This window comes from Columba livia, chromosome 18 (assembly GCF_036013475.1).
Source record: "Columba livia isolate bColLiv1 breed racing homer chromosome 18, bColLiv1.pat.W.v2, whole genome shotgun sequence".
Classification (NCBI taxonomy): Eukaryota; Metazoa; Chordata; class Aves; order Columbiformes; family Columbidae; genus Columba; species Columba livia.
In genome coordinates, this window is record NC_088619.1 from 4505158 (window position 1) to 4647044 (window position 141887).

The window sequence follows — 141887 nt, forward strand, 5'->3', positions numbered from 1 at the left end:
CGATGCTGGGTTTAGTGGGAATCCCGCGTTTCCATGAGCCAAAGGAATGAGCTGGGTCAGCCCCACATGGAGCCGCATCGGTCCCTGGGCACGGGCTCAGGACATGAGAACGTTTTGGGTCTTTTAGGGTTTCTTTTTTGCTTCAAATCTCAGAGGTATTTCTGGATGCACCATATCTGATGGACCAAGCCTGTTTGCTTGGAGTGGCTTACCATATGTTACTGCTATTAATTAAACTTCTCAATTTGTCAACAAAATAGCACATTTGCTGGATGGACTGATGGACAGACTGTAGCTGAAATGAATTCAGCTCTTAAGGTGAATCACATTTAGAAGGCAGCATAAAATTCTGAGGCCCCTCAGAATATGGACCCACTTTCGTAGATTCTCTTTCACTATGCTGTATTCATGATAACAGAAGAGCATTACAAGAAATAAAACCCCCAACTTAATCCCTGGATTAAGATTGTACTGTTAGCATGAAGTCCCTCTTAGTCTCCTTTCTTTTACCACTTTCTTTAATCCCAATTTAAATGTGGATAAATGTAGTAGTTTCACCTATGCTGAAGTTCATATTAATGAATATATTAATACTTGCTTCTAAATATCCTCAGCATCATGAAATTAAAAGCAATTTAAATATTCTGCATAATAGGGGCTCTAAAATTTCATACTAGTAGACATGCTAGCATTGAACTTCAATTTGTGCGGAATGTTATTAAAAGTTTTCCAGCCAAAAGCCACCTTTTTCTGTTGAGATCAGGCAGCTGGATATTGAGATTGTTAACAGTTGGACTCCATGATCTTAAAGGTCTTTTCCAACCAAAGTGATTCTATGGTTTTACAGATTCATTCCAGCTCTTTGGCCACCCAGACAGGTGCAATAACCACGGGACAGACCCATCTGCATTATCTGTGTGGCAATGGTGACCGTACGTTGATGACTTTCATGGGTGTGCATGGGGCCAGCTCTTGTTTTAGGCATTTAATCAGTGTTTCTTTCAGAGGGCTGGATGCAGGTATTTTGTTCACATTGTGAGACCAGTAATATTAATTGAACTGCATGTGCATGGTCAGGGTCATCAAAGGAGCAGCACCAAAGTCACCAGGAGGACTTTTTCTAGCCAAGATGTGTAATTTCTGGAGAGTTGGTGTGGGAGGAGGATGGCGATATGGTTCCACCACTGTCACTGGAGTGCATGTAGGACTTGTGTCAGCTGCCCAGAAAAACACACACCCGGGGTAGCCGAGGGACAAAGGGACATTTGGAGAGACACAATCCTATACAGAGGCCATCCACAGGACAACAGAAACCTCATCTCCGCATCTGTCCAACCCCTCCAGAGATGGTGACTCCAGCACTGCCCTGGGCAGCCTGTTCCAATGCCCGACAGCCCTTTGGGGAAGAAATTGTTCCCAAGATCCAATATAAACCTTCCCTGGTACAAAGGCAAATTAGTTTGTTAGGCTTGTTGGTTTTAAATCAGCTGGTGGATTCAGCTGAAACTCCTCAAAGGAGGAGAAATTTCGCATACAGAAGAACAGCCCCCTCCCAGGTGTGCCTGTGTGGCAGAGGCAGGGGCAGCTGGTGGCACTAATTGAGGAGGTGGCTGGGGGGGATAAAAGCACCTCCAGTAGTTGGCTTGAGTTTCTATCTCTCATTTTGATAGGTGCTGGAGGGGCTTTATGATGTAATAAGCTCTTCTGGCAACCAGGTCTGCTCCTGAGGGTGTTCTGGGGTGGAGTAGCTGTTCTGCTTCTCTCTTTGCTGCTGCATCCAGGTGCTGGGGACAGGGGGTGACAATGGGGGAGGTGGAGGTTGGGACAGGAAGAGGAAAGCGGGGACAGGGAAGGAGTCCCAGGCAATGATGAGCTGAGAGCAGGGGAATGGGCAGCACAGGGAGGAGCAGGTGCGGAAAGGGACAAGCAAAGATACCTGCAAATCTGCCCGTACCCGCTGTGCAGCAGTTTTCGCGATCTGGGAGGCTGAGGTTTTGTGAAGGAGTCTCTTGCTTCCTTACTTTGTACACTCATTTTTTGTTTTCCGTTTTTGTGGTTGTGGTGTGGGTCTTTTTTGAGCAAAGCCATGTGCACTGGGTAAGGGAGAAAGTCACAGAAAAGCGTGTGCAACAGGGTACCTGCAGCTCAGCTGCCCTGTGCATGCACGACCCTGGGAGGATTGGAGCTTAAATTTATCTCAGCAACTCTAATTCCGGTGTTTTCTTTAAAATGCATGACTTTGCAGCCTGCCTAATGCTATTAAAGAGCAGTGAACGCTGTGTGAAGCGTCTAACACCCAAAGCCAGCTGAAATCCCCCAGTCAGGCTCGCCCTGGCCGCAGAGGCTTTCAGAGGAATCCGCAGCCGGATGGTGTGTGAGGCAGCGGAGGGGCTGGACCGTAACATCTCTATAGTAACACAGTGTTTGTTGGCAGCGGAGCAGCTTCCCGCAACCTCCTGCTGGCCGGGGCGTCCCTGAGAGGAAAAATAATAAAATAAATAAAAAAGGAAAAATAAAAATAAGAGGAAAAAAGTTTTGGCCGCTTACTGTGGTGTGATACTATTTATTTTTTTTTTTTTCTTTCATTTTGTGTCCCTACCAGTGAGGAAAAATGGGTGATTTTCTAAAGAAAATCCTGGAGCCTTCAGAGCAAGCCATGTTTGACTACTTGACGCGGGTGGAAGCTCCATCTGCCAACAGGAGCCGCTGTGCAGGTAAGGGGTGCCCAGGGCTGGGGTGATGGGCAGGGACCTGCTGCCCAGGGCTGGGTTACAGTGGAAAAAGCTGCAGGGTGCCCACTGTGTGCACCTCCAGTATGGGCATTTCCATCCTCCTGGTTTCCTGCTAAATCTTTAGAATTTGTTATTTACAAGTCTAAATATCCGCTAGGTTGTAATTTAAACTTGACTGTGGAAGTGCTAGTGAAGCTACACCTCGATGTGTCTGTAGCTGGCCCAGCTGAGCTGGTTATGTGCTGGGAACTTGGGGCTATGTTGTGCTAAATTTGAACGTCTGAGGTTATGTTTGAGCTTGGTTAGTTGTGCTGGGGTCAGCGCTCACTGTGCCTGTCCCCTGGATTGGGGGAACATTTCAACTTTTGAAAAGTTCAATCTTTGCAACTCACAGTGAAGTCAGGAGTTGCCTCCTTCGGAAATGTGTGATGCATTCCCCGAAATACCTGAAAATGCCAGGATTTTGGTTTGGGCAGCTCAGCAGAAAACAGTGAGATTCATTCGAGTTGCCTGTGGCAGGATGATTCCCCAGGTGTAAATTCCCTCCTCACTGATCCCCAGCAACTGAGTGTGATTAGTGGCTAATTACAGTCGTTAGTGGCTCATTTCAGGCTGGCTGCTCAAGGCTGCGTTGCCTGGGCAGTGTCAAGCTGGTGGTGGGAGCTGGAGGGAGTATTTGCAGCTGGTCATGTAAAAATGATTTTCTGTGCAGCTTGGTGTGGTACATGTAGCATGAACACGGCGATCATCCAACTTAAGGCGGAGGCATAAGAGCATAGATGTGGGGTGTAACATACACAACTGCGTGGAGGAAGCAAAAAAGTGGTGTTGGAGTCTAGAGGATAATTCTTGGTGTTTTGCATTTCCCTTCATCTTTACCTTCTCGCGGTTCTGTGTCGACATGTACCTGGTACCTCACTACCTGCTCTTGTGACTTACCTGGGGGTGAGGATGTGCCTTAGCGTGGCCTCTGTGACTTCATGTGGTAGCAGAGGGGGGATGCTTGGATCACTGTACCTAATGGTGCAGGTGACCCAAGTCAAGCTACCAAAGGTGTAGCTTGTGTTCTGTGCCACAACCTTGGAGTGTGATCTTCGATGGATCCATTCTCAGGACCATCCCGTAATGTTTTCTGCCACTTCTCTGGGTGGTGAGCCCAGTGTGTGATCTCCCACCGTGTGTGTGCAGCCCCCACGCGCCAAGTGCAAAAGCAAGACCACTGTTCTGGGCTGTCCCACTTGTTTTCCAAGCAGGGGTTTGCAGCACCAAGGCATTTCCAGTTGGAGAGGGATGTTTTGGATTAAAACACTAGGTGGTTTAAAACCATCACCCCTTGTCCTATTGCAACAGGCCCTGCTAAAAAGTCTGTCCCCATCTTTCTTATCAGCTTCTTTGAAGTATGGAAAGGCTTGTTCCTCCAGCCCTGTTCCTGCATCATTCTGTAGGTGTTTCTGTTCCCACACAGTTGGAAGGGTTATAACATCCCTGTCTGTGCTAGGGCTGTGGGTCACAGAAATGCTGCTGTAGGGAGAGGATGCTCTTCATGGCTCTGCTGGTTTTTGCTTGGTGAGGTTGAGCTGTTTTATGGCCTGGCTTTGTGGGTGGGGATCACTGCTGCTCCACTTGCAGCTTTTATTTTGCAGACTTGCTTTTTCCCCGAGGGATGAGGTGTGTTTCTTGGGGAAATGCTTTTCACTATTCTTCACCACGTTGTGCTGGGGTCACTGGTCAGCAGTGCTAGAGGAGACAAACAGCATGTGCTGTATGCAGACAGACAGATGTGTATGTTACGCACCTGGAGCCTTGCCAAGGGGAATGTAGAAAAGCAGATGTTGGCTTGGTGACCTGGATAAGCCATGGGCCCTGGCTTCCTCCTGTGCCTCTGTGCTCTTTCTTGGACAGAGCTGAGTTACTAACTGCAGAGGCTCCCGTGAGTCCAGCTGAAAGAGCGTCTGTTCATTTTAAAGTTCATATAGCAGAAAAACAGGCATCAAAGTCATGTTAAATAGGAGTTGAAGCATGAATTAGAAATCGAGGTGCCCTGACTTCTTTCCCCCATTCTTAAGGAAGCCTGGGGGCTGCTCTAAGCTGTACTGCGGTGACCATGGGCCAGCTGGAGGCACCTGGGGTGATGGGCACAATCTGTCCAGACCTGTCCCCACTCACTTGTTAGACACCACTTGGGGTCAGCATTGGTTATCTGCATTTAGCGGGTAGCCTCTGGTCCTTGTCTGCCCTACAGAGCTGGATAAATGCTGAGGGTTTTGGCCAAATCTTCCAACACAGTTGAACTTCAGACCTGAAGAAAGACCCCAATGGGCGAGATCCTTGCCTGGGCTCCACAGACCTTCCTGACTCCCACTAGCGAAAGAGCAGGAGAAGACTTTTTTTCTGTCGTGTTTTCCTCTGCTGTTGTCACCTAACACTTGCTACCTAGATAACTGAGCAATAATGGTACTATTTTGCTCAGGATTCTGAACTAACTAAATTACACAGGGAGGTGCTGCAGCCTGGGCTACCGCATTACCTGGTTGTGCCGGCAGTTTCTGTAGTTTTATGAGGTGTGTAGTGGCTGCTCTGCATGGAAGATGCTGATACCTGCTTCTGCTACTGCTCTGAGGATCTAAAATGTGCTTTTCCCCAGGCAGGTGAGCGTTGCTGGCTCCAGGCTGAGCCCAAACAGGGGTGCAGCCTGTACCTGCTGCACTCTCAGGTCTAGGCTGCCTTCCTTTGACCCCAGGATGTGAATATAATGGAAGAACTGGTAAAACTGGGCAAAGAAGCCTTTCCCTCCCCAAAACATGAGATCCAGGTGTGCAGGGACCTCGGGCATGTTTGCAGCCTGGCTGGTGCGGGGCAGCAAAGGTCCCGGCTCTGGCTCCAAATGCTGCAATGGTGACGTTCTTCCAGTGCTGGATCCCGGCTGCAGCTTGGATGTGGCAAAGTAACAGTTTGCAGAATAGGGAGGTGTCTGTGAGCCTGCTGGTTTTCTGCAGCCTGGAGTTTCCAAATATTTATACATTTCTCCAGGGTGGGTGTCAGAGGATGGACCAGACTCTGTTCAGTGGTGCCCAATGCCAGGGTGAGGGGCAGCGGGCACAGACTGAAACACAGGAGGCTCCATCTGAACAGGAGGAGAAACTTGTTTGCTGGGAGGTGCCAGAGCCTGGCCCAGGCTGCCCAGAGCGGGTGTGGAGTCTCCTGCTCTGAGACATTCAAACCCCCTGGACCCACCTGTGTGATCTGCTCTGTGACCCTGCGTGAGCAGGGGTTGCACTGGGGGATCTGCAGAGGTCCCTTCCAACCATAAACCACTCTGTTAAACAAAAAAAAAAAAAATCCCCAACAAACAAACAAAACAAAAAAGCTATTAAAGAATTAATGTTATTCTGTCTTGCCCATAGGCTGTGCTTATTGTTAAATTTGCAAAGGGGTTTGATTAGTGCATGGCTGGAGAGCAGAGACACAAGAGTTGCTATGGGGAGGCATGATCAGTTTTGCTGAGAAGGAAAACTTCATAGTACTGGAGTGATTTTTTTCCTTTTGGAGCGAGGAACAGCATTATTGTGAAATACATGCTGGAGAGGATGTTTCGAGGGACTTGTGCCTTTCCTGCTTCAAGCCGTATGTGCAGCTGGAACAACTTCAGCCCTGGCTGACTTTCAGGGCAGCTTAGGAAAGCTAATTGGATCCAAATGCCCCAATTTGGCCCCTCTGAATATGGAGTATCTGAAGTCTGGTGGGTGATTTGGGGAGCTTGGATAAAGTTGAGTCCCACAGGTGATCAACTGAGGGTTCAGAAGGGATTTAACTCTGGGAGTCCAGCATCTCAGAGGGGGCTTAACCTTTTGTGAAGGAAACTCCAGCCCAGGGTGTGTCATGGCTGGCGATACAAACCTCTGGATGCTTTTGCAAATAGTGCTCTCTACTTTTGTTTGAGGGTCCCTCTTTTCTTCTTTTTGAGCTACCTGCCTTATAATGTCTCTATGCAAAACATCCCTTTCCTACCAGCTGAGGGAAAGGGCAGCCTTGTGGGGCAGTAGCTCTAGCAATTCCTTGCTTTTGGGTTTTGCTTTTACCCTCTTTGCACTTCTGGGAAGACTGTCTTCTAATTCTCACCATGATTTTCTACAAAATAGAGATAAGGCAAAGTGTCTCCTTGCAAGCAGAGGGTGTTGTAAGGCTGAACAGAGCACTATGAAGGGCTGAGCTCTTCTTCAGGGACAGCTATGCAGGAATTCAAATCAGTATTTTCTTGATCACAGCTTAGGAGTAAGAATGCTGCAAATGATTAATTCAGTGATGAGCACTCACGTTTCTGAAGAAACTTGTGTTACTGGTGTCCTGGCTGCTTTGATGTTGGCTTTCCTTGGAAATCATATCGGATGCTTCCTTGCAGGAATGTGTGAAGAATGCAGCAAACTTGTAAGCAAATACCTTGGGGATACTTTTAGAAAAGCAATGCACGGTTTTTAAACTGTGGCTGACTGTGGAGGCTTTGGTGTGAGAGCACGCATGTCCTGCTGGGACCTCTGTCCCCTCTGAGCAGCTGCCTGGCGGCCCCTGTCACACCAGACAGGCTGAATCCCACTGATGGAACATCTTGTCTGCAGAGGAGGTTTAACAGTTTCCCTGTCAGCCTCTCTAGAAATCACCACAAAGCTCTTTGGATCATTTTGATTGTGCTCCTAATATTTATTCTTCACCGTTGCCTAGCTCTAGCAGTGCATCCTCCAACTTTGTGAATGTCTGGGGGTGTGTGAAGATGTTTAACTCTATCCCTGACCTCCTTCTCACCTAGTTTAATCTCTTGTCTTTCAGACTTTTTATTTTCGCCTTATGCTTGTGTTTCCACAGCTTTCAGAAAGTTGCTGCCATCTAAAGGGTACAAAAGGGTTGCTCTGCAGGTACAAAACAGGGGAGGTGGTGTGTACTGAGTCAGTGTGTCCTGGTTCACAGGTGCGTGTGAAGGTCTTGTTGTGATTAGATATGTTCTTTGTGCTCTTCTGAGCAAAACCTGTGCCTAATCTCCATCTTGTGGCTAAAAGAAATGCTGAGTGGCATTGAATTAATAACCAGCTGCCTCAAAATTTGACCATGTGTCACTAAAGTCTTTGAGGGTTTAATCATTGGCTTTGGAGAACATCAAGATCAAGAGTGCTTTGGGTTTGTTCATGGGGATCCCAGCAGTGAAGGATGATCCTCAGATCTGGGGTCTGAGTTAATCTTTATCAAAGCTGGAACTGCTTGCTGTAGGAGAGCAGGGGATCCACTGGTAATGGGGAAGTCTGTATATCTGGAAATCCATCATTTCTATAGCTTTGTGTGCATAGTTACCAAGCCAAAGGCAAGGGAAGGATAAGAAGCACCAGCAGACCTTGTGTCCAGAGAAAGCATTTGGTTTGGCTTTTCACAGCTTGTTTGCAGGACTCACGGATGGTTTCTCTTTTTGATGAGTTGTGACCTAAAGATGGGGAGAATTTCCTGTGCTGAGTGGAACTGTTGGTTGACAGGAAGTTATCCCAGATGGCAAATATGGAAAGGGTGACACAAGTGATGACATTTGTGCTCTTGCTCTTTCCTTGTTGTCAAAGCTGTTCACGGCTTCATTTGTTAAAACTGACCTCCCAGCTCTGGATTGCAGAGGGAAGGTTTGGGCAGAGAAGGGCTGTGCAAACACAAAAGCCAGGTCTCTTGGGAGGCTCCCGTGACATTCTTGATGGATGTATGGGCTTGTATTTTGCCTTTTAAGATGGATAAATTGTTCTGTGGTGTGTGGCATCCACCCAGCTCTGTTCAGGCCAGGGGTTTGCTAACAAGTGGGAAAGTGAGGCTTCAAGTGACCTCAACCACTCGGGTCATTCCAGGAGGCTCCCAAAAGACACAAAACTCAGCAACCACAAATACTCGAGGGATTTTCATCCCTGGATCTGTAAGCCCTCTACCACTGTGTGCAGACACTGGCATTGGGTTGGGAAGCTGTGGTGGGGCGTATGGAGGGAAAGTAAAACATGAGCAAGAATCTAGTGTAGCTAAATCACTTCAGCAAGTTGTTTGGGTAAATAAATCTGACAATCCATGTGGATCAATTGAGCAATCCATGTGCAAGAGAGGTTTTGCTGTGTGCACACACCAGCCCCTTCCTGAGTTATATTTGGTGGCAGATCGTGCAGAGTTTCCTTTTTTTGTCCTCACCTTTGTTCTGCTCTGGTTCATTTAGGAATGAGGGACCAGGGAGCTCCCTATTGGGTCATCCTGGGTTTCCGAAGGGCAGGCTGGGGGATGTTCCTTTCCTCTGGAAGATTAATTGTACGAACCCGATATTTCTGTTCTCAAGGCTAGTTTGGCTGGATACTGAACATTCCCGCCTGACATTTTTAGAGTGGCAGGCGGGTGTGACAGCCTCGCAGCATCTTCCTGCTAAAAACAGCTGCTGTTTCAGCCCCTGGCTCACGTTCGAGCCACATCCAGAACAGCTTGTGGACAAGGGACGTGCGCACACCCTGCTCCTCCCAGCGGCATCTCCGGGGATGCGTGCTGGGCTTCCATAGCCTTCACGTTTATGGTAGTTGGGTGGTGAGATTAGCTTGTCCATCCCCTCCTGCTCCATCTGTAAGGGACAGGTTGCTTGTAATGGGCTGGGGTTTGCAACCCTGGGTGCTGCAAAGCCGAGAGCAGGGCTTGGACATCACCGCAGCAAGGATTTGCGTGTGTGCGTGCACAAAGCAATACTGCTGGCTTGAAGCTGTGAGATATTTGGGTGATGAGATGTCCTGTGGGTCTCCATCTGGAAAGTGCTGGGGCCATGTGAAACCCCAGCCAGGAGTGAGGACCCATTGGAGCTCATGGGGACTGATTTGTCACCCTGCAGCAGGGACACTGTGCCCGAGGCGTTGTGTCACCTCCCAGGCTGCCAGGGCAGCCCTGTTCCTGGTCGGTGGAGCTGGCTGGGAAATGTTTTCCTGTGCTAAGGAGGATTTAATGACGGAATGAAAACAAACTGTGCAAATTTTCCACTTTGAGAGATCATTTTAACTGGAAGGCAAAGTCTTCTGTTCTCTTGTCTGATTGGGTTTTTGATGCAAAGTGGATATTTTCCAGTTGGAGTTATTCATCTTGTCAAAAAGTCAACAACTCTGAAAAGCAGATTTATTCCAGCAAAATAGTTTCTAGCTGAAGCTTTTTTCCTCCCAGCTCATTTTCAGCCAGCTCAACTCATTATTGCTGCTGAGATTGGATGTTGCCTGACCTGAATGCTTTTGTACAAAAATCTTTTTTCCACAATTGGAGAGCAGGATGTTAAAGCAGAAAAACCATAAAGCCAAAGAGTCTCCATCCTCAGAATTATTCAAAATCTGACTGGACAATCGTAGGCAAACCTGCTGAGAGGGAGGCAGGTTGGAGTAGCCGATCTCCAGAGGTGCCTCCAGCCCCAGCAGTTCTGTGAACAGCTGCAAATAAAGTGATGTGCTTTGAGACTTAGGGGCTGCCCTGTGGAAGTATTGGAACTGCAGAGACTTGAGTTCTTGCTCAGTGAAATTCCTTCTGGCCACTGCTAGAAGTAGCAGCTTGCAGCACAGCTATTTCTTGGTACTTCCAAAACAGCCTGGAAAATGGGGACTGTTGTATGGCAAGATCAGAGGTGCTGCAGATGTTGGGGTCTCTAAGCTAAATGCAGTCATAGAATCATTTTAGTTGGAAGAGACACTTGAGATCATTGAGTCCAACTATTGACCCAACACTGACACTAAACCATGTCCCTGAGAAAAGTCCTTGCTTGATAAAGGTGAAATATGTGGCTTCCCAAAGTAACCTCCTTCTTCTCTGTGAAACTCAGGACTACAGACAGTGAAATAGGGAGGAAGGTGTATGGAGGAGAAAGTGGGAGCTTAGAGCATCCTCCTTGTTCCTCTGGGATGCTGGAACAGGCACAAGCCCAGCAATGCTCCAGTTAACATTATGGTTGTTTTACTTGACAAAAAGGCACCCTTGAAGAGCGGGGTGCACCCCCTGGCATTGCTGGGTACTTCTGTGCTGTTCTCACAGGTGTGGAATGCCTGTGACCCCATCCAGGAGTTTTTTCATAGGAAAGGTGATCTGAACTTAACTAGCCTGATAGAGCCAGCTGTGGTTGTGGCATTAGATAACCAAGTGACCATCAGTAGAACTGACCCTTCAGCTGTTAATGTGGGCTGTCAGCAGGATCTTGCCTATCAAGTTAAGTTTACTGCAGAGGCTAATAGCACAGTAATTAAGGTAAAACAAATGGTAGCTTGAAGTTGTGCCTGTAACTTGAATCACATAGCTCTACTTCTGATGTGATGCCTGATTGGAAAACCTGATGCTTAATTTGTATTGCATTAGGCTGATGGCAGCTGGTTTTGTGGGCTGAGCATGAGCCAGATCTGCTGTCGTAAAGCTCTGGCTTCACTAACGCGGTGCTGGGTTGTGCTGGGCGAGGATCTGGGCCAAGTCTCTTTGTGTTGCTGTAACCTGTATTGTTCAGACGTGTGCTGGGGTGTTGTTTGAGGACATCCAAGTAGTGAGCCAGCCTCAGAGGCTGTGAGGAGGAAGAAGACACACTTCTCTTTCCTGTGGGTCAGTGTTTTTCTGTTGCAGACAGGCCTGTCTGTGCATGAGGCTGGATATGTACCTGGATTCTGCTTTAGCATCTCCCTGTATTTGAGTCTGTGTTAAATGTGGAAGCAAATGCCTGGGGCAGAGATGATGTCCTGCATTCACTGTACCCAAAATGTGCCACACTGTTACACAGGATGTGGATACAGGGATGCTCTGTGGGGGCAGATCCAGGGAAGGAGGTAGAAAGGACCTCTTGGAGCAGCAGTTCATGCCCTGGGGATGCTGCTCTTGTCCATGGCAGTGTTTTCATCATTTCTGTTTGCTACCTGAGAAACATAGACTGATGTCAGCTCAGGAGACTCTCCTTATGCAGCCTGCGTGTCAGCATCTTCAGCCTCGGCAGAGCCAGGTGTCGCAGGTCATGAGCAAGCCTGAGGTTTGCAAACGTCCTTCTGGGTTTCAGTCTGAGCTGCTTCTCTGCATGAGAGTGGACTTGGGGGAAACATCCTTGTCTTCAGATGCATCTCAGCTTTATGCTCAGCCTACAGATTCAGAGCATCAGACCTCAGGTTGTCTCATGCCCATGACACAACCTGGACTTCATCTCAGCTACATGTAGTAAACATGGTGTAGCTCTACTGGAGGCAGCAAATGGCTTGGTGCAGCATGGGTTTGGTACGTGACCCTATTCATGCACTGGTGGATGGTGAAACACAGTGGGCTGCTGCAGAAGATTTTGGCCATGGTAACTGAGATCCCAGCCTGGCAGGGGCTGATCTCTACCAGGATTTTGGGGTTTGCCTTGTCTTGTGTCAAGTTTTGCCTGAGGCTTCATACCTGTGGAGAGGGGGCAAGTGGTATGTGACAGAGAAGCCCTGGCTGAGAAAATCCTCCTTCCCTTGTGTTTCAGTCCTTAACCTGAACACGATGCCTTTGTAGCACTTTTTTTGCTGTGGGGATAACATGAACTTTTGACTCTTTCTGACTAATATTGAAAGTTGCTATCCCTCAGCCTGCTTTCTCTCCCTTCATTTTTGTGATTTCATCTGAACTCAAATCTGGTCCTTGCTGTGTGCAGATTAACCACAGTGTGCAAAACCACCAGCTCTGGGTTTTTGTGCAGCTTGTGTTTATACCAGAGGTGCTGGAGCTGTGGCAGGATGCCTGGGAGGGTTATGTGGGTGACTGCATGTTGCAAACTCCATGTGTTTGTGCTCCCTGTGCAAGAAGAGCCCTGAGATGTGGCTGTGGTGTCAGGAAACTCAGTGCTTGCAGCCTAAATATTGATCTGATTGCTTGGGGAAGGTTTGAAGGAGTCTGCACTGCAAGCTCAGAGCTGCTGGGGTCCCATAACAAGCTGTGCTTGGTGTGGGCACCATTGGTGGGACAGGAACCATGTCTGTTTGTGCTCTACTTTGGGTAGAAGACTTGGGGCATCACCACTGAGGTGTGTGTAAACCCTGCAGGAGAGCCTGGATATGTTTGCTGGAGAAATTTAGATGGAAAATGTTGCATTGTGCTGGTCAGCTTGCAGTGAAAAATAACCATCCTTTCAGGGACACACTGGCTGATGTCTTAGGAAAATAATGATGTTTTTCCTGGTAATCAATTGTCCTTAAGTGGCACTGAGGCTTTTTTTTTAGCTCTGATAGTCCCCACTGGTAGATGCCTGAAGTAGAAACAACAGGACCGAGAAAGCTTGTGATGACTTATCAGCTTGTTGCCGATCAAGCAAAAGGCTGAAATTTGGGGTTCAAAAGCTGGCAGGTGAACAACTTTTTCTGGAAAGCTTTCCAAAGCATGGCCTTTGGTTGTCAGAAATCAGCCATACCTTGGGAGTGTCACAGGGTGGCCTCACTCTTCAGTGTCCTATTGCCACCATGTGTCCTGGTGCTCTCCTTGCTCTGGCACCTCTGGGTTATCAGCCAGAGTGCTTGGGAAGGTCTTGTGGCATTCCTGGAGGATTAATTTGGAGACAACATGGGAAAGCATATCCCTACATGACTTGAAAGGCATACGCACCAGGATTTATGGTGGGGTTTCCAGCAGACCTACCACAGGAGTGTCCCATGCCTGTCTCATAAGCATGTTGATGGAAAAAAGCAATGCAGGAAAACTATGAAAGAAAGTTCCAACTCTGTGTTGTTCTGTACTTTTGGAATAGCATCTCAGACTTCTCTGGGAAGGTTTATATGGGTAAAATTGTGTGTGTGATTAAGCTTTTCAGAAGATCCATCTCACAAGGCTCGCTGCATTGCTTCCTGTGAGCTGTGGGAGGCTTGCAAGAGTCATTAGAACAGAAGCCGCACTGAAATAACTCCCCAGGCCAGCTCATTTCCAGGCAAACCCTGCTGAGTCACAATGTGTAGCTCAGACTATATGGTCTTTACAAATGTATTTATTCATAACACGTGAGGTAGCCTGGCTCTTGGTCTCTAGAGAAGAGCATCTTATAAGGCTCCCAAGGGGGTTGCTCTAGCTCAGCCTGGGTTAAGTGGAGATACTGATAGCAAGTCCCCAGCCCGCTGGGGCTGGGGTCAGCCAGGGCAGATGAGAGAAGGTGGCAGGTGGAGAAATGCAGCTTGTGCTGGGACAAATTTGTCACTGTGGCCTTGGGAAATGGCCTGATTCAGGTGCTTGATGTCACTGGGGGGTGGTGGCAGTGGTGGCTCTTACCTGGTGGGCTTGGGTGGTGTAGGAGGTCAGAGATGTTGGGATGTGATGCTGACCACAGCTCTTTCCTGCCATAAACAGTTCTGTCTTCGTGTTGGGCATGGGGAGGGTTGTTGCTGCGCTTCTGATTTGTTCTGTCTCTTAGTGGAAATCTGTATCGTGTTTTTGTCTTCAAAAACAATTTTTGTAGGTTTTATTTAAAATATGCTTTTGGGAAGCAAAAAAAAAATTGACTTGTTTGCACAAACATGCATATGTGACAAACATTTGTGAATGTGCCCGTGAATATTTTTTTATATATATATATATATATATGTACGCACAAAGTGTTGATAACATTGCCAATTCTTCTGGAAGTCCATTTCTGGTAAAGGTTTTTGTGGATGAAAATTATTGCCTGACTTTCCTGTTTATTCACTGAGGTTCAGTGTGCAATAGCAACGTTCCCAAACAGGCACTGTGCAAATTCATAGAATCGTTTTGGTTGGAAAAGACCTTTAAGATCGTAGAGTCCAACTGTTGACCTAACACTGCTAAATCCACCACTAAGCCATATCCCCAAGAGCCTCACCTACAATTCTTTTAAACACCTCCAGGGATGGTGACTCAACATTTCTCTGGGCAGCATCAATCTTTGTAGAGTTTGCTATTCCATCCATTTGCATTGTGCTAATTAGGTTGTGTGTTGGTCTAACCAGCTGTGGATGCTGCTGCACGGTACCCTGGTGTTACAGCATGCAAAAGATGACTCTGAATACCTTGTACTTGTTCCTCATGGCCCTGTGCTTTGTACAGTTTGCACAAGCAAGAAATTAGTGTGTGTTGTATTGCAGGGATGTTGGATTTTGGATGGGATAGATCCTGTGGTCCTGGAGCACCTGGCTCCCTTCCCTAGTGTGCAGCTTAGCCTGAAAAAGGCACTGAAGGCAAATAAAGCAGGAGAAAGGAGGTTATTCATTCTTTCTTTGGGGCTGCAAAGGGTTAAATGCTGCCTGAGCTCATAGACCAGTGTTATGGAAGTTGAGCAATCTGGGTTTTATTAGGGGAAACTCAAACTGGGAATTAAGAGAGCTCCAACCAGTAGGAAAGCTTTCCCGGAGGTTTGAAGCAAGTTTTCTTCAAGCTAAGCGCTGATTTGAAGTGGCAACGCCAGAATTTCTTGCAGGGGCCTCCGGGAAGCGAAGGACAGACTGATCTGTTTGAACCGTCCCACCAGCTTAGCAAGTAACTTTTATTGCTGTTGTGCTTCCCTTGCCCAGGCTGACAAAGCCCCATTGTTCACCCTGGCACCGCTCCCTCCTCTGCAGCCACCAACTGACCGTGACCTTGTCCCCGTGGACAAGGAGGTTAAATCCTTCCCGAGGTGCCCCAAAGGGATCAGAGGCGTAAAACCCACTGGAGAGGTGGCTCCTGGCCAGATGTTGGGGACCAGAAAGGGCTCCTCTAGCCTCCCAGAGGAGGTGGCTTCTCTCTATGTCTGGGTTTATTTTCAGGGGTGATCAAGAGTTAGCAGTGAATGGGTGTCCATGGAAGAAAGCCTGTGAACTAGGAGAAATAAAGTAGGTGAAACTGTGGAACAGGCAGCTGGGGGGTGTCTGGAACCCTTTGCAGCCCCAAAGAAAGAGTGAATAACCTCCTTTCTCCTGCTTTATTTACCTTCGGTGCCTTTTTCAGGCTAAGCTGCACACTAGGCAAGGGAGCCAGGTGCTCCAGGACTGCAGGATCTATCCCATCCAAAATTCAACATCCCTGCAATACAACATACACTAATTTCTTGTTTGCGCAAACTGTACAAAGCACAGGGCTGTGAGGGACGAGTGCAAGGAATTCAGAGTCATCTTTTGCATGCTGTAACACCAGGGTACTGTGCAGCACCATCCACAGCTGGTTAGACCAACACAAAACCTACCTAATTATTAATATCACAATGCAAATCACACTGGGGAGTGGGTGCTGGGTCCCAGTGTGGCTGGGACTGGTTGCCTCTAAAATGCCTCTATCAGACATGGTTGCAGATACGCTCTGTATTTTATTTGCTTTCCTCCCCCAGTCTCGCAGTTTAACTGGGAAAATATTATTCTGCCAACTCCTCTGCTGCTTCCCAATGACAGGAGGTCCTTGTGCCCCCTGCCAGCACCAGCCAGGCTGTCCCCATGATCTGCCATCCCTGTGCTTGGTGGGGTTACGTGCTTTCTGCTGGCACCCTGGGGTCATGCTGCAGGAGAATGGTGGCTTTATTTTCCATGTCTTCAACCTTTTGTGCTAGGGCAGTCCTAAAATGACCTTACTGCCTGGGCTGTAGGCTATGTATGTTCAGAAAGGGGAAAATGTGGTGGATCTCCAAAGGAACCTGGAAAGTCTGTTTTTAACCCCTTGGTTTGAGTGGGTGAACAGCAGGAGTTGCTGTTAATGGGAGTTTCACCCTATAAACAGTGGCTGCTGTCTCAGGGTTGGGCTTATCAGGCGTTTCGCTTGCATGGAGGCATTGCTCTCCTGCTGATGATGGATGTTGGCTTTATTCCCTGTCCTGACTGCTTTCCAGCAGCACCTACGGTGGTTTGGCTGCCAGCAGAGGACAAGTTCTTCCCATCATCTGTGGGCAGAATGTGCCTTGGGGGTATGAGGAGCTGCAGAATGAGCAATGTGGTGGGAACTGTGCCAAACTCTTACAGTCTTGGAGGTGGCAGGGGTTCAAACGGGGTCAGGCAGCAGGTATATCCATGTATCTTTATGAACTTGGATAAGTCTCTCTGCCTTTGCCAGGTGCAGAGCAGCTCTGCTGTGGTGTGTAGGTGCCACATCCACAGTTGCTTCTGTACTTTGGCTGATTGTTTCTGGGCTGGTCTGAGTCAAGAAGCATTTGGGCAATGCCCTTAGATATGCGGAGTGAGTTTTGGGGTTGTCCTGTGCAGGGACAGGAATCGGACTTGATGATCCTTACAGGTCCTTTCCAACTCAGGATGTTCTATGATTCTATGGTTAATATTTTGGGACGAAACTGCGTTAACGCTTCCAGAAAGAAAGTGCTGAGAGGTGTCCTCAGGCCTGTTGGGAACAGCACCCATGAAGCAGCAGCATGTGTATCCCATTCCTCGCTGGGACAGGAGTGGATGGGGTTGGAATGGAGCTTGTGCGGGCTCAGTGCTCCTATTGGAAATGTCTGAAACTCGAGGCTCATGTTGGATGATGAGTCCAAGACAACCTGTCCTAGCCCCAAGGCTGTGGCCTCAAGGTTGAGGTTGGATCTGGGGAACAATTTCTTCCCCAAAGGGCTGTTGGGCATTGGAACAGGCTGCCCAAGGCAGTGCTGGAGTCACCATCCCTGGAGGGTTGGACAGATGGAGATGAGGTTCTCAGGGACGTGGGGCAGTGCCAGGGGTGGGGTAACGGTTGGACTCAATCATCTTAAGGGGCTTTTCCAACCAAAATGATTCTGTAATATCAGCGGGATGCAAGATGACAGGCTGGAGATCCTCAGCAGGGTGGTGCGGGAGCTGCAGTCCCTGTGCCAAAGGGGCTGCATTCAACAAATGGCTTCTGCAGTATTTGCAGCTCTTCTGGGCCTGGGTGCAGCTGCGGGAGCCCTGGTCCCTGGGGCACCTCCCAGCTCTGCCCCCACGGGTGTTGTGAGCTGTACGGGCTTCTCTGGGCAAAGGATTTGGGGGATGTGGCGGCAGGAGGCAGATGCAGAGCCACATACGAACACTTTGTCCTTTGCATCCTACTTGATCTGTTGCTTTGGAGCACGAGCCATTGCGTCTCCAAGGGGAAAAAAATGCCCAGAAATTCCACAGACCCTTCAATATCACTTCTGTTTTACGGCGAGACAAAAAAAGGTCCCTTTGTGTGAGAGCTGAAAGAAATAGCCCAGTCCCACAGCCTCCCTAAAATTCTTAATGTCAACTATTTGCCTCCTTGTATTTTCACATACACAAGCACTTTCTCCTGAGTATCTGGGCTCCCTCAGATTGGTGTCCCCTGGCTCAGAGGTGTTTGCGGGATGGACAACCCGGTCCCTTTGTCCACCTCCTGGCCAGGCTTGTGGGACTGGCTGAGGGACATGGGCCAGAGAGCAGCAAGAAAAGCGACTAAAGCTGGGTTTGGAAAGAAATGAGCGGTTTGAGCTGCTTCTAATTCAAGCAATTGTTTGATAGCCGGGGACAAGGTCTCGCTTGCAGATCTGAGCACAACCCCAGGAGCCTGGTGAAGTGTCCCTGTCCACACCAGCCTGGCCCAGTACCTCGTTCTGCTCTTGCCAGGGCATCACCCGTCCTGCTCCAGGGTCAGATGTTCCCCTGGTTTGAGCGACTATCAAATTAATAACACCACACAGATCGCAGCAGCTGAGAAACCGCCCCTTCTATTTTAGCGCTGTTTGCATATACGCACTGGAGTGTCTCGGGTGGAACACTGAAGGCTTCTAGCTTGGAGTCCGCTTTTTTTGTGTTCCTTTCCCCTTTATAAGAAAAATTAGAGGCGAAAAAGAGACTATAATGTTGTGTCTGCTCAGTAAAGACAAATTGGTCTCTGAAACGCGAGTGCCAGCAGCGTTCCTGTGGTTATTGTTCATTCTGCTGCACTGCACACGTGCTGCTCTGTGTTCCTGTTCTTGCTCATGTAACCTGATATATCACTGGGCGCATTGTGAAATGTGTCCCGTGAGAGCAGAGGGATGCAGCGCCTGCACATTGCTGTGGTGGAAACCCTCATTTTTGCTTCTCTTATGTTTCAGTGTCAGTTTTCAAAACCTGGGGTGGAAGCTGGTGCTGGAGTGTGGATCCTGGGGTTCAGGCAGAGCCTGCCCTAGAGAAAGAGGTGAGGTGGTGGTGGTGATGTGATCCACATGGATTCACACCTTGCCTCTTCATCTGAGCACCTTCAGAAGTATTTGGGATGATGTGATGGTACCTGTGGCCTAAGGCAGGAGTTTTGGCTAACTGCTTTTGGGCCATTGTAGTTTACCCCATGCTTCAACTTCTGGTGGATTCAGAGCCTCTTGGAGACAACAGATGGGTATGTGTTGATGTGTCAGATCAAGCCCCTCCTGGAATAAACAGAAAAAAAACCAAACCCATTTGTCAAACTTTTAGTTTCTTCCACAGTCTTTTTCATTGTGGTCCTGGCACCCAGGTGAGGTTTTTCCCCATCCTTGGGATCTGTCATGGGGATTCTGAGTTCTCAAATCTGCCTTTCTGCCTCTTGTGTTGACCTCTTCCAGCCCTCTCGGAGCCTGTGATCATCTCTTTCCATCCTTATCACACAGCTTCCCCATTCACATGTATGGGGAGGAGTTTGGGTTGGAAGCAGCTCATGGAGAATTTCAAACAGTATAATCAGATGAATGAATGAATAAAGGGTAGTGTTGTTGCTCTTATCCTTTCATCAGCTTTATTTGGTTCCCAGCGGTTTGTTTTGTAATTGCCGTTCCATCTGGTTTCTCCTGAGGGTCGAATTAAAATCCTGTAAACTGCTGTTGAGTTGTGTAGGACCGGTCAGGTCTGAAGTTGTTTTCTGGCGGAGTAGCACTCATTTCTCTTCACTTTGCCTAAACCAAGAGGTTGAAAAACCTTTGGGCAGGAACCTTGGAGGCAGGAAATTCCTCTCCTGAGTATCTCCCAGCAATGCAGGCTAAGCTAGGATTGTAAAATATAGCATTAAGATATACCCAGTGGTGGTTGTCAGCTTTCCTGGAGAGGTGAATGTGGTCACCCAGGGCATGAAGAAGAGGAAGGGACATCAGCTGCTGCTGTCTTTTGCAAGCTAGATTGGTGAGCTTCAGTGCTATACTTCTATTTTACTGGAGAAAACTAGATGTTGCAGTTCCACTGAAAAATCCCACATCAGTGGGAGATGACATGAGCTCCATCCTGAGCCCACTCCAGACCCTTTCCCCTGTGGAATGACCTTGTGCCTGCAGGCTGCTCGGAAGGGATGTGCTGCACCAATTCCCATGGCCAGAGCAAACCAAGTGTTGCATCTTCTGCCTTCTCCAGCCTTTGGAGATGTTGGCTCCTGCAGGCTGGTGTACCCCAGCTGAGAATATGGGAACCACATGGCCGAAGGAATGGGAACCAGAGGTTGGGGGCCCCGAGCCTGTCAGCAGGGGCTGGCTTAAAAACAAATGAAAGAACAGAGGAAAAAATAGTTCTAATTACTGCAAACTTTTAAAAACACAAAATAAAAGCTTATTATTTCACAGTGTTCCCTCTGCAGCATGTAATTTCATTTCCCCGCATTTGCTTTTACTACTTGCTCTGGGCTCTGTCAGAACAACCTGATTTATAAGCGACAGCTTTGGCTATTTTTCAGGCGAGTCTCTCTAAATATAAGAGTGTGAAAACTGTCCCGCTGCCAGCAACCCTCTTAGAATTAAAACTTGCATGAGTTGTAGCATGAAGCAAAGTGCTGGGTGCTTTATGACTTAAATGTCTTTCATAAAAAGCAACCCTCCCTCCTTTCTCTTGGGATACTTTTTCCTTTTATTACACTGAATATCTCAACCTGCAGTTGGAGAAAATAAAACAAGCAGTGGCTGTTAGCTTAGTGCTTCCCTGCTACCGTCTCTCTCGTGTACTATCAGCAGTGAGTTGTAGATCAGGAGGGAGATGTTTATTGAACAAGGGTTTTAGCAACAGAGCTTTGTCTAAGGTTTTCTTCCCATTCTGAAGAGGTAAAGAAAATAAGCAACATGAAGCATAACACAGCAGGTATACAGCATAGCCTGCTAATTTTAAGTGAATCGATAGTAATGCCTGAAAATTGGGGAAAACTTTAATTGACAGCCTGAAAAAAACATAGCGTGTGCTTTAATGTTCTGGTTAATAAAGAAAAGCTGTGTTTGCTGTGCGATGTTACTTCTGTCTATATGTCTCTTTGCGAACACAATCTCCCTTTTTGCCTGTGGAAGCGCTTGGCTTTGGTGGCTGCTGCTCTTTTGGATGCAGTTAGAGAGAAATCCGGACCTTTGGCTGATGTTTTGGTGCCTAGAAGCATTTGATCTGGATTTAAAGTTGCCCACGTGTGTCCCCGCAGTCACAGAAATTGTGGTTCTTGTTGGTGACTTCTGTGCTCAAGTTCTGGTTATTGCCCATTTTCATGCGATGTCTCAAAAGGGTCATTGTTTGAGGGAGTGATGTTTTAAACTCTGCTCTCTACAGTGTGCTGCTCTGGTATCCAGACAACCTGGATCTGATTTAACGTCCCGGTTGGATGGAACAGACTGGAGGCTCGTGCTGCCAAACCAGCGCGAAGGGACTTGAGTGGGTTCACAGCTCTGGTCTGGCCGCTGCAAAGCTGGATAGAAGTGGTGACTTCTTGTATACAAAGGAGGCTTTTCGGTTTTATTTTTTGGGGCTGAATGCATTTGCAAACACTACAATGCATCTCAGAAATGCTGCTTCTCTGTGGTGCTCGTGGGTGTAGGTGGTGAGGTGGCTGTAGGGAAGGAACATGTCCTCCCCTCCCATCTTGTGTTCTGGTGTTGAACTGTGGCAGGTCCCACCTTGACTCAAGCACAGAGAGAGCTCTTGGCTTTCATACTTGGTCACAAGTTGACCCAGAGGGTCTGTAGGCCCCTGTGCAGTGAATTCCCTCAGCAATAACCTGAAGGATATGGAAAACAGCTGCAGCCATGGCCCTTTGTACATGGCATGTGGGCACTCCGTGTTTTTGTGTTGGGGAGAAGAATGGAAATGGATCTTAAACACCCAAATACTGGTAAAGCCTAAGAGTATTTCCAAATATTAGGACTGTGTGAAGTGGCCTGGCTGACTCCCCAGAACAGGCTGCAGCTGTTTTAACATTGAGGAGTTTGCATAGATCTGTCAGACAATAAATTTCCAGGAAGGATGGTCACAGGTGTAAAATCAGCATCCTTGTAAAACACACACTGTATATTCACTCATCTTGAATCTAAGGCTGTCCTCGGCTAAACTCCAGCTGACGTTAAGATGTAAGTCTGGGTGGGGTCGCTCATTGCTCGGGGAGGCAGGTCAGTCTCCAGAATTATTCCTTTTAGATACCGTTCCATTGGTGACAGTAAAAATAAAATAAAAATTCAAATTGAATCAATGCTGCTTTTGTGGATTGGATTTTCAAAAACACTTCCCACTGAAGTCAACGGGCAGTTTTTGGGTTGGATGAGTATGAGTTTTATTTCAGGAGGAAAAAGTTAAGCTAACACAGGGTGTTTTTCTAGTCCTAATCTAGATATTACATCCTTCAAGGCCTTCTCTGGAAAGCTTCCAGGTGGGAGATTTTTTTGGTTTTGTATTTCAGGGCTGGCATTTCAGCAAAGGCGTTCAATGCTGCAAAATTGTATTTTTCACAAATACGTATGCTGTGGGGGCACATCTCGGGTGCTCTCAGATTTTTCAAATGAAAGGCTGGCTTTAGAGTTGCACTTGAGCAGGTGAGTTGCCCTGATGCCCTTGGTTTTGCAAGTTGTTTTTAGCCATTAGCTGATCTTGCTACTTCAGTCAGGTTCTGTCTTTATATTTGGTATTGGCTGCTTATCCCAGGAAAGGAAATAAATTAATTCAGGTGTGTACTGCATTTGAGACCCAACAAATGAGAGTGGTGAGAGCCTGGCCCAGGCTGGCCAGAGAGGTGGTGGATGAACCATCCCTGGAGACATCCCAGGCCAGGCTGGACGGGGCTCTGAGCAACCTGAGCTGGTGAAGATGTCCCTGCTCATGGCAGGGGGGGCACTGGATGAACTTGGAAGGTCCCTTCAACCCAAACTGCCCAAACTGTTCTATGAACCATGTTTTCCAGTGGTTATTCTGCAGGTGGCTGTGCAGGCAGGCAGGTGGCTTGTGAGAAGGGGCTGGGAATATGCTGTGCCTTGTCTTGGCTGCATTGGGTGGCCAGACCTGATGCTGAGCTGGTCTCTGTGTTATCAGGGGACACTGTGGTAGGGGCAGGTTTGTCACTGGAACTCCAGTCTGGAGGGGATGAGAAGATACCCTGTGGCTTTCCCTGGTTTGTGCTGGTGAGATCCTGAGCTGGTGTCACAATGAGAGAGGAGTGTGTTGGAGCACTTCCCATTGGAACAGTTTGTGAGCAGATATCTCGGTGTCAGATAAACCTCAGGCAGGGTTTGCAGAGGCAGTGGAGGCAATAATCTCATCACTGCAGGGAGGGCAGCCAACCCACTTCTGCTCTGAAAAGGCTTTACCAGGACAGTCCTGGAGATGGGTCTCACTGGCAGGTGCTTATGAAGCAAAGGAACTGATGTGTTTAGAGGATTCCCAGGGATTTTGCAGAGCCTTGTCTCCCCGGGCTCTGAAATCGCTTCCAGGCCAGTGGCCAAGCACAAGCTGTAAATAACAAATGGTGGCTGATGATCCCATCTCATTTTGTGCTGAGCTGTTGTCAGCTCTGGGCTTTCCCTTGGCACCTTGTCTCCAGTGCTTTGCATTCCCATCCTCAGCTCCCAGTACTCTCATGGCATCTGGCATCATGCCCTTAATGTGAACTTGGTGTGGAGTAGTCGCTTCTGTGGTGGCTTCCACAGGGATGTAATGCATGGAAAGGTGGATACCTGATGGATCCAGGCTTTATGGTCAGGGTGATGTTTGTCTCTGGTCATTACTGATTTGGAAAGGGCCAGAGATAAGATCAGAAGGGAGATGTCTGGGCTTGCCATGAGCCTCTGTCTCAGCAGATCCAGCATGGGCAACAGATCCTGTGGCCTCATCTGAGGTTTTCTCCATCAGAGCATCCACAGCTACACAGGAAAATCCACCTGGTGGGGATCCAAACTTTATCCTGTCACCAAACGTTCCCATCTCAGCAGCTGTCCTAACCATGGTTGCCATCCATCATGCTGCCTTTTTCTCATCATTTAAGAAATTCTGAAACTCTTAGTTTCTTGCCCTGTGAGATGATGCTGTAGCATTAGGCAACACAGCTGAACCCAAGGCTCTTTTGAAACTGCAGCCTACATGAATATCATGTAAGCAGCAGTGTTCATCCAGGATCAAAATAATGCTGTGCAAACACTGAAATATTAGCAGACACACCTATTGCATGCACATGTCCTCCAGCCCCGAACCTGTGAGCTCAGCTAGCCTCTTTGCATCAGAAACTCTTTGAGCTGGGAACATCTGGCTTGGTGCAGCAAAGGTAAATGTTCCAATGAAAACACCAGCTGTGCAAAGCGAGAGGTGTGGGCTGAAGCCACATCTCAGCACCCTTGTCCTTCCCTGTCCCACTGCTTCCTTGTGTTCATTCCTCTCCTCTTCATCGCATAATTGTTGGGGCAAGGGACTCAGCTGGATCTTTGTTTGCTCTGCGAAACATGCAGCACATCTTCTTTTGTAGCCGCATGCAGGAACAGCTCATCATCTCCTTACAGTGTAGTCCTCACCCACGTGGAGCTTGTTTTTTTTGCTTTGTTGGGAACTGGTGCTGCTGGTTTGGCTGTGGTCCCTGGCGTCACCCTCCCCAACCCCCTGGCACCCATCTGGCAGCTGTGTGGGTCCAGGCGAGCTTTCGCTGCGCTTCTGGGGCACCCGGCGTTCTCTACACGGGCTTTGTTACCGCTGAATTAAATTTTACAGCTCAGCCCTGTGGTGGCTGGGTGCCCGGCTCTCACTCGGCATATTTATTCATTTTATAAAGACCTGAGCTACAGCCTATCAAAATGGGGGAAAAGCGCTCCAGATCAGCGCTTTTTGCGCCTTGTTAGTGTTGTGTTTGGTGCATGATCCTGCTGTGTTATCCCCAGGCTGCAGTGCTGTAGCTCACACATGTGCTGCTGGTTGTCACATCAATGTGTCCCCTGTGGTCCCTGCTCAGAGCAGCTCCTGGTGTGATGCTGCCAAGGCTGGGGCTGCTCCCCGACCCCCTGGCTCTCGGGAATGGGTTAAGCCAGTTCCCTAGTCATCAGAAACACTTGGAAAACAGTTGAATTGCCCTCTAATTATTTTTTTTAATCCTCTTATAGTGGTTTTTGCTGCACGTTAGCCCAACAAGCTAAACTGTAAAACAGTTCTGTAACAAGGGTTAAAAATTCCAAATAGTCAGAACAGCCCTTTGAAGAGACATGGACTATCTCAGCTTGTCAAAATAAACATTTTGTTTAAGCACAGTGTGTGCCACTGTCTGAAAGCTCATAATTTAAAACAAGCCCTTTTTTTACTTTGACTTTTCCTGATCGTAAAGCTGAGTGTATATAGCGTAGGTACAGAATGGCATAACTTTACAGCAATATGGTTGCAGTGAAACTTTTCTGCTATGGAAACTTTTTTTTCTCTGAAAACACGTCAGGCTGTTTCTATTTATAAACTTGGGGAATAGCCTGGGCTGCCTGTTGGCTGATTGTCCCCGTATGCTGCTACCCCGGAGAACTTTGCGGGGTTGTCCTGGCTGGATCTGCTGATGGGGAGAGAGGATGGTTCATGGCGGGGGGCTGAGCAGAACCCCAGCACTGCCCTTGGGATGTGATGGAAACCAGTTACCATTAGTGGGAGCGGAGGGGCCGGGCAGGGGGAGCGTGGGGAGGGCAGAGCTCGGCATCGGCCGCGTTCCTGCACTTGCGCAAAGGCAAATTCCCGATGGTCTGTGCACCCGGGGCCCGCTGGCACCAGCCACAGCTGCAGTGGCCAAGGTGCAGGTTCCCGAGTTGGGAACTTGCAGGATGTGGCTCAGTACAGAAGCCATTGAAAATACACTTTTCCTCCCTCTTTCTGTCCCCACAACTTTAGCAGACAATCTGAAGCAGCATGTTTCTTTAAATGCTCTGATTTCTTTCAAATGTTCAGATCTCCAGGTTTTTTGGTTTTAATTTCCACCAGGAGCTCGTGGTGGGATCTTGGTGAAAATACAAATTGCTTTGTCCCTGCACATCCCCATGGCTGGACACCCAAAGTTGCTTTTCTGATGAGGACCCTGGGTATTGCAGCTGAATGTCAGAGCTCTAATAAGCCCTGGGGTGTGGCTTTTTTTTTAATTGGGTGTTTCCCTGATGTGCATCAGAGCCTGGTCCCAAAGAACTGACCCTCTGCTAAAGTGAGGAGCAGGGAAGAGGCAGAAATATTCCCAGTTTGAAAAAGAAAAAATAGTGTACAATGAGAGGTAAGGATCAGGCTTTTCACCTATGCCTGATTTAGGAACAGGAATCCGATGTGGGCAGGTTGGTAAATCCCACCTGAAGCAGTTTTGCCTCCTGGGTCGGCTGAATTTGGGGAGGGGTGACCAAGGGCTGCTGTGCCCCCAGGGACATCTGGTGAACAGGGCTATGGAGGTGATAAGTGCTTATTGGCGGCTACTTCTTTGTGTGAATGGTTCATAAAGCATCTAAGGCATGAGACTTAGTATCATTTTGTAGATCAGGCTTTCCACATCTGTAAAGCAAATCAACTTGCTCTCTAGTAGGATTGTGTTCTGCCTCTGCTGTCCCCCACAGCAGCCACTTCTTCTCATAGAATCACAGAATCATTTTGGTTGGAAAAGACCCTCAAGATTGAGTCCAACCATTAACCCACCCCTGGCACTGACCCATGTCCCTGAGAACCAGGGATGGTGACTCCAGCACTGCCCTGGGCAGCCTGTTCCAATGCCCCACAGCCCTTTGGGGAAGAAATTGGGGGAAATCCAACCTCAGCCTCCCCTGGTACAACTTGAGGCCATCTCCTCTTGCCATATCACTTGTTACTTGGCAGAAGAGACCAACAACCTCCATGCTTTAACTTCCTTTCAGGCAGTTGCATCTTCCTTTTCTGCGTTATTCTTTTTCTTGGATTTTCTGCTTTGAAGTTTCCCTTGGGCAGATATCTTCCTAAGTAGGCTCAGTCTAATCCCTCCAGCTATTTCTACCAACCTTGCGTTTTTGTGTTTGAGGCGCAAGACTTAAATAATTAAGGGGTTTAGGGCAGAAAGCTGAGGCTAGAAAGATCTTCAGTGTGGTCTCGTCCTGCTGGGTGCTATCTTGGCCATTTCTTGGTGCTGCAGAAATGAGAATTGATGGGGTTTTTTCCCCTTTCCCATTGTGCTGCTGGGTGTAATACTGACCTTCTGCACCTGCTTGGTCAGTGTGATCACATCCTGTGCTTAAGTATAGAAGTAAAGGCACAAAGGCTAGAAATGATTGATATCATCTGTATTTCTTGCATGAGTTATTTGAATCTCGAGGCAGAGCATATACCTGGAATGTCACTGCTGTCCCTTAGTGCTGCCTGGCCCTCCATGGCTGTAGCAAAGCCACCACTGATCCCAGCCTTGGTCTTTGGCTCCAAAGAGCATTGGTGTCACCAAAAGATTCTTCTAACCTTTCCCAGAGAGGGAAGAAGCCAGGAGGTGACTGTTCATGCTCTCACGGTGTCTTTCTTGGATTCCAGACTGCACCTTGCCCTTGGCCAACATCGGTCTGCCACGCCACCTCATCCAGCGCCATCCCCCTCGACCTGCCTACGTCACCCACACGTCGGACGTGGTCAAGATGCTCATTAAGCAGAATGAGCAGAGAAAAGCTGCATCCCACCACCCAGCAGAGATGAAGCCAAACAGCAAGCCTCAAGATGCTGATTTTGAGGAGGAAAACCAAGTGTTGTCCCAGCCGAGCGGAGGGAGCAGCACCCCTGGGACTGGGGAGGTCTCTGTAGAAATGCCCACGGCTGAGAGCAGTTTGCCATTGCCAAGTGTTTGCAAAAAGGTTATTTCTGCAAGAAAACCCCGCTCGCGTGTGCTACCGCGTAGTTGCCTGGCACATTCCAACAAGAAGAAATGATCCGTCTGGAGCTAGAAACAAAGAAAAGAACAAGATGCTCTCAAGCATTTTCCAAAGTGCATTAAACTACAAATGCAAGTAGCATTTAACTTTTTGAACTTTTTGACTCTTTTCCCAAAAGCCCCATTGGAATGAAAGCAGACAAGCTCAAAAGACAGCGGTATTGCCTTTTTAGTTTGTCTGCTCTCAGGTCTGGAGAAAACCATAGCTTTTTCCTAGTGAACTTGCTTCATATGCATCATTAGCTGTTTGCTGCTTTGCTTTTGGCAGTGTCCCCCAAAGGGTGCAGGGGATGGGGATGCAGATGCCTGCTCGCCCACGCAGCCCAGCACACACAGGGCCCTTCTCTGCTCTCCTGCGTCTTGTGACCCTGCTGGCGTCGGTGCCAAGTGCCAGCAGCCCCTGGTCTGTTCAAGCTGTGTTTTCCCAACTCTTTGTGTACATATATATATATGTATGTATGACACGTTCATGCATGCAAGTTGATTAAAACACAAGCAGTGCAGCAGCAAAGCTGAGCAGACAGCTGGTAGATGAGCTGCTACTCCTCACTTTGACCTTAGTATATCTGTTGTTTGTAAAAATTGTTGAGGGAGATGGGATAGTTTTTTGCAAGTCCTTAGCCTTATACTGCAAAGAGTATACTTAGGGTCTCCAGCTGCTGGTGGAGTGGTTCCAAAGAATGTTTATTGGTAGGTACTTTATATATTTATGTGTATCTATATATTACTTAGACCTTAGTTGATGGGGAATGTTATTAGGCTTTTAAAAACCATTTGCAAAGGCATCACCTTGTTGTTATTTGGCTGCAGAGGTAGAATCCAGTTTTCTAGGAACATCTATGGCCACCTGCTGTCATTCAGACCTTCCAGCTTGTGCAATGGAGTCTGACAGTGTGTCCACCTCTGCTACTAAAGGTCCAACCTGCGCAATGGGCAAGGCAGGGTTCAAATTGGCCAAAATACTGAGTGATTACTTAAAGACTAGATGAGCTTTGAAGGTCCCTTCCAACCCAAAGTATTCTGTGATTCTAAGAATTTTTGCCATCAAGACTGCAAAAGACACCTCTTCCTGTAGGAGGGATCCCTTCTAATTTCAGGTTCCGCTTATGCAGGGACTGAACTGGTGTCAGTTCATTTCAATGTTTAATGCATTTGAAACAGTTATTTTCCTTGTGATGGTAAAAAAAAATGTTCATTTTTTCCCCCCCATCAAAATTAAATTTGCTTGAGGAAGCCATTTGCCCTGGAAAAGTTTAGCACAGTTATAAACAACTCCTCTAATAATGAGTATTTGCTGCTGTGTCTAGTGTGCTGTTCCCAACTGCTGCTGTCAGCTCATGTGATTTTTGGCTGAGATGGGGCCAGTGTCCCTTGTCAGCTGAATGCTTAGGGAAACAGTGCTGGGCCTCTGCAGTCAAAAAAAAACGTAAAGAATTAGAAAATGCAACAGAAAAAGAGAAATTACTGCTTTCTAAGGATGTATAAATAAATTTGTTCCCTGCCCTGGTTGGAGCCCTGAGTTACTCACACCCCTCGTGCAGCACGTCACGAGCCCCGTGTCCAGCAGCATCTCGCTGCCAGCCCTCTTTGGTCACAAGCCACGGAACTGGGGAGAAATAAACAAACTTTGGTTTCCAGCTCTTCTCTCTGACTTTTCCAGCATCCCTCACCATGAACAGAAAAGGGATGCTGTGATGTCACACACTTATTTCCTTGATGATGCAATGAATAGAGAAATAGTTAGGAGCACCAGCTGGGGATGTGTCTGTCCCAATTGTGTCTGGGGGGCTGTGGGCACTGTCCCCCCCTACACCTCCTTGGCATCCAGCCTCTGGCCAGGGGGGCTGTGTGGGGCGTGGTCTGTAAGGGGGTTGGTGGCTTCTGTTTAATAGCATCAATGTGTGTAGTTGATGTTAGGATGGTGTCATGTGGAAGTGCTGAAGCAAGTGGAAGAGGTGTGAGATAACTGCCTGAAAGGAGCTTGGAGCCAGAGGGGGTCGGGGTCTGCTCCCAAGGAACAAGTGACAAAGTGTGAGGAAACGGCCTCAAGTTGCTCCGGGGGAGGCTGAGGTTGGATCTGGGGAACAATTTCTTCCCCAAAGGGCTGTTGGGCATTGGAACAGGCTGCCCAGGGCAGTGCTGGAGTCACCATCCCTGCAGGGGTGGAACAGATGGAAATGAGGCTCTTAGGGACATGGGTTAGTGCCAGGGTTGGGTTAGCCGTTGGACTTGATGATCTTGAAAGTCTTTTCCGACCAAATGATTCTATGATTAATGATGTGCTGTGGACCCCTGTCCAAGCTTCTCAGGGTTCCTGGTTTGCTCTGCAATCCCACATTCCCAGCACAGGGGATACAGCAGTGATTTCTCTCCAGGCTCACCAGCTCTGCCTGTGTAGAGGATGCTGAGGCAGGTGTGAATTTGTGTGTGCACAGCTTGGGGATGGCAAAATGAAAAACAGCCACCTTCCTTTTCCTGACTGTACAGAGATTTTAGCAGGGTTGGGATCTTGTTCTTACCTCTGTGTTAAACCATTTTCGCTGTTACACCTCCTCCCTTGGGGAATGGCCTTCTTGTTCTGCAGGTGAAAGACCTGAGTTATTTATAAGCAGTTCTGTGGTGAGGAAATGGTCTAGAAAAAGGTTGAAATCATCCCTAGAGAGCCAGAAATGGTAGCTGAGGTGACTGAGGAAACATTCTTGTTTTTCTTTTTGCATGTGCATGTGTTTATACGTGTTAGAGCTCACTGTGGGAAGGTGTCCCAGGGTGTCCCTGCAACCAGCATCTTTCCAGGTGGGGACCTGTCCCATAGTCAGGTCAAGGGCTCGTGGAGGCATTGTGGGCTGCTCTTTGCTCTCCTGTTTTCCTCGCTGGGTATATTAGCTACTTTCTTTTGGTCTCAGTTTAAGCTCTCTCTCTGTAGCAGGGACAGTGATGTGCAATTGGATTGGATTGTGTGTTGGAGTTCAGGCAGGTTAAAGCAGCCTTGAAAATGTTCTGGTAGTACAGCTTTCTGTGGCAAAATGGCCAGAGGTGTAAATGTTTCAATGAATTGAATAATTTTATCCTTAAAAATAGTTGCAAATACATCACGTCTTTAGAGAAGGTTAAAGTGGGAAATTTTGACTTTTCTGTTGTCATTGATGATAAAAGCGATCTCTCCAGAGCTGTGAATTTGCAGAACGGTAATTCTGTGTTTCAGTTTGTACTGGCCGTTAGCATTAATAAAACACTTTGAGGGCTCTGTTCAGCTCTAGTTGAAATCAACCACTATTATTTTGGAGTCCCAGGGCATAGCAATGTGTGGTGTTGGTGAGCCCAGGGCTGTGTGGGGAGGGTGTTCATGGCACTGGGGATACCGAGTGGGCTCATCACCACACTAGTGAGCTCTGTACTCTGGACACACATCTGGTAAGGCTGAAACCAATAAAGTACTGGTGTCCTGGGCCCTAGCCTTGCTCTGTAGCCTGGTCCCAGAGCGCTGGGTAGGAAAATACGGGATCCCTGCCGATGTGTAAGGTGCTGGAACAGGGCAGCGGCTTAACATTGGATGTGGCATTGGGGACCTGAGGATGGGAGGATGTGGAGGGTGTCTCTTGGGGATGGAGTGGAATTGAACCCCCTACATCTGTCAACAGATGTAGCAGCACCTAATTTGTTATTATAATATACAACTGGGGGCCAAGAGCTAATTGCAGCTCTAAATGACTCTTATTATGCTGCGGTTGTTCCTTGCCTGCTGTATTGAAACCAGATGCTCAGGTCATTAAATAGATATAAGCCAGGTGCTGACTGCCTTATTTAAGTAAAATAGGAATTGATTTCCTGCAGGGTGAGTGTGGTCATATATATGCCAGCACCCAGGAGTGGGACAAGAAGGCTGAGGAGAATGGCAGCCTTTGTGGCTTGGTGACCCTGGTGAGACTTTAAGCATCGCTTTGCAACTTGGCAGATGGGTTGACTGGCTGCAAAGCTGCTGAGGGTTTGGGGGCAGTTACTGTGCTCCAGAGCTGTTCCACTGAGTGTGTCACCTATGTGCTATATGTTTAGAAAAGTGTCTCTGGGTGAGACCCCTGCCCTGCTGAAAGGTATGATAGCGTGGCACCAAGGTGACAAACCTCCAGCAGCACGTGGTGCTGATTTGGAGATGATGCTACACTATAGTCCCTAGATCAGGTCTCTGGGGTGCTTCCAGCCCAGCATTTTAACCTCCCAAGAAAAGCTTTTTGTTGGAGGATTTGTTACTGAGAACCTTCCATCTCAAGGTGCTTTACTATGGCTATAAGCACAACAGGTAGAAATTAGAGCTGGCTGTGAGCAGAGCTAAGAGTTGTCCAGAAAACACCAAGGTGTTTCTGAAATAGCACATCTCAACAATTTGGTGTCTGCATTCACCGCTTGATTCATCCGTCATCATGCAGCCGCCAGTACCAGCAGCAGCTCTGGGTGGGGAAGCTCTTGCTGCTGTTACCTTCTGTGAGTGCTTGTGACTGAGCCCTGGAGCAACTGAGCTGCTGCCAGCAATTACAATTAATGGTTCCTGGCTCTGCTGAATGCTGTTCTCACCATCCCACACAGGCAGAGGGGAGATGCTGCAGACACCGAGGTGATGGAGCTGCTGGTGCTGCTGCTCTCTTGTCTTTCACAGCTCTTCCTGAAGCCTGTGATGAGTGCCATGGGGGTCACAGCCTGCTGCAAACTGCATTACTCTCACCAAGATGGGTATTTCTTTCCTTAGAGGCAGCTTGGGGCATGTACATAGAACTGCAGAATGGTTTGTGTTGAAGGGACCTTCCCAGCTCCCCCAGTGCCCCCCCTGCCATGAGCAGGGACATCTTCACAGCTCAGGTTGCTCAGAGCCCCGTCCAGCCTGGCCTGGGATGTCTCCAGGGATGGTTCATCCACCACCTCTCTGGCCAACCTGGGCCAGGCTCTCGCCACCCTCAGGGGCAACAATTTCTTCCTCATGTCCAGCCTTAATCTCCCCTCCTTTGGTTAAAACTATCACCCCTTGTCCAATCACAACAGGCCCTGCTAACCCCCTGTTCTGTGGAGTTATATGAAACTGAAGGGGAGATGGGAGAGAACTGCTTGCTGTTGGGCTGATGAGGCTGAACCTGGGTGGCTGGAAGCCTCTTGGAGCCTCAGGTGAGCCTGGAACAAAGCTGTGACAGCCTGGACTTGGGGTTTGCTCAGTCATTTTTATTGGAATCAAAGAGCAGTGGAAATCCTCCCATTTTCATGCAAGAATTTCCCCTCTGCAAGTGCTGCTCTGTCTGTCCTCCCAGGGTACAAAGATGCTTTTTTTTCCTTTCCCCAGCATTTACCCTGGGTGCCGTTGTGCTGCTCGGGGTCTCGGGAATGACTCTGTCTCAGTAGGAGCTTGGTATGATGTCAATGTTTGAAGTGGGTGAAGCAGAGGAGGCAAAAATAGACATCTAGACATTTTTCCCGTTTTGCCTTTTCAGAAAGGAATATTTATAGCTCAGTGCATAAACACAAGCTCTCTTTGTGAATCCTCTTCCAATTGCAACACAGCGCATTACCCCCTTGGACCCTCGCAGCCTTGGGACTGGTCTAGGTGGCTTTGACCTTCCCACAGCTCTGGAAGCGTTTTCCAGTCCAGGCATGAAGCACCCACAAGATCTTGGGGGGCTGAGAGGCCAGATCCCTTGCAGCAAGCTGTCCTGGCTCATCTCCAGGGTGGGCATGCAGCACATTGGAGGCTGAGCCTCAATTTTGTGATTAACTCTGAAGCACGATGACGACTGTGATCAGGGTAGTTTTATCAGGTCACTCATTGCTGGGTGCTGAAGGTCTAAATCACTACATTTCACTTTGCCTCCATTTCCCCTTCTATGGAATTTGGATAATGGCCTTTAACACACAGTTTAAAGTACTCAGAGACTTTTTTCAGGGTGGTGTTTCACAACAGTCCCACCTGAACCACCTCTTGAGGTCCAACCTTGCTCACAATGTGTTTTGGGTCTGTTACTATCTTGTGGTGTTGAACCTTCCCAGCTACTGTTTTCTCCACTGTTTCAGCAGGAGTGGGAGATCAGGTGTGGGTGGCAGGTGAAGAGGTTTTCAAAGGACGGTGCTGGCTCTTCAAAAACTGCATGAACTGTATTTTTCATTAAGACTGTCCTGCACTGGTTGTTTTTGGCAACACTCTTCACTTTGCAACCTGAACCGCAGAGAGATAGTGCCCTGAAGGGCTTCATCATGTGATGCTCACCAGGGTGGGTAGGTTTATATATTTGTATTTATGGATCTGCTGTGATACTCTAAATAGCAGCTTAGTGGAAGATTAGTGCTGACTTCTGTGGGAGTAAAGACTCCCAGGTCTTTGTGATATAAAAAAGATGTGTGGGCAGAAAGGTGGGGCTGATAATGTCCAGATGTCGTGAGAGTCTTTGCAGGTGGGCAGTATTCAGTGCCTTGCAGGATCAGTCTCCTAGGATCCAGGGTGATTCAACTTTTGCACCTTAGAGCCTTAAAGGCAGGAAAAACAATCCTGATGAGCAATGGGCTGAAGGCCTGGCAGGCTCTGTCATGCTCACTGTGACACGTGGCTCCCAGGGCGTGCCTCCAAAACGCCGCCGGAGATCTCCATCTCACCTCAAACTATTTTTCATTAAACCTCGCTCTGATCTTGAGCCTGCTTTCCAAGCTGCTTGAGTGGAACAATAAACTCCTTTCCTGTGGCGTGTCTCATGCTGCCTCGTTATGTGCCAGCTCGTCGGGTTCCCCACACAGCAACTGCAGCTTTGCCTCCCTGCTCCTGCATCTCCGCTCCTGCATCCCTGTGTGAGCAGCAAGTGCCTTTGCTGCAGCAGCAATGGTGCTTGGATCCCTCACCTGCAGACGGAAAAGCTGGAAAGGTTTAGTGCACCAGCCCTGTTTGGATTTCCTGAACTGCTCAGGCCTCAGTTCTGCAATGAGCTGTAAGCTCTGGATGCAGGAAAACTGTCTAGGTAGCTCATAGATGTTATTTGCAGTCTGTGGGTATGGATAGGTATCTTGGAAATGTGGTTCCATCCCCAAAACCTCTTCCCTCCAGTGAAACCAACACTTTTAAAGAGATTTTGCTTGCGTTCCCGCTTTTATTTGGGCTCAAGGCTCATCTGGAAATCGTAGCATGGATGGGAATTATGGGAAGGAGAGTGCAAATGCTGTAATTTCAGTCTTTCTAGGCTGACCATTCTTCTGTCACTTCTTTCTCCCTGTCCTCACTACCTGCATCCTCCAGCAGAGCTGCTTGTTAGCGCAGTGAGGACAGAAGTGAAGCTTGAAGGCTGGATGAGATTTCCTTGGCTCAGATGTGAGGGTGAATCCCTGCACCTCATTCTCACAAAGCTCCAAGGATAGCTGCCTTTAGTCCCTGTCTTGGTGGCATCTGTTTCTTCAAGTCTGACCTTAGTCCCGCACTGGGAATTTTGAGTATGTATTTTGGGTTGAACAAGGGATTTTTCCACTTTTCTTGTAATGGAAATGTCTTACTAGCTGAATGAAACTATTAGATGCTTTTAAAAGTTTTCTTAATGCACAGTAGATGCTTTCTTAAAGGTGTTACAGTTTCTTGTTAGAGATCTGAAAACCACAAACTGATTTTGGTTTGGTTGTGACCACAGATTTTCAGTTTTTAAATAGATAAATAAAAGATATCTTCTCAAGGAGGCTGGGGAAGAAGAGCTGGACTTTCTCCTAGATCTTTAGCTGTGCTGGTATGAGACTCTGCATTATCTGTTTAGGAACAACAGCATTGCAAATAAGTAGTGCTGCTTCTAGAAAATGTAGATTGTCTGTAGAGCTGGAGGAGCATAGGCAGCCTGTTCCAGGACTGCAGTCTGTGCTTGGGGGAAAGCTCCCACTCCAATACGATTGCTTTTTTTTCAATAGCGATGATCAGGGTAATGTGTGAGCAGGTTCAGCCAAAGTTTTGTGGCAATCCTTGTCTGTGCACATGTGGCTGACCAGAGCTGCATGGTCCATTTCCATGGTCCTTTCCTTTCCCAGCAGCTGTAACATTTTATAGAACTGCAGAATGGTTTGGGTTGGAGGGACCTTCCCAGCTCCCTCAGTGCCCCCCCTGCCATGAGCAGGGACATCTTCACCAGCTCAGGTTGCTCAGAGCCCCGTCCAGCCTGGCCTGGGATGTCTCCAGTGATGGAGCATCTACAAGGCAGTGAATTGTACTATCAACCAGCCTCCACAAGTTTATTTTACATGGCTCCTGAGAACAAAGGTTCAGGGAGCAGGGAAGATGAGTTCTGCCATAGTGGCAATGTTAGAGATGAACAGACTGATTTGGTACCATGCAGCAGCATCCTCTAAGATGGGGTGTGCTGGTGGGACCGCCACAGGCTGAGGACGTACCAGTCGCTTGCTCCCCACACAGAAGTGGGGAGCTGGTGCTTAAAACTGCTGGGTTTGGAGATTAAAACACCAGCAGCAGGAGGACAGCAGATCCCTTGGTCTTTGTCTACAGTGATGGAACCAATCACCCTTGTGGGGAGCTGCACGTCTGCCTCTCCCCATCCACCTTGATGGTCTCTACTTGACTGTGTGCCAGGGATCAGCAAAGGCTGCACATGCAGGAAGAAGAGTGGTGACAGTTACATTTTAGCCCCATGGTCCTCTCCATATAGAACAGATTACTCTTTACAGTCATCAGGAGCCTGAATCAGACCCGTTGCTCCCCAAACATAGCTCCCAAAATGCCAGAGAGATGCCAAAGCTGTGATGGAAGATAGCACAAAAGGCAGCAGCTGCAAAAAGTCTCTTAATTTGCAGTCAGGGTTGACACTTCTTGCAGGACTCATACTTTGGGAGGGGTGGTTGTGCCCAGACCTCACATGAGGACCTGTCACCTTCTTGGTGGGGTGTGTGGGAGGTCATTCTGCTGCAGCTTCTCTGTGGTCAAAAGGTTTTCCTCCTTGGTGCTGGCACCCTGGGCTCCCTTTTGGCAGCTTCAGGAGATAGATGGCATTCCAGCCACCCACAGAAACCATGTCAGCTAGAGACAGCCAGAAGACTGAGGAGTTTATGTCATGTGCCTGTCTGCCATTGCATCCTACACTTGGTGCTGCAGAGCAGAAAAAAGGTTGTCATATGTTATGTCTGTGCAAGATGCTTTGTCCCCTTGTGGTCGCCCCCCAACGTTGCTCTTTCTTACTTGTTTGACTATACTAGACCTCCAACTGTTTAGGAAATGCTTTAAAAAGAGAGAACATTGCTGATCTTGCTTGCAAAATTCAGCAAAGGTAGCAAGGCATTCAAGCCCCTCTTAGAAGCTGCTGTCAGAAGGCATGCCAGGGGTTAAAGGGAACAGATCCTGCTGCTCTCAAGCTATAGCCTTGCCCTACAAACTCAGTAAATGCATCAAAACATGATATAACTACGCTGGGGAGCTGCCAGCCCTGTTTATTTATCAGTCTCTGTGTGCACCAGGATCTCTTTGTACCTCCACACCAGGACGGTGAGCAGCGTGGGTCTGCACTGCCACAGGCAGCAGCAACTGCAGGCACCCAGACTGAGAATTCCATGTGTCAGAGGAGTTGGACCTGTATTCTGATGAGGACAGGCTGACAGAGTTGGGGTGTTCAGCCTGGAGAAGAGAAGACTCCAGGGAGACCTTATTGTGTCCTTTCCACACTTAAAAGGGGCTGATAAGAAAGATGGGGACAGGCTTTTTAGGAGGGCCTGTTGCAATAGGACAAGGGGTGATGGTTTTAAACTAAAGGAGGGAGATTCAGGCTGGACATGAGGAAGAAATTGTTGGTCCTGAGGGTGGTGAGAGCCTGGCCCAGGTTGGCCAGAGAGGTCGTGGATGAACCATCCCTGGAGACATCCCAGGCCAGGCTGGACAGGGCTCTGAGCAACCTGAGCTGGTGCAGATGTCCCTGCTCATGGCAGGGGGGGCACTGGATGAACTTGGAAGGTCCTTCCAACCCAAACCATTCTGTGATTCTATGAATTTGAGTTTCTTTACATCAGGGTGACAGCCAAGGCAAGCCCTGCTCTGACACTCACTGTGTCACTCCTCTCTGTTTTCCTTCTAACCATGCCTGGATCCAGCAGCACATTTCCTGGAAGATGCTCTAGCAATTAAATTACCATTGATCCCTCTGAGCTGGAAGCAGGCTCTGCTATTAGCCTAGGCTGTTAGCAGGGCCATGGCGAGCTCAGCGTGGCAGAGATGAAAATATGCTCGGGGAACAGAAACTCTCTGTGGCTGCCCCAGCCCTTCTGGGCTGCTGGCCAGGCTCCTTCAGGCAGATTTATGGCAAAGTACAATGATGATAATGAGAGCTATCCTTTCTGATGGAGAGATAATCCACAGCTAGACTTGCTGATTCACTCTCTAATGGATAATCAGGGATGCTCTGCCCATGTTCCAGTGTCTAGACGAAGCAGTGTGAGCAGGGAAAGGTGCTGCTGTCAAGGGCCGGGCAGTTTGTGGTGGGACCATGTGGATGTGTTGGCACTTCACTGGAAACTCTCCTCCCTGGAGCATTCAATTGCGAGATGACACAGAAATGATAGGGTGAGCCCCTGTAAAACCTGGGTGGTGCAGGAGGTAGAGGAGACTTGTTGTAATGGTGACCTTAGAATCACAGAATCATTTTGGTTGGAAGAGACCCTCAAGATCATTGTGTCCAACCATTAACCCAAACCTGGCACTACCCCGTGTCCCTGAGAACTTCATCTCCATGTCTGTTCAACCCCTCCAGGGACGGTGACTCCCTGGAGTCCCTGCCCTGGGCAGCCTGTTCCAATGCTCAACAGCCCTTTCTGGGGAAAAAAATATTCCAAATATCCTCTCTGAACCTTCCCCGGTGCAACCTTGAAAGCAGGTGACAGTGCTTATGGTGTTTTGCCAGTCTGCACAATGGTGTGATTGAAAGTGCCGTTCACTTGGCAAGTGGGAGCAAGCAGAGGTTGTGTCGCTCCCCAAGGTATGGTGGTTATTGTTTGCTATGACTGTTATGGGAAAGGCTTACAGAACCCGCTGTACAATGCTCTATTCTGCACAGGAGCAAAAAAAAAACAGCAAAAAAACCCACAAGAAAATGGGAGCCCTGCCTGGGAGGGACAGTCCCATGGTGAACTTCTGCCCCAGTCCCACCTCCTGCAGGGAGGAGAAACCTTCCTTCAAAGTTATGTCACAGGAGGGATGTGCTGAGGAGAAGTTCAGTTCTTCAAACAGCTGCCTTTTGGACAATTTCCAAATGAGTTCTGGTGATGAATAAGCACTTTTGCCTTGGAAAACTCTTCCTCCCCCTCCCTGTAGCAGCACAGTCCTCCAAGACTGATGGCTGCATTGCCTGAATTCCAAGCGAGCCACCTCGTCCTTCTTCCCCATCCCTTCGGAGCACCATTGCCCGGGGCTGACGCAGCTTTTCTTGTGGACAAAGGTTTCCCGGGGGCTCTGGGTGCCGCATCCATAGCAGAAGGACCCTCTGCAAGCTCCCAGACGAAATCACAGAATTATAGAATAGCAGACTGGAAGGAACCACAAGGATCCTCTGGTCCAACCTTTCTCGGCAAAAGTCCAGTCTAGACAAGATGGCCCAACACCCTGAATCTTGAAAGAGTTCAGTGTTGGGAAATCCAAAAGCTGCTGCATGTTTTCATTTCTCTTGCTGGGGTTGTAGCTCTGGTAACAAGCTGGGGTCATGCCGAGTGCAGGTTCTTTTATCATTTCACTGAGGTCGCCTCAGATGGGGTTGTGTCACCTGTTCCTTTCCTTCGTGGTGAACCAGGGGTTTCCCATGGATGTCGGTGAGGGTGTGGGTATCCCAATGGCATCGATTCCAATATCTGCTGCCCAGGGCTTTCCCCTGACCCTGCAGAATGACTGAATATCTCCCCCATGTGCAACCCCTGACCATCAAGGTGGCATTTCAAAGGAGACTCTCTGCCTCCCGTTTGCAGCGTCCTGCTCTGCTGTTGTCCAGGCATGTCACCAAGGCATGACATCCATGTCCGTGCAGAAACTTTGCAAGGGCTGGTTGGTTTGTAAGGTTGTTGGTGTTTCCCGGGCCTTTCAGGCTCTTGCTCTCTGTCTTTTCTCTCTTCTTTCACTTTTGCCTCTTGCTTTTTATATTTTTTTGCATCCGAAGTGATTCCCAGCGGAGGAATGCTTGCAAGGACATAACCCGGGCTTTAGAAAAAGCAGTCATTAAATATCTACGTGCAGCTTCCCCTAAAATATGTAATAAGCATTGCACTAAGAGGTGGGGTAAAACAGAATGTCCATAGAGCAATATAGCTCTGATTACACAGAGGCTAAAAACGGGCAGGACAACACTCCCAGGCCGTCAGTCCCTGCCGCAAGTCCCAGCAGATAATTGTTTTTTGCGGCATGCCTCGAGCACTAATGTTACGGGATATTTTGGAGCAAGAACTGGGAACCGATCCCAGCACGCCGTGGCCCTCATGAGGGCTCCTGGCAAGCGCTCGCTCTGCTTGAACGCAGAATATTTGCAAGTCTCATGGAGCTGCCTTCACGTGGGGACGATGCGGGACATGCGCAGGCTGCATGTGTGGATCTGTCCCCCGGGGCTGGACGAGCCCCCAGCCCACCCGCTTCATTCGCCATAGGGTCAGGGAGCCAAATGCTGGAGGCTTTTCCTCTCTGAAATGCAATCTCCTTATGAAACGTGGTTTGTGCGGTGGGGGGATTGGTTTTCCTGCCAAATGGCAGGGATTGATCCAGGCGGTGGGCAGAGGAGGACAAGGGGAAGATGTCACAGACTTCCCCAGCGTCCCCTTTGTCCTTGCCCTGGCTCAGGTCCTGCTTTGCTGAAGAGATTCCTGCACCAAACACTCTGGACTCTCCCTTTGTATTAATTTGCAAGGAAAATGTGCGTCTAAATCTCAAAATCGGGCTCCTTAGTGCCAAAATCCCTTCTGAAAGTAGGTCTGGGGTTCTTCTGTCACTGGTGGGGTGACTTTTCTTCCCTTCCTTTGCTATCTGCAAGTCTCAGGTGGCTCTGCAGAGAATGAGAGTGGGTGCCTTTGCTCCAAAACAGGTAAAAATGGCTTGTCTTTGGAAGGGGTTGAAGCTGGGGATGAATGTCCCACTTGGATATATTTTTTTTCTTAATATTTTTAAAATCTGATCTGAAACAAGGAACCCAATTTTGGCCAGCAGTTGGATCTGAACACAGACTCCGTTTCAGGAGCTTGTCCCCGAGAGCATCCCCAGTTTTGCTCAGTGGAAAATTCATTAGCAACACGTTTGATGAATGAGGCTGTGTTCTGACACAAACATTTCAGCAACCAGCAAAGCCCCGCTGGGTTATATAGGATTTCATGACACTACGTAAACACCCAGGAGGGCGAGTGGGGAGGCTGGTGGGTGGTGCTGTCTCTGCGCAGCTTTTGCTGGTTTTCCTGTTACCCTTTTAGACTTCCTGAGGTGCTGGTTGTTGCGAGGGCACTTTGGGCTGCAGAGCTGGTGAATGAGTATTTTGGTGAGGAACAAGAGGACGGGTGAGCCTGGGGGGCTGCGCGCACCTGGTGTGGGTGGCTGTCCTGCTGCCCCCCCGCTCCCCAGCAGCTTTTCCAGTGCTTGGGGGGGTCCTCAAGTTTATTTCTTACTTTGGGTTTTGACCTTGTTGCCTCTGAAGATTTGCTTTCAGATCCTAACCAATGTGGATAATTTTTTTTTCCAGGCTCTTTTTTATTTTCCCCCAAAGTTTTCTCATGCTAAAGGGAACAGAATCTGGGATCTGAATTTTTTTACTTTTCCAAACAATTCGTTTCATATTGACTTAAGGGCAAATATGCTCTCTGCAATCCAATGTAAAGACCTGCGGAGCCAACAGCTCCTTCAGAGTGCTTTGCAGTGGTGAAATGAAGGACTAGACCCTGGTCCTGCCCTGATACTTATGACCAGCTACTTAAGCACATGATTCCGAAGCTCCTGAGCACCAGCCCAGTGTTGGAACAGGTCATCAGAGCTCCTTGTGTAATTGCACTCATGAGGAGCGAAGCTCCGTTCCCTGCGGGTGATGGGTTCTGCATCGCGCCGGGGCTGCTCGGGGCCGTGCCAGCTGTGTTTGCTGACCGCAGGTTGGTGGTTCTGTGCTTGGCCGCCCTCAGCAGCGTTCGCCGCTGGCCCCGGCAGCGCTGAGCACGCTGGTCACGTTACTCCGACCTTCTCCTGTTACAGGGCTTTTTTTCACTGGTAGCTATAAAAAGCTTGTAGTGAAATAAAAACCACAGCGTAGCTCCTGATTTTGCTGGAGGGATGTTTCTTTTCCTTTATAAATGGAGTAGAGGATGAGGAGAAGGGGTGTGTGTGGAGTCTGTGTATGCATCAGAGGGAACGAGGGCTGTTGGGGCTGTGTCCATCTATCCATGTTTGACTCCTACCATCTCCCCAGGGAACCATGTCTCCTTCCTTAGCAAAGTGCTGAAAGTTAGATGAGACAAATCCGGACTACTGAGTCATTTAAGATCAAACTTCAAGTGTCACATAAGCAGAGAGCCTCAGAGGTACCCCTGGGTGGATGTTCTCCAGCCATGCTTCCCTGGGCATGAGGCATTGCTGGTCCAGATTCAATTGCATCTGCAGGATGCACCTGGGTTTGCAGCCCAGAAGGCAAATCATATATTGGGCTGTATCACCAGCAGCATGACCAGCAAGTGCAGGGAGGGGATTGTCCCCTCTGTCCTGCTCTGTGAGACCCCTGCAGTGCTGGTCCAGCTCTGGGTCCTCAGCACAGGACACACATGGACCTGCTGAAGCGGGTCCAGAGGAGCCACAGAAATGATCCAAGGCTGGAACAGCTCTGCTGGAGGACAGGCTGAGAGAGCTGGGGGGCTCAGCTGGAGAAGAGAAGCTCTGGGGAGACCTTATTGTGGCCTTTCTGTACTTAAAAGGAGCTGATAAGAAAGACAGGGACAGACTTTAGAGCAGGGGCTGCTGTGATAGGACAAGGGGTGATGGTTTTAAACTAAAGGAGGGAGATTCAGGCTGGGCATGAGGAAGAAATTGTTCCGCCTGAGGGTGGTGAGAGCCTGGCCCAGGTTGGCCAGAGAGGTGGTGGATAAACCATCCCTGGAGACATCCCAGGCCAGGCTGGACGGGGCTCTGAGCAACCTGAGCTGGTGAAGATGTCCCTGCTCATGGTGGGAGGTTGGACTAGATGATGTTCAGATGTCCCTTCTAACCCAAATCATTCTGTGATTCTATATTTATTTGCAGAAGGGGCTCCTGCCTGTGTGGGATGGTTTGTCACAACTTCTGTGTAGCTTCTGATGCCTCTCAGTTTCCCTTCTGCTGAAGTTTGTCCATCACAGAGGTATGTGCAGATGCATGTGTTGATGTGTTCTGGTCCTCCGGGAAGGTGATACAGAGACTGTGAGATCCCCAGCCAATTCAAGATGGCCTTGGTGAGCTGGAGTGAGGACAACAGGGACACTATTAATAATGCAGAGCATGTAGGGAAGAAGGAGAATGTGAGTGAGATTCATTGGTGGAAATAGCAATGGAGAATATAGGAATATGCGTCATGTCTTCCAAAGAGCGGTGAGATGCCTCGCCGAGTCCCATGAGTTCACATGTGTTCAAATTAGCAGTGTCTCTTGGAAATTAGACAAAAATGTGAAGTTGAATTGTTGAAAAAGTTTACTAGGATTTTTTTTTTTAAGCCTTTGGAAAAACGTCCATTTCTCGAAATCTCTCTGGCCTGTAAACGTGGTGTCCAGAATGTTTCTGAGTTTCAGAACAGACTGTCAGAGAGGGAGATGGACACCCACTGGTCAGACTGGCCGTGGGACAGGCGCTATGCCCAGACCTTCCCAGTTCCATGTCCTTTGAGCTGAGATTTACCATGCCCACCTTTGTGAGATGTCCACATTGTCCTTAGCCATCGCTGGGAGGAAAGGTGAGAAGACCTGAAAAGGGTGAGAGATGCCCCAGATTTCACCAAAAAAGAAGTGCCCTGGAACAAAACCAAGCCTGGGAACCTCATTTTGTTCCCACAGATGACTTTCTTTTTTTTTTAAAATTAAATATCAGTGCTTATCAATTGCAACTTAAATTTTGGAAAGGGTCTCTCTTTTCAGTAGTCTGAAGGTAAGGATGTTGTTGTCTCCAGTGCTGTGGGATTTCCAGCAGGCAGGTTATGCTTCTGAGGCCAAGTGCTTCTTTATGGCCAAGTGCTTGTACACCCTCCTAGTAGTTTTAGTCGCAGCTATTGGTGTCCTTTAGCATTAGAACACCTGGTATTTCTTGGTGCTGGAGAAATCCAACCTTCTCTGGACTGTGCTTTTTCTTTCCATGCCATCACTTCCAGGCTCTGTTTTTGCTTAGGATCTGGGTGATTTGACAAAGGGATGTGTAGATGGGCAGAGAGGAGCTTGGAGGACATCTAAGGGCCAGTTGTCCTGCTATGCTCCACTAAATGTTTTCATCTGGTTTCTCTTTCTTTTTTTCCTATAAAAAGTATTGAGAGCATTGTGTGGAAATATCCCAGCATGGTATGGGGGGTCTGGAGAAGTCCCCAGATGCTTTAGGGGAGCTCCAAGTGGCAGATGTTTTGAGAGCCATCACTGAACCACTTCCTCAGCATGGAGCTAGGGGGAGGCACCGTCTTTCAGATGCGATAAAATCCAGGTCCTTGTGACCCTTAAAAATTCTAAGATGCTTTTTGCAAGGATAGAGATGTTAAGCCCATTTTCATGGCCAAGTGCTTGTACACCTTCCTAGTAGTTTTAGTCGCAGCTATTGGTGTCCTTTAGCATTAGAACACCTGGTATTTCTTCCCCAGAGATTTCTGTGTTTTCTTTAGGAATGATTGTCACAGGAGAGATACTATATTCAGATTATTTCAAGCAATTCAGGAACCTTTGGGTGCATTAATTATGTAAACGACAGTAGTGGGGGATTTTCCTGAACAGGAGCAAGTGATGCACTGAGGAGTTCTCGCCTGTCTCATCCATAGGTGCTGCTCTAGTCCCTGCTCTGGCTTCTTTATATCAAGTGAAACTGTTGGTCTGACAGTAAAGAGGTTTGAAAAAAATCAGTTTTAGGGGGAACTCCCACAGTGGTGCAGGATGGAGATGCTGTAGCCATGTGCTCCATGTCCAGTGCTGTCTGTAGGCACCTCCTTCCAATCCTGTTGTGGCCCTCTGAGCAGATAAGGGTGAGCAGATACCTAAAAACATGTTGCAAATCCAGGATTCCCCTCTAGAAATGCAAAACTTTTGCTTTTGCCTCAGTGCAGTTTCTTTTCAATCTCTGCAGGAGAACAAGTGATTAAAACCATTAGCACAAAGCATTTAGAAGATGCCACCTTGAGCTATAGAAGAACCAACACTTAGTACATTAGTTCCATCATCCCTCTGTTGCAATAAAAGCATCTCCCAAACAGTGTTGTAACATTTGAACCCCCGCCAGTCTCACCACGTTGCTCATGCAGACAATGAGTTTAGATGCGTGGGGCTTTCTTTGTAAGCACGGATATGTGAGGAAGCCTGGGTATTAGATATTAGGAAAAAATTCTTCCCAAGAAAGGACTATCAGGCATTGGAACAGGCTGCCCAGGGCAGTGCTGGAGTCACCATCCCTGGAGGGGTTGAGCAAACACAGAGATGAGGTTCTCAGAGACATGGGATAGTGCCAGGGTCGGGTTAACGGTTGGATTCGATGATTTTGAGGGTGTCTTCCAACCAAAATGATTTTAGGATTCTAAGTCACTCGAATGTGCGGACGGTGGGAAATGGACCACGAGCTCCTGTGGGGGCTGTATGGGTGTGGGATGCAGCAGTTGGAGCATCGATGCTGGGGGGGAGCGGCTGTAAGTGGGTGCGATGGGAGAGGGAAGACAGCAGCCTTGGCTGAGCGTGGGGTGAAGCCCTGAGGACCAGAACTCAACCTGCAGTCACCTTGGGACTCCCCAACCCTGGTATATTTTTGTTGTTTCTTCTTTCCACCGGTAAAACTAATTTTCCTCCAGAAACCTGCATTTCAGCATGCATGTGTTTTTAACCACATGCACGTGAAGAAGAAAACCAGAGATGTAATCTGCTACAGCCTCATTCATGGGCCCTTTTTTTTTTCTCTGTAGGACCACTGGTCCACACCTAAGGCTTCTTGGCTTTAATTTTTCTCTTTCATGAATCAGGTCTCATGGGAGGAAACTGTTGGGTAATACAACCATTTGTTTTGGCAGTTGCCTGCGGGTGCCGGCCCTCCAGCCTTCCTGAATGTGTGCTCAGATGTGAACTGCTCAGCCCAAGGGCTCGGCAGGGCCTTGATCTTTAACCTTCATAAAAAGCCGGTCGAAATAATAAGTGGAGGAACCAGCTCGTTGGTGTTCACTGTGCTCTGCCAGCTCTGAAATGCAGAGGCCAGCACCGAGCCACATCCTGCAAAGGAGAACTTGTCTCCAAAGCTGAGGTTCCTCACATCTCGAGGTTTCCTTCTGTCTCACCCTCCAGCCATGACATGGTCCTTGGCCTCTGTTTGGGGGGGCCCTTTGCTCCCAGCCTGCCTGCATCAGTTTGCAATGGCTCCAAACCCCATGCTGAGCGTTTCTTGGTAGCAAACACAGAAAACGCCATAATTTCTCAGGAACCCCAGTTCATGAGGAAGAAATTGTTGGCCCTGAGGGTGGTGAGAGCCTGGCCCAGGTTGGCCAGAGAGGTGGTGGATGAACCATCCCTGGAGACATCCCAGGCCAGGCTGGACGGGGCTCTGAGCAACCTGAGCTGGTGAAGATGTCCCTGCTCATGGCAGGGGTGCTGGGGAGGTCCCTCCAACCCAAACCATTCTATGATTCATAACAAAGTTGGGTCCTGGCTATATGAGTAGGAGATGGGATCAAATCCCGTTATAAACACTTGTCATTATCACTCTAAGCCCTCTGTGAACCTGCCTTCACACCTGACTCATGTTCGTAAATGCCACCAAGGGCTGGAAGCCATCGGTCTAAAATTGATCCCTAAACCAGATGGCATGTGGAAAATTCAGGTGGCAATCAAATGGAAAAGATAGCAACTAAATGTTCAAGAAATATGGGTGTGACTTGGTATAGCTGGGTCATACAGCACCGTGCTGCAGAGAACTGACTGGGCTTCCAGCTGGAAACCCTGCGTAATAACATGGCTTACAACAATTTATTTAGACACTAACAGGGACCCTGCCTATAACAGGATTCTTTCCCCAACCCCTGTCATTGTGCAAGGCTGCCCTGTGGCTTTGGGATGCCTGAGTGCAATGAGCTGTAGGAGGAAAGTGTTTAATTTATCCAGCCCTGTAAGAACAGAAATCTCCTCCAGAGAAATCCCCTGTCTCCTCTACCCTGCACACTGCAAGAATAAGACATCTAAACTTTCATAAAGTTGTTCAGAGTTCCCTTCCCTAATCTTCTCACAGCTCTCTGTGGGGTGGATGCAGCATCTGCTCAGGAACAGTTCTGGCTCCTGTGTTTCCTAACATAATAAAATGCCGCTTTGCATTATCTGTCTTTAAGTATATATAGTCCAATTCTGACAACACATTATCTTAAAATTGTGGTTATATGCAGTATTTGTTCCATCATTCTTTTTCACCTTTTATTTTTTTAATATGCGAAGGAAAGGGAGGCAAAATTGCTATGAGCTACCTGTTTAATTTCTATGGAAGGAATACATGTTGTTATAATAATCACATAATCAGTCATTTTCAGTTCAAGTATTTTATGGCCTATTACATTTTCAAATATTTTATTTAATGTGATGGTGTGTTTTTTTGTGGGTTTTTTTGTTTGTTCTTCTTCCATACACATTTTAGAATCCTTATCTTAAATCCAAAAAGTCTTTCCAGGACTACTTTAGTATTTTAGCAAATATTAAAGGAGAAGAATAGCACAATCTGACAGCAAATTAAATTGTTTTGGGAAACTTTCCATTTTGGCAGCGTTAGCTTTATGGTGGGACTCAATGATCTTAAAGGTCTTTTCCAATCTAATTGATTCTATGACTTGTCTCCCATGCTCCCACCCTGCAGCACCAAGGATGCGGTGACAGTGACAAGTGGCACTTGTTGGGAGGAGCAGAGCCCTGTCAGTAGGAGCTGGGAGTCTCCCCGAGATGCTGCGTGACTAAACCTTTTACAACGCTGCACCTTGAGACAGTGTTTTAGGGCTGATGAACTAAAGGTAAAATATTTTGACGTGTTCCTCCCAGGGAGGGCGCTGGGAGGGACCAGCCATGGCTGTGCATGGGCCGGTCCTCGCTGGGAGTGACAAGGTTGGTGTCACTGGTTGTCGCACAGGGAGGTCCCCGGGGAGTGCCAGGTTTATGCTGGGGCTCTGTCTCTGATTGCCCCAATAAATCACTTTGCAGGGCTGATACCAACAGATAAGATGGGAATTATTCCCCCTGACAAACAGCTCTGCCTGGGAGGTTTCTGTTGGTGTTGTGGTGCAGATTTGTGCTGCTTTTGTACGGAGGTGAAAAATCAGCTAGTTAAATGTGAATATTATTCCACTAGAAAATGTTTTAATCCAAAATTATTTGATGGGTGGCTGAAGAGATGTAAAGTTTAAGCCAGAAGAATGCTCAGGATTTCTTTCTTCCTTTCTCTCTGATTTTTTTGTGCTTATTCATCTGTGGAGATTTTTAAAGGTGTTTTCACTCCAGAAAGCCCTGGTGCAGTTAGCTGAAAAGCCCCCATGTTGACTCTGATGGTGCAAAGGCAGATCTGCCCATTCTTATTAGAGCTGTTTCCCCCCTGTCAGACACAGACTGATGCTCACGGGCAGCCTTGGAGCTAAAACCAATTTTGACAGAAACCATTGGTGTAAAATGCACAGAGTCCAGCAAGCTGCTTCCGAATCTGCAGCAGATTTTGTGACAGGGTCCTTTCTTACTTCTTGACTTCTACAACTACCTGAAAGGAGGTTGCACCATGGAGGGTGTGTTGGCCTTTTCTCCTGAGTAGCAAGTGAAAGGATGAGAGGAAATGGCCTCAAGTTGTGCCAGAGGAGGTTTAGATTGGATATTAGGAAAAAATTCTTCCCAGAAAGGGCTGTGGGGCATTGGAACAGGCTGCTCAGGGCAGTGCTGGAGTCACCATCCCTGGAGGGTTGGACAGACACGGAGATGAGGTTCTCAGGGACACGGGGCAGCGCCAGGGTTGGGTTAATGGTTGGACTCTACGACCTTGAGAGGCTTTTCCAAACAATTGATTCTATGTTTCTATGACTTGTCTCTGCCCGTTTGCATTTTGGTCAGCTGGAAAGGGCTTGCACAAAAATCTGCTTGCATGCAGTACAACGCCCACGGGCAGCTTCAAATAGCAGCGATTTAGATACTATTATAATTGCAGGCAGCCTGCTGCGATTGCAGCCTTGTGATGGACGGCAAAGTGGAGCGTAAGTGAATTGGGAAAAGCAAGAAGCTGCTGGCCACGTTGTGGGTGATGCAGCCTGAGATAGGGTTGGGCTGCAGGCTTCCCCACACTTTGCCGCCATGTCCTCCTTGCATTCCCCGCATTGTTTCACTGGCACAGGCAGCATCCCCAGCCTGCTTTTGGGATGCCGTCTGTCATCCATCACTGGCCGGGGTGCCTCGGTGGGAGTGTGGGGCTGGGACAAGGGACGCCTCTTCTCCGGGGCTGTGGGGCACTGCAGGAATGCGCTAATTGCTGCTGGGACAAAAGCTGATCTGTGGGTGCTGCGTACCCTGTGCTGATCCCTCCCTGGCCCCACTGAACGCTCCCAGCGGTTTCTGCCGTGTGCTCTGCACACACTCCCAGCATATTTGCAAAGCACTTAGATTTATCTTTTCTCGTGCTGTTCTACTTAAAAGGCATATTTGGGGAATGCCAAAAGTTCGCCTGGAAAAAGCATTTCCTCCTCCTTTTTAAATACAGAGGGCTGTTCACTCAAATCTGCTGTGAGTAATGCTACCTGCAATTTCAAGCAGTTTTCTTAAGAAAAATTACCCCACGCTCCCCAGATATTTACTACTGTCATGTTTACCAGGCTCCCTGGTGTCTGATGATTCAGCAGCACTCTTTGCTCTTTGATATGTATTTTTTTTTCACCTGCAGTTTTTGCTGAGGCAGCGTTATTTGCCTCATCTCCGTGCCAGCACATTTGGGCGGGTTGCTTTGTCTCTCCTGCCTCCTCTGTGTCCCAGTGGAGATCAGACACAGTGGGTACAGCTATGGGTACCCTGAGGAGCAGCACCAGCATCCCACAGCCATGTGCTGTGACTTCCCTGGGATGCTGGAACGCTTCAGCAACCTGTTTTAATCCCTCAACACCACTGCTCAGGGCAGCAGGGAGTGATTTAGTGGCTTTTCCCAGGGAAAAGGAGCAAAATCGTGTGTGAGTTGAGGCCACGACAGTTTGAGTTACACTGGGAAGTTTGTGCCAAGAATGCTGGATTGTGGCTCACTTTGCAAACAGGTTCAAAAAGTAGAAGGCATTTGTTGCAGAAAGGCACATGAGTTGAGAGAAGGGAACGGAGCTGGTGAGGGTCTGGAACACAAGTGCGATGGGAGCGGCTGAGGGACCTGGGGGTTCAGCTGGAGAACAGGAGCTGAGGGGAGACCTTCTGATCTCTGAACTGCCTGAAAGGAGCTTGGAGCCAGGGGGGTCGGGCTCTGCTCCCCAGGAACAAGTGACGGGACCAGAGGAAACAGCCTCAAGTTGCGCCAGGGGAGGTTGAGATTGGATCTGGGGAACAATTTCTTCCCCAAAGGGCTGTGGGGCATTGGAACAGGCTGCCCAGGGCAGTGCTGGAGTCACCATCCCTGGAGGGGTTGGACAGACATAGAGATGAGGTTCTCAGGGACATGGGTTATGGTTGGTCTCTATGATCTTGAGGGTCTTTTCCAACCAAAGTGATTCTATGATTCCACATGGAGATAAAGTGAGTGTGTGCAGGAACCGGAAAGCCAGTCCATGGGTATGTGGGCCAGCAGCTCAGCCAAGTGCACCCATGTCTGCATGGGGACGGCAAAAGGACAGCTGTGTTGTGCACATAGGGGGTCTCTGGGTTCATGGCTGGGCTTAGACAAGAGATTAAACCTTCTGGATATGGATGAGCCTGCTCTGTGCCAGCCCCACCATCCTAGGGCTCTCAGAGTCCCCTGGGTGCTGCTCCAGTTAAACCTCCTCTGCACAGAGGTGGGTTTTAACTCGAGATCCTTCATTAGTCTTCCACCGGAACCCCCTTTGCCAGGACACGTGTCCTCATGGTGTGGAGGTGGCACGGGTAGGGTGATGGGCTCTTTTGTTTCTATGTGCAAAAATCCATTGAGCCAAAGCAGGTGCCAGTCAGCCGCAGTGTGGGGAGGGCTGTGCTGGGAATGTCTGTGTGTTGTTCCTGAAGAGCAACGCTGAGCAGGAGGCTCAGCTGGGGTGAAACTCCTCTCTGCACAAGAAGCAAATGTGACATTGGCTCTGGCTTGCTCCCAAGCCCTTATGGTGTGTTTTGTATGTGCGCTGGCACTTTATGAGCCCTCAAAATAAGCTGTCTCCAGTCCCGAGATTAGGCTTTATTGCAGGTGGCGCTCATAGCAACGTCTCTGGCTGTGTTTGCCTAACAATGTCCATCATGTTTTTATTTGATTACAATCTTGCCGAAGTGTGGCCATTAGCTTTGACGTTTTTCATGCTGTGTGTCAACTCCCTTTTCTCTCTTCGGAAGCTTTCCAGGGAAGGGTTTAGCTGTTGGGAAGAGCAGAGCTGGGGCACTGCCCCTTGTAAATCCGACCACGTCACCTTTCAGCAAGCAGCACAGTATGCGGTCCTGACTGTCTGGGTGATGTTCTGGGCCAATATTTCTATATTCATAGACTGTGTTTTAAAAACACCTTGGACATTGTGATCCTCCCCTGGTTAAAAGCCATACCTGAGTTTGCAGTGCCGCCCGCCTCAGCACTGCTTTGGGGGATGCTGGCATTGGCAGAGGGTGCTTTTATCCTGCTTTTGCTGCAAAATGTGATTTTGCAGAGGCAGTTCAGGGTTGGACCATGCCTTGTACTTCATCCTTGTCTCCATTTTCACGTTGGTGGGCACCAAGTTAACCTGTGTGAGCAACGTGTCCCTTTAAGGTGGCATAGTGCTGCTGCATTTGGGCTGCACCCAGATCAACCCACCCTTGGAGAGTGGCTCTCGTTTTCCTTTTCCCTGGGATTAATGCAGGAATATCTGTCAGCAGATGGTATAAGCTGCAGAAAACCAAACCCATGTCAAGTTCCTGCAGAAGATAAAGAGAAGACTGAGAAGGAAGATCTCCTGTGGCTGGGGAAGGGCAGAGCGAACACGTCAGTAGGGTGGATGGATGGGTTGTATGGCACGGCTGTTCCTGGAAGGCACCAGACTGGCCTGGCTTCACTCAACCTGCCCATGACAAATGCAGCCTGATGTAATTATTTTTTTTTTTAAAGTGTCTGGATCTTGTTATTAGGGAGCTTTACAAATGGCCAAGGCCAACAGACAGACACACAGGTCACTACTGAGCCATCAAGCCTGAGGGAGAGCACGTAGCGAGTTGGCTGGTGAGAGGGTCCCAATGCCTTGTCTCTGCTGAGCCCTGTGCTGTCAGTGCCCGGTTGGTTTGGTGATGCTCAGCGCAGGGTTCTGGGGTCTGGCATAGAATCACAGAATTGTTTGGGTTAGAAGGGATCTTCCCAGCTCCTCCAGTGCCCCCCCTGCCATGAGCAGGGACATCTTCACCAGCTCAGGTTGCTCAGAGCCCCATCCAGCCTGGCCTGGGATGTCTCCAGGGATGGTTCATCCACCACCTCTCTGGCCAACCTGGGCCAGGCTCTCACCACCCTCAGGGCCAACAATTTCTTCCTCATATCCAGCCTGAATCTCCCTCCTTTAGTTTAAAACCATCGCCCCTTGTCCGATTGCAACAGTCCCTGCTCAAAAGTCTGTCCCCATCTTTCTTTATTGGCCTCTTGTAAGTACAGAAATAAGGTCTCCCTTGTTTATTGCTTTTACTGGGAAGCTGGTGTTCTTGTTGCAGATGAGACCCATGTTGTGGTCACAGGCTTCCAGGGTTAAAGTCAATTGAAAGGTAGCTTGTTTTGGAGGCAGTGAAAGAAGGTAGCTCTCCTGGAGTGCCAAATATTGATAGCTGATGAAGGAAAAGAGTGTTTTTGTTGTTATAAAATGGCCTGTAATGCATAGCTCAGTGTGGCATGTCAGGCCTGTTATGGGGAGGGAAGAACCATCTTGCCCTGCAGAAATGGGTCCCAAGGGCCTGTGATGCTTCAGGGCCCACCCGAGCCCTGAAGGAGACACCGAGATACCCTCTGGCACCCTCAAAAGATTTTCCCTTCTATCTTGTCTGTGGGGTGTTCCCAACAAAGTGGCATTTGCTCCCGAAAATGCTCTGAAGGCAGAGAAAGTGCTGGTAACTGGGTGCTGTAGAGCAAACAAAACTTATAGTGGCATTTTCAGTCATTGCAACTAATTGTTCTGCAGTCCCAATCCATTCAGAGGTGGTTTTCATCATCTTTTGTGTCCTCTGGATCCCAACGTACAGCAAATTCCCCTCACTGACCCTGTTCTTTCTGCACTCCCTTAGAGTATGTTGCTGCATTTAGCAAAGTATTCAAATGACCTTGTGTTTAGATATATCTATATATATATCTCATCACATTGCCTCCAGCACGGTCAAGTCACATAAAAGGCCTATTGCACGTTTTGTTGGTAGTGAGAAACAGAGGTTTTGCCCGTCAAACACAGCAAAAGTTAGTTATTTAATCCAGGGTAGCCTTTATGTGCCAATATTCAGGATTGGAGTAAGGTTGGAAAAACATGATCTCAGTTTCTGTCTTCATTGCTTATCTGTTGGCACAGCTTTTTAACATCAGCAAATAAAAGATGGGTATTTTGGGGGATGAATAGGATGGGACTATCTCAGTTATTAAAGCCAATGGATAATTTTTCACAGTATAACTTTCCATATGAAAAAGCAAGTTAATTGAATTTAAGCCATCTAGTAGAAATGTGCTGATTCCAACAACATTTTCCAGCAGCAAAAAAAGAAGTTGAAATATTTTGTTTGGACAGTATCAAAACCCCAGCAGAAGCAGAATATTTCTGTTCCATCACTTAAATTAATTTCATGTAATGTAGGCCATACATTTTAATATTGTATTGTCTTTGTAGATTGTATAATTCCATGCATGTGCAGTGCATAGTCTAAGAAGTGCATAGGAATGAAGAGAGTCGCTGGAGTGAAACACTGTAATGGCCCTAAACTGATTGCTGGGAGGAAATGTTGTTTCTTGGCAAACCCAAGAATTCTAGCTTTTTATGCAGAATCCCTTAATGTCAGGATTTCCCAAGTAATGGAAATAGCAGTTCTCAGCCAGCTCTGCTCAGGATGTGGTCTGTGTTAATTATTCATCGGAGGCAGATATAATTGGAGATAACTCAGAGGAAACCTGGGGTAACACCACGGCATTAAAGTCATGTCACATTTCCAGGCTGGCTGGGGACTCGGAGCAGAGGGGGACGGACAGACACCCCTCTGAAAGACTGCCATGGTCTGACAGGGGCTCAGGGTGTGTCCCAGGCCCTGCAGCTCTGTGTGTGTCCCCAAGACCCAGTGTAACCGCTGCAAAAACCCTGTAGAGCCCCAAAGCTCTTCGTGGCTCTTGGCTCTGCCTTGCAGCTGCTAAAGCAATAACGGGGCTGCTGCTGCTGCCAGGAGCCAGAATCAGCTCTTGTTTGCTTTGGTTAGCGAAAATCCTGAAATCCTTACAGCATATAGAATCATAGAATGTCCTCAGTTGAAAGGGACCCACACTGATCATAGGACAACCCTGAAATTCACACCATGTGTCTGAGGGCGTTGTCGAAATGCTTCTTGAATATTGAATATTTAGAAAGGCGTGTTATGACAGCACAAGGGGTGATGGTTTTGAACTAAAAGAGGGGAGATTCAGGTTAGACATTATGTCTAAAAGCTGTTTTCTGTCAAAAAGGGTTTTGATGGAAAATATTTTACTAAATCTATTTGAAGCTGATACAAAGTGTTGCCAAGAAAGAGGGAAGGAATAAACCCTGTGGCAGCTACTCAGCACATTAAAGAAAATGTCACCCGACTTTCCAGAGCCTCAGGAGGGTGGTTGGGTCGCCCTGATGCTGGGGCAGCCACAGGTAAATGTTAAGCTAATAAATAAATCTTCACATAGCAGGAGAATATAACCTTCAAACTGGCATAAAGCTTTCCAAATATCATTTGGCCTGTTTTCTTTAAAGGAAGGAAGGCTCTTAATTCCAGCATTCCAACCCAAAATAGATGTTTCTAAGAATATCCCATCCCCATCGTGGGGCAGGGTGCCGTCAGGAGGAAAAAGGGTTGGGGGAAATGAGAAGTGTTTTCCCTAAATAGCCAGCCTGGAATTGCAAAGTGATGGGTTTCAACTCTGACCACGGTGATCGCTCCCGGAGCATTCAAGCCCGTTGGGGTGACTTGGAGCTGCTGATGGCCCCTTGGATGGGGACCAGAGTGGCTCAGCAGCTCTGTGGGTTGATGGAGCCATTCTGTAGGGACCTGCAGTGGATTTGCATTGGTGTCCTCCCCACGCAGTCACTGGGGCCAGGGGAGGCTGAAAACCCACAGGGATGCAGTCTGGAGCATGGAGAAGATGCCCCGGCTGTGGTCCGTGTGTCCCGGCAGAGAAATGAAAGTGTCCCGTGGAAAAAATGCGGTTGGACGGTGTGACCTGCTGAAGTCTCTTCCACTGTGAGTTATCTGTGATTGGTGATACCGAGCGGGAGGATTTTGTGCATGGTTGTACGTGCTGGGTCAGGGAGGACTCTTGTTCCTGTCTCTTTTGGTTTAAAAAGTGCAATGCTGAAGTATCCCAGGTCCTGTGAAGTTCAACACAAGCTTGGATGGATGGAGTCTGTAGTTCCACTCCTTTTCCCTAGAAAATACAGGTTTGCATCATTTGAAGAGTTTTTACTTTAATATTTCCCTTTTGGGATCACATTTTCTATGCAAATATGAGTTTTAGAAAGGAATCTTGGAGTGAGATATGATTTTCTCATATAACCTTACAGTTGTAAGAATTGCAGCTTTAAGAAAAGTACTAATTTTCATGGCACTTTTAAGGAAACAATAAAAACTAACAGCACAGGCAGGTCCTTCTGCCCTTGTTTCCTTTCTTTCAGCACTGGCAGAAGAATTTAAATCTCACAAGTTATAAACACCCTGAGATGCCTAGAGCTTAACATCTCCTGGAGGTGCAATCTGCATCTTCCCAGTTCCTGCATCTCATTCCTGTTCCCAGTACCTCCCTCCCGGAGCTGCGTTTGAAGCTTTTCTCTGTGTCTCATTGATGTTACATTTGAATTGAGCTTTTCCCCAGAAGTCAATAACTGGATTCAGGTGACACCCAACAATAAATAGCGTAATCTCAGGTTTTCCCAGGGTGCTTGTAAATATAATGATATCAGCTTTACAGAATCGCATCTTTAGTTTAAAAGCAATATTTTGGGGGATGCCACGTGCCTGGTGGAAGGTGTAATTCATCCTGGTTTGTGTCTACAGGGTATCTCCATGGTTGTACAGCTTCCCTTGGCACTCAGTGGACATAAACAGGTGATTTTGGGGGCAGAATCACTCCCTGCCGTGATGGTATGAAATGTTTAAGAAAGTGAATGAACTTCCTCTGCTTTTATAGCCCAGCTTTACAACCGAGATGATTTATGTATTCAGGTGGGTTTGAAAAATGTTGGCCTAAAACCAGGCAAAACCCACTGGGTTTGGCCAATTACTCACTTTGTATTTTGGGCCCTTCTCAAATCAACTCAAGGTGGGTGTAACGAAACCGCAAAAACCCAAATCTGAAAGATAGCTCGCACGAAACCTTGAGAAGCCCCTAGGAACCGAGTCTCATGCTCTGAAGAGAGGGAAATATAATAAGGTGGAAAAATGCGAGCTCCACCAGGCTGCAAACCTGAAACCCTTCAGTGCTTATTTGCGAAAGATCAAGCCAGAGAGCTGAGCTCCTGCCAAAATTTCCGCTGCGGGAAGGGCTGGTCCAGCCCAAGCTGCCTCCTTCCTGCTGCTGGCACACACCGAGAACAAACCCTCCGCAGAGATAAGGGGAAACAACATTTCCACTGAGATACTGCTTCAAACGCACCACATCCCATCGGTGAGGAGGTCCTGGGGCTGCCGCTCTCTGCTCCGCACGGGTGCAAAGGTCTTGTTTTAGTGACAAAAATGGCTCTTTGGGGCATCTTTGCTCTAGGTGATGCCAGCTGGAGTTTGCTGTGCCAAAGGAATATGATTCAGCCAAAGGTTTTTGTTCCATGCGATGCTCCTGCCCTTGTTTTCAGACCCAGCTGCCAAAGCGTGTTTGGGAAAACAAGGACATGAAAGTACCAGGTTGTCTCTTCTTTGTTTTCCTAAATAATCTCCAGGATATCAGTCACTTTTACCTCCATACATCTCCTTTGCAGATCACCCAGAAGATAAAATAAAAACCCCAGGGCCAGAGGATGTGGTCAGAGAGAGCAGAGCCGATGGCAGCGGAGCGGCCAGGGCACATACCATCCATCTCTCCCTGTCACCAAACCACCCACCATTTATTTTCCCCCTGCTCTGAGCCCAGGTTTTATTCACTGATGCCTCCGTTGTACTCGGGAGCCTCTCTGCTCTCCTGAGCTTATGGAAAACATCCTTCCTCTCGCCCCAGGTGGGACAACACGGTGCTCATGGTCTCCAGCCTCGCACAAGCCCATCTGCAAGCAGAGCCTGCAAAACAACAGATAAATTATTTATTTTCCAGTATTTGTGCCTCTCTTCCTTATATTTTGCCCCTGAAAACGGGCACGAAGGGCTTCTCCACAACAACATACGTGGCCCTGCACTTCTGTGCTGGGTTTTTATAGCTACTTGGCTCAGGATAAACTTTTATTTTATTTTGCTCTAGCCTGGAAGTCACTTTTTAAGGAGCCGCTGCCCATAGCTCCAGCCTTGGCCCTTGTTGAAACCTTCCGCAGGTCTCGCTGCACTCAGATGAGTGGTGGCCCCACTGGAAGCCCTGAGTTTTGTTACTGGTTTCTCAAGTGTTACTGGTCTCTATAGGTGCGCCGGCTTCTATAGGTGTAAGTGATTGCAGGCAGTAAGGGCAAGTGCATCACGAAATTGTTTCTCGGCAAAGGGTGGGAAAATGCAGATTTCCTGATGTACTTTTCTGGCTTTCATGTTTCATTGCAAATCTCTTTGGGCTTTTATTTGCTTCATCTTTAGCTGGTTTTATCTATTTTCATTGTTCTTTGGTTACATCAGGGTGTTTTGCTGACAGGCGAAGGTAGATTGTGTTCTGGCTCTGTCTCACCAGCACCAGGATCCCTCTTGCCCACCCTCAGGTTCATTTTTGTGATGAGTTTCTGAGCGTGGGACCTTCCTGTCCAGCTCTTTCTCTCTGAGCACTGTTGGCAATGCTGGGAAAGCCCACTCTGGCTCTTGGGTCACAGGAAAAGCTGCCCTGCAGTGGGGGTAAAACAGCAAGATGTTCTTGTTAACATCAGTTATTGGTGTCTCACTACTCAGAGAGACTTGTGTCTCTGTTAGTGCTGCGTGGTATCAGGCAAAAAGCATTTATGTGCAGTCTTTTTAATATAGGTTAGGAAAAAACATATGTTTGAAATACAGAATTCATGATGTATACTGTACAGCCAATCTATGCTGTGTAGGGGACAAGTCCCAGCTTGCATATCCCAGTTTAGCTGGGCAAAGGGGATGGAAGGACCTGTGCAGCAGGTACAACGCTGATGGTCCAACACCAGAACTGTCTGCACGAGGAGCCCGTTGTGATTCACCCGTGGTGTGCAGATCCCTGGCACAGCTTCACCTGTCTGCCTTGAGGAGGCACTAGGAGGAAGTGATTTTGGGGGCATTACAGCTGGTTGTCTGAAGGAATTTACCCCAGGGATGGGTTTTGCAGAGCTCCCTGCGGCAAAGAAAATCCTCCTGAGCACCCACAGAGCAGCAGAGAAGTGGCTTGGGAGATGGCAAGTGGCAAGACCAGAGGAAACGGCCTCAAGTTGCACCAGGGGAGGTTGAGGTTGAATCTTGGGAACAATTTCTTCCCCAAAGGGCTGTTGGGCATTGGAACAGGCTGCCCAGGGCAGTGCTGGAGTCACCATCCCTGGAGGAGTTCAACAGACAGAGATGAGGTTCTCAGGCACATGGTGCAGTGCCAGGGGTGGGTTATGGTTGGACTTGATGATCTTGAGGGTCATTTCCAACCAAAATGATTCTATGATTTAAAGGATAACTTAGAGGCTGGCACATCACTTTTGGGGATGCAGGTGAAAATCCCAGCTGTTGACTCAAACCCCAAAACAAAAATGGCCCTTAGGCAACTTTTTTAGCAAACCTTTATCATGGGTTCAGTGTGCAGAGACCTCCGTGACTTTCACCCTCTTTCCTATTAGTCTGAGCAATATTCATCTCTCCAAAACATACCAGAATTAACATTTTTTCTGAAGGCTGCTCAGGATACAATCAGAAAACACCTTTTACTTAAACTGCTTGAAAATATTTGCCACTTGCCGGGGAAGAGACCCATCAATTCAGCCCTGCTTTTCCATTTTCTCTAGCAGGCACCACATACTCCATCTGGCTAAGTGGACCACAGTGTTCCAAGGATAAAAATTACATGTAATATGAGATAAAGTGTCAGGCAAAATATTTATGTAATGAAATCTTAATGATAGTTCTAAAGGTCTGCGTCAGGGCATGGCAGAAAAGAAATGCTCCTCTTGCTGGCTTGTCACCGGGGGGACAGTTGCACAAGGAAAGACACTTGCAGGGGCAGGAAAAAAGGGCATTTATTAGGAAATTTGATCTGCAAAAAAATTCTAACAAATGACATCAAGTAATTTACAGGATCTAAAGTGTTTGCAGGTCTCTTAATTATTTGTCAGGTTAACATGGAAATGGTTTCCCTTTGTTTTGAAGTAGTAAACATCCTCTGTAATCCTCAAACCCCAGCGGCTGCTGATGTCTGGAAACCAGAGAGCGACACTGACCTAAACCCCCCAGGGCCCGAGCGTCACAGGCTGCAGCCGGGACTGGATCCAAATTCATCCCATACTTCACCGGTGGATCCATTCCTGGCATCCCGGCTTGGGCTGGGACAGCATTGGGGACAGGCACAAATGTGGTAAGAAAGCCAAATTTTCTGAAAGGGCAAGACGGTTCAGGTTCCAATTCCAGCCAAGCGAGTTAGGCTGCTTTGTTGTCTTATCCAGCAATTAGATGTAGTCGGAGTATTTCATATCACATATTGAAATGGCTCTTAAATATATGCACTTTATGCTTGTCAGAGCTCTCAGTGGCTAAATCTGATAAAAGGAATTTTGTCTGGAGTTAGATAATACCTGGAGTGATACTGAAATGTGGATACTGGAGAGAGAGGCTGAGGGGAGACCTTCTGACCTCTGAACTGCCTGAAAGGAGCTTGGAGCCATGGGGGGTCGGGCTCTGCTCCCCAGGAACAAGCACCAGGACCAGAGGAAACGGCCTCAAGTTGCACCAGAGGAGGCTGAGGTTGGATCTGGGGAACAATTTCTTCCCCAAAGGGCTGTTGGGCATTGGAACAGGCTGCCCAGGGCAGTGCTGGAGCCACCATCCCTGGAGGGGTTGAAGAGACTGGAGATGAGGTTCTCAGGGACATGGGGCAGTGCCAGGGGTGGGTTATGGTTGGACTTGATGATCCTGAGGGTCTTTTCCAACCAAAATAATTCTGTGATTCTATGAAAGGCCAGCGAGGGCTTGTGCTCGCTGCCACAGAGAACAGTGTTTATATGACCGTGGAAAGAGCAGCCTGGCAGTGCTGCAAGGGGAGCTGAAAAGGAGAGCGTTTTTCCTCTTTTCTTTTAAGACAAATTTCCATGAAGGCTGTTTTTTTTGTTTTTCCAGACAAGCTTTCTGGGCACTTCCACAACAGGACTGCATTCAGCCCTTGCTATTTCCTGAGGAGCAGAAGCTGAGGTCGTTCCTATCGGCTCCACAGACTTTGTGATCCTTTTGCTGTCTGAAATAGTAGCCTGAATATGATGACAGAGGAAAAAAAACACAGTGACTCTCCCCTCCCCTTTCCAACTCAAGCCCTTGCCAAAGCAATAAAAAACTTTAAACAATAGCCAGTCATGACATAAACCAGTCCTTGAGCGGCCTGCCAAAATTCACCTCAAGAAAGTAGGTCCAAAAATAAACACGAACCTATAAAAAGCCCCACGGACTTAAAGACAGTCTTCCCATTGTGCTAATTGCTTTCACATCTGGCTCGGCAATCAGGAGTGTATACGAGCATGGAGAGGCCACCAATAACTCACTTCGGCTAAGCACAAAAGCATGTGCGGAGCATCAATCACGGGAGCCATCTATTTCTACTCAGCAGATCTCAGATGCCGGGGCACGGTTTTGTGTTTAAATTGCACTGAAATAACGGGGCCGGTCATGATGTTAATAAACAGCACATGGTTAAATGCTTTTGCGGGTGGGATATTTCAAGGCGAGTATAGAGAAGCTGGTTTCATTTCCCTTTTCCCCCTCCATCAGTTATCGGTCCATGGTGCTGTCAGTCCTGAATGGTTTTTACCTTGGGAAGAAGTTGGCCCCTGGGGTGGCTGGAAGGTTGGACCTTTGATTAATCAAAGGCTACAGCAAGATGGGACATATGAGGGAAAACTTGCTGGGGACAGTTTCCTAAGGCCTTTTCTGTGTGCTAAGGAGATAATCCCAAAATGTGACCTGGTGTGAACTTGGCTGGAAGAACAAAACCCCCATCAGGCTCCTGGCAGGTCCTGGGGAGGCAGAGCTGTGGTGGGATGCTCTGTGTTCTCTGCTCCGGGCACATATTCGGCTTTATTTAGTGCTGATGTCTAGACCTTTTATTTGACTGTGGACCTGTGGGTGTGCACAGGGCTGTCTCCTACTTGCTTGTATGCCTGTTTGTGTAGTTGATTGAATTTCATGGTGTGAGCAACGCCTTTGCTTGTTGGATGCAACTTAAAGCACATCTTCCCCACAGCCTTGGACTTTGTGGTGAGGCCAATACAGAGAGAAAAATCCAAAAGAGAGAAACTTTGTGTTGAAGTGGCTACAGGGAGGCTCTTCCCAAAATCACCACTTTTTATTTCCGGTAGTTCCTTGGGCACTGCTGAGACCATCACCAGTAAATTATTACATTTTCTGAGATCACTATTGCTGCGATTACGTGAGTTATCTGTGGATGAGCAGCCTGAGCATCTGTGGTTTGGTGGTTGTGACTCATCACGAGAGCTCAAGGAGGGATTTGTAATGATTTATTCATGCCACATTTATTGTTTGGAAAGCTCAATCAAATGCTACTATGGTTAGACTGAATAATTCAGCTGCCAGTCTACTTTTTGATCTCTTTATTTGTTTCTCTCTTTGTTAAGAGCTGCATGTTTGGAGGTCAAGAGCACCTGAGTCTAGAGGCAATTTTTTGTGCTTGATATCTTTGGAAACTCAAACTTCAAGGGTAGATTTTCAGAAGATCTGGCTTTGCTGAAGGACTAAGAGTGTTTTCTGAGGGAGTCCTGGGTCAGTTAGACGTCCAACTCTACGTACCGCCCTGTGCATCTCTTGCGGGACACAAAGAAAATGCACCTTCCCTTGCACCATTTGCCTAATCCTAAAAATAAGATAGTTCAGATAATGGCCTCTGGAGAGGCTTATTTCTTCCTACTGATTGTAAAGGAAAATTGTTTTAGGTTGTAATGTCTAAACTTCAGGGAGGTGACTCCCATGTTGCGCATGGGCCAAACTGGAGCAAGTGGGCTCCTATAACATGTCACATATAGCTCCTGAGCATCCTGGGCTCCAGGGTAATTTTAGGTAAGAACAGAGGCATGTCAGTGTAAAATGGCATTTGTGTCATCATTTTGCCAGTGTCTTTGAGAATTTGCCTCCCCTCACTGCAGCCTGCCCTTGTCTGCTTGCTGTTGTGCTTATTGATAGAAAAATCAGGGTAGAAAAGGAGATGTGAACTTCGGCAGAAAACGCAGGTTCTGGGAAAACAACCAACCCCCTCAAGAATGTTAAAAAAAATAAAGGCACATGAATCACATGGATAAGGAATGATTTACTGAGGTAACTGTCACTGATTTGTGCAAAATATTTGGGCTGTTGCTCATGCCCCTTTCAGGGCAATAGAATATAGACAACACACACTCCACCTCAGAGAAAGGAAAAGGTTTCATAACTTACATTTTTAACAGTTTTTCTGTGAATAACTCCTGTGTCAGAACTGGGTGCAGGACGGGACTGCACACACTGATGTACTGACAGCACGAGGGGGTTTCTCAAGCCTTTGCCAACACATGCAGACAGTCCCGGTTGCATTGCAGCATAAATTGGGGGCTGATTCTTCGCTATCTTGTGCTGTATTTACTCCGGTACAGGCTCACGGACATCTCAGAGGCCACCGCACCTTAAACCAGGGCAAGGGAGAGGAGTCAGGTCCTGCTGGGTCAACCTGTTGGTGGATTGCATTTTTGCAGCATTTAAGGATACTGAAGAAGTGACTTAAATGAGCTGGAACTAACCACAAATTTGAATTTGGCATTGCTAAATTTCGTGATAAATTACTGTCCCAGGTTGGCCAGAGAGGTGGTGGATGCCCCAGCCCTGGAGACATCCCAGGCCAGGCTGGACGGGGCTCTGAGCAACCTGAGCTGGTGAAGATGTCCCTGCTCATGGCAGGGGGGGCACTGGGGGAGCTGGGATGGTCCCTTTAACCCAAACCATTCTGTGATTCTATAGGTGGACATTTGCCCTGCTGGGACTCAGCTGTCCATCTGCAGAGTGCAGAGATGTGCCTGCAGCAGACTGAGGAGGTCGATTTTTGATGAAGTCCTACCAGCAGGATGGTAGCACTTCCAGGTGCTGCATGGGGCTGTGGAGGAAGTGGCACTTGAGCTTCTCCAACCATGGGAAAAGGACACAAGCTCTTTGAGGGGTTGTTGGCAGAGGAAGGGGAAACCCCAGCTGGTGTCCAGTGGCTGTTCATGTCTAAAATTGGTTCTTTCTCCTTGCCAACCTGCTCAACCTCCTCTTCTTCTCCTCTGGGTTGGGTGTCCAACCCCCCAGCCCTTCTCCTGCCAGTCCCAGACTCTGGTGTGGCACTGGGGGCTCAGTGGTGGCTATAACCTTCTTTTTCCACTGGCCACATGCAGTGATCAAAGCAGCCCAGGCTTCACCTCCAGCGTCCTTGGCCCTCTGTGTTTTATGGTCAACTCATAATTTTCACCAGGACGTGGGAAACCCAGTAAAACTCTGGAAATCTCGTGTTTCCTGGCCAGATGGAACCAGCTGCAGGACTGTGCCCACGGCTGTAGCCGCACATGCAGCTCGTCTCTAAAAACCATCCTTGGTTTCATAAATAGCTAAAATCTTCAAGCTTATGCAAGCGCGGCCCATGAGAATGCTTGTCCTTCAGCGTGACAGCATGAGAGGCACACACATGTTTTAATTTTTTTTAATGCTCCATGAATTAATGTAACTTTTGAAAATTATTCTGCTGTTGAGTAGACAATCAATCCCTTTCAGGCAGGTACGGTGCTTATAGGACAGGGAGGAATATTCAAAAGCGATGTAAAAGTGGGACCTGGCAATGTTATGGGTACATGTAGACTCATGACGGATGCTATAAAAGATCTGGATCTGGGTATTTTCAGAAGCGCAGCTTATGAGCCAGCGTAATGCTGTATTAATAGACAGTGAGAATGTAGAGCTGTGACAGAAAGACTGACAGTTTTTGGCAGGAGATTTTGTACTTAGGTATCTAAATGTATCCCTTGAAATTCCAGTTTGGTCAACTAGACAAACCTGGGCCAACATGCTGAAAATTGGCACCTCTGTTTGACATCAGCCTCATGTTTTTACCCTTGTTTTTCTTTTTTGATTCTGAGCTAAAATGGTTCAGTCTTTGGGACAAACTATGTTCTCAAGTGTCCATCAAAACTGGACGTGCCCTACCAAAACCAGGACTGGTAGTTTCATAATTTTAGTGAATTTGCTGCTGTTGCGGTTGCAGTCACAATTAAGGGACACAGTTTAATTACTCGAATAAATGGAGGTGATGTAAGTAGTATACACAATTTGGTGTGGTACCCAGAGCATGGGGGATCCGGGCACCACTTACTGTGAGCAGCTGATAACTTCTTGCTCGAGAGTCACTTAGTTTGTGAATTTGACTGTTTTACCTGTGCCAATTCTCCTCATCTTCGTAGCTTTTAGTACATTTATTAGCCCTTTGCTTGAAAAGCCACTCCAGAGGCTATGGCGGGACCAAACTTCATCCATTTTGATGTCCCTCTGCATCGCGGTCCTTCCCCAGAATGTCCCTGTCTGTCTCCTTTGCAGAACTCCCATGGGCCATTTACAGTATTATCTAATTATTATTGCTTAATTTAGCCAATACTTCAAAAGCCGCGTGGTTGCCTACAACAATTAGTGGTGTCCCTCATTGTGCAGTGATTCATCTGAACAAAATTAGCTCTGGGCGGGGAGTGGGAGTGGGAGTTGATGGAGGATCAGAGCAGGGCTGATCCGAGGGTGTTTGCGTGTCCTACTGCGGAAATTATTTATTATTTTATTTGGTTTAGCTATATTTTATCTGGTTTAGCTATAGAAAAGCAACTTGTGAACTGAACCTTTTATTTCAGTTTGATTAAGTTGATTCTTCACCCGGCTAACGCAAAGATGTGTGTTTAAAGTGAAATTGAAGAGTGCTAAGCTTTGTATACATGAAACAGTTTGAGTTATTTTTTATGTCAGATCTTTGGCAGTGGAGCTCAGCTCCATGCGTGTGGGTGCACGGAAAGCAGGAGCGGTGGGCCAGGGTGTCACGGCGCTCACGAGATGCTGTAAAACATTTGGGTACGGTCTCAGGTCTAGTAACTGGGAAAATAAGAGGAAACTGGAAAAGGCTGTGAGAAAATAGATGTATCAGCCTGAGCTTTTGATGAGCCATCCACATAGCTCACAGTTAAGCTAAAGCAGTAAAATATAGCAAAGGAGAAAATGTTTCCTCTGGATAATGTGGGACACAGAGGTGCTCCCAGCAGATCTGGTGGGTGTTTTCAAAAGCTGGAGAGGAACCCCCTTGGGTTAACAGGAGCAGCTGTGCTACCACCACGGGCTCCTCCTGTTTCAGTGCCTTTTCTCAGGCTAAAGCCTGAGATAACCAGGGAAGGGCCCTCTCCCAGCAAACGTTCCCCCTGTCACGGGGGACTGGTGCTGCGTGAGGCTGTGCTGGGGCTCCTGGGGACACCGTGCATCTCCTCACCCTGCCAGCACCCCCACCCTGGTGTGACCCTCTTCCCCAGCGAGGCCCCCACTTGGCCATAGGCTGGTCTGGGAGCACCAGTGCTGGCACTGTGTTACCCAGTGAGGACACTGTTTGCCTGTCAGAAGCACTGGTTTTCCCATGGGTGGCACTAAAATGCCCAAGGGCTGCACTGGGGCTTGCCCAGGGGTGGGATCAAGTTCCCCAGTGAAGGCAGTAAGTTGCCAAGAGGCTGCACTGGTTTGCCTGGGGTGGCCCTGGGTTGCCCACCAAGGGTGCTATTGAGTTGCCCACCAAGGGTACCAGGTTGCCCAATAACTGCACCAAGTGAGAATCACAGAATGATTTGGGTTGAAGGGACCTTCCCAGCTCCCCCAGTGCCCCCCCTGCCATGAGCAGGGACATCTGCACCAGCTCAGGTTGCTCAGAGCCCCGTCCAGCCTGGCCTGGGATGTCTCCAGGGATGGTTCATCCACCACCTCTCTGGCCAACCTGGGCCAGGCTCTCACCACCCTCAGGGGCAACAATTTCTTCCTCATGTCCAGCCTGAATCTCCTTCCTTTGGCTTAAAACTATCACACCTTGTCCTATCACAACAGGCTATCCAAAGTCTGTCCCCATCTCTCTTTTCAGCCCTATTTCAGCACTGAAATTTGCTCAGTGAGGGCAGCAGGTTGTGCAGGGCAGGAACTAGGAAGCCACATGAAGGTATTTGCTTGCCCAAGGGTGTCACTGGGTTGCCCATGGAGAGCACTGAGCTGCATCACGTTGCCATAGAGCCTGCAGGGAGCTGCCTGGGCAGAACCTGGTTACTGAGCAACCTGTGCCCGTGACAACGCTCCCTGGTCCTGTGTCACTGCCTGCAGATGCTGCAGTGCCTGGCACAGCTGCCACCAAGCCCAACAGCACAGCGGTGAGTATCAGCCCCCCTGGGCACCCCCGAAACCCCAGAGCGTACCCCACACCAGGCAGCCAAGGGCAAGTGTGTGCTTTAACTGGGAGAGGAGGACTGAAAGAGCAGGCATTTCTCCTAATCCCTCACAATGTCTCATGTCATCCAGATGTCCCCCAAAGTAGGTATGTGGTAGAAAGTGTCACCGCGGGATGACACTGGTATAAATAAGCAGCTGGGAGCTCAGGAAAGTGCATTTATCCCTAACAGGGACAAAAGGGATGAAGCGACTGGTTTGTGGGAACCAGCACACACAGTGGTTTTTGTTGGACCTGAGCACAGACATTTCGTCCTGGGTTCTGCCAAACTGGCTCAGAGGGTCGTGTTTATTAAAGTTCTTTTTTTTATTATTATATTTTTTGCTAAATATGAGGGGGTGATTTTCCTGCTGCCCGTCCCACACACTCGGTTCCCCCAGTGCTGCTGCTCCCAAGTCAGGTACTGGGGCAGCCTGTGCCAGCACGGCCAAAATTGGGCAAGGCTTGAAAATACAGCATTCAAAGTTCAATCGTTTCCCAGCTGCAGGCTGTGCACTTTTCCCCTCTGACTCATCCCTATTTTTTTCCATTTTGCCTGAGCTAAAGGACCTGTGATTCTCCTGTATTTGCCATTCACTTATTTAATAGCTGCATTTTGAGACACTGTTCACCTGAATGCATGAATACAGGCACCAGTGATGTAAACAGTCTCTTAAATCACCTGTCCCCGTAGCTAGATGTTGGAAAATGTGCAATTTAATGAGTCGTGTTGTCTGCTCATCACCTGGTGTGAACGGGCACGGCTCCAGGAAAGTCAATGTACTGTGGACGTCTGTCATGTCATCCGTCTATCGCCTTTAAGCTTTCCAGGAGGGAACCGTGACTCCTTGGTCCTGCCCTTGTGTGGAGAGAGGCGTTCCTTGTTGTGACTGAAATGAAAGAAACTTCTTTTCCCAATGGTTTTTATGATTTAAAAACTAAGCCAGCCTCTCTGAGCTCGCCTGCACACGCAAATTGATCAGGGTAGCCCAGGAAGAGCAATTAACCTTCTATTCACCTGGTTGCTTGTGTGGATGCTTTGTTCTAGAATAAAAGTGAGTTTATTTCATGCGAACATCCCCTTTTTAAAGGAAGAAAGTTGCCCAGTTGTAACGAATGTGATTTAGAACATGCTTTGTGTCAAACCCCGCTCCCATCCAGGGATCTTGTTGTATCCCACCAGTGTCCTCATGTCCCGTGGGGCTGTGGGCCAGGCTGGGAGCAGTGGGGACAGGATGGTGTCAGGGGAGGAATGGCCACAGGCGCTTGTTCTGCCAATGGGTGACACCTGTAACCACATAAGAGCTTCATACCGAGCACAACATACCCTTCCTGAGGGTTTGTCCTCAGATTAGGTGTGTTAGGTACATCTGGTGGCCCTCTGCATTATATTTCTGATAACGGTTGATAACCTCAATCCAGAAAGAGCAATAGCACCCACAATGCCTTACTGGTGGCAAAATGTTCCCGTGTGGCCATTCATCCCAGGGTTACTACAAGGCTGGTGTTTATAAGCCACTATAAAAAGATTTTGTGGGATATCTCCCTTCAAAACACATTTATTTTACATCAAGTAAGCCATAGACTTTTTTCTTCCTTTGCAAGTCAAGAGGTGGCTGTTCTTTTGAGGCTAAAATAAATGGGGGGGGGGTGTCAAATTTGGATGTAGTCCTGCAAAGCTCAGCTCACCAACAGACTCCTCACTTCTTCACTTGAGCATTTGATGCAAGTGAAGATAGACCTGATAAGGATGGAGTCCCTCACCCCAAAATCACGCAGGATTGGTAGCAGCTGTGTGTCCAAAGATATCAGGGCTGGTAATGGAACTCTTAAAGAGAAAATTACATCTGGGGTACTATAAGATCAGCAGATACGCCTCCCAAAAGAAACAAATGAACAGCAGAGAATCAGCAACTAGAGTTTCACTGGATTGACAGAATGAAGGAAAATGAAGGCGTAATAACTGTCATTCTCCTTAGCAGCCATGATTTGTTTTTCTCCACATTTCAAGACCTTACGCTAGATACTAACAACAAAGTCAAATCCTTTTATACACAAATGCTTGGGATGCTGTCAGGAGGGATTTGCTTTCAAGAGTTCTGGGCTTGCACAGCGCTGTGTGGGTGCTGCGTGTGTCGCTGTCTGTGTTAGAAGTTGCATGTGTTGCTGTAAGAAGAACACAAGTGCAGGAGCTCCCTGAGCGAGGTTGTCTTCTGTTTCCTTTGTGCAGGACACGTCCCTGAAATAGCAGCGTTCCAAAATGGAGCTGGTCGGCTCTCCCGTATCATCGACATTTGCCCATCCAAGATCAACACCTTCCAAGTTCCTGCCTGCCATCAGCACCATGGCTTCAAGCTACAAGAACTGCTTTCCTTACTACCCCTTGCCTCAGAGCTTCAGCCTCCCCTGGATGCCCAAATCTTACTATAAAACAGCTGCCATCAACCCAACTTTGGCTCCCTTCTCCAAGAGCTCCCAGGGGCAACCCCCCAGCAAGATGCTTCCTTTCGTTTCCAACAGAAGCACCCTCTTTACCCGGTACACCCCCGATGACTGGTACAGGTCCAACCTGACCAACTACAAAGACTCGGAGACTTCCCGACGCAACGCGGAATGTCTGAGAGTCGATACCACCCGCCTGATTCAGGATAAATATCAGCAGACAAAGAAAACCCAAGGAGAAAGCACCAAAAACCTGGGAGAACGTGTCAATTATATTGAATTTTGGAAATCGGAGCTCCGCCATGAGCTGGATGAGATGATCGGGGAGACCAACGCGCTCACCGACGTCAAGAAACGACTGGAGAGAGCCTTGGCCGAGACGGAGGCCCCACTTCAGGTAAGGACTGTGTCCAGGGGGCTGCAAACTGAACCCTCCTGCTGGAACATCTGCAGCTGTTCAAACGTCTCATTAAGTTTCATTGCAGCTCCGTAACGTCTAGAAAGTTTTTATTAAGAGACCATTAGTTAAGTTAGTAATAAACAAACCCCTTGCCATCTGCTGCATCCCCTATCAGCACATGCTGAGCGCATTGGAACAGTATTTGCTTAACCAAATATTTTTATAAGCGATATATCCAAAATCCGTGTTTGGGAGACAAAAGCCCGTGTCTTACTACAAGGCTCTGGCAGGGTCAGCGTCAAGGCTGACACAGGTCCCTGCGTTCAGCTGTGGTCACACCAGGGACATGTGTGCTCCCTCATGTTCGTTTAATGCTGATGCTGCAGCTCAGCTGCTCATTGTCAGCTAAATTGGCTGCCAAGGGCACTTTTCCCCCCTGCTGTCATCTCCATGCCCACCTGTAATTTCTTTTCTTACATGACTTGAGATGGGGACTGTCCCTATAGGGAACGCTGTCCCTGGAGCCAGCACTGATGGCATGTCCCCAACAGGTCGCTCAGGAGTGCTTGCTTCACCGGGAGAAGAGGATGGGCGTCGATTTAGTCCACGATGAGGTGGAGAAACAGCTCTTCACAGTAAGTTTGGCAGCTCCGATCATGTGTTAAAAGTATTTTTACCTAAGCTGCCCTAAACAGGTTTTGCAGCATTGTTCCCTAACTGGATTTTCAGTGCTGGTGAGGTGTGAAACTCTTCAAACCCCCAAAACCATCTGGGCTGGGGATGTTGTTCCCCCAGTAGCAGCATGTCCGTGTGTTGTGGGTGAGACTTGCCCTAAGAGAGGAAGGAATAGCTGAACATCAGCTGTGACTTTGTGTAGCATATCATAGAAACATCGAATCATTTTGGTTGGAAAAGACCCCCAAGATCAAGTCCAGCCGTTAACCCACTCCTGGCACTAACCCTTGTCCCTGAGAACCTCATCTTTTTTGGAGCACTAATCACCTGCCTCCAGCAGCTGGGGCTTCACAAATGTGATGGATTTGTGGTGGAATCAAGAGAGCTGAGAGCTCGGTCAGACTCAGCTGCAGAAGTGTGCTGGGGTTGGGGGGCACCTTCTCCCCTCCCTGCCTGTTTGCTTTGGGCAGAAGGACAGGCAGGCGAGTTCTGGCTGCATGCAGGGTTGGAGAGGTCTAAGGGGACATGTGTGACCAGGACTGTTGAGTGTGGACACTGACGGGGTTCTGCTTTGCATTTGCCCAGGAAGTCGATGTCATCAGGTCCTGCCAGGAGAGGATGCAGCGGTACCTGGACAGGGCGAAAGCCCAGCTGGCGTAAGGAGGAGCTGCTTATCTATTCCTGCAGGGCTGACGTGCATTTGCAGCTGGAATCAAAGAGTCACAGAATGGTTTGGGTTGGAAGGGAACTTCAAAGCTCCCCCAGTGCCCCCCCTGCCATGAGCAGGGACATCTTCACCAGCTCAGGTTGCTCAGAGCCCCGTCCAGCCTGGCCTGGGATGTCTCCAGGGATGGTTCATCCACCACCTCTCTGGCCAACCTGGGCCAGGCTCTCACCACCCTCAGGACCAACAATTTCTTCCTTATGTTCAGCCTGAATCTCCCTCCTTTACTTTAAAACCATCATCTCTTGTCCTATTGCAACAGGCCCTGCTCCAAAGTCTGTCCCCATCTTTTTTACAAGCCCCTTTTAAGTCCATAAAGGCTACAATAAGGTCTCCCTGCAGCTTCTCTTCTCCAGCTGAACCCCCCAGCTCTCTCAGCCTGTCCTCCCAGCAGAGCTGTTCCAGCCTCGGGTCATTCCTGTGGCTCCTCTGGCCCCTCTCCAGCAGGTCCATGTGTGTCCTGTGCTGAGGACCCAGAGCTGGACCAGCAATGCAGGGGGTGGGTTTCACCAGAGCGGTGTAACCCCCCACCAGATCCCAACCTCTACCCACAACCCACACGCATAAAACCCATGCAGGCTGCATGGGAACTGGGCAGCGATGCTCGTGGGAGCACATCACTGCCCAGCTGGGAGCTGCAGGGATGTGCGATGAGGAGGGAACTGTCCCACCTGCATGTCCCCAGTGACAGCTGCTCTCTGTGTGTTGAAGGTCCAACAGGGCAGCCCAGCATGAGGTGGAGAAGGACCTGGCCAACAAGCAGACGGCCCACCGCATCGATGACAAGTGTCACCACCTGAGAAACAGCTCCGACGGCATCAGCTACTACCGAGGGGTGGAGCGGTTCGATGCCACGTGAGTGCACGCCGGGATGCTTGGTCCCTCTCCCTGGCAGGAGCTGGTTGTCCCGGCCCTCTCTAAAGGCATGTGTCTCTGCATGGCACATCCAGCCAGCTGGAGACACCCACCTTGGAAGGGCCATTTCTCTCTGCTTGCCAGAAAGGGAGCACAACCCTCTGCTTCCAGCTGGATGCCTGACATCCAGAGAGCAAGAGCAAGTCCCACTTAGTTAAACATTATATACGGTTTCAGAGATCAGCCTGCAAATGGATTCAGTTCAGCACCTCTGCACAGCTCATTAAGTTTATGCGTATTTTCAAAAATGTGTCAGTGCTTGCCTGAGTGCTTTTCGTTGATGTAAGGTCTGGGGGGTTTGCCCCAGCATGGAGAGGGCCTGGCAGGGAGCCGAAATGACACAGAAGATAAAGAAATAGAGAGCATGGTCCCAGGATAGAGTTCAGCTGCTTTCGGGTGCCCGGGATTCGGCTTTGGCTCTGCAGTAAATGAATGGTGACCTAACCCAGCACTCGCAGAGATGTGCCCCAAGTGGCAAAGGGCTGAGGGAATAAATCAGATGCATGCAATTTATGGGGGGCATAGACTGATTCAGTTTTTCTAACGTAAGAATAATTATTCACAGTAGAGCTCAGACATATTTAGACAGGCAAACGAATTGCAAAGGACTGACGCTAAAATTTAGAGGGGGGTAAAATGTGCCGAGGATCAGCATGTTTTAAATGGAGCTTATGTGGTATTTAAGGCTTTTGTTGACCTTGTTCTGGACTATTGCACAGGCGTGAACTTCATCCTGAATGCACACACAGGGAATCAAACATTATCGAATGCTCATTCATTTGAGTATGAAAGTAGGATAAGTTATGAGCAAAACAAATTAACTGCAATCTGTACCTTGTCGTGAGGCTGTGAATCACTTGGCACTTAAATGCTTCCAACATGTAAATATGGGGTCTGATTAAAATCTCCATTTTTCTGGGGAAATCTTTTGTTTGTCTGAGCTTTCCTAAGTATGACAGTTGTCTTCATGAACATGTCATCATTTGATAAGCGTTATTGACCAAATGGTGTCCAGATGTTTCACTTCCATGTGGTCAAATTAAGAGCGTAGGATTTAGAATCACAGAATCACAGAATCACAGAACAGTTTGGGTTCAACCAAGGGACCTTCCCAGCTCCCCCAGTGCCCCCCCTACCATGAGCAGGGACATCTTCACCAGCTCAGGTTGCTCAGAGCCCCGTCCAGCCTGGCCTGGGATGTCTCCAGGGATGGTTCATCCACCACCTCTCTGGCCAACCTGGGCCAGGCTCTCACCACCCTCAGGGCCAACAGTTTCTTCCTCATGTCCAGCCTGAATCTCCTTCCTTTAGTTTAAAACCATCACCCCTTGCCCTATTGCAACAGGCCCTGCTAAAAACTCTCTGCCCATTTTTCTTTATCGGCCCCTTTTAAGTACAGAAAGGCTGCATTTAGCCTACGTTTAATCCATGCTGATCCTGGCAGGGTTCATATGCCTCCAGCTTCAGCAGCACAGGCTTACTGGGGGGCTTTCCTTTTCCCCCTGCAGAATTTCGGTGCCGGAGTCATGGGCCAAATTCACAGATGACAACATCCTCCGCTCCCAGAGCGAACGGGCGGCCTCGGCCAAGCTGCGGGATGACATCGAGAACCTGCTGGTGGTGACGGCCAACGAGATGTGGCGCCAGTTCAACACAGTGAACGTCGCCTTTACCAACCGCATCGCCGAGACAGCCGATGCCAAGAACAAGATTCGGACCCACCTGGCTAAGGTAGTTACAGAGCTTACCTGAAAGGAGGTTGTAGCATGGAGGGTGTTGATCTCTTTTTCCAAGGAACAAGCGATAGAATGAGAGGAAATGGCCTCAAGTTGCACCAGGGGAGGTTGAGGTTGGATCTCGGCAACAATTTCTTCCCCAAAGGGCTGTGGGGCATTGGAACAGGCTGCCCAGGGCAGTGCTGGAGTCACCATCCCTGGAGGGGTTGAACAGATGGAGATGAGGTTCTCAGGGACATGGGGTAGTGCCAGGGTTGAGTAACAGTTGGACTCGATGATCTTGAGGATCTTTTCCAACCAAAACGAATCTGTGATTTGTTAACTGGGTGCAGCCTGGGCTTGCAGCATTGCAGGCAGATGCCACATCCTGCAATGAGGATCCATTAAAAACCTTTCCTCTATTAGTTGCCATTGATGCATGATCAGTTCCTGCAAGCAGTAGTTTTGGGAAGATGGTAATTCAACAGATCCATCGCTGCTCCCAAACCTCTTCTGATGTGACAGCAACAGCAAAGAGAAGCTTTTCCCTGAAGAGAAATTGCTGCTGGATCTGCGCCTCAATGTGTGACTGAGTGACAGTGGTCTGAGCCCAGGCTCTGCTTATCGAACTTGTTTTTTTCTTCAGACAGACAGGAAAACAGGGAAATTATGTGGTCACTTTAGTATGTGTTTTTTGATTTATGCCTGTGTTTCTTTTTCACATCAGACGCTGAAGGAAATCTTCGAGATGGAGATGAACATAGAAGCCCTCCGAAAAGCCATTAGGGACAAAGGGCCTCCATTAAAGGTGGCTCAGACCCGGCTGGATGAGCGGACACGGAGACCAGATGTGGAGCTGTGCCGGGACCCTCCCCAGATCCGGTAAGGCAGGAGAGCGGGGTCTGCGGGGCCCTTGAGGAGTCACTGGTGGTGGCACTTGGGAGCATCACTGGATGCTAAATAGTCCCCTAAATAGTCCTTCCATAAGTGCAGTCATGTAATCAAAAGTAATGAGCAGGTATTGCAGCCTTTGGGTGCTGGGAGAGCACTGCACCCATGGAAGCTGCTGTGCCCCTTGAGCAGATGGATTTTTCCTGCTTGGGTAAACCTCATTTTCCCTCCTGCCTGCTTCCCAGTGGTTGGATATGCTCAGTTTTGAAGGATAAGTCCTTTAATCTTGTGTTGGGAGCACTTAGCTCCTTCCTTTTGGGTAACTCCAAGAAAGGGAGAAGTAGTAAGGGCTGTTGTCCCCTCCCCTGGGGACACTGGAGATCCTTTTGAGGACACAGTGAGCTCTTTGGGATGGGAGAAGCAGGCTGAGTACCCTGCACCCCAAATCTCACACCTCCTCCTGGGAGCCCTTTGGGCATGACTCCACATGAGGCCTTTAAAAAGCAATTTAAATCCAGCCCCAGAGCCTGTTTAGCATCTCACATGCTGATTTTTTTTCCATCCTCCACTTGTTCCACATTCACTTTTAGCCTCTCCCAGCTGTCCTGTTTTGCTGTGTGTGCACCCCTGGGTGTGAGGAGGACTCCTCTGCACAGGCAGCTCCAGGAGGGTGAACAAAAAACCCACAAAACTGAGCAGGAACAGGAATGCACAGATGCTTGTCCCTCTTCTTGGTGGCACAAGGTGCTCCGGGAGACACAGCTGCCCTTTGCCAAAGCCTGAGAGCAAATTTAACTCTGCCTCCCTGCTGAGGTCTGGGTGAGCTCTGCCTTAGGCTTTCCCATGCATCTGCCAAAAATGGGGGGTCCAAGTTAGTCTGAGCATGCTGGAGGGGGAAATCCTGTGCCCAAGGGTGCTGGAAAGCTCCCCGCATCACAGATGGAGTGAGAGGGATGCACTTTGTTCCTAAGTAAAAAGCAACAATACGCTTTACTGATATAAAACAGTGGGGTAACAAAGTTCAGTGACAAATGTGACAGTGGTTTAACAAGATTTGATGGTGAGGTACACTTGATTATTTGCTGCATAGAGGACAGGGTCAGACAAAATTGTCAGACCCTTCCCTTGAGTCATGAGGTTCAGAGAAGGCACCTTTGTGTTCTAAACTCCTTCTCAGACTTCTCTAAGTGCTGGATCCAGACTTAGTCTCAGACTTGGTCAATGGTTTATGTCTAAAGGATTATATATGCACAATCAAGCCTTTAGATCACTTAGCTAAGATTTCAAAGTTTAGCATGCTGTTACTTTCCGAAGATCTGATGTGATAAGGAATCTCTCAGCCTTGAGGAGTAGCCTTGAGAGGTGTCCTTGCTCAGGGAGATCCTGTTTTACACCCTGCTGCCATGCAGGAGAGCTCAGCCAGCTCTGGGCTGTCCACTGTTTATGGAGTATGATATGATATGAGACTGACTCATAGTCATATTTGCATACTGTGCAAATGTTGGTTTCTTCCAAATTTGGCTTGAGTTGGAGATTGCCCAGCACTGTGGTTTGGTGGGTGCTTTGCCACAAATTACCCCTTGGCTATTGTGTTGCTATCCGTCTCCCCCAAATGCACTTTGAGCCAGATGCATCCATCACAACCAGACACATCCATCACAACCAGACACATCCATCACCTCCACCACAGGTGGTTATCGCTTGAGGACAGTTATGAGAAAAGGCCAAGTTGGGGCAGGGGGGAACACACCATCCCGCCCCCATGATGGGGTTCTTAATGGGGATTTTTGCTGTTTTCCAGCCTTGTCAACGAGGTCCACGAGCTTGACGAGACGATCCAGGGCCATCAGCAGCGGCTGAGAGATGCTGAGGACATGTTGCAAATGCTGGTTCATGCCAAATCGATTTTGGAGCACGACCTGGCCATCAAAACCAACTCGCTCTTCATTGACCAGGAGAAGTGCATGGGGATGCGCAAGACCTTTCCCAGCACCACCCGGCTGGTGGGTTATGTTTAGGCCGGGCTTAGCCAAACTCAGGCTATCTGTTGCAGGAGGTATTTCCAATTTTGCTAGGATACATTCCCATTTTTGCTAAGATACTTTGAAAATACATGATTAGACTTTCACTTCCTGATGAAAAACATGAGTAGAAATTAAATGATGACTTTGTGCGTTACATGGTGTACCAGGGGTTTTTTCCCTTTGTTTTTTCTCTTTCTTCTGCTCTTTCAAATTGTGCCAGAAAGTAGATGAAAATCTCTTGTATGCGACTAAGAGTAAATTCATCCATGGGGATTCATTCCTACCCTTCCAGTCTGTGATTTTAGGAGAAAAACTGTTGAGTTTTCCTCCTTTGGAGTCTCTCTGATGTGGAAAAAGCACAAGGGGAAGTAGAGCTCGTTGTCAGAGTAATTAGCTGTTGACATCCTAATGTATTTTTAATGGTCCAGCAGAAGAAACACAAACTATCCCATCAAGTGTTGCAGTATGTTCTGTTCCTGAATATAAAAACCTGCATTTTAAGCTGATTTTATTCTAAAGATAATTTTCTTGCTTTTGAAAAATTTTAAATGTCCTCTAAAATGTCGGTGCTGGGGTCTACAGGCTAGTTGAAGAAAACGCTGTGGTTTTAATTATGGTGAGTGTGGATTGGTTCCTAATTCAACCTCTTGCATGTAGTTTGTGCAAGCACCAAAGCAATTTTAAGGTAAAGAAATGAGCCAGTTCTTAAGTCGGGCACCCTGCCTGCCATGGCACCTGCTCTCTTGCTGTAGATCAGACTTACTTTACCAAGTATTTGAGCTTTCAGAGGGATAAATCGTTATTCAATCTGAGGTTCAGTGTGAAAGTCACTTTGCAAATCGTCTCCTTAGACTCACGTGTCACTTTGACACTCTTGAACTTCTAACCTAAGCGGAGTTGAGCACAGATTAAAGCCTCTAGGCACCAAGAAATCCCAAAGGAGCAGAAGCTCAAGTCCCTTCTTCTCCCTTGGGAATCCAGCACATAGACCTCCTGGCCCAGCGTGGGGGTTCTCAGGAGCCAAAAGCATCTTTTCTGGTCCTGCACTCCCAGATGACCCATCCTGCAGGCCCGGGTTTGCGCTCCCTGCAGCTCCTGGTGGTGCTTGCTCCGCTCTCCCCTCTCAGCATCTTGGCAGCATCACTTTTCACATCAGCAGTCCTACGCAGGAAGCAACTGGCTTTTCAAGCTTTTTCTTTAATAGCGCTTTTTCTCCTGGACACTAAAAATAGGTTTCCACTACTTTGTGCGTAACTTGGAGCCAGAAACTGCCCTTTCTAAAGAGAAGATAGGACCATAACCAGGAAAAACTGTCCAACTCATCGCACCTTCCCTTTCTCCACTTACCTCCCTCCCGAAAACAACCCAATGCTGAACTCAGAGGGACTCCAGTTTCTGTTCACATCCTCTCTCACCTTCGTGCTACTTTGTGCTGTTACTCTCCCCATGTTCCTTTACCAAACACCCCCACAAACCCTGGGGATTTTGGCTGCTCCCTTGTTTTGAAGCCCTGCTCCAGGGGGGAGGTTTTCAGGCCTGTTTTCTTTTTTGGAGAGATGTGCGCCGTGAATTTGTCCTCCGCTGAGCGCTGGGGAGCGGAGGCACCCACAGTCCCTTTCTGAAAGGTTTTTAAGGAACTTGAGTGAAATCCTGGCATCAGCGACAGCTTTACATTCATTTAATTTCATTTCCACCTTCATTCTTGGGTCACACAGCAAAATATCCAAGCCCTGTTTTACTACAAGGGCACACAGATGACAGTCAGCTCCTATCTTCTCCAATTTTGCCCTCAGAGCAGACCAAACACTCATTTTTCCCACTAGCCCAACTCCTTTAAGGCTTTGTCCTTATTGATGGCATTTACGCCGCGTCGCAAATATCTGCTCTAAATTTTCTCCTGCCGTCCTCTCCTCCCGGTGCTTCTTTACACAATATTGGCAACGCGTTTCTCTCCTCCGTTTGAGCCATGACCAGAGGAATTTCAGTTGCAGCTTCTCTAATTTCATGCACAAATACTTTCCGCTTTCCTGCAGCAGATTTCCCAGACGTTAGAGAATTCCCAGGTCCCTTTGGCGTTTCATTCTCTCTATGCCAGTTTTTAATAAATTGACAATATTGATGTTACTTCTGGTAGCTGATACTCTAAACTCCTCCCCAAGCATTGATCATCTAATAATGTGTGTTTCAGTCTGAGTCTTTTTTTAGTTCCCCCTTCTCATAATGTTTCCTGTGCATGTCCCACAACAGGAGCCACAAAACTGCTGTACAATGGGTCGCTAGGGAGCAGGTTTGGAGTGAAATTCCAATAGACACGTGGCTTGTGGCAGGGTCTCCTGTAATGGGATGGTTTTGCCTCCACGACTGAGCTGCTGGTGTGTAAAGCCACTTGGTTCCATCCCTGCATGGTTGTTTTGGGGTTGCAGCCTCTATCTTTGATATATTCCAGGTGCATTAAACAACTGTCCCACCTTCCTGCTTCTGATGTGCAAGATGCATTTGCTTTCGTACCAGTCAATGATTCGCTTTCATAATTCACTCTTAGATAGTATCCCCGTCTGCCTTTCTGCACCGATGTGATGTTTCCTTTCTTTAAGGAAAGGACATGCCTGCTTTTATTGCTGCTTATTGCTGGTTTATTGCTCGCTTTATCAGCCAAGTTGCTGAGAAAGTTAGTTGGTGGAAATTCCTTTGCATTCCACAGCCATATTCCCACCCTCCTGCATCATTCCCATAAACCCTGCAGGGACAGGTTTGTAAACTAATCGTTTACTTACTGACTGGAGGAAAGAAAATAAAGTGATGAAACTGAGACAGTGTTGCTTCATGCAAGCCAAGCTTTGTGTCAGTCCAGGATCCAGTTGAGGCCAGTCGATCAAGCAGTGAATTGGAAAGGAGGCTTGTGTGTTCTTGAAGAACAAATTAATTGAATGTCCTGGAGGAGTCTGATATGAATTTGGGTGAAATCAAAGCTTGCCAAAAAACATGTTAATATATTGTGTAACTAATGTGGATGATTATGCTTCAGGGGAGAGAATTCCCAAAGCAGCATCAGCAATCAGAAAAAAAAACCCCAAACTCATTGCTATTATGGGAACAAAATAAAAAGAAAACTTTGTCAAAATGTTAAGGGGAATTTGGGCAGTGTAGAATCATAGGAATGGCTGTGCTGGCTCAGACCTAATCCAGCAAGCCCCATATTCAGCCTCTGACAGAGATGCTCAGATAAAAGCACCAGAACAAGACAAGCACCCTGTGATACTTTCCCAGTCTCCTTTCCCATCTTCCAGCAATTAGTATCTGCAAGACTTCCTGAGCTGACAGGGCTGTCCTTGAATTTAATATCTCCCAATGGATTTGTTTCACATGACCGTGTTCCAGTTGTTCCTCGAGCCCGTGCAGACTCGCAGCATACGCCGTGTCCCGCAGCACCACGCTCAGAGCATCGGCGGCCACGCTCGGGATGCTGGAAGAGACTGAAAAAGGGGCCAGATCCAGGATTGCTGAAGCCAAAACTATATATAAAACCCAACAGCCTGGGCAAAAAGGTGGCTTGAAGCTGGTTTAGATCCATATGCTCTGGAGGTTCTTGTGTTCACAGCAGATTAACTCCTTTTATATGCTGGCAGGATGCCAACGATGAGCACAAATCACAATTTCTGAAAGAGTCTGAGTATGTTCTGACACAGAGTCATGTCCCAGCTGGGAAGTTCAGCTGGTTCCTTTGATTTCTGGAGTCAGTGGGTAAATTTTGGTTTCATTGAAGCCAGTGGGACTTTCTCCACTGATTTCAGCCTATGAAGTTGTTTTTTGGGCATGAACACAGGACTAAAATATTTTATAAATTCTTTTTGGTTTGGTGGAAAACAAATATCAGGAAAAGTAAGTAAATGTCTCCAAGATGTATTAGACCTCTTGTTTTAGAAGTCTGCTGAATTTCAATGTCTCCCCTTCCATTCTCTTGTGCTTGGAATGGCTTTTCCAACAGCCACTCCACCAGTTTTATCAGAAAAGGTAAAAACCATTATTCTGCAGTGTATTTTGATCCAAACGGTGTTTTACACTGGAGGAAAGGCCCATTCCTCCTACAGCCCTGCCTCAGGGCCAGCTGGAAATGCTTATTTAGATAGTTATTTCTCTCTGTGTACATGTATTTATATATATACACATATATATATATACACGTATATAAAAATATGCACGTGCGTCAGTTGGGGGAGCACTACAGGTTCTCCATAAGATGCAAGTCAAAACATACATTGCTCTGCTTCTTTCCCTAGTTGCACAGTTGTTTGAAACCAGGATTTTATTCCCCTGTTCTGTTCTGGTGGCGGTGCCGATTTCTGCCCCTTCCCCTTGGCATTTCAAATCCTCCGTTGCTAATGGTATTAACCACCAGGGTAGGGAACAGGAAGCAAGTCCCTAAAATTGTGATGACAGAGCAAAGTCTTGGGGTTAAACAAGTTCATCTGCAAGAAGACATACAGAGGAAAGTTTGGGGTTTTGTGTAGTTTGAAAATGCCTGTTTTGAGAGGGGTTTTGTTCCCCTGGTTAACATGAGGCAGGGGATGGGGTACGTGTATGCTGGACCCATGGTAGCAGAGCCCATCATGTGCTGGTTCAGGTGACGCCACAGACACAATTAAAAGAGGCTTAGACTCTTTCCACAAAGTCCATTGCTGCCTTGTCAGATTCACATATGAGCCCTTTAAAGTGATATAAAAACCAATTTCCCTCCTAAATTCTGATTATTTTATCCTAGAAATCCAAGCTGAAGCATTGTAAGAATTTTAAGTGATCCCAATGAAAAGATTTCAAGTGAGAAATCCACATTTTTTTTTTTACCCGTTTATACAACCCATCCAATTTCCAGTATTCCCAGCACAGCCTGTGGGCGAATCTTGTTTGTACACAAAACATTTTTCAAATTTACTGTGGCGCCTGCTTTTATTTAGGCAGTGACCACTACTAGCCACACTCGATGGAGCCTGAGCTGGGGAAGCCAGGCAGCTTTCAAGCCCCTTGATGGGGAGCACTGTGCAATTCCCTGGTCTCCACTGGGTCGGATAGTGATGCTCTCTGTCCAGCAAACCCCCAAGGGCTCTGCTGTGAGTATCCTCATTTTCTCACCTCCTTTTCTGGCCATCCACCACATCCAGAGCTTCCATGTGCACCCACCGCCCTCCCTGGAGCATCATGGTCCCCATCACCAGAGCTGCTGTGACAGCACGTGCTCAGCAGATGTTTTTCCGAAGCCCCGCTCCGTTTGGATGATGCACCTTTCCAAGAAGTGTCTGAGGAGCAGGGGAGTGATGTGCTTTTCTCTCCGGGTTTCCTCCACTATTTCTAATGTATAACTCTCAGCCAAAATAGGCTTTATTACCCTCAGGCTACTCTTTTCCCTGATTTGAGTTTCAGATATTTCTCCAGTGCTTAAAAAGCTACTTTTGGCACCGTTTTGCTCTCCCACATTCACAAAGGAGCTCGTGTTCAGACTGCGACACCTCCCAGCTGCCTTTCACCACTGCGCATCCCCTCAGCTCTGCTTTTGGGCAATGGGTCAGACAATTCATCCAAGGACATAGCAGCTGAGATCTCAGACCTACAGTCAGAAGAGAGTCTTTAATGGCAAGCTAGATCACAGTCCTTGGGGACAAAACCCTTCTCACTCTGTGTTTGCACAGCCCTGAGTGCAGTGGCTCCTTCTGCTCTGCAAGCAGCGCTTCTCCCAACCCTCAGAGGCAAGACAGCCCAAAATAGCCTCATTAGCAAGGAATGTCCTGGTGAAGATCCAGATGTTGGACTCCTCTGGGGCTCAGGCGGGGGTGGCACTGGCCGCTGACAGGCAGCAGCGTCACAGGGCGCAGGGGGTGGCAGCAGCAGGGAAATGGGTGGGTATTTTTCAAAGGGGAGGGCAAATTGCATCTGTTGAAACCAGGCTGGGCAAACCTGCCCAAGGCAGAGCCGGCACTGCTGAAGCACAGTTGTGCTCTGTGGCGTCGCGGTGGGGTGCACCGGTATGTACTGAATAGGGCACAAGCAGGGTGTGAGGCTGGGGGCCATCTCTCCTCTGCTCTCACGAAGGGCTCTGAACTCCCACTTGCTGGCTAACGCACAGGATGGGACCATTTACACCAGCGTGGAGGAGCCTGAGCCCATGCTGCAGGTAACATGCCTGCGCTTGCCAGCGGGAAGGAGCCAAGCATGCTTCTCTCCCTCTTTCTCCCAAGATCTGCAGTTTTGGTGGCTGGATGCCAAATTCCCTCATCTCTGCAAGAAAGCAGGACTAGTTTGGAGTGCGTGAAGAGGGGAGAGGTGATGGGGAGGCTGGTGCTCTGGGCTTCCAGGGGTGGCACAGGTCACCCACAGGGACTATTGGGGGGTGAAGGTTTATTTCAACAGCTTAGCTGGGGCCAAGGAATGAGTGAAAGCTGTTGTACTGAAGCGTGGCCACCTCTTCCTCTCCGAGCACCTAAGTCCTCAAGCATTTTAGAAAATCTCACCCTCCATTTAGTGAAAAGTTGCTCAGTCCCACGGGGTTTGGCTTTCAAGTGCTAAAAATCTCCAGGCCGAGAGCCAGAATCACATTGCCGTCACAGGAGCAAATTGCAAAGGTGAGGTGATGTTCCCCTCGACTCCACCACAGCCACACAATCCTTCCCCAAATCCTGTCCCACGGATCCCAGTCCGGGGCTACATAAATCGCCTCCACCGTGGCGAGGGGAGCCACCTGATGCAGCGAAGCTCTCTGTGCATCCGTGTCACCCGCTGGTTGACGCTGCCGCGTCCCCACGTATCCCTGAAGAGCCCATCTTGCTGCCAGCCCTCCCCGGGAGTCCCTTCTCCGCTCAGGAAAACGCGCAGCTGCCAGCGCTGCCCCGGGGGCCCAGGCCGGATCCAGGCCGGATCCAGCCCGGGCCGCGCCCCGGCTTCCTGCGGCCCCACGTTCCGGCGTGTCCCTCCCGCTCCGCCGTGTCCCACCCGCTTCGGAAAGTGGCGCCGGGCAGAGCGCCCCCCGGTATTTCCCGGGGATACCCACGCCCATGCGTCCTCCCTGGGGGTGCATCTCCCCCAAAAAATCTCCCCGCTACCCGGCGGGCGGGGCCGTGCGTGTGGCCGGGGCAGCGGGCGAGTGCCCGCCGGGGGCTCGGGGTGGGGTGGGGGAGCCAGGGCGCTGCCGCCTTTATAGGAGGAGCGGCCGGGCGGCGCGGCAGGGCCCTCCCTGTCCCGCAGACGCAAGCGGGGCGGTGGCCCCGGTTAAAGGGGAAACTTGACAGCGCCGCCGCCCGCTGCCCGTTCCCCGCTCCCGCCGCCCGCTCCGCTCCGCCGCGAGGTGAGTCCGGCCGCGCTGGGGAGGGGGCCGGGGGGGCGGCTGAGCGCGCTCCCCCGGGTGGAGAAAGGGGCTGGAGAGACCCTCTGGGGGCTACAGGGGAGAGGAACTGGGGGAGCCCCCCCCGTTCCGGGGGTTCTCTAGGGAGAGGGGTTGGGGAAGCCCTTCAGCTGCTTCTCCAAGGGTCCCGAGGAGAAATGGGCTGGGGAAAGACCCCCCCCTTACAAGGAGACAGGGGCAAAGAGAGCTTTTGTTGAAGTTATTGAGGGGAGATGGGCCGAGGAGAACCCCAGAAGAGGGACCGAGGTAGCCCCATTGGGGGAGATGCGCCGAGGTAGACCCCCGCCTCTCCTGGGGATGCCGAGGAGCACACTGCTTGGGAAGAGGGCTCGGAGTCCCCCTCGGAGGAGAAGGGCTGGGGACCCCCCTCGGGGAATTCCCCTCTCGGGGTCCTCAGGGGAGGGGGTGCCGGGGAAACCCCCTCAGTGAGAGGGCTTAAGGGAACAGGCTCAAGTGGAGGGCTCGGAGGGTCCTCCGGGGGCATCCAGGAGTGGGTCCGGGCAGAGGGCTCAGACCCCTCTCCATCGGCGGGGCCCGAGGGAAGAAACCCGGGAGCCGTCGGAGCATCCCCCGGAGCCGGGCGGGTCCCGCCGCGGGCGGAGCGCCTCCTGCTGCCCCGGGGGCAGGCTCCAGCGAGCGCACACACAAACACACACTCACTCACTCATCAGCATCCCCGTCCCCCTCCAGTTCTGCCCGCACCCACTGCCAAGATGCTGCTTTTGCTGCTGGGGATCATCGTGCTCCACGTCACCGTGCTGGTGCTCTTCTTCGTCTCCACCATCGTTAGTGTAAGTATGGACTTTTCTCCAGGACCGGGATACCGGCAAGGCAGGGAGTGTCTGGCATGGGAGTTATGGTATGGCAAGAGCAGAAGGGGTTATTTTTATTTATGACTTATTTTCCAGCCTGGCTCTTAGCATGAAACTTTTACTTGTTGATTGCTGATCTCAACTAGCAGGGGCATTTTGGAGCATTGTGTACAGAAAGCTCGTTCTGTATTTGTGCTGTCAGGTGTAACTGGTGGGTTGCTTGGTTGTGTGCCACAGCGGCTGCTCAGGGCATCCCTGTTAGCACAGAGGAAACTGCAGAAACTCATCTTATCATCCTCGGGCTGGTTCATATCAAGGAGCAGCCTCAGAGCACCCAAACTCCCCTCCATGGGGTGACACTGCTCTCCCCTTTCATAAAGGAGCTCCGCCTGCTAACGGGCTTCAGCCTGCAGGACCAGTACAGCCAGTCTGAGTAAAACCATGTGAAACTGGACTGGCTTGGGCACTGGCTCCTCCAAAACCCTGTGAAACTGGACTGGTTTGGGCACTGGCTCCTCAGCACGAGCAGTTTTGCTTTCCAGCTCTGCTCCTTTGGGGCTGTGAATTAGGCACAGCCCCTGTCTCCTAACCCAGATGGGTGCTATTCAAGGCTTAAGCTTTGCAGGCAGTGGGAAGATTGAGGGCTGGATGCTGCACAGTGTGTTCCCAGCACCGTTCTGAGTCCAGTTAACATGTCATCTACTTAGGAAGAGGTTTGACTTAGTTTTAAGGCAGCAATTCTGTGGAGCTGGTGAGTTCCAGGCTTGTTCATCGGGTTCTTCTTTCCTTTTTTTTTTATTTTGGGGGGTGGTAATAGTACTAGAAGACGTTACAAAAATCTTCCGAGTCGTTAGAAATCACGTGGAAACATTCAAATAGCCCGGCCAAGCACCGGCTGAGGTCGGCCAAGGGGAGGGAAGTGTGCATCGCATCCCCCATGGGACTTGGTCCGTATTTAAAGTGAATAAAGAGCTTCTGTTTTTCTGCCATTGAGGCCAAAGCAGCTAAAAGCAAATATATCAGTATTTCCTTTCCAAACCCCATTCTAAAGAAAAGCATGTGCCTGGAAGCACCCGGCCGGGCACACACGTGCCGGTACGCACCGGGGCTGCTCGGTGCCGAATTCTTGGGGGTGCAGGGGGGACCTGTGTCTCCTGCCAGGGCTCTGCTCATGGGCTGCGTCTCTCTTGCAGCAATGGCTGGTGAACGGCGAGCACACAGCAGACCTCTGGCAGAACTGCACCTCTGGTAGCGTCTTCCACTGCCTGACATCATCCACGAACGGTGAGTGCTCCCCAGCAACCAGGGCTGCTGCTGCCCCTCGCTTTCATTCTACTCCCTGGGCTTGTGAAATCAAATGGCATTTGCTTTTTCAGGTTTATTGTGATTCTCTCTTGCTTTCACTTGCACTCTCTGAAGTTGCTCCTTCCCACCCCTTCCCCTTGCCTCCTCTGCTCTGTTCCAGATAGAGGGGGGTGTTTCACTGTGTTCTCGGTGTCCTGGGTGGAAGATCACCCCCCCACACACACCTTCATCAGTCCCTGAAGCTGCAGTGGGCTCAGCCTGGGTACCAGCCCTGTGCCCATGGCTCTGCCCTGTTGCCCTCGAGCTCTGGGGCAGCTCCTGGCAGCGTGTTCAGCACACTCAGGTGCCATGGAGGTGACCAGCTCAAGCGCTTTTTGGTGGGTTCGTTATTAGCCTGTTTTGGTTGCACTTAGATGTACGAACATGGGACATCCCTCAGAGTGGGTTTTGGGCAGCCGTTGCACTGCTGGGAGCAGAGGGGCCGTTTTTGGCACGTCTTCCTCTTGCTCCCATTGTGAAGATGTTTTAAAGATGCATGTGGTGCCCCAAGGACACTCCATCCCCTCTTTAGAAAGCTGCCCTGCTTTTTGCTGCTGTGACAGGCTGAGTCTTTGGGCATGCTCCTCACCCCATAGTTTGCTGCTGAGCACCATGTGTGACACCTGAGGCCCGAGGCCCTGCCTTGTGGCCCCAGTGGCACCTGCACATCTGGTGTGGCCAAACAGCCACCTTTGGACTAAGCTGGGTGAGGGCTGAGGTCGTACAGGGTGACATTACCCAGCAAGCTGATTGCTGAGGTCAGCAGGAGTGCTTGCTAAGAGGCCGTGACGCAGAGTTTCCAGGGCTTTGACTGGTACCAATAACACGAAGTCTGAGCTCAGGGAGTCAGGAAAACCTGTGCCTCAGTTTCCCCAGAAGACAGGGCTAATGCCAGGGGTGCTGTGTCCAGCGTTTGTTTTCAGTTAGCCTGTTATTTGCTTTGCCCTGGCAACTGATTCTTCCAGTGAAACCAGTTGTGAATCATACCAATGTCACTGGGAGCATGGTCACACTATGCCGGAAACACGGTTCTGGCACAGGAGCAAACCAGTGCCATGTGGTGCTAGAAAGGCAGGAACGCTGGCAGCGGAGAGAACGTAATCCTTTCAAAGGGTTTTGTGGTGACGGGAGCCAGTCAGAGGTTTTTGGAGGTTCAGGTCACCCTGATCCCCAGCTTACTGGGAGCAAAACCCTCGTGTGCCCCTCCCGGGGGGAGGTGGATGATGATGCTCACTCTGCCTCTTATCTTCCCCAGGCAGAACGCAGTGGCGTTTCTCTCCATGGGCCAGGCTCTGGTTTGGGTGGGAGCGGAGCCGCCGCCGCGGGTCTCTGCTGACGCCTGGTGGTGTCCAGGCCGGCTGGGAAGCGATTGGACCCCGTCCCAGGCGAGGAGCCTTCTGGAGCCACGGCCTTCATCAGCAGTTGGCTGGGCTGGCTGCAGCGTAGGCAGGCGGCTTCACGGCTGGTCACGCGTGCTCCCAAACTGCTGACCCTGCGCTTGCAAATAAAAGGCAGCGATTGTCTGTCCCCCCTGCCCCGAGTCCCAAAGCTTCCTGAAATCTTTTTGCCTTTCAAACCTGCACCGATTTTTCTGGGTGTTTGCAGGATGCTGCATGTCAGGGAGTTGTCAGTGTTGAGAGGGGCTTGTCCAAAATGTGGTTGGGATGGTTTCCACCACGTCTGACTGTCCTGCTGCATGTTGTCAGTTTATAGTGCCCTGTTCCCAGAAGGTGCTCCAAGAGGGGCTTCCCTCTGGATCCTCTCAGTGATGAATTTTTGTTGTTAGAGGGGCCATATTCAAGATAGCCCTGCTAAAAATGGAGTCAAGCAGCTGAATTTGGTTGGCAATGGATGGTTTGATGGATTGTGAACTGGCTGGATGGCAGAGATCAGAGAGTTGTGATCAACGGTTTAGAGTCTGTTTGGAGGCCTATTGGGGTTCCCCAGCGGTCAGTGTTAGGTCCAGTCCTGTTCAACCTGTTCATGAATGATGACGATGAAGAGACTGAGTGCACCCTCAGCAAGTTTGCTGATGATATGAAACTGGGAGGAAGGCTTGATACAGCAGAAGTCTGTGCTGCCATCCAGTGAGACCTGGAGGACTGGGCAGAGAAGGACCTGATGAAATTCAACAAGGGCAAGTGTAGGGTCCTGCACCTGGGGAGGAACAACCCCAGGCACCAGTACAGGCTGGGGGTGGACCTGCTGGAAAAGCAGCTCTGCAGAGAAGGACTTGGGAGTTCTGGTGGAAAACAGGTTGACCATGAGTCAACAATGTGCCCTGTGGCCAAGAAGGTTGATGGTACCGGGGGTGCATGGGGAGGAGTGTGACCAGCAGGTTAAGGGAGGTGAATCCTCCCCCTCTGCTCTGCCCTGGTGAGGCCCCATCTGAGTTGTGTGTCCAGCTCTGGGCACCCCAGTTTAAGAAGGACAAAGAATTACCAGAGGGAGTCCAGCAGAGGGACACAAAGATACTAAGGGGTCTGGAGCATCTTTCTGATGAGGAAAGGCTGAGAGAGCTGGGGCTGTTCAGCTGAAGAAGAGAAGCTGAGAGGGATCTGATCAATGGGATCAGTATCTCAGGGTGGGTGTCAGAGGATGGACCAGACTCTGTTCAGTGGTGCCCAACGCCAGGGTGAGGGGCAACGGGCACAGACTGAAACACAGGAGGCTCCATGTGAACAGGAGCAGAAACTTGTTTGCTGGGAGGTGCCAGAGCCTGGCCCAGGCTGCCCAGAGCGGGTGTGGAGTCTCCTTCTCTGAGACATTCAAAGCCCCTGGACCCAGCTGTGTGATCTGCTCTGTGACCCTGCGTGAGCAGGGGTTGCACTGGGGGATCTGCAGAGGTCCCTTCAACCCAACCAGTCTGGGATCCTGTGATAAGGTACCCAGAAGGCTGCTGGTTGAGTACACGTGCATTGTGCTCAACTCTTCAAGAGCTCTCTGACAGCTCTTATTTATATAAAGTCTTTGCTCTGGTATCAGGAAAGGGTGTTTTGCTTGGGCAAAAACTTCTGCCCCCTGTACCCCACAGCAGGAGTGTGGGAGCAGAGCTGCTGAGAACCAGACTTCCTCTGGTGGGACCCTGGAGCTCCAGAGCTCACCATTGCTGTAGGAACACAAAATCAAAAGGTATTTCCTAGGCTTATGCAAGGCTTTGAAAATCTGTTCATAAAAATGAATGAAAATACCACTCAGCATCCTTTTCAGGGGATCTTCACATACTCCCCACTGCCTGAACCTGAGACCCTTGGTCCCACGTCCCTGCGCTGCCAGGGCAGTTGCGGTCAGCCACGTATCGGGGTGACAGCAGGGACAAGGATGCTGTGGCAGAGCCATCTCTGAGGCTCGTGCTCACCCCCTGCCTGGTCCTTTTTACACTCCTCATACTCTTTTTGCTAGGAATATGCTTACTTTCAAAAATACAGAATCAGAGAATGGCTTGGGTTGGAAGCGACCTTAAAAATTTATCCAGTTCCAACCCCCATGAAAGATCCTATACCACATACCACAAACCGTCCTCATTTAAGTATCTTTCAAAACACAGGCTGTGCGTGCTACACTGGGCTCTAGAAAGCCTTAATAATTTGTTTCTCTGTGCCTGTGCCAAGGACGGTGTTTAACGGTTAATCGCGAGATGCCAAGGTCTGCTCTGGGCTAAAAGCAAGAAATCCTCATTCGGGAACTTTGGCAGAACTTGGTCTTTACGTAGTTGCAGATTTTCTCCTGGCCATTGCGGTGGCTGCTGTATTGCAGTTATTAGTGGTACTCGGGATATATGGAATTAGGTAGGGCTGGGTCTCGTGCATTCAGCGTGGATGGGGACTTGGGGGTTTGCTGTGCTGTGATGCTCCTCTTGGTCTCAGCACAGTGAGGATGGATGAAGCCTCTCGCTCACTGTACTGCATAGGGACCCTTTTGTTTAGACAACCATCATTTGGATGCCCAACAAGAAACTGAACTTGCTAAAACCAAGTGCCAACAAGATTTGTTTGCGTTTATCTGTGGGGCAGGTTTGGGGCCGTGCTTTATAGATTATCCTTTGGGGATTAAATAAGCAGCAAAACAACCCAAAGGTTGACCACAGGACTGCCGGACCGTGGCTGCTGGGGACATCAGCACATCTTGGGTGCGGGATGGAGTTGCCCTGGGGGCAGAATCCTCCTGTACTCTTCCCACATCCCTCCCAGCAGGACCTGAGCCCTGTATGCGAAGGCTGAGCAGCCCTGATGGGAGCGAGGAGGAAACGCGGGGTCGAGGGCAGATGCCCATTTCATCGCCTTTTACAACTGCCCACTCGTTGCTTCAATTTCTGCATTTGCTTCTTAGATAATGCCTTTTCTTTTTAATTCAAGAGGCCGAGAACTATGGAAAAAATGTTGCAATCTTCACTTCGTTAGCACTGTCAGACATTCCTGGAAAAGACTTATCTCAAGAATTCAGCTCTGAATCCCAGAATTGTGCGTCGGCACGGCCGTGCGCCAGCCCCCGGCTGTGCGGTCCCGCTCAGACACGGGGCTCGCGGCCGGACCTGAGCCGCTCGAGTGCGCTTAAGTAGATTCCACCCCAAATTTCCAGACAGTGATATTTTTTTCCTCAAAAAAAACGGCCTTTTCTTTCCACAACCGAGTTTTTCTTATGCAGGCAAGATTTTCTTTTTTTCCTACTACTTTCTACTGCTCTGATTTTGGTGGGAATGCTGAATGCAGGGAAGCAACAGGAACGTCCCTGGAGATCTCTACATCCTTCTGTAACATCAAGAGACATTTTTCCTGTTGTCATCTTACCGTTTCTCCCATCACTGCTCTGTGGCTTTCGCATGACTTGCTTGTTCACAGGCAGGCTGATGGTTTTTTGGCCTTTTTGAGGAGATCTTTGTCCTAGGCATGAGGCAGAGGCATCAGCTGTTCCCAAAAGGAATTGCTCTGCTGCTTCTTCACTTTAAAATACGTAACTGAAACATCCGAACCTGTTGCTTTTGCTGTGTCAGCCTCCCCAAGTGGCTTTGCTGCCCTTATTCTATCAAACTCTTTCTTCCCGCAATAGTGGACTTGCATCACATAGAAAAGGTTTGGAGAGATGCAGGTGCCATTTAATTCACTGTGATCCTTTCTGTGGCTGAAAACAATGTTGTGGGACTTCAAAGAAGGCTTCCACTGAGGAAAATGATTTCTCAGTGTTTAATTCTGTTATTGATAGTGAGTATGAAATACCTGAACACAAAGAGATGGGAGCAAATTCCTCTCCAGCCCACTGGAAGAGCTGAGACTGCACCAGCTGGATCAAGACTTGGAGAATTTGTCCCTGGTGAGGGGACACTTCCTAACACATGAGGGTGAGGTGACAGTCCAGCTCTGCAATTCAGAAGCTCAAAGATGTAAAGATACAAAGATTCAAAACATGTTTTCAGCTTTTTATTGAATGCTGAAGTGGCCTTCTGTCCCTGTGCTGTGTGTCTTGCTGAGTCTGCGGGCACAGCGCTGTTGCAGCCTTTTGCTTTATTTCTGCTGGGCAGCTGCAAATGAGCAAGAAATGACCCATATTTGAGGATGCTGGATCTGTTATAATGAAGCCCTGCAGTAAATGATTTGTAGCTTGTTTATGTGATGCCGTGTAGCCTTTGTATTTGAGGTTCTATTCATCAGCTGGCCCCATTCTGCTTATGGACCCCATGAACAGATATCGTGATTTGGGGACATCTCTGGTCTTCCAAAGTCTTTGCAGTTTGCAGCAGAGGAGCAAAGAGCCAACTTTTAACCTCAGCAATTTGTGGGTCCAGGACACCTGCTTTGCCATTAATGACAGATAAATTACTGATAGATAACATGGGCCTATCTCAGGCAGGGTTGAACCCCCCTCTGCCAGCTTGTAGGGACTGTAGCTTGCCCTTCAGTTGTCAGAAATAAACCATAGGGTATTCCAGGAGAATATTCTATATTTCAGCTCAGTTTTTCCTATAACCATGTTGTCTGCCATGTGAGAGGGATTTCCTCTGCTTAAAACCAGGTTTTTATTGTTGCTTGTTCTTCTTACAAAGATCATCTGCTAAGGAGAGGTAGGGAACCAGGGTGGCTTTGTTCTCAGCTGCTCCGGAGCTCTTTGACTCCCATTTTTCTGCATAAGCGGGGTCAGACAACCTTCACTGTTTTGACCCATAAAAGAGGAGCAAAAGGCAAGAAGAAGGCAGAACATGGGCAAACGATGACTGCAAAACCTGAAGAATGGGTGACGGAGTCCACCGCCAAGTGCGGTACTGGAAAGCCCTTCAACCAACATTTTTTTTTGGCCTTGATGACACTCTTGGGTGTCCCTGTGGCCACAGGCTGTGTGTACCCCTGTGACGTGCCTGTGGGTCAGGGCGCCACTGCCCCCACCCCTGCTCCTGGTGCCTGGACTGGAAATCGGTGGGAAGTGGTACCTGAGCCCTTTGGAGGACCTGAGCCTGCAGTGATGGATCTACCACCTCAGGTTGCTGTCACACACAAGCCACCACACCGAGGGTGTTGGAGGGGAGCTGGCTTGGGCACTGTGGAGCTGTTGGAAGGTGTTTTTCATGGTGCCAGCAGCTTTCTTGGCAGCATCAGAGGTTGTCTTTGAGATGTGAGCTTTGATGATCTGATGGGATGTCTGAATGTGGCAGCTCTGGAGACCTGTGGACCTCCTGGCTTCAGGGACTTCTTGGATGGAGCTTCGAGGAGAAAGAAAAAGGGAGGACAGCAAAGAGGACAAGAGGAGAACAGAAGGCTTTGGGGGTGTCATCTCCTTCTGAAGGAGCTACAGAAGAGGAGCTGGAAGCCTTGGGCAGGAATTGCAGCACCGTGTTCAGTTGCTGCCTCCCTGCAGTCCTGGCGTTTCCCACCTGCTCTTCCCCAGCCCTTAAGATACCTTGGGAGCTCCTTAAAATCCTCTTTTTCTGTTGGGATTTCCAGGAATATGTTGATCCAGCACCCTGAAGAGTGGATTTTGGAGGAAAAGAGCAACTGTTGGGTGCAAAACCTGCTTTTCCCAGCTCAAGGCAGCCCAGAGCATGGCTGGGAAGGTTTGACTTTGTGCTGGTGGGATGTCTGGGACCAAAGCAGAAGAAAGTGGCAGCGTTAGGGAGCTTTTTTCTTCCTTTTCCCCTAAGAGAATTCAGTGGCTCTGCTGGATGTGGTCCATGAACTGTGATGCTGTTCTCCCCAACAGGAGAGTTGTTCTTCGAGCACTGGGGCTGCGGGGGCATCGGTGCTGCTCAGGAAAAGCCCCGCAAGCAGCTGAGCTTTTCTGCCTTTCTGGGTTACTACAGCAAATTGCCAAAGGCCAGCAGTTTAAAGTTCAGCCCCAGAAGAAGGATACAATTGTGCTAGTATTTCTGCATCTTCAGTTCACCCTTTTCCAGCTAAGGGGTGTTTGAATATCAAGGTTTAAGACTGTTGCAAGCCCCAGCGCTGGTGATGTGACCTGTCTGCTTCATAGGTGAGGATGCATGTTGGGTTCAGATTCTCGATCAGACCTTGAAGCCCAAGAATCTGCTTTGGAAAACCTCTGCTCACAAAACGTGTCTTTTCCTGGCAGCCCTGGCAGTACCTTTGTGCTGGTAGCCACGTGTGCTGTTCCTGACCCTGGCGATATTTGGTTTGTAGCACTGAAGGAGCACGTTTTACCATGTAGATGTGGTCATGAATTTCCTCTCCTTCTAGTTTTATATATATTATATGCTAGTCACCTCCTTAGTGGGTGTTTTCTTCCCCAGAAGTGTTTGCTTTTTAAGTGTATGGTGCATCTGCAGTTTGCAAACAGAAAGCTGTATGTGCAAAATCACCATCAGCTGCAGGTCACAGCACAGCGGTGTTTTTAATGCATAGCGCTAATCTAGCTGTGTCTGACAGCGAGTGTATACGCTGATTGCTCAAATAAGTTTCTTTTTGGTTTGAACTTTATTCTTGGCTGGGTCAAAAGAGGATAAGGGTCACTATGACAGAGCAGTGAATTAAACCCTGGGGAGACCACCTGCTCCTGGCCAAGGGCACATTTCTACCTGCCCCATCCACCCTGCTTCACTGGAAGGGGGTGGGTTAGCTGCTGTCTTTCTGCAGATTCAGCTGCAATTTTTGCTCTAGGTTTCAGTTTCTGCTCAAAGTTTCAATTTCTGGTATGGTTTCCTTTCTTTCACCTTAGACTTTAGGGCAGTGAAACGTGGTCTTTGGCATCGTGGGGGTGAAGTCTTTTCCCTGCTGTTATAAGCAGTGACACGAATGCATCAGGGCTTGCAGAGCTTAGGGAAATGTTGAAATTTGGCTTGTAAAAACTTCTTACTTGGTTTCTGACTGCCTGAAAGGGCTCTAAAAACGCTCCCGATGGGTCTTTGCCGGAAGCAACGGGCAGGGTTGTTATCTGTCCTTTCCACTCTGTTTCCTTTTCTTCCTCCTCCCGAAGAACAAAGATATAAACACAGAACTGAAGGGATGCAGGAGAAAAATGGAACAGCCGCCTGGCTGCCCAGGGGAAACCACAAATAACAGGCTGGGAGTAAACAGTGCTGACAGCCCGTGGTACAACTCGTGGGGCCCAGACCTGTGGGAAACTCACTTTATTTTTAAAAGCCTATAGGTGGGACACAGCACTAATAGCAAAGGGGGTAAAAGCATATGGCATTGAGGAGATATTATAGCAATTCTATCTGCAATTGTAGTGGTGTTTTCAAGTGAATTAAAGGCAATTAGCTAGCCTAATGCAGCTGAAGTCTGTGGACAGCTGGGCTTGGATTTAATGGGAGTAGAGCAGCTTGTTCTGAGTCATGAGCTGGGGATCCTGCCCCTTGTTTTTCTAAGAGAGGCCAATAGAAGCCAGCAAAGGGCTGGATGTGAGCTCTGGTCTGTGGGATCATGTCTTGCTTTCCCTGTTCTCAAGCTCGTGTGACTGCTGCTGTCTGGCTGCCGGAACCCCCGGCCACGGTGGCCTTCCCCCCATCAGCGCCTGCCTTTATATTCCTCTGACATGGCTCAGTATTACAATGGGATTTTGAAAAGCCAATCTAAATCATTCACATGCAGAACCAAAAAAGAGGCACAGGGAGGCGGATGCAATTAAAAGGGCAGCCCGGCTCAGCTTTCCGTCTAGACAGCCTTCTCCTAAAATAACCGGCACCTCCGAGCAGAACGGGCTCCTCTCCGGCCCGGATCCCGTGGCCTTTGAAATCACAAAAGACTTGGCTTCCTGGATCCTGGACCAAACTGCAGGGCTTGGGGCTGGGCAGGCTTTGGCTTAGCTGGTGCATGGAGCTAAACCCAGCTTTAGGGCTTGGGAAAGGGTGAGATGAGCTCAGCTTCTCACACCTGGAATGGAAGCCCTTTCTGTGCTGAAGAGTGAAAGGAAATTGCAGTTGAGCAGCTGGACACCCTCTAACTGTGCTTTTCTGACCACATCAGCAGCTTCGTCCCCTCTATTACCCACTGGTTTAGCATGGCCAGAGCTGCAGGGTCAGGTGTGGACGAGGCAGGGGGGTTTCCCTGCCCGGTCAGCTGAGATAAATTAAATATATAGGCCATTTTATGTGCACATCAGTGTGAAAACCACACTGGGATTTCCTGGAGGTGACAACAGAGATAACTGCTCCTTCCCAAGGAACGGCAGCCACTGGTGCACGTGGACATAAACCCAGCGGCATTGAAAGAGTGAAGCGCAGCAGCTCTATTGCAGGGCCCGTGAATTTGGCACGGGCAGCATGAAAAGGAGGGGAAGGAAAAAGCTGTCTGCACTGAGCAGGGGCCGCTCGGGGTGGTTTCTGTTTGCCCTGGTGAGCAGGGCCTGAATTTGCTCCGTCGCTTGAGTGCCAGAAGGCAAGATGCAAAGACAAGAGGTAGAATTGATGGTCCCAAGTCAAACACGCCAGACGTTACTACATCGCGGAGGATGTTCCCCGCAGGCAGGGATTTGCTGGCAGGGCTCAGGCGTGGATGTCATTGCCATCCCAGCTGAAGGCTGCGCCTCTCTCTGCCGTTCAAATCCCGCTCTTAACTCTGTGAATGCAGCTTGCACGGATTTGGTGTGGAAGCATGATCACTTCTCTAGAGGCAGATGCTGCTCTGGACAGTCCCAAATGGCCTCATGTGCTGCACCAAGTACTGAAGATTGCTGAGCTGCAGTGGAGCTTTATTTGGAAGTTTTGCTACGTTTCAGCTCTTTCCTGCAGAAAGCCATTTCTTGCAGCGTATGGCTGGGGAGCGAAGGTGGGAGCAAAACCGTGATGGGAACATGGGCCTGGGACTGAGGCTGCAGTGCTGCCTAATTATCTGTCTGAGGATCCAGCCCAAAGCCTTTCACTGAGTGGTTTGTGCTTCAGTTTACCCATACCGAGTCCTGCCCGGCTTTTGTGGTGAATTAATCAATGTTGCATCCTTTAAGACCTCTCCAGGAAGACTGTGAATACTCATTTTGATCTTAAACTTCATAAGGAAAGGGAGAGGCAGAGGCATTTGTGAGCAGGGCTCCATCGCGGTGCCACGAGGCACTGCCTCTTTTTGCAGCAGCTCGTGGGATGGAGCCGCATTCTGCTTGTTTATTTATATTTTTTTTTACATGGGGAGTTACACACCCACGAAGCCTGGAAATAGCTGGGCAGTGACTCATGCAGGGGCTGGTTTAACTGGTCTGCTCTGGGAGGCAGCTGCGCTTGGCAGCTGGGGAAAGCTCTTTCCAAAAGCTTTGACTCCACAAGGGCAGAGGGTGTTTTCACTTGCTGTGTATTTATTTTACCTCTGAGCTTGGCCAGTTCGGTGCCTCACGGCTTATTGCACATGGCTTTTGTGTTTCTAGTACAGCTGAACTCCCAGGACCTGACATGAAGCTGGGGGAGAGGCTTTGTCTTGATTTCTGCAGCCTTCACATCGGAGCTAATATCTCACTGATGCTATACTATAAATGCTGCCCAAAAAAGTGTGTGGACCTTTGTGTTTTTTTTCACCCCGGTGTGCTGGTCCATGCACACATCATCCCACATCCCAGCCAGCATCGTGCTGGTGCTTAGGACCTCACCAGCTGGTGCAGTGCTGGATGTGGCCACAACCCCCAGCTGTTAAGGAACTTAATGGGGACCGGGGTGGGATGGTGGGATGGGGGATGATGCTGAGGCCATGGGCTATGTTTGGGGTTTGCTATCTGTGGTGCCCATGCTGAGGTTTCTGTGTGTCTTTCTTTCCCAGAATGGCTGCAGTCTGTCCAGGCGATGATGATCCTCTCCATCATCTTCAGCGTCTTGTCCCTGTTCCTGTTCTTTTGCCAGCTGTTCACGCTCACCAAGGGCGGGCGGTTTTACATTACTGGAGTCTTCCAAATCCTTGCTGGTAAGTGGGAGCTGATCGATGGGGCTGTCACCGGTGGGCAGAGTGGGGGTGATGGTGGAAACAAGCAGCTCGTGGGTACAGAAGCAGGAGGCCACTGAGCTGGCTCCTGTGTGGCTTGGTGAAGGGAAAAGGGGATGAATAATTCGGGTCTGTTGAGGATGGGTTCTGCAGGATGGGTTCTGGCTGTCAGGGCATGTTATAGAATCACAAAATCATTTCGGCTGGAAAAGACCCTTAAGATCAAGTCCAATTGTTAACCCACCCCTGGCACTACCCCATGTCCCTGAGAACCTCATTTACCTGTCTATTCAACCCCTCCAGGGATGGTGACTCCAGCACTGCCCTGGGCAGCCTGTTCCAATGCCCCACAGCCCTTTGGGGAAGAAATTGTTCCCCAGATCCAACCTCAGCCTCCCTTGGCGCAACTTGAGGCCGTTTCCTCTGCTCCTGGCGCTTGTTCCTGGGGAGCAGAGCCCGACCCCCCCTGGCTCCAAGCTCCTTTCAGGCAGTTCAGAGATCAGAAGGTCTCCCCTCAGCTCCTGTTCTCCAGCTGAACCCCCCAGGTCCCTCAGCCGCTCCCATCACACTTGTGCTCCAGACCCTCACCAGAACTGGGACCCACCTTTGCTGGGCTGGGTGAGTTTTCCTCAACTGCTGGTGGGGTAAGGGAAGTAGTGACGATCTCCTTTTGGTGAAAGAGGATCTGATGATTATTTATAAACTTGCCATAAGGGGGCCTGGTGCTTTCTACATCAGCAAAGAGCTGCTGGAGCGTGCAGGGTGAGCCAGCTGAGTTTGAACTGTCAGCTACTATTTTTAACTCTTAAAGAACTTGTTGCTGGAAATGAGCCATGGTTCACATCCTACATTGCAGTTCTCCAAATATAGACGCTGTAACCCACTGGCTGTGTTTGCATTTCCATGTATGAAACCAGTGGAGAGGATTTTCATATGTTCAGACTAGAAAAATTAAATTATGCAATGAGGTACTGGCTAAATTATGACAGACTGTCTGGGAAGCAGACTAATAGTTTGCAAGGGCTTTAGATGTGAAACTAAAATCCACCCTAGGTCCTGCCACTAAATCAGTGGAAAAATTCATTCACTGAACTTGAGACAAAGTTTCTGAGCATCCTCTAAGCGACTGGCCTTTGCAAACCCTGGAGAAGTTTAGAACTAACCTTTACAAGCAAGTGTGGCATGAAACCTAGTATAAGTGTATCTGCTTGGCCATAATGCAGGTGGTGAGTTCAGATCAGTTCAGTGTCTCTGGAAAGATGGATGTGTACAAACCCATTAGAGCCATGGAGACAAGGAGGGGAGATGGGCATTAATAATGCAATTATCTGCCTGAGAGCTTGTCTAATAGATCCGAGAGCAGAAGGCTTCTCTCTCCTGAGTGATTGCTGGTGAATCCTCAGAAGAGGAGAAAATGGGATTACAACCCTCCATGCTGCGCTGGTTGTCCTAAGGGGGTGCAGAGTCAGGCTATAGATCTTCTGGATTTTAATTTGCTGGGTCTGAGGTGTGGGCCAAATGAAGGATGAGAAGTGAAGGAATGAGAAAGGATGAGAAAAGTGTGAACTGGTCCCCATGAAGCTTCCCCATGGCCTAGGGTGCTGGTAGGCAGAGCTCTGGGTCTGGATGGACCACGCAGAGGTGGGTGCTGGTGGCCACCCCTGCAGTGCTCCCCAGCCAGGCTGGAGGAGAGGGCTGGAGATGGCTGTGGTGTTTGTGACCCTAATTGTTGGTAGGAAGCAGGACATGGCCATGGCGGTGCTGCCGGGAGATCCCACCTGGAGGTGTGGATGGCTCAGGTCAAAGGAGCTGAGCCTGACATGTTCTCCTGCAGCTTGCTGTGAAAGGTCAGTGCTGTCTAAAGCCAACCGAGGAAATTCCTATGGCCTTCGGGTTTGCGGGAGTTCGGCCATGCCTTGCAGAGCCCTGCTGCAGGTCTGCCAGGGATGGGGTCTGACCCACTTGAGTGCTCTGTCCTCACCTCCAGCAGAGACGGAGAGGACCTCTCTCTGTCTGGAAAGGGATGCGAAGGCTCCTCCACAAGCTCTCCATCACCCTGCACCTCCTCCTGGGGGGATGCAGCTTGGCAAAGCCAAGGGTCCATCCCTGCAGGGGTTTAAAAGATGCAGAAGTGAGGTTCTCAGCATCGTGGTTTAGTGCCAGTGTTGGGTTAACAGTTGGACTCAATCATCTTGATTCTATAAGCAGCTGACTGCAGCCATCCTTCATGTTTTGTGCCAAAACCAGTGCAGATGCTGCAGAAGAACAGTCACAACCATTGCCTCCATTTTGCCCAATTCCTCACACGGACAATTGCCGCTGTATTTTCTGCCCTCTGTAGGTGACTGGCGTGGCCACACGCCTGTTCTCTGTCCCACCAGCCTCACAGACAATGGTCGTGCTCTCCGCATGGGCCGGGCAGTGGGAGTTGGCTCTCGCGCTCAGAGAATGGAAACTGCACCAGCAGCGTGTTAATGAAACGTATTCCCACTTCTGCACTTTCCCAGAACAAAGGGGCAGTGTCAAGTGGAATTACAGCCCAAATATCACGGTGGTTAAATGTAGGTGGTCCCGAGGTCTGTGCAGGGGATTTGGAACTCGGCTCTGACAACAGCTCCGCGACTGTATAATAGAGCTGCTGGGACTGACTGAAAGAGCTTGTTTTTTGGGCAGAAATAGAGGTGGCTTTGTCTTAGCTCTGGGCAGTCCCCAAAGCTGAGGGGTTGTTTTTGCAACAAAGCTAAAACACTGCCCACCGGAGCTGGGCCTGTCTGGGCAGCTCTCGGGGACCCACACAGCTCCGGGGCTGGTGAGGGTGGATGCTGGAGCCATGGAAAGGGGACGAGCTGCGGGTGCAGCGTGTTTGCAGGGAGCGGTGTTTGCAGTTGAGCTGCTCTCACAGCCCTGGAGCAGGACAGGGCATCATGGGACACACACCTGCCCGGCCAGAGCATCCTTGGCCCCAGCAGCATTTTTGCCTGGGCAAGTGATAAAGAAACTTTTGTGCTTTAAAAGAAATGGGGTTTGTGTCTGACCTCATGCAGCAGCTCTGGCAGGGTGGTGCAGGCTATAGTCTGGGTTTTAAATAAGCTCCACAAGGAAGTGGAGCTGGTCTGGAGCAGCAACTGGAGCTGGGGGATGGCTGGTGCTTGCCTGAGGGATGTTTTAGTCCAGGCAATGCTCCAGCTTTGCTTGGTCCAGGGGTTTCTGCTTTGCTTGTTCAGAGCCTGGTAGAGATCCCCCCACTCACCCGCAGCCAGGACAAACCCCACAGCATCACACGTGCCCTCTCTCCAGTCATACCACAGTTTTCCAGGAGACAGGGTACAAGAATCACAGAATCGACTGGGTTGGAAAAGATCTTGGAGATCATCAAGTCCAACCCTTGGTCCAATTCCAGTCCATTTACTAGATCATGGCACTAAGAGAGCAAGAACAAAACAAGTTTTCCGTGGTGGCGTTGGATATTATCCTCTCTGGCACTGGTGAGGCTGCACCTCGAATCCTGGGGTCAGTTTTGGGCCCCTCACACCAAGAAAGCCCTCGAGGTGCTGGAGCGAGTTGAGAGAAGGGAACGGAGCTGGTGAGGGGCTGGAGCACAAGTGTGATGGGAGCGACTGAGGGACCTGGGGGGTTCAGCTGGAGAACAGGAGCTGAGGGGAGACCTTCTGATCTCTGAACTGCCTGAAAGGAGCTTGGAGCCAGGGAGGGTCGGGCTCTGCTCCCCAGGAACAAGTGGTAGGGTGAGAGGTTTATATTGGATCTTAGGAAAAAATCTTTCCCAAGAAAGGGCTGTAGAGCATTGGAACAGGCTGCCCAGGGCAGTGGTGGAGTCACCATCCCTGGAGGGGTTGAACAGACCAGAGATGAGGTTCTCAGGGACATGGGTTAGTGCCAGGGGTGGGTTAATGATTGGACTTGATCTTGAGGGTCTTTTCCAACAAAAATGATTCTGTGATTCTAACTGCTCCGTGCCTGGTGTCACTAACCCTTTTCCATCTGTGCTTCCCCACAGGGCTCTGTGTGATGAGCGGTGCTGCCATCTTCACAGTGCGGCACACGGACTGGCACCAAGCCTCAGAAAACACCTCCTATGGCTTCGCCTATATCCTGGCGTGGTTGGCCTTCCCCCTGGCCCTTGCCAGCGGCATCATCTACGTCATCCTACGGAAGCGCGAGTGATGCCGCGGGAGGCGGCGTGGTGTGACAAGGGCACTCATGATGTCCACGGAGGAGACGGAGGCGGGGGAAAATAGACGAGAAAACGGAAAAGAAAATTAACCAAAAAATTAAAAAAAAGGAATAAACCCTCCCACCAAAACCAAACCCAACCGACCCCAAAAGGAAACACTCTAAGGGTTACTTGTTAATTGAAGATGTATATAGTATCTATGGTTTAAAAAACCTATTTATAACACTTTTTACATATATGTACATAGTATTGTTTGCTTTTGTTGACATACGCTATGTTTTAAAGCCTAAAGCAAGTGCCTAAGGAACTATTGCTCCTAATAGTGTAACAAGAGCGTGGTGATTTTTCTCTCATGCAAAATCCTCTTTGACCTGAACTCTCCTTCCCCAGCCCATATCGAACCATCAGAATCCCCCAGCTCTGACTGGTTTTAGGCTGGTGTAAATCAGAGCGACACCTCTTTACGCCAGCCGGAGGGTTGGTCCCCACTCCTACCATGTGCTGTGATCCTGGTGACTGAAGTGCACATCCAGATCTGACGGGAGCCTCGTCCGAAAGGTTTGAAGGATTTGGGAGCAAAGGCTTTTTGATTGCCCCAAGTGCCTAAATGACTTATGTGCCTGAGTCCCATGGCCTTGCCACCACACCCGCTGGGAATTTGGGCTTTTAAATCACTTAGGTTGAATTGCTGCCGGGGCACTGATGCTCCTGACCGTGAAACGTGCTTTATCTTTGCCGTGGAGCTAAACTACCGATGAGAAAGAAGCAAACCCAGTATATCTATGAAATCAAATACCAGATATATGAAATGGTGCTATCTATTTACCATTCCTTATATTGCTAGCCATTTAACCTTCTTCACTGGAAATTCAGTTAACGATTTGAGGTAAACGACAAAGCTAGAAATGAGAAATAATTCTGTGTAATATAAATGAGCTATAACAGCTTTTGTACTTAGACTTGCTCTTACTATTATTTTTAATAAAGCATTTATAACCAAGGTTCCTTTTCTCCCCCCTCGTGGTCAAGAGGAACGGAAACAGCTCTGGGTGGAGCCCTGTTGTTCTTTGCTGCCGGAGCACGATGTCTGTCCTCTGTCTGTGTGTCCGCGATGTGTCTGGCCATGAATTGAACAGGCACCTGCACAGACCCCAGGCTGCCTTCTGACGACTCCAGACACTGTGTTGCTTTTGTTGGTTTTGTTTCATTTTGGGTTGGTTTCCTTTGTTTCTTTTTTTTTTTTTTTTTTGCTTTGCTTTTCTGATTTTATACCGACTGTGTGGACTAAGAAGCAATGAAATAAAAGTCAGAATAACTCCTTTGCTTCTGCTTTTTGGCGTTTTTGCAGGTTGCAGGTGGGCTGCTTGCACGGCCATCCCATGGGAGGTCTCTGTGATGCCGTGTAGCAGATCTGTGGGATAATTCATGCTGCTGAGAGAGGCTCTGAGCTCACTGGGCTGTCTGCATGGAGGGGTAAGGCTGCACCAGACTTAGTGCTGAGGCCATGAACGGAGGTTATAGCCCTGTGTCATAGTGCTGGTGTGCGCTCATCTGTCTGCCTGGGTCCTAAGATGCTCCCATGATGTGACCACCAAGCCCCAAAGACGGCAGCTGGCAGGACCGCACTTATCTGCTCCCGGTCTCCTGACCAGGGAAGGTTCAGGTCAGCAGCGGCTGCCCTGGGGGATCCAGCTGGCTCTGTCACCCGCCACAAACAGCAGAAGCCTTTCAGTCCCCTGCGCCAAAACACCCAGAGCCCGGGGGTACGATGATGGCCAGGGGAATTAGCACACTGTGCGCACTGTGTGCAGCATTAATGGCTGGCACGGAAGCGCTCACACTTCCGTTCACTTGTTCATTCCGCTATTAAATATCCGAGCTGATGTAGCAGCTGGTGCTGGCAGAAGCACAGTGGCTCTTGCAAGGCCAGTTGATGCCAGTTATTAACATCAGGCCAGGTCCCGAGTCCCTCAGCCCAGCCACATCCCAAAGGGCAGGAGCTGTCCTGGTCCTCGGCCGCTCAGCGCAGAGCCTGAGCAGCAGTGGGACCATCCCAGCGTTTTGCTTGATGCTCCTGGTTGAGCTCTTCCAGCTGGGAGTATTTTCCTGGGTGCTCATTTTACTGAGCTCCAACTAAGCCTGGGAGGGTAGCCCGCTTGCTGAGGCAGCATTTGTGTCCCTGCGAGCTGCAGCGCTGGGACACGTCCTCATCCTTGGTCCTGCCTGGCAAGGGGACACAAAATCCCCTTCTGAGGAGCAGGTAGGAACACAGGTAGTCCCCCCACCCACTGGAAAATTAAAGATGTTCTTTTTCACCTTGGCTCAGTGCTCGGAAGGCACAGATAAAGCTGACTGCTTCATTTTACATCTCTGCGGTGCTCTCTGTTCAAGGTGTAAACAAGTGAGCAGCACCAAGTCATATCGACATCCCAACGTTGCATGGCTACAACATCTCAAGGATGAATTTTTGAAAGCAAGAAGAGCAAGATTACTTTTGCAGTGAAAACAGCACAAAGGTTTGAATCCCTTTCGGGAAGGGTCCAAAGGGCACCACCAATGTGGACCAGAGGTGATGTCCCCTACCCACCAAACTGTCTCATCTGGGTTGGAAAATGCCAAATCCTGTTACTCCAGCTCTCAACCATGGTTGCAGATGTGTCCCACACCTCAGTGGCCCTTGGGAACAGGAGCTGCTGGGCAAGACCTGTCAGCTGCCTCTGGTTCCTCTACCAAGGTGCCTTTCACAGCACCATGCTGGCGTTGAACAGGCTCTTTTGGGGTGCTGCGTCCAGTTCTGGGCTCCCCAGTTTAAAAGGTCCAGCTACAAAGATGCTGAGGGGTCTGGAGCATCTTTCTGATGAGAAAAGGCTGAGAGAGCTGGGGCTGTTGAGCTGGAGAAGAGAAGCTGAGAGGGATCTGATCAATGGGATCAGTATCTCCAGGGTGGGTGTCAGAGCATGGACCAGACTCTGTTCAGTGGTGCCCAACGCCAGGGTGAGGGGCAACGGGCACAGACTGAAACACAGGAGGCTCCATCTGAACAGGAGCAGAAACTTGTTTGCTGGGAGGTGCCAGAGCCTGGCCCAGGCTGCCCAGAGCGGGTGTGGAGTCTCCTTCTCTGAGACATTCAAAGCCCCTGGACCCAGCTGTGTGATCTGCTCTGTGACCCTGCGTGAGCAGGGGTTGGACTGGGGGATCTGCAGAGGTCCCTTCAGCCCCCACCAGTCTGTGGTTCTGTGATACTGTGGCTTGTTTTTGCCTTAATTCATAGAACCCGGGTCTCTCCCACGCCCATGGGCGGCGGGGGGGAGCGGGGGCACCCGTGCTGCGGCTCCGGCCCGACCGTGCTCCGCGCCCGCCGCCTGCTGGCTACCGGTGGCATCGCAGGACACTGTGGGACACGGGGGGGGCGCGGTAGGACACGGGCGGGTGCCGCCGCCTCCGAGCACACCTGGGCACCCCGGCAGCCCTGGTCCGCTCCCCGCCTGGGCGGGGGGGGATGCGATTTGGGACAGGGCTGAAGTGATGTCCCTGGAGTGGTGGCATCATCCATCCCCTTGTGTGGCCGGTATGTGATGGGACACAGCTGCGATCACCTCAGCAGTATGGAGGGCTGCCCCCCCACCAGGCACCTCCCACTGAGAAGGGCCGGGCGAAGGTGCAAATAATTAACAATACAAAGGCAGGAATCTCCAGAGGTCTCAAGTCCTGTCTCCTGCTTGGGGTGGGGCCATCGCCTGTGCCACACTTCGTTTTGCCAGGCCTTGAAAACCTCCAGGTGTGGATAATCCCCGACACTCCCTTCCTAGTGAAAAAGGCTTTCCTAAACACCGGCCTGAACATCTCAGGCTTCAGTCTGCTCCTTGTCACATCAAACAGCTGCAGTGACTGTCCTCCAAACCCCAGCCAAGGAACCCAGCTCCACCAGGGACGCGGGAACCACCAGTGCTTGGGGCTGCAGGTACATCACCCGCATCGGCTCTTCCAGCTCACATTGAGACATTAATGCAGGATGCAGCATTTCTGCACTGTCAGCTGTAAGCACACTTTGAGCTAAATGAAACTCAAAAATTTCAGTGCACCCTGGGGCTACAACCCAATTACAATCAAGGCAGCCCATAAAGCAGCTAGTTGAACAAAACAGCAGCAGTGTGGTACAAAGTGACAGAGGGGTGAAAAAAGTATTAGGAAAGTTTCTTTAATGCGTGTTGTATCATAAAAGCAATTGTTTAAATGGCTTTTCTAGTGCTTTCAGCACCTAATACTTCTGAAAAAACGCGCTGAGCAAATCTCATCTTCCTCTTGCATTCACTGCCTTGTAAATTGAAAAATTATGGTAGAACAAAACCCCTGGTGCTCGGGAGCAGCTGTTTGGTTTGCAGCCCGTTTCGCCGCTGTGGCTCCCGCCGCAGCCGGGCGGTGGCAGCTCCGACCCGCGTTTCCCGGAGCTGCCGCCGTTCCACGAGCAGCCAGAGAGGGTTTGGACGGGCTTGGCCACGCTGCGGATCAGGTGGGGATGGCCGGGCTGTCAACCGGCTGTCCTTGGTGGTGACCAAGCTCTCGCTGGCCAGGGTGTCAGCCAGGTCTCCTTACAAAGCTTGGAGCCGCGCTCCTCTCCTGGGCACCCCCAGGGCACGTTGGCCATTGCTGCTCTTTGGCTGCAGTTCTGAAACCCTCTTTCTTCTGGCACCAACATGATCTTTGCACATATAGATAAGGCAGGTGCTGGCATGCTGCAAGAAAACCCTTGAGGTGCTGGAGCGAGTTGAGAGAAGGGAACGGAGCTGGTGAGGGGCTGGAGCACAAGTGTGATGGGAGCGGCTGAGGGACCTGGGTGGTTCAGCTGGAGAACAGGAGCTGAGGGGAGACCTTCTGATCTCTGAACTGCCTGAAAGGAGCTTGGAGCATGGAGGGGGTTGGTCTCTTCTCCCAGGTAACAAGTGATAGGATACTTTGCAGAGAGTGTCACACATCCTGACAACAAAACAAAGTCAATTAGCAAAGTGGCAAAGTTTGTTAGCAACATGTGACTAATTATCCAACATAATCTATGTAGAGGAAGCAGTACAGGCCAGTGACCCTGGCGCTGTAAATCAAACAACACTTACACAAATCATCATTTTAATTTTCTTTTCCACCTCAGCTGCTTAGTCTGTTTTTTATGAACTAAATAAGATCCATGTTCATTAATAAATAATGACATCCACGTTCATTCTATTGCTGCCCATTCAGCAAGAGCTGAGATGGGTGGTAAACGTTTTCCCATTGTTTTTATGTGACATGCATAATACCAGATAACCTGTCCTGGATGGGAGGGTGCTGGTGCTGCCCACTGTAACCCTCTTCAGGACTAGCAGAAGAAGATACTCAAATCACAAGTGATTTGAGCAGGTTTTATCACTACCTTGTAATCAGGTTAATTAAAACAAATGTTTTAACACCACTATCACCACCATAGGGCTTTGAATAAAACCATCCACTATAGACCTCTCCTGTCAAATTGTCCCAAGCACAGGGGTGCTGAGGGCTGGATTTTCCCCGAAAATGTTGGAGCTGAGATCTGATTAGCGAATGTATGTTTAGATCCATTCAGGACTTGGCTGGAGCAGTCTCAGCCTGCTTTCAGAATCTACCAACACCTTTTCTTTTGCATCCATTCTCCATCCCCTGAGCCCTCCCGTCCCTCCGCCATCCTCATCCTCCAGCCTGCCCTCAGACCTCTCCCTCCCGTCCCTGCCCTCCAGCACTGACCCCGCAGCCCTCCTATTCTCACTTGGTCAACTTTTTCCCCTGTAATTATTTAACGTGATTATTGATGCTACCCTGAACACAGCCTCTTTGTGCAGTGATTTATGGAGTGCTTCCTCTGTTGCAGCCCCTCTGTCCCCTTGCAGGGACTGTCTGATGAGGGGCTGCAGGTGGGAGGTGCCGCTTTAGCCCATGTGCTGAGCACCGAGTTGGTGTGTCCAAGCACTGATGTCCCCTGCTTTGGAGTCAGGAGGTGTCTGAGATGTTGCAGAGAAACCCAGAGTGTGTTTAGTGGATCTAACCTGATTTCAGCCAAGGGTGATCTGTGCTGGGGCTGAAAGTGTACAGCTCCAGGGCTGCTCCCTGGTGTGGTTTTGCACCCTTAGCCCTCACCGTTCCTGGCATTGCCTCCATCCAAGGAGGTGCTGTCTCTTCCCAGGAGCAGAAAGGGCAACTGCAATTGTACCAGCACTGGTGTGGCCATCAGGACCAGGGTGATGACCATCCCCCTGTCCTGGGCACTGGTGAGGCCACATGTCAAATCCTGGGGTCAATTTGGGCCCCTCACAACAAGAAAGCCCTTGAGGTGCTGGAGCGAGTTGAGAGAAGGGAATGGAGCTGGTGAGGGGCTGGAGCACGAGTGTGATGGGAGAAGCTGAGGGACCTGGGGGGTTCAGCTGGAGAACAGGAGCTGAGGGGAGACCTTCTGATCTCTGAACTGCCTGAAAGGAGCTTGGAGCCAGGGGGGGTCGGGCTCTGCTCCCCAGGAACAAGCGCCAGGAGCAGAGGAAACGGCCTCAAGTTGCACCAGGGGAGGCTGAGGTTGGATCTGGGGAACAATTTCTTCCCCAAAGGGCTGTTGGGCATTGGAACAGGCTGCCCAGGGCAGTGCTGGAGTCACCATCCCTGGAGGGTTGGACAGACGCAGAGATGAGGTTCTCAGGGACATGGGGCAGTGCCAGGGTTGGGTTAATGGTTGGACTCAGTGATCTTGCCCCCAAAATGATTCTATAACTGCCCAAAGCTGCAGCAAGATGCTCAGAGCTGGGCGGGGATCCAGTGGAGCTCCCGGGCTCTGATCTCTGCCCCATCCACAACACAACAGGCTCAGGTCCGAAGCTGCAGTCCAGGATCCCGTCCCCCACTTTCCTCCCATCCTGCTCCCTGTGTCTGTTACCTTGGGTTTACATTCTCTTTAAGCCTCCCAGCATTAACAAGCCACTTCTCCCTTAATGATGAAAGGATAAAAGCACCGAATTGTCCCTGTTTTATGCTCTGCTTGGGGGATAATTCAAGATCTTTAACTTTCTCCAAAGGGCACACTTTCCTGGGGGAATCCTGCTCTAGCACTTTGCAAGATGCTTTTATTGCCCCTCTGCAGGCACTGGGTGGGGAGAGGCTTTATTTTAAAGTGTTTTAACTGCTTCACTTCAGTCTCTGTCAGTTGTTTCCTTTTATATATACTTTTTTGGCTTTGGTTTCCCAGGGCTCCCTCTTATCTGCCTTTGGAGACAGCCCTTGTGAAATAAAAAGAAAATAAAACAAAAATCAAACCCCAAAGCACTCTCCCTGGGATGCTTTCAAGAGAAAGGCCCCTGCCCCCTTTCAAACCTCTTTTGAGATAAATACATCCCGACCCTGCGTACGCCACAGCCTACAGGAAAGTCTTTGAAGTAAATTAAACCAAATTAGTGTCTATGATATAGATGAGCAGAGGAGCTCCCCGCTGTGTCACTGGCTTGGCCCTTTGCGTAATCTTTAACCCCTCTCCCTTGCTCCCTGCTCGCCTCTAATTGACCGTGAAGCACCTGGGGGTGATTTGGAGGCGATTCCAGCTGCCCCCGTGCCAGGCAGGATTTCCTACCGCCCACACCAAGGGGATGGGGAGTATTTAATAGGCCTGGGAGCAAGCTGGGATAATGTGTTACTTTCCACTTCCCTATCCCTGTGTTCTGTATCTGATTTTTTTTTCTCTATTATTCCTCCCTAATGAGACACCCCCTGAGCCCAGGGACACCCCAGCATTGCCCCGGTGCCCCCAGACACGGAGGTGTGGCTGCACCTGACCCTTTGCAGCCAAGGAGCAGGTGGAGCAGGAGGATTTTGAGCCCCAACTGTTGTCACAGCTCTGCAGGGTTTGCTGTCCTTTTGCCCCACACAGCCCTTTGTGTGCCTGACCCGGGAGGAAACCACTGAATTTGGCCATGAACTGGGATGAGGTATGTTGGTGTTGAACTTAGTCAAAAAGAGGTTTGGTTGGTTGGTTTGTTTGGGGTTTTTTTGCATGTGTGAAGGTGAAAATTAGTGTTGGAGGATGAATTTGAGCTTCCCTCAGCCTGTGTGTTATGCCTGGAAACTGGGCAGGCTCACAGCAAGACAATGGGGAGATAGCTGTGTGAAGGGACAATTGCATATGCAAGTTATATGTATGCACATGCAAGGAAAGTATTGCATATGCAAATAACCCACTGGTGGCAGGAGGATTTATTTGTTTGATTTATGTGTCAGCAGCTGAAGAAGTTTGGTGCTGGAAATGTGCTGTGGGCTGGTTCCAGCCATCCCTGGGACCGCCAGGTGCTGCTCCAAAAATGCTCCTGCCCTCCTGAAGGTCGTCAGCTGCAGCCCCTGGATGTCTTAGACACTGGGATGAGCCTGGTGTTTGCTGCGCACAGGCTGTCAGCGGCACCTTCAGTGTCCTCGGAGGGATGGCTGTGGGACTGATCCTTCCCAGGGGACAGTAGGGGAAAACCCAGGGCTGAGCATCCCCTGGGTGCTCCTGGTGGGTTTAGCTCATGGTCTTTTGGGCAGGATCTGTGCCAGAGAGGAGGTTTTACTGTGACAGATGCTGCCCATACCCACCCCAAAGGCCTGAGTGTTCCTGAGCCACTGAGTAGGTTTTGGGGTTCACCAGATGAACCACCAGCAGGGCCAACTAACCCTTTTCCTGAGAGGTCTCAGAGCAAACCTTGGGACATCTCTGGGACAATTATCATAGCTTCAGTGAGTTTTGAGCTCAGATGGTAGCACCAGCTGTGTTTCTTTCAGTGGGGAGTGACCAGAAGTGCCTGGACATGGCCAGCGAAGGGATAGGAACACAAGCATGAAATTTTATGTTAATACCAATGGGGTGCAAAACTGAATGTCTTGGCCTAGGAGAAAATGCTTCCCAGTCCTGCAGCAGCCTGGGAGCATTACCACTGGGGCTGTTCTTGCCTGGTAGAGTATGTGGCAATTATCTCGGTCCCTGCAAGCATTCACGTGGAGAGAGGTCTCAGAAGAGGTTGCATATTTTATAAGCGTGGCCATAAATAAATCACGGCCAAATTAAATCATGAAGCAAAAATAAAGCCTCATGAAGCTGACAGGCAAACAGACAAAATCCATGATTCCTGGAAACATGCAGGAGAGGGCAGCAGGTTCCTACAGCACCTGCGGCAGCTGCTCCATTCAGGGTCCTAGGGAGCTCATCCTGGAGTGGAGCTGAGCCCCATGGTCTTGTGGATCGGTTTGACTAAGTCATCCCAAAACCAGGGCTGTGCAATGTAGTTCTGTGGGCAAGCCAGTGCTGCCTCAGTTTCCCCACCTGCAAAGCACAGGAGCAGTGTGTCCCTGCCAGCCTGGTTTGCACATGGGAGACTGGGACTGTCCTCCAGGATCACTGCATGCAGGGATGCAAATTGTGTCATGATCTGGGCACTGGCACAGTGCAGAGACACCGAGGTACAGGTCACCCTTTGCGTTGAGCCGTCACTGCACTGAGCAAGCACCCATGGCATCCTCCTCCTCTGGGCTGGCTGAATAATGCCAAGCTCAAGCATTTGGTTTTGCTTATTATATGTAAAGATTCATAGGCAGGACCAGTTTTACTTTAAAGCAACAACTTTCCAGCTGTGGATTCACTTTAACACAGACCAGCTCAGACTGGTATTTAGCAGTGGTCAGCACAGGGTATGGGACTGTTGTTTTGGGCTGAATTGGTCCATTTTCAGAGTGGATTTGTGCCCTCCCAAAAACCTGGTGCTCAGCTCTTGCTGGTGCTAAGTGGGGGAATTGCACAGGTGATTTCTTCCAGTCCTGGGCTTCTCTGACTAACGCTGGGAAAAATCAAATGGTTGCACAACGGGGCTTAATTCAGGGCAAAAAGAAGAGCCAATAAATATCTATGAATGTAAACGATGTCATCTTTAAATGAGGCTGTGTAGAGGGTGATGCTATTATGGGGAGGACAGGTGGCTTCATGCTGTAAGGTCAGGCAGGGTTGTCTGATGCCCTCCAGGGCTGGGGAGCAGTCAGAGCAAGTTCACGCCCCTTGTCCTTTCCCACCAGCCTTGTAACATCAGACGTAGTGTGAGACCTCCCCCACACAGAAAACCTGAGTTTGTACCTGGGGAAACACAAGAAGTGGTGGTTTGTTGTTTTTGTTTGTTTGTTTGTTTTCCTGTGAATCAGAGCAATGGAAAGGAAGTTCTTATTGCTGGGGGTGGCAGGAGGAATGATTTGCTGTTATGTTTGAAGTGGTCTAACTGAATGCTTCAAGTGCTCAGAGGAAAAAGAGATGAGGGGAGCAGGCCAAGGACAAGAATAGGGAAGACTATCATTTTCATGTGCTTTCCAGGGTTTCCAATGTCCAGGGTGATCACTTATTCATGTCATGCTCTCAAGCTTCACGTGAGGATGGGAAGTGCTGGTGGTGGCTGAGCATCCTCCTTATTTTTCCAAAGCTCTCCTTGTGCTTCCCACACCTTCCCAAACCATCTCTTCCAGCCCAAACCACTCTCAAACCCACCTCTTACCACCAGGACAAGTAGGTTCAACTTTTTCAGTCTATCAATAACTGCGATGAGTAACCAGAGCCCACCTAGCCCAGGTCCAGGCATTCAGCCAGAGCTCCATCCCACCAAGACGGCAAGATTCTTCTACCTATTACATCCCAAATGGGAGTCTCATATATGCATTTACTTGAATCCAAACAGCCATGACTGTTCTCTGAAAAGAGCAGTGAAGATTCAGTATTTCTTCCTGTTCGGAGAGGCAAGACTGGGATTATGCAGTCTCTGGAGGCCATGCTGGCCTCCTCTGCCCTCCTCTCCCATGGTGAAATCTGGAGACTCTGATGCTGTTGCTGGGATGTTAGAGTGTGTCCTGCCCCTGGACCAGCACAACCATAAGATATGGCTCTCACCACAAAAAACAGAGTGACAGCAATCGCTGCAGAGCTGCTCTTCCCCAGGGTTGCCCATGCGTATGGATCCTGGGTGCTGCCCCCTCCTACCAGCCCCCAGGTGCTTTGCCTGGAGCCCTGGGGTTGTTGCAGCACCCAGGTGGGTGGGGGTTTAGGAGGTTCAGGCTGGGATCTCAGCCTCATCTCTGCTCTACCCTGTGCTGTCACCTCCATTTCCCCAGCCCAGCGCTGTCTGGGCAGACCGGGCTCTCCCCAGCTGGGCACGATCCAGACACTGCAGCTCTGGCCAGGGATGTGGTGGCAGGACAGAGCATCCAGCAAGCAGGTACCATGGTGTGGAATTTGGGTAAGGAAGCATGTTGTTGATGATGGCAAACTAGAGCAGAGCGGGGAGTTCAGTGGGATCAACCCTCTCACTTGTTCTTTGTTTTATGGGCTACAGTCTTCTTATAAATAATAGAATCATTCTGTTTGGAAGAGATCCTCAGGATCATCAAGTCCAACCGTTAACCCATCCCTGGCACTAACCCATGTCCCTGAGACCATTGTCTCCATTTATTCCACCACTGCCCTGGGCAGCCTGTTCCAATGCCCGACAGCCCTTTGGGGAAGAAATTGTTCCCCAGATCCAACCTCAACCTCCCCTGGCGCAACTTGAGACCATTTCCTCTTATCCTGTTGCTTGTTGTTTGGGGAAGAGATTAACATCCTCCATGCTAATAGACGGGGCAGGCAGGAGGGCAAGGCCAGGGGATAAATGACTTGCCCAGGGTGGCACTGGTTCCTTGTTAAACTTCTATTCAGAACACCCTGTGTCCTTGGTCAACATCCGAGGGTGGTACATCCTCTGCTGCCGTCTGGGCATGGCCAGGTCCCAGCAGTGCCTTCTGAAACCCAAAAAGGGATGCTGAGGCAGTGGGGAGCGTGGGGAACCCTGACCGTTTAAATATTCTAACGGCTCTATCTTCTGGGAGATAATACTTTTAATTTTTGTCACACAAAGAATATGTCCTGAACCAGAAGGGGTTTGCCTAATTCATCATGCTTGCTTTCCACACAATAACGGGGCTGACAAGCATAACATTTTAAAATGAGAGAAGTGGACATAATTAATGCTCATGAATTGCAAACGCTTCTTTATTAAAGGGCTTTCGCTTGCCCCTGGACCATCTGCTTCATATCACTGGGCTGAGGTCCGGAGGCTATAATAACTTGCAGCTTTAATAATTTTACCTCTTAATTAAAGCTCATCTCCGAGTGCAGGAGCACAGACATGATCCCAGCCCAGATTTGATTTTAACAGAGGAAACCTTGAGGGATGGGTAATAGAATTTGCATCCTTTCCTTTCAAAGCATCTCTCCGACAAGTCCGAGTGAACCTACTGCCTGGAGAGGACCGTGGGGAGCCAGTGTCCTCTGACATGTCAGCTCTGTAGGGCCTGGAGGTCTGAGCTCTGGGCCTCCTGTGATGGCCATGGACCCAGCACATGGGGTGCAGAGCAGAGGGGTCACTGCTTTAAGCACAAATGCAATGGGAGCAGCTGAGGGACTTTGGGGGTTCAGCTGGAGAACAGGAGCTGAGGGGAGACCTTCTGATCTCTGAACTGCCTGAAAGGAGGTTGTAGAATAGAGGCTGTCGCTCTCTCCCACCAGGTAACAAGCAATGGAACGAGAGGAGACGGTCTCAGGTTGCACCAAGGAAAGCTGAGGTTGGATCTGGGGAACAATTTCTTCCCCAAAGGGCTGTGGGGCATTGGAACAGGCTGCCCAGGGCAGTGCTGGAGTCACCATCCCTGGAGGGTTGAACAGATGCAGAGATGAGGTTCTCAGGGACATGGGGTAGTGCCAGGAGTGGGGTGATGGTTGGACTCAATGACCTTGAGAGTCTTTTCCAAACAAATGATTCTCTGATTCTCACCTGTCCCTCAAGGCTGTGAAGCCCGGGATGGTGGGGCTGGCGTGGGGTGGAGACCTCTGAGGAGCAGCCTGTGCCTGGATTCTGCTGGGCTTCAGAGAGGCCAGGCCAAGGCATGCTTCTGTCTGAGCAATAATGGGGCTGGTGGCATTTTTATCCTGCTAGGTGACCCCAAGCCCTTATGTCCCAGTGTTGGGTTGAATAACGCCCGGGGTTGTGCAGGGGAGATGGTCCTGGCTGTGCCTGGTGCCACCAGAGCCTGGGGATGCCCCATGTGGGCGACCCTGAGCCCTTCCAAGGGCTGCAGTAAATCCAACACCATCCACATCTGCTCTCCCCACAGATTTGGGTGACCTTTTGGGGGGGCTGCGCTCCATTTAAATGGGATGAGTTGACAGCGCATGAAATACGGTGGATTAATTCCCACTTCATTGTTGCTAGACATGAGGCCGAAGGTCGAGGTCCATTAAGAAAACTAGATATGAATTAATGCCCTGTAATTCACACATTGCAGGCCTTTTTAGGGACAGAACATTTTATTCTAAAATGTTATTTTAATTATTTACGTGTTAAGTGATTGCTATAGAACTGGCTTCACCAAAGGTGCAGTAATGAGGAAGAGTTTGGGTTTTGAATTACAGTGTGGTTGTTCAAATTGAAAAATGAATAACCTAAGATCTAAAGAGACACCTTGCATTATTGTTATTGTTGTTATGGTTGTTAAGGTGGTGGTGGTTGTTGTTGTTATTAATATTATTATTATAACTATATTTTCTTTTCTTAGTGTCTGAAATGCTCCGAGTAAGCCAGAGACAAGTCTACCAGAGTGATGTGCTGAACTCCATCAGCCTTGGGAAGACAGAGCTGTGTTCAAAGCAGGTTTGATCCTTGAGAGCCTGGGCACAGGAATGAAGAGCTGTGATCCTGTCCCACTGAGAGCCCAGCACAGCCAGAGCAGGAAGGGGCTGCGGGGCCTGGGATGCTGCGGGCAGCAAATGTTCATCGTCTGCGGCTGTGTCAGGGGACTCACATACTGACTACAATCCATTGAATCATGTCTTTTCTTTATGTTCTTGGAAGTTCAGAGAAAAACATTTATTTTAGTCATTGCAACGGTTTCCTTTTGTTTTGTTTTGTTTTTTTTTGCTTTACTGACCAAAGCAGCTGCTTTTCAAAAAGTTCTGCAGGACCAATCTTCTGGTTTTGGTTACAGAAAACAAAACAAACAGCTGCTTTTCTATAACCAACATTTACTTCAAGGAAAATTCTTGTTTCTAATGAAAAATTGGAACAAATGATGAATCATGGTTTTTCTTTTTCTTTCTTTTTTTTTTTTTTCCTGAAAGTATTTTAATTTCCAGTGACAGGTCTCCAGCCAAATTTCCATTTAGAGGGCGAGCGTGCAGCCAGCTCTGCCCCTGAGATTCTGTCTGCCTGGGCTCACCCAGGAAATCGGGCGATATCTGGGTTCAATCTGTGATGCTGCAGGTTGCTCTGCTCGGTGGGGTGGGAGCAATTACACAGGGGAGAGCCTGCTCCCGCTTGCTCCAATTAAATATCCCCGGCCACCCCGTGCAGCGTGTGCTCCAGCCGGCTTGCTGGGGAAAGCGCATGCGGACGAGTCAGCACAGTGCTGAACAAGGCTGCAGCTCAGAAATCCGTTTACTTACCTATTATAATGATCTTATTTTTCCTTAAAGGGAAACCCCCTGCAAAGAGGATGGGCAAAAGCCCTGTGAACAAGCCCTGATGTGGGTCTGTATCTGTGTGTATCTCTGAGAACCTTAAATCGAGTTTCAGGTAAAATTTGGCATCACATCTATTTATGCTTTTTATCTCCTGTGATTTTGTTGTTCTTTTTCATGGACCTTTTGGTTGCTGTTGGGCAGAAACCCTCATGCAATAGTGGGGTGACGGTCCCACCTGCTGCCCTCCCAGGGGCAAAGGGGGATGTGTCAGTGGGGAAGGGTGATGAGACAGAGGAACAAGTGCCCTGTGAGAGCTTGAGCTTGACACTTTGAGTCTTCCCCTGTCACCTGGAGCATGTCCTGCTGTCCCCAGGCTGGGGACACCACAGCAAGCCCAGGAGCTGCAGGGAGGGCTGGCTCCATCACCTGTGCGCAGGCGAACGGCAGTTGTCCAAGTGACATTGGGGACCTTGCTTTTGGGTTGTGTTTTCCAATAACCAGGAGGGCTAAATGTGAGTTTTGTGTTTTTCTGGAAAGCTGAGGTTCGCAGAGTTACCTGTTTCTGGAAGCTGAATAAAACACTGCGGTGAGTGTTGGATGTAGAAGTGGGAGAAGGCTGGGGAAAGGCTGAGGGCTCTGTAGGGAAGAACAACTGCTTTGGCATTAGGAGAGAGGGGTAGAAGCAAACACATACTACAAGGTTTATTTCCAAAATGACTCTGCAGACTGATACAGGATAAAGCTAAAGCTGCAGGAAACCTTTCCGAATTTTGCAGAGGGTCTGTGTGGACACCAGGGAGAGCGGGTGTGACAGATGCAGCAGGTCTGTCCCATGCTGGTCCCCCTACTCGCTTGGAATTGTAGCATCAAGGGGACACAGAAACCTGTGCAGCAGCAGAGCCTGGACTCTGAAGGTTAAACTGCAACCACGAGAGGGTGCGTGTGTCCTTGTAGTTGAGCTCACAAGGTGCAGAAATTGTGCTCAGAGGAATTAGTGCCAGGTCCTCGGAAATGCGGCACAGCCAGGTCTGTGTGTCCTGAGGGGCTGGGGGAAATCAAAGCTCCGTTGCCCCTTGGCACTCTGCAGTCAGTCAGATAATGTGCAAAAATAAATAGAATTCCCTGCCAAGTGCTGGTTTCAGCCCAATTTAACGCTCCAAAGTGTAGTGAAAGCAAAGGAAAAATTCTTTGTCCCCAGCACCTGTACTTGAGTGGTTTGCAATTCAGGGGAGTCTGTGGATATTTTATTCCAACAACAAGAAAAAAAAGTGTTAATGGGGTGAGCGGCACCGGCTGCTAAATGATGCAAATACTGAATAAACAGGAATGCTGGGGCAGAAAGTCCTGCCGCAGTCCAGAGGGGATGTTATTTCCACCCTGCATGACACTGTGGGACATGTGCTGGTGCACAAAACCCACACAGAAGAGGCAACTCATAGCATGTGCTGGTGCTCAGAAGGGTTCGGTTTCTCTCTGCAGACCTTGGGCATTGCTAAAGGACTTTGCAAACAGTCCTATGCCCACTTCTGCTACATCCCAACCCAACATCACGGCCCAAAAACCAGCCTTTGTTGGGAGGCACTGGTTTGTGTGATTCCAGCTCACTGATGGTTCTGGAGTCAAGCCCTGGGTGGGCTGCAGTGGTCCCAGCATACCCTGACCTGGTAAAACTTAGGGGCTAATCTTCAGCTCAGGTGTGATCTTAATAATTCAGGGGACAAGGAAGACAAGTGGCTTTTCACAATAGCTCTGTTGAAATGCAGAGAGAAGGGACTTTTCCTGCGGTAGGGGGCTGCCGCAGTCCTGGAAGTTGCCCTGCATGTCGTGCATGGTCATGAGCTGCAAGCGCTCCTCTGAGCAGCAAGCAGCACTTTTTCCTGATCATTCAACTTTTCCTTTAAAATGCAGCCTGGAAAGCAAGGAAATTTAGGAAAAAGAAAGAGAAGAAGCTTTCGGCTTTTAAAAATTCCCCAGTGTTTTCTCTGAAAAGTGGTTTGCATTTTTTCCATTGCGTGGGCTCCAGGGGCCTCCTCCTGCACAGCCTCGCTGGCTTGAAGATGTTCTGGGAGCAGATGTGACCACCCCATGTTCCTGACCACCAGCTGACGAGAGATGCCTCCTGAAAACTCAGGAGCCTGGTTTCCCTGCCAAGTCACCTTGTTTGTTCTTGCAGGAGCAAGTAAATGGACTTTCGTCTATGAAATAAAAGGTAATGGAATGATGCTGGGAGGATGTGAGACACCCTCTTTGAGTGGACTCCAGCCCAAAGACCCTCATGTATGAGATTATAATTGACAAAAGAGGGGTGTCTAACTTTGAGCTTTCAGCTGCCCAATAAGTGTGACCTGCTGCTGCAGGGAAGCAGCCTGTGTGCTGGTGGGGTCATACAGATCTCACCCCAGATCTTAAGAAATTAGAGTTTTCATGGCAAAGGCTGAGGATTTTGGTGGCTTCCATATTGTGGTTGCAGTGCCAGAGTGTATGGAACAAGGAGGGAAAGGGTCTGTGCAGGAGTGGCAGCACAGACAGGAGGTGCTTTATAGAAAAACAGCGTGGGAGAGGGGGAAATACTTCACCATCAGACATTTTCTAAAGAAAGCTTCCGGATTAAAGCCAAAATCCCATAACATTGTCACAAAAAGAGGTATTGCTCATAGACATGGATCTCATAAAGGATGGAAAAGGCACCTATCAAAGCAGCTTTTCAGTGCAAAGCCTTTTCCCAGCCCATGGCCCCCCATGGGAGCACACCTTGGCAAGGGGCTTTATTTATCCAGCTGGAACGCAGATCCTAAACCCTTCTGTCCAGGCCAGGTTATTTAGCCCAAGTGCTTTTGGGTGACTGAAGATTTATTCCATGCAGGGTATAGATGCCCTCAGATGAAAAGAAAACCAAATGGTTTGGGCATGGTCTTGGGTTTAATATGGGTAATATTGGTTCTGCTGTTTCTTGTGTCAAAGGAACACGGTTCAGGCTTTAGGAGACGGGAGCTGGAAGGACATGAGGATGTGAAGCACAGAGGAATTACAGAAGTAAATGAATCTTCCCACTTCTCTGCAAATGAGTTATTAATCACCTCTCATTTACATATTCATTAACCATAATACACACCATATTTTTATTAACGTGGCAAAGAAAAAATTATAGGTGAAAAATGAGTTGTCTGTTTATTTTAGACATGGATCTTGTTCCTCATTTGCATGATATAAAAAATGATGTTTCTTCTCACTGCACAAAAAGAAGAAACTGGCTGCTCGGGACATGTTCCAGCCTGAGGCTGCAGAGAGGGATGTTCGGATGAACAGCTGGTTAACAAGAAGCTTCACACACCCACCAGCAACTGGCACTGGGGGATTTTTATTTTGTTGCAAGGAAAAAGTTATATTAAGTCAATCCTGGGCTGGAACCAGGGAGAAAAGATTGGCTGGGGCTGGTGGTGCCTGGCCACCTCCTGGTCGCAGGGTTTCAGAAGGTGCAGTGTGAAGGGACTGCGAATCAGCACAGAAATGCTCTCTAAGCATTTCCATTCAAGCAAGGGAAGTGTGGGGAGCAGAAATAACAAAGAAATATTCAGAGTTTAAATCTGAATTGATTATAAAGAGGAGCTATCAAGTGGTCAACTGTTTATTTTATTCTCACAGAAGTGACACGAACATTTGGTTTGAAACGCTTGATGAACAATATCCTAAAGTTGAAGAAATTGTTCCTAAATCCAACCTCAACCTCCCCTGGTGCAACTTGAGGCCGTTTCCTCTGCTCCTGGCGCTTGTTCCTGGGGAGCAGAGCCCGACCCCCCCTGGCTCCAAGCTCCTTTCAGGCAGTTCAGAGATCAGAAGGTCTCCCCTCAGCTCCTGTTCTCCAGGCTAAACAGCCCCAGTTCCAAATTTTCAGCATTTGGGGAAAAATTCAGGTCTTTGAAACTCCCTCTGCTCTGGGCAATGCTGTTTGCAGATAAAGAGCACTTTATCTCAATGCTTGAAGAAGTTTCTGACACTGGGAGGCAAGGGAGCAGCCCTAGCAGCTCCAGCAGGGATGTGTATGGTTGTCAGAGCTTTGTTTGTGAGACCAGAGACCTTCCTGCAAACATTTCTCCCCATATCAGGAGAAAATCAAGTTTTGAGTCTGCCTGGGGAGGGGAAAAGGCGTCTGGGCAGCCAGTCGGTTGTGGGATGTGTATTCTGTCTGTCCTCATGTCCCTTTTCACACTGGAACATGCTGCCTGAGTTCAGCCGAGTTTGACACGAAGGTAAATATCTAAATAATGAATTTGTGTACCTATATGGGAAATTGGCTGCTGAAGGGGGAAAAAAGCCCCAAAGCCCTCTGAGGTTTGGGCAGCCTCAAGTTTGGTCTGATCACTTTGGCCCAATTCCCGCAGCTGACGTGTCCCAGCCAAGTTCTCCTGCGAGGGGGGTTGTACGATGAACAAGAGAGGAATTTTATAGGCTTGGGCAGAGATGACAGCAACCTCAGCCTAATTCGGTTATGAAATCAGTCGAGGGAGAGACACATATCCGTAGGAAAACAGAGTACATTCACTCTGCTGTTTGCAGGACTGCAGGTCTCCTGTCTGTGGGTGGGACCTTAAAACACCTTTTACTTCTCAACAAGAATGTTGTGTTTGTTTGTTTATTTATTTATTAAAGCTGCTGATTGGGAAGGAGAAATTTCCTTCAGAGACTATCTATGATTCTATGATCTGTGAAGTGGGTGAAGTTTGGTCCCTTCCTATAGAAGTTTGCGTCTGCCAGCACAGCAAGAAATGGCAAATTTTGACCATGAATAAGAAATTATAAACATCTGCCAAAAGCATCTGGCTCTGGGCATAAGCCTTCTTTGAGTGTACTCGCTTTGTGCTGCCCTTCTCCCCGGATGGCATGTAGCAATTCCTGATACCTCCCATTTATTGCGAGCAGGCAAAGTGCCCTGCAGTGTCGGTGGTTTTCCATTTGAAAGAGTCTGTTTGGTGTATTTGTTCTCTTTTATTAATGACATTTTTGATAGCTTTCTTTTCCTCCACTTTCTGGCGTGCATTTCTCTCCTTTTTATTTAATGATTGTTACTACTCAGGAATGCTTTCCCACCTCTGGTGTTAATGTGTCCTGGAGCTGCACTGGAAGCAGGCCGCACAGCCCCAATTTCTCATCTCCAGTGTCACACAATGTACAAAAACCAGACGATCAGATGTTTATAGAAAAGACTTCTATAAGAAGTAAATGAAAAGAAGTCACACCAAGGGTGCTCAGTTTAAAATCCAGGGGTGCTGGAGATGGAAACCATCACCCGTCTGGGTCTGGGGTCCCCTGCACTGCTGAGAGCTCCTGAAGATCAGGGCTATGTTACACGAACATTCCTCTTTCAAGAATGTCTGTATCTTATATAGCTATATGAAAGGTACATTTGATCACAAGGGTTTGCTATAATTAATTATTACATCGCTATTTTCCTGCAGTTTGAACCAGCATATGCCAATATTGCACTAACAATTAAAACACAGGGATATGACACAGTGCTTTTTGATATCTGCTAAAATAATGGTGGGTATTGCTCTCCTCATTTTCTAGATGCAAAACTGAGGCATGGGAAAGAGTTGGGATGCCTCTGAGTCACCTGGGAGGGTAAGTGTGCTCCTCTCCCACCTTGTTATTGTCTTGATGGTATAAACTGTCTGGGCAGGATGGGTGTTGGGGTGTCTGCACAGCACCTAGCATGGCTGAGGTTAACTTGGCTGAACCAAGCTGGTCTCCTCATAAACAAGGTGGTTAGTGTGACTATAACTGAGGGATTTTCAGGACTTGCTTACTCTGCTTTTATTCTGGTCAATCCATCAGTATTGTGAGAGGGAATGATTTTTATCTTCAAGAGATAAAGTCTGAGTAGCTGCTGCCATCGGTCTTCACACCACTGGGCTACCTGAGCTTCAAATCTGTCCTCGAGCCTCCCACGCTTCTCTCCTCTTCACTTTAATGTACATCCTCTGGCTCTGTACCAGAAAACACCGCTCTGCATTCCCCGTGGGACCAGGCACAGGAATGTGTTTTGGCAGGATCAGGCCCCACCTTCTCGCAGCCTTCAGAGTGCACTTTGTAGGAACAATGCCTTTAAAATAAAGCTGTAAAGAATGTGCCTCTGTCAGATTTCCTGCCTGAGTCATTCACAGTGAAGCACAGAGATTTATCAGCAGTGAAGCCAGGGGAGCTGGTTTTCAGCAACTCCATTTCTGCATCATAATCGGCCCTGTTAAAAACAAGTCATCTCCTCCAGACCATTGCACTCAAGCATTTCTTCCCTCCTTTGTTTCCATCAGTGCTTTTCTTCTCACCCAAGCCCTTAAACAACCTTGACTGCAACGAGTTGGCGATCGGCAGAAAACCCCATCCGTTCAAAGTGAAAATATTGATGCTTCTGCGTCATTTCATAGCACATCTGGGGTCCCTTGGGTCCACATACCATCACTGCCCAGCACGCCAGGCCAAGAAAAGCATGAGGAAGAAAAATAAATGTGATGACAGTTGGGCTCTTGCAAATGAGTCTTGGTCTGAAACAAGCCAGAAAAGAATAAGCGTCTTACACCGACTCACATACGGAGCGGAGCTAGAGACGGGGAAAGTGCAACGTTCACACCATCGGGGCAAAGGTCTGCAACATGAGCTTGCGTCACTAATATAGGCAGATTTCCTGCCTAGTAATGCTAAAGGAAATATCTGGGCACACACAGCCGTGTTGCAACGTGTGTGTGAACCAAGAGGAGGGAGATGCTGCGGGTGGCAAGGGGCTACTTCAGCAGGAGCTCTTCCAGCCCTGATTTTCTGGGCACAGCTCTTGCCCATGCATGTCTTTGAGTTTTGGCAATACTATAGGTGTACCTGAGGTCTCACTTGGTTTTTGGCCAACGTGCTTCAGCTTGAACCATCTTGCCATAAAATCTATTCTGGCCAAGCACATAGATATGTGCTTTGGGTCGGTGCTTGGGTCCACTGAGCTGCTTCTGGGGTGGCTGAAGTTCACTGCTTGCAGAAGCTTAGATTCACCGTTCAGGGGCTCAGGGTTAAGGGACAAATTCCTCTTGAAGGAAGGAGAAGTTTGACTTCATCTCCTTTGCAATGAAGAGTTAACTTGAAGCTGAACAGCACATTTGGGGTTTTATTGTCCTCCAAATCCACCATGGGCTGCTTTTTCCAGCCTTTTCAGCTATTTGCTTTCCTCTCCCTTCCTGCACACCAGGAGCCTCTGGGTAGTTTATGCACATTTGGCTGCAGCTCAGATCCCTGTGGTCCTCTCTATTCCTCAGCCTTGGGGCTCCAGCATATGCACCAGGTTCTAGTTAACTTCTGCTCCACCAGCAACCTGGAAAACTTGTCCAGCAATGTCAGAAATCTCCAGCAGTTTGTATTTATTAAAGCTTTTGCTGCTTACATGAAATGTGAAAGCCAATGCAAGTGATTGATAGGCCCGATCTGCATTGCTCTGTGTTGTGTTAGCCAGGTTGAGATTTGGCTTGAATGAATGAAATGTGGAATTCTCTTCTGAGCGGCAGCATGGCCGGCCACAGCTTCTGGCTGGGTTGATAGCAGAGGCAGAATAAAGGCAGAGCAGGACAAGGCCCATGAGAGCCAGGGAGACGTCTGCCATCTGAGTCCCAGCCTGTCTTGCACAGCAGTGGCCTCCGGGGACTGCTGGTCCTTCCCTTCCCAACCTCGGTCAGATAAATCCATGGTCAGAAACAGCAACAAGACTCAGCCTCTGCTGGGAGGACAGGCTGAGAGAGCTGAGGCGCTCAGCTGGAGAAGAGAAGCTCCAGGGAGACCTCAGTGTGGCCCTTCTGTACTTAAAAGGGTCCGATAAGAAAGATGGGGACAGACTTTTGGGCAGGGTCTGTTGCGATAGGACAAGGGGTGATGGTTTTAAACTAAAGGAGGGAGATTCAGGCTGGACATGAGGAAGAAATTGTTGGCCCTGAGGGTGATGAGAACCTGGCCCAGGCTGGCCAGAGAGGTGGTGGATGAACCATCCCTGGAGACATCCCAGGCCAGGCTGGACGGGGCTCTGAGCAACCTGAGCTGGTGAGGATGTCCCTGCTCATGGCAGGGGTGGCACTGGGGGAGCTTTGAACCTGCATTCCAACCCAAACCATTCTGTGATTCGGATTTGAGTCCTGAGACCATCTGCATCTAGAGATACATCCACCCCAGCTTGTTTGGGGACAAGCCACAGCTCCTGCCTTCAAAGCAAAACCAAACTGCCAAGTTTCAGTGCAGCTCCTCATGTCCATTAAATCTGGAGCAGGTTTTGCGGCTGCTGCTGTACTCCCTCCAAATCCTTTTGATCACAGCTGTCCTTCCCACAAATCTGCCACAGCAAACAAATGACCTCAGCCAACATGTAATGTGTGCCACACATTAATCTATAAAAGGCATTTTGTGAGACATATCAGAACGTTCCTTGCAGCTCAGGACTTGCAGGGATGCATGGCCAAGGAGGTATCTTTCAAGCAAAAAAAAAGCTTGAGACTTTTCAAGTGCATGCAAACAGCCTGGGGTGGGCTGAAATATGGGAGCAGAAGGCGGCTTTGCACGATAGCAAACAGAGATGCTGAATCACTGGCCATCCCCTTTCAGCGCTGGGGACGGATGGGGAACTGCAGAGGCTTTGCTGGGTAGATGGAAAACTTTTGGCACACTGCAAAGTCTCGACATGCTGGATTGTGTCTGGGCAAAACCCCTAGATGGAAAACAAAGCTGCAGAACCACTGGTTTCTAAGAGACTTGGAGCCATAATCAAGAAGAAAAACTGTCCAGCCATGTTTGCAAGACTAATACTATATAGCACAGTAATCTGTAAGTGTTCATTTACTCAGCCATTGTTCCTATGCTCTCTCCTTAGGTAAATATATTTCCTTGCCTTTCTCTACCTCAAATCATATATTCCCAAATACGATTCTCCTGCTGGTTTGAGTTTATAAAAAGGATGCAAGCATTGACCCCGGGGTGATTCATCAATTTTCTTCAGCTGCTCCAGGGCTGCAAGCTTGTGTCTATAAAGCAGCAGGTCCCAGATCTTATACTGTGTAACTCAAGAGTGAATTTCAGGTGACATCTCTATATCTCTGCAGAAACAGCCTTGGAACAGGCAGTGACAACCAGTCGCATCTGTAAATAACAGTACTGAGGCATTATGCAGGGCAAGGCTGCAAAGCATTTGTGGGGAAGCTTCTATTGCAACCAGGTGGGGACATTAGGGCTTGGATTAGGAAGCTCCTTGGTATAAATCACAGCAAACCCAGGTGAAGGTCTTTGTTCATCAGACCATGCAACTTCCTTAGTAGTCATCAGGGCTGGTTTTGGCTGCTGGGGAAGACAGAAGTGTGGCTTCAAAAATCAGGAGCAGAGGGAAATGTTCACATTTTCCCACATGCTGGAGCCAAGGAGCTGTTAAGCCATGAGATCATGCTGGAGAGGGGATGGTTGTCCCATGAGCTCAGTCTCGGTGGGTTGGTGAGGTGTGTGGGGAGCAGCTGGCTCCGTCCAACATCAGTGATGTGGATGAGCTGCAGGTTCTCCCAGCCCGAGCTGAACCCTTCCCTTGCAAAAGCCACCAAAGGCCCAAGGAGAACATCTGACATACAAGGTACTTAGAAACATTTCAGTAAAGTAATATTTTTAAAAAAATAAGAAAATTAATTATCACCTAAGCAGGAAGCTTATGGTTGAAAATGGTTTGTTTTTTCCAAAAATTTCCAAATGGAAAGTGGGAGTGTTTAAACAAACACCTAAAAGCAAGACATAACATGGAAGTGGTGTTCAGATGAAATTAAACAAGCCTAATCACACTGGTCTATTACTTTTTGACAGGAGAGATAAAGAATAGTTCCTGATCATCTCGGTTGCAATGGGCCTGTTGAGTGGAGGCTGAACTTTATATAACAACTCAAAACAATGAGATCACGTATCTGTCAGCACAGCCCCCACATTGAACTTCCACATGTGTTTGTGCTGACAACACAGTCCCGTCCTCAGAGCCCTTTGGAGAGACGGCTCCTGCCTGGCCGTGCAGAATTGCATGTCACAGGTACATTTTGCTCCCAAACTATATGCACAGTCATTGCTCGCATGGCTGGAGCCTGTACAGACAGACCCGGGAACAGGGTTTGGATTGTTTTCAAGGTTTTCTACAGCTTAGGCCAGCATTTCAGGTTTTAAGCTTGCTTTGCATGACTTGGTTGGGTACATCATCACTCAAGCAGCACTTGGTTTTGTTTGCATCAAAGCCAAGGCAACTGGCAGCATCTATTGTATGCTATGAATTACATGTACGGGAAAAACCACAGATTGTGCTGTCCCATGGATGCACCTGAATATCAGTGGCAGAAATGAAAGAAAAGCCAATCCATCCTAATAATACACAAATTTCTACAGGAGCCTGGTACTGCAATGTGTAATTTTAACCAAAGAGTCTTCCTTTCTTGTCTCAACAGCTGAACAGAACATGATAATCTGATGTTTTCCTCTACTGTCATGAGCAAAATGCAAGGGTTAACTATTTGTTGATATGATGGGTGCTATGATGCCTTGGGATTCATTCCTCAAGCTCTGGATGGTCAAGCGAAGATGTGGCAGATTGCTCTTCTCAGCCTGGCTTAGACCAGCTTCAGGCTTCTATCAAAATCTGGGTTAAACAGCTTTTTTGGGGCTGGAATATGGCTGGGAATGGGGTTGTGTTGCAGGAAGGGTCTTGGCTGCCCCCAGCCAGTTGCTGCTCACCCCTGGGGACAGCAGTGTGCTGCAGTGATTATTTTTAACTTTTTATTTTTATTTTTTTTTTAATTTATTTTTTTGGTACGCAAGTGTAGCATCTTGGGATATGCGGAAGACAAGAATTTTAATTTGCGTTATTAAAATGTTCTGCATGACATCTAACACTGAGGGTGTAATTTGGTAAACAGCTTTGTAATTTATGCCCAAATATGAGTCGGCGTGTTGGCTCCTCCGTGACGAACGGAACTGATAGGGATACAATGGCATACCTTCTTCTTGCGCCTCTCACCATCTGCTTGCAATATTCGTGCCTGAGCACATAAAAAACATTAATGTCCATAAGAACTGGCTCATCTCATCAAGCTAAATATGAACAATGTCAGAGCGATTAGAGGAGAACTGGGCAAAAATTGCTTAAACATATAACACTCATCATTAATAGCTTGTTATTGGCACAACTGATGTGTATTACTATCACATACTACACTGATCCAGTACATAAATGTTTTCTTTAGCATATTTTTAATGTTGCTAATTTATCTGTTACTGTCACACTGGGGCTGTTAGCTTTGAACAAATGGCTGTTATTAATCACTGGAGAGCTATTAGACACCACAGCCACGGTGTTAAATCAACTCAGGAGTGGCACTTGTAGGAATATTCAAACAGAAATTTAAAATTGCCTGGGTACTGCTCGTGTGGTTCACGCCTCTGGGATCGGAGCCATCGAGTGCCTGCAAATACAGCTCCTGTGTGTCGAGCTCCCCCCGTGCAAATTCCTTTCTCTAAAGAGCAATTTCAGTTTAAGACCTTATTTATTATGAAGCCGTTTGGGAAGAAAAGGAAAAAAAACAATGCAACTGTTGGAGTTTAGCAGTGTGGTGTTAACCCTGGATGTGCTTTCCCGTTGGTAGATTTGGGGCTCTTTGAGCCATAAAGGTTTTTCTTTCTCTGCTTTGCTCTGCAAACCTGCTGATGCTGCAGGAAGGTCAAGATCCAGAAGATCTTCTGTCTCTGGGATGAGGAGAGGGTTAATTCTTCATGCTAAGCATCACTTTCCTGGGAGGTAGAGCCAGTATCTACATACCTACGGGGCACAGACAATACTTCAAATGTTTGTGGGACCTAAAGAACAAAGATCTTCAGTGTAGTTTAGGCTGCAGGAGAATTTGGCTGAAGTTTTTGCTGTTTTCAACTTTATATTCATCAGGGGCAAGTGAGCTACAAGAAGATCAATATTATTTAAAAGCACTGAACCAGTATCACACCCAGATACGTTCCTGTCAGTCCCCTGCTCTCACCAGTGTCCCAGGTGGGTTGGACACCCCTGTTTGTCCAGCCCCTCACATGACAGGTTCATCTTGGGATGATGGCACCAAATAATTATCATAGAATCATAGATTAGTTTGGGTTTAAGGGACCTTCAATGCTCATCCAGTCCAACCCCTGCCATGAGCAGGGACATCTTCACCGGGACCAGGTTGCTCAGAGCCCCGTCCAGCCTGGCCTTGGAATGATCTAGACCTAATGATCTAGGTCAGACCTACCCACTGGGAAGCATCACATCGGTTCAGGCACCTCCCAGGGCAGAATGGTGATGAAAGAACAACGGAGCTGAATGGAAGGAAAGAGACTCAATGAGAGCTCTTTCAAATGGGAGATGTTTTAGACAAAACATTTGGGGGCTTAATGAGCTTGTATTTTCTCGCAAGACTCTGGTTCATGAGAAGCCTTTGATTCATGAGACCTGCTGGACTCGTAGATCCATTAAATGTATGGACTCGCTGGCTGCTGGAAGGGAGCTGCCAAAAAGCAGCTGTGAGTGGGAGATGTCTGGTGGTCACGTATGACGCTCCACAAATGTTTCTTCAAGCGAAAACAAATGTAATTTGAACAGTTTTATTGCTGTTCTGGAAGGGCTGCTGTGATTTGTGTTTTCTCTGTCATTTCTGTAAGTTAAGCCACCACACATTTGAAAGTACAAATCTCAGTAGCAGAGTGGTCCTTTCATTAGCCTTGTGTTAGACTTCAAAGGGAAAACTTTGGAAGGATTTTGGATCCTGTGAAAACGTATTAGTTCAGATCTTGCGGATTGTCAGTACAAATCCACTGTAACTTCACAGATTTCTCTCGCTTCCTCTAATGATGCCTATTCACATGTACCTTCTCAGCATTGTAAAGGTATTACTGGAGAAATATCACAAAGGACTCATAATTAACAGCTGTTACATGTTTATAGCTGTGCCATAATGAACCCATCACCAGTGGCTGCTGCTGAACTGATGGTGAAAAAGGGATTTTTCAGTCCGTTTTGCACTTGTTACAGTCTTTTCCACACCTTCAATGGCCTGGGCAAACATGTGAGTTTGAGAAGATGTGCAGCCAGCTGAAAGCTGCTTTCTTTCAGAGGGGTCAAATGTGCTCATTGGCAGGGGAAACACCTTCATTAAGGCTGAGTAGTCAGTTGAAGGGAGGTGTAGGCCATGGCTTTATACTGTCACTAACTACTACATATTTGCCTGGTGTTTTTATCACTCATGGGAGAACTTGCAGCTGGGTTCTCACATGTGGAATAAACCTAATCGGGTGTCTTTTGCAAAAACCCACTGTGCAAGGCCAGAATGGACCCCAGGGATGGTCCAGTCTGACCTTCTACATAATTCAGGTCTGAGATTCCCACAAATTATTTCTGTGTTAAGGTGCTCATGCAGGACTGAACACAGGTGTAGAGACAGGCCAGATTTCTGAATTTGTACTTACTTCCAGATATTTTTATTTAACTTTAGGTTTGCAGCCACCAAACCTTGTTGCATCATTGCCTGGTGGTTTCACAGCCATCTCTGGAGGTTTTGAGTAAGTCACCTCTTGGTCTTGTCTTGAATAAGCTCAGTAAATAGAGCATCCTAAGCCTCTCACTGTTGGTCCTTTGTTGTAATTTCTTTTTTGCATCCCAAAGCTTCCCACACCAGACAGCTGCCTCCCAAACCATCATCTGGCCACGCAATTAGTGGAAGGTGGCAAAGGGCGTTACTTTTTTTTCCTTAATACATAGCACCATTTTCTCCCCTTGAGAAATTAATTGTGCTGGTTCCAAATGGGTGGCCCCAAAGATTGCAGCCCTTCACTAAACAAGGTCCCCTGGGGTTCCCCAGCCATCAGACTCTTTTCCAGGTTGCTAGACTGGCGTGCCATGGTCTTGGTCTTACAGCAGAAAATGCACAGGGATAGTCCCCCTCTCTGGCCAGGGTAGCACTAACCTTGACTGGGCACCAGAAGAGAGAGTGATGAAGCAGTTCTTTAGAAAACAAAGCAAACCACTCAATTCCCAGTGGGATGCTTCCAAAAAAATAGTCTCTGTGTGCTCCTCTGGCACCAGCTGCTCCCCAGCACCTTCATATTTGGGACCAGTATCAATGTGAGTGAGTTTTGATAGGAGAGGCTTCTGTTCTTTCTCTCTTTAGGACCACATTTCTGGCAGCTTGCACTGAAGATCCCAAGGCGATCTTTTCTGGCTGATGAGATGTGAAGTTGCAGGCAGGTAAAATACAGACAAAACAGATTAACTGCCTTGTTTCTTTATGTCCACGCTCTTTTCTGGCTTGTAATGGAAACCTAAAGCCTGACTTTCTTTTAACTCAGATCTAAACAGTAGCTGCTATAAAGTATGAGGTTGGAATATGAACTCTGCATGAAAGATGAACAGGGAATGATGTATTTTAAAAAGGATCTTAGTGGGTCCTAACTTAAAAGCATCAGTATAAATTCATTGCAAGTAATACACTCTTAATTATTCATTTTCCTTGGCACTGGTTAAAGAGCCAAGTAACGGCTTCTGTCTCTTTATATTTAGTCTATTATTGTTTGAAAAAGGCCAGGGGGAGGCCAGCACTGTGCAGAAATGATATTCCCCCTTATATGCACACACATACATATTACCAGCAGCCATAGTAAAGGGGAATATAATCACCAGCAGCTGAGAGACAATGACATTTTTATAGACCTCCTGGCAAATCTGCAGTGGGAGAGCCTGACAACTCTTTGGCTTTCAACCACATTCCTCCGCCAGCTCTGCGCGGGGAGCACAGAACCTCTCCCCTCCCTGGGAACAGGCTCACATCAGCCAGACTGCAGCTGCCTCCTTGGGCTGCACTGTTCTCTCCTTCTGCTGGAGGAGAAGACCAGAGTGAGGTTGTTCCTCTCCCCCTGCTCTGCCCTGGTGAGGCCACATCTGGAGTTGTGTGTCCAGTTCTGGGATCCCCAGTTTAAAAAGGACAAAGAATTACTGGAGACAGTCCAGCTACAAAGATGCTGAGGGGTCTGGAGCATCTTTCTTGCGAGGAGAGGCTGAGAGAGCTGGGGCTGTTGAGCTGGAGAAGAGAAGCTGAGAGGGATCTGATCAATGGGATCAATATCTCAGGGTGGGTGTCAGAGGATGGACCAGACTCTGTTCAGTGGTGCCCAATGCCAGGGTGAGGGGCAACGGGCACAGACTGAGACACAGGAGGCTCCATCTGAACAGGAGCAGAAACTTGTTTGCTGGGAGGTGCCAGAGCCTGGCCCAGGCTGCCCAGAGCGGGTGTGGAGTCTCCTGCTCTGAGACATTCAAAGCCCCTGGACCCAGCTGTGTGATCTGCTCTGTGACCCTGCGTGAGCAGGGGTTGGACTGGGGGATCTGCAGAGGTCCCTTCAACCCAACCAGTCTGGGATCCTGTGAAAGAGCAGTAGAGCTCCAGCTGTGGGAGACGGTCTTGCTGCCAAGACAAGGTGCTTGTGTGGCTGAGTTCAGCTGGTCTTGAAAAACTTGAAGAGTTTTTTACAAGGTCTTTTTTTCAAATAACAGAAGAGACCTCGCTGGGGCTGAACAACATGTGAGGCACCTTCTTGGATCTGAGCGGGGGAAGTTCAGCTCCGTCCTTCACCTGGTTTGGTCTGTGGGCTTGATCCAGGGTGTCTCGGCACTGAGGCAGTGCTGCAAATGCTCACCCCTGTTTCTTACTTTCTGGTGATGTTTCATGTGATGTTGATTATCTGACTTTATTTGGGCCAGACAACGTCAGTAGTTTCATCTCTGTGCTGAAAATTATCAAACCATCCTCATCTGTTCAGCCATCCCTCCCAGGTTTCCAAGCACTGTCAATGGGGGGGGGGGGGGTTTCGCTCCCCATTTCCTGGATACAACCCCTTAAGTACGTGTACGTGGCTGATGTCTTATCAATGCCATTCACCTCAAAGAGACACTTTTGTCTTGGTTTTTCCTATGAACAAAGCCATGTTGCATGTATTTCTGCCTACTCAAGTCTCCCAGGGTGTGTGGGAAGGATCTGCTCCATGTTGGTGCTGTCCTCTGCAAATAGTAAATATTAAAGCCTTTACAGTCTCAAACAGATGCAGTCAACCCAGCTTAATTCAAAATAGATGAGATGAAAACAGCATCTGGGGGGGGAAAGTTGATCAATTGTAAATAAAATTAGTTGAGTTTTGTCTAAACGCTGAAGACCAAATACTTTTGGGTTTTGGCAGCTGACAAGTTAAACATTTCAAGTAGTTCTTTGGCAATTCAAATAGAAGAGAATTAGCTGCATGGTCAAAATATATGGGTTTTACTGAATTTCGCCTTTGATTGGTAGGCATATTTCATTTTTCAACTGTCAAAGTCCTGAAAGATTTGTGCTTTGATAGAAACCCCTCAGAATATCATCAAGATGAGCATTTCCATCGGGTCAAATGAGTCTGGTTTACAAATGCCTTGAACTGAAAGTTGTGACAAGGTCCAGCTGACAGACCAGGTGCTGAGTTTTGCATCATTGTTCCTCCAAATCCTGACTTCTCGCAGGTTTACTCACTCCCGTGCCTTTTTCCTGAGAACACCTTGTTTACCTCATGCAGCTGGGGTTGTGTTTCAATTTCCCCTGAAAATAGGCAAGTTTTGCCAGCTTCAAGGGGGTTTTTAATCATTTTTTTGCTGGAGCCCCACACACAGCACTCAGAGATGGTGCCAAACAATTTGACACTGGCACTATTTTTTCCAGCCAGTGCATGGGGAGTCTGGGGCATTTAATATTCACACTTAATATCTAGTGTGAACAGAGTCCTGGTGTCTGACAGCTCTGTTTACCCACCGCAAAATTCAAGGGAAGGTGTGAGAGCAACACCTTTGGGCCACGGCACTACGGTGCTTTGCAGAAAGACACCCAGGAACGGAAAAGGTTTAGGAGCCCCCGTTTTGTAGAGATGTGGTCAGACAGCTGGGCTAGATCATAGCTGTAGGTCCCTTTCAACCCAAATTGTTCCATCCTATTTTAATTTTCTGTTTTATTCTACTTTGTGTATGCAGGAACAGAATGTCCTCAGCGCATGATGGTTGTAGCTTTACTGAGCAGAGGGCCAGGAACCCCTCTGGCCTCCATTGACTTAAATTTCCCCCCAGTTTTCATCAGAATCAGTGAGCACTTGTCTAAGGAAGCCTAGGTGATTCTTTGAAACATCATAATTTTAGAAATATTTTCCATCTCCTTTGGATAGAAATATTTGATGAGTGCAAGATTCATCAAAGACACTTTTCTGCTGGAATTAGCTCCTTTTCAAACGAGTAATAATTATTATTAATATTATTATTGCAGTTTCTCCTATACTATTTCTAGCTTTGGTAACTTCATGCTAATTGGAATGAGATTCCTTTAGCGAAGTGAAATGCAAAGCCAAATTGACTGAGCCCTCCCCTATGGGACCTGCCTTCCCTCTGCTGTGCCCACCGGTTCTTTAGCATCAGAAATGTGAGGGGCTGTAGTTTCACTGAGATGAGTAAGAGGACTTTCTCTTATTTAAGGTTATATATCCAACAATAAGTCGCATTTATAATTTGTTTTATTCCTGCTCTAATCATGGGCCAAATTGGAGGAATCACTTTTTAATCCTTCAATTTGCGCACAATTAGTGTAGGGATTTGACTCTTGCCAACGTATTTTGGTTTGCTGCTAGGAAGCTCCAACTGAAGTATTTCGGTTTGAATCATTCTGGCATTAAATCTTCTTTAGCTGCTGTGCCGTGGTGCATCGCAGGAATTGCCATGGTGCTGCATGGGGAGTTCTCGGGGTTCCGGAGCCTGGGGTGTGCGCATTGCCCGGCGGGCACATCAACCCCAAAACAGCCCATTCGTGCTCTGACAAAGCCAAGCAGTGAATTAAAAGATGTATAAGAGGGGATTATAATGTGGGATTATAATGTGAAAAATGCATTTTCAAGACTGGCACATTTCTCCCTAGGAATCGCTGTTAGGACTGCTGAATTTCTTAACGCATTTAACTGAGTTTTGATCTGGCTGTTAGGAAACTGCTATAACAGATTTCTGGAAAGATAGACCAAAAAGCTGGAATCCTTTTTATCTCCTTACTTGCCTTGTCATCCTCAAAGTTCTCCTAAATATTCTGTGTGGAAAAGGCAGGTGAGAGTCACCTTGAGCAGAAAAGCGATGATGATGGCTATGAAATGTAAAGTTGAGTGAAATCAAGTAAATTATCCAGATGCAACACAACTTCCACCAAGCCAGTCTTGGTGTGTGTTGGTGTAGTTGAGCTGAAGGTAAAGGGAATCTGAACAAAAAGGAGTGATATCCATGTAACAGGAAAACCACTCAGGTCCGGGGGTAACAACAGGGGCTGTCTGAGCAGGGAACACTCAGTTCTTCCAGAGATGTTTTATATTGCCAAAGTGGGATGGATTCCCCAAGGTAACACTGCAATAAAACTGGACCAGGATGAAAGGAATAGAGGCCAGCTGAAACGAGCATAATATGGATCTGTAGATTGAGCCTACATATATATATAATTTATAGGGAATAAATTCCTTTCTGTATCTGCATGGTTTCTGAGCACTATTTTATGGATTTCTCTAGCAGGGATGTAATTTTCTCTTTTCCCCATATTCTTCAGGATGTCCTAATCCTTGGGCCCATGATTATTCCCTACAAGTTATTTTTCAAAAAAGTTATAAAATTTCTTTGGGGCCTTTTTAATAAAGTGCCATTGGCATTTCATGACTCACATTGTTTCATAAGGTACGAAATGAAAGCATTTAAGAAATTCACCATTAGTAAGGTCAGTAGGAAAGTGAAATTTTGTTTGAAATCCATTTGTAAATCCTCCCTATTTGTAATTGATTTCGGGCTTTGGTGTGCATTTCAGCCAGTGTCCTGCTTTTTCCCATCCACAGTGCTGCTTTGATGCCGGAGTGATAGGGCTCTGCTCCCCTGGCTGGGGGAATAATGGCCATATTCACCGGTGCATTTTTCCAGTAGATCTGACAACTAATCTAAAGAATGACGTTGCAGTAAAGAGACTTCAGATCAATGGAAAGAAAGAAAAAGAGAAGGGGAAATCTCATCAAGCCCAAGGGAGCTTCCACTGCCTGGTTTTCTTCAGGAGGCCCAGGGTAGATCGTGGCATTAGTCATGAACACCAGCACACTGGGAATGAGCAAACAAAGCTTTAATTTTAGATGGTGCGTGATGCTTGGTTGAACCAGGTTATTTTCTTTTTAATCATTGTAGCTGCAAGGGTTGGAGATCTTGTTCTCAGTCATTGGGAGTTCAGTGGTTTGGAGGAAACCTGACTAGGAGATGCTGGTGCACATGGGATTGGGAAGGAGCATTGGCAAGATGCAGGCTCATCCCCAGGAGACTCCTGCAGTCATGGTGGAACTGCCTGGTGGGACATCTGTAGTCACAGAATCATAGAATCATTTTGGTTGGAAAAGACTCTTAAGACCATTGAGTCTAACCTTTAACCCACCCCTGGCACTAACTCCTGTCCCTGCGAACCTCATCTCCACATTTGTTCAACCCCTCCAGGGATGGTGACTCCAGCACTGCCCTGGGCAGCCTGTTCCAATGCCCCACAGCCCTTTCTGGGAAGAAATTCTTCCCGAGATCCAATCTAAACCTCCCTGGCGCAACATAAGACCATTTCCTCTGGTCCTATTGCTTGTTAAATGGGAGAAGATACCAACTCCCCCTGGCTGCAACCTCCTTTCAGGCAGTTGCAGAGAGCGAGAAGGTCTCCCTTCAGCCTCCTTCAGCCCAGTGCTTAGTGCAAGACTGCTCAGACACGACCCATGTGGACATTTAATAAGACAAAACAACCTTTCTCAACACAGGAGCTCTGGGAAGAGCCTGAGTGAGGAAGCTGCATGAAGCAGACATGAGTCACTCTGAACTGATGGAGGGGAGGTGCTCAGCATCCTCAGCAACGTGGGTGATAACCCCTGTAACGTGTAGGTAAGGTTCAACAGTGGAGAGAAATAGAATCTTACTATGGTCTCTCCACAAGAGAAGGCAGCACCTGCAGGTTTGTGTTCATGTGCAGGCCTGATCTGTGAGATGCCAAACACTTCACGAATTACTGAGTTCCCCCAGCCCCTGGATGTCCCCTTTGCTCCCTCCTTCCTCCCTCCCTCCTCTGCTGGGTGCACAGCGAGGAACTGAGCTTCTGGAAACATGAGCCAGAGAAATCAGTTATCTGAAGAGTATCTCAACATGGCAGCTCCTGGTGCTTCCCAGGGTGCGAGTGAAAGCATCTTCAGAGGGAGTTCCTGATGTCAGCCCATAAATCTGCTGCCTCTTTTCCGTCTCTGGTTGAACACAGAGAATCAGTTTCCGATAACATCTCCAAATTGCTGGGAGCAATTTTGCAGCGTGTGTTAATTGCAATCTTCTGTTGAATGCCTCTGAGCTCTTAATAACTTTGTAATTAAAGTGCAATTAACAAATTAACTTGTATATATCAAATGGAATGCTAACGCTGTTGTTAATGAGGAGATAATTAGCTGGTGTCAGGGAGAGACTCACGGGGCATCTTCAAGATCCAGAACCCTTTTGGCTCATGCAGGAGGTTAATGGTGTTTGCTGGGAATGAATGAATGAATGAATTGTCCTTCGATGAGATGCGGTGGAGCAGGAGAAGACAGCCAGGTAACTGGTGAATCCACAGCCAGAAAACAGAGGCTGCTCATTCAGTCATGTTCTAGGCAGCTGGCCAGTGGTTTACAAAGGTTTTCTATAGCACAACTGGAACGCTCATTAAAATACACTGCTGGGCTTTGAGAAGGGCTTAACAGGTGATGAAACCACTCAGCACCGCCCAGGCCTGGAGGCAACGTGCCCACTCCAAAAAACCCCTGTGCAGCTTGGGGGTGTTTCACTCCAGTATCACGGGATGAGATGCAAACCCCAGGACACATCTGCCTGTCCCATCTCTGCCAGACACAGGTTCTCTTTCTATATGCTGTCACATTTTGTGGCTCTGCCATGGCAGTCCAGCAAAAGTATCCACATTTGTTAACACTGACTCCAATCAATCCCAAACGGAAATGAGGTATGAGCTGTTCCCTCATACACCTGGGAAAGCAAAAACAAGCTTTGGCAGCAGAGGGTGTGAAGTCAGAGGAAGGACAGGAACGCTCTGTCAGGGTCCCTGACTCACCAATAAGAATTTTTTCATGCTGGGTGGTGGGTTTGGGGTGAAGTGAACTGCAGAGAACTGTGGGGCTGCAGCTGAGGGGGGTTCAGGAGAAGTTAGTGGATAATGTGATAGGACCTGAAGTTGCCCTTATAGCACATACGTCTGTCTGGGTGTAGCATGCTGCTTTTACATCTTCTGATCTGTGAGCTCAAATTTGCTGCTGAATTCTGAGGGCTAGATCCATCAGGTCTAAACACCTTCTCCATAGTATGGGTGAGGATGGAGGTCCAGTCTGCAGGACATGGCTCCTCACTGTCAGATGGTCCTAGAAGTGCTGGCAAAGACAAGTGAGGGCCTATAGAATCACAGAACAGTTTGGGTTGGAGGGACCTTCCCAGCTCCCCCAGTGCCCCCCCTGCCATGAGCAGGGACATCTTCACCAGCTCAGGTTGCTCAGAGCCCCGTCCAGCCTGGCCTGGGATGTCTCCAGGGATGGTTCATCCACCACCTCTCTGGCCAACCTGGGCCAGGCTCTCACCACCCTCAGGACCAACAATTTCTTCCTCATGTCCAGCCTGAATCTTACTCCTTTAGTTTAAACCATCACCCCTTGTCCTATCACAACAGGCCCTGCTCAAAAGTCTGTCCCCATCTTTCTTATCGGCCCGTGTGCTGGGGCACAGTCCAGCTGTCCCAGTCCAGCTCTCCAGCCTGGATGTGGTCTGGGAATGGGAGATCTCATTCTCAAGGAATTTGCTCCTGTTACTCGGCCTTAATTTTCCTTTGCTCAATTTCATCTCATTACCCACAGTTACACCCTGCCGGGCCATATGGCAGCACTCTAACAGGTATTTAAAATGTTACAGAGCGAGCCAATTGGTGCGTTTAAAATCCATTCCATACCATGACATAATGTATTTTCAATATGCTCAAATTTGTCAGGATACATTGAGACTGAAAAGAGACTGGCCAATTGCATGGGAATTTTCTCTTTTTTTGCCTGTGGTCAGACTGATGCTGTGCCCCCCACCCTGTACCACCCGCCTGCCCCTGTTCTCCTGCACGATCTGCTCGTGACCATCGGTCCAGAGCCACAGATCCAGGAGCTCCTCCAGCCATCACCCATCTCTGCCAGAATACACCAAGCTGGGGCTGCAGCTGCTGTCACCATTTGATTTCGTGATTTTGTTTGCACAATTGCTAACACTGAGACACATTGGGATAAACGCTTTTGATTTCATCCCTGAGTTAAGATTAAATGTAATTTTTGCTTGATAGTACTGAGAGGGCTGTCTTTTCCCATTTCCCATTTTCTTTTTCTATTTCCCATTTTCTTTTTTCTATTTATTTATTTGACAACAGTTCCATGTTGGGAACTATCAGAGGACAAATGTAAGGAGAAATATCAGGAGTAGACACATGAAGAACAGTCTGGAGGGTGCAGGTGAGGATGGGAACTGCTGCTCCTACTGAAGCAGAGGCTGCAATTTCTGCCCTTGGCACAGGTTCCATCAGCCAAGCCCTTGCCCGCTCAGCAGCCTGGACCCCTGGGGACCCCACCAGCAGCACGGCTGGGCATGTCCCTGTCATCCTGCTCCCCAGGCCCTGCTTGCTTGTGATAAACCTGCCTTATACAGCATCAAACCACTTTCCAGATTCAAAAGTCTCTTCTCCATGCCTAGAATGATGTGACTTGACTGAAAAGAAACCCTGTTGCTGCAGGCAGAAGGTCCAGGAGGGACATTGTCTCAGTGCAATGATATTCATGCTCGTAACAGAGTGACTCTCAGACACCTTTACATCACTTTTTTAATAAAAATACCGTGCCTGAATTCACACATCACACAGGCAAATAAGCAGTTGCTGGAGAAGAAAGGAACTGTTTGTGGTCTGAAGCCTCAGTGCAATCTCAATGACTTTAAATTAATTATGTGCCCTATGCTTTCCTGAGTAGCGATGCTTTCCTGAAACACAGTCTCAGGTCAGCCATAATATCCTGCAGATAAACATTTCCCCCCTCCTTGGATCTACAAAGAGAGGTAGCTTAAGACTACATATTTATAGACAGACTCTGAGCTATAAATTGGACATTTCTGCCGCACGCATTCCCTTAAGGGCCAATAAGACTGCACACATCAGCTAAGTAATATTTTACTGGGATTTTCTTTAATGACTTCAAGAGCGCTTATTCTTTCCCTCCACCAGAATTGCATGAATAACGTAATTCTACAATTAAGCCTGAATTACTCATACAGGGGACTCCGTTTTCCTTTGCATTCAGGACAAGTTTTAAAAAGTTATTGCTTTCCCCCTTCTTTCTTTTTTTTTTAAGACTTCTTTAATCAGACCAAATGGGGCTTAAAAGTACTGGAAATGTCTGGTTTTCTTTCATTCTCAGCCTGTTCAAAATCAAGCTAATGACAAAGGACAAGAAAAGCACTTTACATTCACAAGCTGAGAAAAAGGACATGAAGGAGAGGGACTCCTTCGCCTGTGGTTGATGCTCATTTGTGAACGGGAATTTTGAGCAACTGTGTTGGATCGCTGTTGAGGGACAGAGGTGGTTTCTTTACGTGTTGGACCTGTGTGTTGTAACTGATCTCCACAAGAGTGATCATTTTAGGGTGAGTTTAAAATGCACTGAAAACTGAGTGGATGCTTGAAGCAAGTCCAGAAAAGAGAATGACTTGAGGAAATACAATGACCCCAAACATGGTTCATGGTGAGGACCCAGAACAAGCTGGGTGCTAACATGTTCTTAGGGACATGGTTTAGTGCTAGAGTTAGGTTCTGGTTGGATATGGTGATCTGAAGGGTCTCTTCCAACCAAACTGATTCCATGATTCTATAAGTGCCAGTTCCCCAGGACAGCCCAAAGCTGGAGCTCCACCACTCCCAGATGTTCCTGAGGCTTTTTGGCCCCTCACTGCACTTTGGTATTGAATGTTTGATCTGCTAATTGCCAGTAAGGATGAGGAACACCTGAAATCTCCTCATATTGTCAGCCGCCAGCATTTCTTGAAGCCAACTTAGTACTCTCTTCATCACGGTGTTAAGTGAAAACACCCAGATGGGGGTCAGGCTGCTGGGGAACAGCTGCAGGGTATCTGCCACCATGTGTGGTCACCTGCGGACCATGGAAACCTCAGTGAGGAGATCCTACTTTAGGAAGTCTTAGAGAGTGTTGGGGTCTGGCTGGTAAGAAGGGGAGAGCAGTTGGTTAAACCTGCTAGAGAGGAGAAAAATTATCCTTGTTTCCTACTAAGGCGGTTTGCTTGCTTTTTCTTTCAGCAGCTAGTGCTTGGTCTGTGAATCTGCCTGGTTTGGGGGCTTGTTATGAAGTAAAGAGATAGAATTGCATGTCACTCTTAAATTTGCTAAATACCTTTTTAGAGGCAAGAAGAGTAGGTCTGGCAAAAAAAAAAAGGTGGACTAAAAAAAATGAAAACATTTTATTTTGAAAGTTCTCAGAAAAGGTTCTTTTTTAGTTATGGGATGCTGGTGAGGGTTTGGGGTGCTATTGAAACAATTTGAGGCAAAAATTGTCATCTCGTTTTACATGCAGCTCCCCATGAGCTGTGTGATGACGGTTGCCTGTTCCTGCCTGGGTGATGGGATGAGGGTGCCCACCCATGCACAGGGGTGTTCCCAGCACCCATGTCAGCAAACTGTGACCTCAGGAACGCACTCAAACCCCATTCTGCGGAGCATCTGCGTTGGAAGCTGGAAGTGCAGTGCTGTGCTGGTTGACACCAGTTGTTCGTGCTACACTCCATATATCTGCATTAGCTGCGGAGTCGGCTAATCCTTTGGGAAGTGTGTCAGGCTAAACTCCTCCATGTTTTTTTTTCTGTTTAGTCTAGACTATCAGACTCGGTGGCGCAGTGACTTCAGGGATTGGTGATAGATTTACTGGAGTTGGGGTTGGCAAAGAGGTGCTTTTGCCTGTGTGCCAACACACCCACAGCCCCCAGTGAGCGGGTTTTGGGCACGGCCATGAGCCCAGCGTGTGCTGCTGTCTCACCTTTGTCTCCCCTCTCCCTGCAGAGACCTGAAATGGCTTTTTTGGGAGGTTGAGGCATGGGAACTTTTTATAGCAAATGTGGGGATTTTTATCTCTCCTTCCCAGTAACATTAAACATATTTGCACCCAGCGGGTGCACCTTGTCCTCATTGAAGCCAGCAGCTTGTCCCACCCACTGGTCTTGACAAATCCTGTAACTTCGTTAGACACGTGTGGTGGAGCATTCCTGCTTGGTCGTCTTCGG

At 48.7% G+C, this 141887-nt stretch overlaps 2 protein-coding genes across 5 annotated transcripts; both read left to right on the top strand.

Moving 5' to 3' along the window:
- Window positions 1-2183: 2183 nt before the first annotated feature.
- Window positions 2184-76957, top strand: TEKT3 (tektin 3). 4 transcript variants are annotated; one of them, XM_065034561.1, is made up of 9 exons: window positions 2184-2714; window positions 42943-43039; window positions 69248-69856; window positions 70411-70494; window positions 71120-71190; window positions 71970-72113; window positions 73682-73904; window positions 74616-74770; window positions 76581-76957. In XM_065034561.1, the coding sequence occupies exons 3-9, from the start codon at window positions 69278-69280 to the stop codon at window positions 76795-76797; spliced, it is 1473 nt and encodes a 490-aa protein (XP_064890633.1). In that variant the 5' UTR covers window positions 2184-2714; window positions 42943-43039; window positions 69248-69277; the 3' UTR covers window positions 76798-76957. The 4 variants fall into 4 exon arrangements, with proteins under 4 accessions (XP_064890633.1, XP_064890635.1, XP_064890636.1 ...); XM_065034563.1 differs by lacking the exon at window positions 42943-43039 and having other exon boundaries at window positions 2606-2714; XM_065034564.1 differs by lacking the exons at window positions 2184-2714; window positions 42943-43039 and adding an exon at window positions 52639-55451.
- Window positions 76958-83980: 7023 nt separating this feature from the next.
- On the top strand, window positions 83981-103196 carry PMP22 (peripheral myelin protein 22). Its single transcript, XM_065034589.1, has 5 exons — window positions 83981-84133; window positions 84881-84981; window positions 86196-86286; window positions 97527-97667; window positions 101701-103196. The coding sequence occupies exons 2-5, from the start codon at window positions 84904-84906 to the stop codon at window positions 101865-101867; spliced, it is 477 nt and encodes a 158-aa protein (XP_064890661.1). The 5' UTR covers window positions 83981-84133; window positions 84881-84903; the 3' UTR covers window positions 101868-103196.
- The last annotated feature ends 38691 nt before the right edge of the window (window positions 103197-141887 follow it).

Excerpts from the sequence above, each read along its gene's own strand:
- TEKT3 (XM_065034561.1), top strand. The coding sequence starts at position 69,278 with ATGGAGCTGGTCGGCTCTCCCGTATCATCGACATTTGCCCATCCAAGA. Across the intron at positions 72,114-73,681 it reads GTGGAGCGGTTCGATGCCAC|AATTTCGGTGCCGGAGTCAT; the intron begins GTGAGTGCACGC and ends TTCCCCCTGCAG. Across the intron at positions 73,905-74,615 it reads TTCGGACCCACCTGGCTAAG|ACGCTGAAGGAAATCTTCGA; the intron begins GTAGTTACAGAG and ends TTTTCACATCAG.
- PMP22 (XM_065034589.1), top strand. The coding sequence starts at position 84,904 with ATGCTGCTTTTGCTGCTGGGGATCATCGTGCTCCACGTCACCGTGCTG. Across the intron at positions 86,287-97,526 it reads CCTGACATCATCCACGAACG|AATGGCTGCAGTCTGTCCAG; the intron begins GTGAGTGCTCCC and ends TTTCTTTCCCAG. Across the intron at positions 97,668-101,700 it reads AGTCTTCCAAATCCTTGCTG|GGCTCTGTGTGATGAGCGGT; the intron begins GTAAGTGGGAGC and ends GCTTCCCCACAG.